This window comes from Tachypleus tridentatus, chromosome 2, assembly GCF_004210375.1.
Source record: "Tachypleus tridentatus isolate NWPU-2018 chromosome 2, ASM421037v1, whole genome shotgun sequence".
Taxonomy (NCBI): Eukaryota; Metazoa; Arthropoda; class Merostomata; order Xiphosura; family Limulidae; genus Tachypleus; species Tachypleus tridentatus.
Genome location: NC_134826.1, coordinates 125,232,458 through 125,376,636, shown reverse-complemented (window position 1 = coordinate 125,376,636; position 144,179 = coordinate 125,232,458). Strand labels below are relative to the sequence as shown.

The 144,179-nt window shown below is 33.1% G+C and overlaps 1 protein-coding gene across 9 annotated transcripts; it reads right to left on the bottom strand.

Annotated features, from left to right (window-relative positions):
• Window positions 1-65,511: 65,511 nt before the first annotated feature.
• LOC143245026 (rab GTPase-activating protein 1-like) lies at window positions 65,512-135,592 on the bottom strand. Of its 9 annotated transcripts, XM_076490798.1 has the most exons (10): window positions 134,164-134,431; window positions 128,936-129,044; window positions 110,837-110,950; window positions 104,021-104,095; window positions 102,427-102,552; window positions 92,387-92,490; window positions 78,530-80,781; window positions 70,071-70,142; window positions 69,611-69,794; window positions 65,512-68,908 (listed from the first exon to the last, which is right to left on the bottom strand). In XM_076490798.1, the coding sequence occupies exons 2-5, from the start codon at window positions 129,020-129,022 to the stop codon at window positions 102,481-102,483; spliced, it is 348 nt and encodes a 115-aa protein (XP_076346913.1). In that variant the 5' UTR covers window positions 129,023-129,044; window positions 134,164-134,431; the 3' UTR covers window positions 65,512-68,908; window positions 69,611-69,794; window positions 70,071-70,142; window positions 78,530-80,781; window positions 92,387-92,490; window positions 102,427-102,480. The 9 variants fall into 9 exon arrangements, with proteins under 9 accessions (XP_076346913.1, XP_076346919.1, XP_076346916.1 ...); XM_076490804.1 differs by lacking the exons at window positions 78,530-80,781; window positions 134,164-134,431 and adding an exon at window positions 135,202-135,592; XM_076490801.1 differs by lacking the exons at window positions 78,530-80,781; window positions 134,164-134,431 and adding an exon at window positions 134,487-135,021.
• Between the last annotated feature and the right edge of the window lie 8,587 nt (window positions 135,593-144,179).

The following is a 144,179-nucleotide window of genomic DNA, read 5'->3' as shown; positions in this document are numbered from 1 at the left end:
TATTACACAAATCAAATTAATATAAGAAACTACCTTATTTTTAGAGCCATATTTATGGAGAATGTTTGTAATGCCTTTTTTTCCATTTGTGGTTTCTTACATGAGTAAAATTATTGCTTTTAAATTCAAATATTTTTCTTAAAATTTGTTTAGAAAATGAAACACTAAGAATTAAAGTCAAATGTAAAAAATTACTTATTTATTGTTTTAAGATTATAACTTCTAAATATATTTTATATATATATATATGTCTACATTTAAAACCAAGTAAAGATATTCGGTTATTTCAATCATGATAATTACTTGACCATACAGACTTTTCCAACATCGCGAATTCATTATTTACGAAATAATAATATGTTGCTTCAGAAAATGTTTGTAAAGACCGAGTAGTTATTTGAGTATAGAATGTATAATGTTTTAATTACTACTTTATGGAATTGAGAGAGAGAGTTCTTAAGAGTTAATATGCTTTCATTTCAGCTATCTCATTGTTATGAAAACTTTTATGCCAAATTTAGGTGATAAGCTCCGCTCAGAGCTGTTTGGTGGTGCTAACCTAACTGATGTATTTATATTTATTTTATTGTTTTTCATCTGTTCTCTTAACAATACCTGTCTTCCTATAAATCGATATAAAGGATAAATATGTGCCATTGTGAGCAGTTTATTTCTTTTTAAACATACAACTACACAATAAGTTATTTATGCCGTACCAACCGCGATCATCGAAACCTCTTGTGATATTTCAGAGTTACAACTGACTAAGCCATGGGTTCGCCTGCTAAGCAAACAATTAATATCTATTGAAACAGCGAAATGTTTTATAAAATAATCATTTTAAGTACAAGATATGACAAGTACCCTTTAAGGCATGAAATTAAACACACCAATAGATGTTGTTTATAAATAATAATATGGTCAGAAAGGTGCTAAATGTTTCATAAAATAATCTCTTTAAATACTATAAATGGCAAATACTTCATATACTTTTTATTGTATAAACTTAATCGTACAAATTTTAAATTTGTATTTAAAAAAATAATAATGATATTATTTGTCACAAAATCCCTCGGTGGATACAGCATATAGCTCGATGTGGTTTGCAATAAGAAACCACACACACACATTGTCACAAAATATACAAATATTTTGATTAGTACTTACATTAAGGAGAAATTGCATTCCTAACGTAAAGAGACCCCAGCTATTTAAATACACATAAGTTCCCGTCATTTACAGAAGTTAATTTCTGACGTGCATGTGTTCTTCTAATTTTCATTTTTCATTTAAGGGACTGAAAAACTTAATTTCTGTAAACCATTGTTATGTGAGATACAGATATATTTCGTGTTATGTATATCAGAGACATAAAAAAGATTGTTGGAACAGCGTTCAGTGTTATAGAAATTATAAATGACTTGATCCATGCAATACCTTGTTGAATCGGAACGTAATTTCTGAAGGTGCCAAATTTATAAACCAACAAACCCAACTTGAAGACGAAAGGCGGAAGACTTTCGAAACGTCGTCCTCTACACTTGTGTCTCCACAACAGGCAGTTGCCGTCCATTCTACGAAAGTTTCATTAAATAACACAATAAATCTAGTGTCTATCTGCCTGCTAATATCAATGTTTGTGAATTTATACACAACGACTTTTGGCAAGTTATTTGAGTCATTGCATAAATAAATACAAACGATAGTTTCTTATTGTGAAATACCAATAATTGAAAACTGACAGTTAAAAATAATAGTTACATTACTCCCAAAATTATAACAGTGAATTTTTGTAACTTTTCTTCAGTGATCGTAAACTCTCTGAAGATTGTTTTCGCAAGAAACCGCCCAACATATGTTTCAAGAGTAGCACAACGCTTTTTTCTCTATAAAGAACAAAATACAAAGCTAATGCTGTAATTCATCTGAAAAACTTCTTCATGACCAATTGAAGTATTACGTTCTTGATATAACATAAAACTATAAGATGTAGATTATCTCTAATGTTTTTTCAGTGAAAATTTCGTAGTTTTTGGTATCATATGTATTACTGATATCCATTAATTCACGCACATCATTAAAAATAAGATAATTAGTGTTATCACTAACTATTTTTCATTTTATTTCAAGAACTTGTGCTAAGAACTTTCGTTATACAGGTCTCACGTTAATTAAAGGAAATATTTCGTATATACATAAGAGTACAGTATTATTGTGAACATGGAATTGAGCAGTAATCTAAGTGATTGATGTTATAACGTTCTAGTTTGTTCTTGTTCTTTTCTATTTATAAATCATACATTGTTTCTGATAAGCTGAATTTTTGTGCGTGCGTGTGTGGAGAATACTTGTATTAAGGCTGATATGATGCCTATTTGCTCGATTGCTATAATGTAATATATAAACAAAGTATCTTTGAATTCATAACTATTATTATTAACTATCGAAAATGTAATTAATCCTTTAAAGTGGCTGTAATGACCGTATTGACGTTTCTGAACTTTTTAAATGCTTCTTTGTTGTAGCAGGGATACATGAGACTTTTGTAAGGTAAGCTACTCCTTAGGGTTATGGTAAATATGCATGACCGTCTGATAACTCATTAAGAGACGTGGTGATATAGTTTTTTACAACGTATAGCCTCTGTGTAGCCTTCTTCTTTGTTATCTTTAAGTTGTATTTCTTATACACTAATAATATAGTGTGTTTTTAGCATTACCTCTTTTTTTGTATTCGTTGGGTAATGTAAAACTGTATTTCGAAAATTTCCGAATTCATAAAAATGCCGTATATAAAACTTTACTTTTCAACACATTTGTTTCTAACTATTTATGTTTTAGTCTAAAGAAATGTTAAGAGAGAAAAGGGCGTTGTAAACTCATGAGAAGCATAATTTATTGATATTTACAGCTAATAATATATATCATTTAAAAATACGCCAATTAAGATATATAAATATTTAAATGAATAGGCCCACAGACAAATGTTCATTAAATATCGTCAAATCACTCAAGAATTGTGGCACAATAAATCCATCTGTCTCTAGAATTATAAAAATATATTTTTATTTTCCAAAATATATTATATGCCTTCTTCCATGAATGATGTCGTTGCAGCACTAAACATATTCGTTTTATATTCTGACTACTAAACATTTAGAGATTTCATAATATCTGTAGGTAATATCCCCTCCAGTTGTATTTTACAACGGTGAAACAAGTACAATGGCCTATAAGAAAAATTTACTCTATTGTTTTTATAAACAATGAATAACTTTCTTAACTAATCCAAATCTTTCATGATATAAAGACCTTTCAATTTGTATATAGTAGTACTGTCTAAAATCCGTTACACATTGAAATTGTATTTTGTTGAATAACCTAGCTATTGGTTTTGCTGCAGAAACGCAATAGTTTCTAGCCTCTTTCTTCAATTCAGTGAACATAACTATTGATAAAAGTTTGCCATCCCTTCAACTACTGTAAGTACCATTTTTCTCTACAATAATCAGTGTATCTAAGAATACTACAGAGCAATTTAACAACAGTAATAAGGTATGGTCTAAGAATGACAGTCCTTTTGTTGTTCACGCCAGTGACCTGTAAATCGAAAATGTTCTTTTTCTAGCATTGAGCTTTTGTTTTTAGAAGATACAGACATAGTAAAAAAAATTACGAAACTTTTCTACTTACATTTAGAGCAGACGAAAAGTTGCAGCAACTAGTGCTTTTAGAAAATATAATGCTACATCGAATAAGATCACTATTTTCAAAGTATCTATGTATATTTCTTTAAATCCCTTACTACCTATTTTCTTACTTTTTGTTCAATTTTTTTTCACTGACGTGTTCACCTGTGGTAAATCCATCCCGTTGCGACTAGTTAGCTAAACACTTTTACTGTATGAAACATAGTGTGTGTACTTTATCTTTTCGCTTGGTTAAAACAAGTGAAAATAGCTTCTTTTTTTCCTGAAGTTCAGCCTTGTAGTGTAATAAGCAAGAATGGCTGATGGCCATGGTAGTAACATAATATCTAAAGGTAGTGAGACTCTACTGTTAAGATTTCTACAATGTATCTAGGTAAGAGAATGAACAGCCCTCGATAAAGTAAAGATTCTGAGTAATAACTGAGATGATAGACAAGTTGGCAAAGATATAAGGGCTTATACTATATCTGACGTTTCCGAAGACCTTTTTTTATGAATTCGCCAACACAAATCGTCATTCTATTAATCAAGAGATGGAACCACAAGTCTCTTAGGCACCAAAACCCATTAGCATTCATAACACTATGCACCACATAATGACCAAGATATTACATGAGAAGTTTTTCGGCAGCCGCTAGTCCCTATCAAATTTAACTGTTTTTACAAACGTTCATGCAATTAACTACGTTGTAATGCTAGATTCAGGTAGTACATCAGAGTTTGTCTCAGTGAAACATTTGGATGAGGAGAAAAATGTTGGATGTACTTGTTTAGTTAGTTCAGAAGATAATTTTTAATGTTAAACATATATATTTGGCAATGAGATTTTCTGTAATCGAATTGTGGAGAAATATTTGTGGAACAAATTATGCGATTCTCGCCAAATACACACTTCAAATGAGTGATATAATTAAACGACTTTTTCCAGGATTCATTTTCCAAAACTTAGATAAATAGCGTTATGATCAATCAGAAAAGGCACAATGCTTCGGAACTCTACAACGATATCCTTAAAAAAGATAAAGATTAAAGTAAAAGGTTAAGCCAAAATATTGTGCTCAGTAGAACTTCTTAAACGTGATAGAAGTACTGGTCTGTGCTTTGTAAAGCTAATTCTGGTACTGTTCGATTTATGATGAGTTGTAAAAGGTACCCATAATCAAAATTAATTTATCATCGCTAAATAACGTTTCTATATTCAATATACTTGACCATTTGCTATAAGCAGTATTTATAATAGACTTTGCACATCGTCATCGGCAACTTATGGTAGTCATATTATGAGTTTTAATACGATTTATAATATACTTTACACTTGGTCATTACTAGTTAACTTCTTAGAATTACTTAAAGAATTACAGATCTTTAAGTCATTTGTTAATGAACGGATCAACAAATACGTCACGTTTCTTAACCTATTAAAACAAGAAACAAAGATTAAAATTGACAAGCCACTCTAACGTTACCCCTTGCAGAGATGTATAAGTGTATACACACATTCAGATATGAACAGTACCGTGTTATTTTCAAGAGTAACAATTTTCCAATTTTGGCGAATTTTTAAACTCGCTACTTTTAATTATTTCCTTCGTGACGAACAGTAATTATTCCTAACGTCTTCTGTTTGTTTGAAATATTCAAAACCATCAATGTTCAACTAATACTGCTATTCTAGCCAACCAAGTTCTAAAATCTTTTGTCACCTTTTCTAATTTTCAAAATTATAACTACAATATTTTTGTCATAATTATTAAACTGTGAACATTCGAAAATAATATGGAAATCCAAAAAGTACGAAGGACTTAGTGTTCAATATATTTCATTCTTAGATTAACATCAGTTCTCATGCACCAATATTTTTATTTGAGAAACATTTTTTGTTGTGAAACTTTTTTTTGTATTAGAATCTTCATAGTCCTTAATTAAGAAATAAACGGGATTATTTTAAAGCAACTTTGGCAGAATGAATTTAAAATGAACACATACATTTTAATGAAAGTTAATATAGTTCATTTTATTGCACATTAAATATGAAACACTAATACAGAAATATTGAATTTAGAGAAGAATAAGGACAACGTCGAAATAGAAATATTTTTACATTAAAATTAAAAAAATAATAATAGCAGATATCATTTAAACCTTTTTTTTATTTCTTTTGAACGACCAACTATATGCTTAACACAAAATCAACCAGTTAATAAGCGAATAATTCATAATAATGTACAAGATATTACAATTAAACACTTTTACAATTTATGCTTTGAATATCTAGCAATAAATATACCACATTAACATCAACATCACATAATACAAGTCACAAAGTTTAGTTATCTACATACATTGCGTAAAACATGTAAATATGTCAGAGCTTTATACAGGAATTAAATGTCTCTGCTAGTGCAGAATAGGTGCGAAAGAAAATTCTTTATAATGCAGACAATATACTAATTGTTTCGTAGTACCCATTTAATCTTGAAGTGAACAAGTATTCGTTGTGTAAAGATCGCTTATATTTAATATAACTTATTAAACATAAAAAAAAATAATGCTAACATTTGTATAACAATCTTATATATTTTAATAGTTGGAAATTTTTTATAACTGAACCTACTTACTGGCTTCAGCCATTTGATACAAAATAACTCCATATGAAAACAATCCACTTGCTACCTCAAGCAAAAATGGCTTGCCTAATGTAAAGAAACCCCCGACACTTAAACTTACGTCAGTTCCCATCATTTCCAGAAGCAAATTATTGACATGCATTTGTTTCTGTAATTTCAAATCATTTTTCGTTTGAACGAGTAAAAATCTTAAGTTTTGTAACCATTTGTCGTGAGATTCTGAAAGGTTCGATGCTATGTATATTAAGGATATGAAAAAGCTTATTGGAAAAGCGTTCAGTATTACAGAAATTACAACTGACATGATCCATCCAAGACCTTGTAATTCAGTGTTGATACGGAACGTAATTTCTGAAAGTGCTAAACTTACAAACAAACCAACCCAGATGAAAGCTGCAGGACGAAACATTGAATTTAAGTGGAATATTGCTGATGCAAAATCAGAGTACCTCTTCGTTATTTTCTGTATTTCGTGAACAAAGTTTTCGTCGTTATTTGAAGCATGTATATATTGTGATAATTCCTTATACCACAAACTTAGGGCCTCATTAAGCATTAATACCAATGATACGTAGATTGATACAAATATTATTAACACAATAAATCTAATGCCTAAGTATGTATTAAGGTCAAAGCTAATAATTCCATACGTGATGACTTTTGGAAAGTTATTTGGATCAATGCCAAAATAATAAAACATAAAAGCTATTTTCTTATCGTAAACGACCAGTCCTTGAAAATTGGCGGTCCCAAGCAGTAATAAAAGTACCATGGAATAGACAACAGTGAAAACCATGTAAGTTTTTTTTAGTGATATCAATACTGCCTGAAGGTTTTTCCCAAGAAACTGTGTTACATACATCAGGACTTTCACAAGTTCTTCTTCGTAATAAAGAAAATAATTCATAATTAGTGCTGCAGCTACCGATATACAAACATCTGAAATACTCCTCCAGAAAAAGCCGTGGTTCTTCAAAATCCAGTGATATATCATCTGGTTAATGTGTCGTAAAACTAACAGGTTGATGTAGAATATCACTAACGCTCTTTTAATGTAAAATTTCTTACTCTTCTTCATGCCATTCCTGTCAGTAAAGTTGAAAGTAAATATTTCACTCAACTTGCTAAAGAGAAGGTAACTTTTGTTATCGTTCATCCTTTTTTTTTACTTTTAGTTCAAGAGCTTGTACTAAGAATTTGGAAAATTGTGTCGTGTGCATTGGAGGAAGCATTTGTATATAAACCAAAGGAAAGTATTATTTATTACGATGAGTTGCGCAGTAGTATGCTAGGTGAATGATATATTGTTGTTGCTCTGTTATTTCTATTGTATGCCATTATTCTTATTCTCTGTATTAAGTATAGGTTATCATACATTATAGCAAAAGTAGAGATGCGTGATAGACTACTCGAGTTGGTAAGCGGGAAAAGTAATTTGATGGACTATTATTTAAAACCATTGTATCCTTCTTTTCATCAGATTGGATACAGCAAATGCTAACCATAAATAATGTACGTTCGCTATAATAACCATAGCTATTGAGTATCTAAAACGTACCTCAAACTTTGCGAAAACTCACAGAACTATAGCTTCTTAACGAACACGTCATTTTGATGAGAATATCAATAACGTATTCTGATTCCCTACTGTTTTTCTCTTAGAACCAACGAGAAGTTGAATTGTGAAAGATATTAAACTAATGTACTAAACATTTCCGTCTTATTTTATTTTTAGTATAATTAATGATATACTTCTGAGGGAAAATTTTGATTTTCCACTGAAGGTCTGAGGGCTTATAACGCTAAAATTCTGGTTTCGATGGTCACAGTGGCAATAAAACGGATAGCTAATTTTGTAGCTTTGGGCTTAACAGACATAAAATTTGATATTTTTGTTTAGAATTATAATTAATTGCGTATGAAGAATACTTCTCTAACTGATTAGATCATTTTATTGAAGCCAACTAATCATGTTATTAGTACACATATTATTCAACGGATTAGCTATTTTAACCACTGTATTTTAGGGGCATGACTTGAGAAAAGCCTCTTGAGGGTTGCATTTTTATTTCAAAATTCATTTTTGATCCCTTCTATTCATAAGACTACTTTGGTTTATTGAACTTCTCACAACGTATTTTTTATCATACTGGAATGTGAATAATGAGAGAGAGGTAAAACTCACTACTCCGTGAAAATTTGATATAGGTCTAACAGGAATAGCCAATGATACAAGTACTGGCAATAATATTAGGCTCGTCTTTCTGTGGCTCAACGTTATGTCTGAGGACTTGTTATGTTGAAAATCAAATTTCGGTGCCGTTAGTAAACAGAGTAAAAATATTTCATATATTAACTTTGGGCTCAATAACAAACAAAGAAGCAAAAAATATTTGGCACATCAGTGAAATAATAATTTATTGAAAGTTAGCATATTTCATGTTTAATTTTAGCCATGAATCTCGAAAGATTTTTAATATGATGTTAACTAATATTATTATAGGATGTTTACAACATATCGGACTGATATGTCCATAGTGATCTGATGGTTATAGAATTCGATTCGCCGCCAATCATGTTTGCCCTTTCAGTGGGCATTGTAATGTAAGAGTGAGTCTTACTGTTTGTTGGTAATAAAGTAACCGAAGAGTAAGTAGTTGATGATTTTAAATAAATGTTTCACAAAATTATCTCATTAAATACTATAAATGACAAATATTTCATATGCTTTTTATTATATAAACTTAAAATCTTCTCCAAAAAGGTCCTGGTTTTTCATGGCCCATTGAATTATCACCTTCTTCATATGACATAAAATTTGAAGATGTATAATATCAGTAATGATCATTTTAGTGCAAAATTTCGTATTTCTGTGCCATATGTACTACTGAAGTCCAAATTCAGATTATTTCTGTTATCACTCACAGTTTGTTTTCTTTTACCTCAAAAACCTATGCTAAGTACTTTGGTTGTACACGTAGTACACTCATATATAAATGAGAGTACAGTATTATTGTCAACTTGGAAATGAGCAGTACTCTAAATGATTGATTTTCTTTAACGTTTTATTCTGTTTTTCGTTTTATTAGTCATGTATTATTTCTCATATTGTGGACATTTTTTGTGATGACTATTTGTATTAAGGCTGGTATGATACCTGTTTGTTTGATTCATAACAAATAATATATAAACAACGTATCTATAAATTCATAACCAACTGTTATTATTGACTATCGCTAATGTATGTAAATCTTTACAATCACGCAGAATTGTCTGTAATGACCACATTGACGTTTCTGAAGTTTTTAAATACTGTCTGCTTTCGTTGCTGTAACAGGGATACATGAGAATCTGAATTCATAGACTTTTGTAAGGCAAACTACTCTTCAGGGCTAGTGAAACAAATACGATATGTGCTGTTATAAAAATTACTCAACTGTTTTTATAAACAGTGATTAGCTTTCTTAATTAGTTCAGAGTTTTTATGATATAAAGACCTTTCAATTTCTATATAGTAGTGCTGTCTAAAATCCGTTACACATTGAAACTGTATTTTGTTTAATAACCTAGATATTAGTTTTTTATAGACAAACGTTTTAGTTTCCAGTTTCAGTTCAGTCAATATTACGATTCGTAAAACTTTTCCATCGCTTAAGCTATTGTAGTTATCATTTTTCTCTATAATAATCAGTCTAGCTAAGAATACGACATAGCAATTTAATATGAGTAATCTGGTAGGATGTAATAGAAGTCTTCTCCAAACATAGGATTTTTACTATTCGCGTGAAAGGCCATGCCAGTGCTCTATATATCAACAGTGTCCTTTCTCTCGCATTGATCTTTAGTTTGTAGGAGAAACAGATATAGTAAAATACAAATTACAGAAATTTCTCTATTAACATTTGGTGTAAAATAACACTGACTGAAAAGTCGCAGGAACTACTACTTTTAGAAAATATAACGCTACATCCTATAAGATCACTATTTTCAAAGTATTTATGTATATTTCTTAAATGTCTTACTACCTATTTTCCTCACTTTTATTCAACTTTTATCCTTAACGTGTTGACGTGTGGTTAATCTATGTAATGCTACAGTTTAAATTCCCCGTTTACTGTATGAATCATAGTGTATGCTTCTTTAATTTTCGGCTTGCTTAAAATAGGTGGACGTAGCTCTGTTCTTTTTTTTTCTGAAGTTGAACCTTATAATGTGGGAAGCAAGAATGGACGATGGTTGTGGTAGTACTCTAATATCTAGCGGAACTAAGACTCAACTGAGAAATTTCTATAGTGCATCTAGATTGACATTAAATAGTGTAAACAACCCCCCGCTACTTGTTGATGTTACCAGTGGCATGAAGATTGGAGTTGTCTCTAGTTGCATATCCAGCAGTTGCAAATATGTTATTACTAAATGACTGAATATCCAGTAAAGAAAATAACAATTTTTCGGAATAACCGAGATGACAAACATGCTACCAAAGATGTAAAATGTTTATATTATGTCTGGCCGTTTTAAAGAGCTTGTTTACGAATTCGCCAACTCAACACATCATTCTGTTAATCGAGAGGTGAAACTACAAGTCTCTGAGGCACCAAAACACTTAAACATTCAATATACTTTGCTACACATAATGTACAAGATATTACAAGAGATGTGTTTGTTTTTTTAACAGTCTCATTTCTCTATCAACGAAATGAAACAAATAATTTCCTTATCGCTCAAGGATATGTTACTGCAAATTAAACTGCTTTCTCGAACGTTTCAAGCAATTACCTACGTTGCATGGCTAGATTCATGTACATGTACTACATCAGTGCTTGTCTCAGTCAAGCATTTGGATGAGGAAAAAGACGTTGAAAGTACTTGTCTATCCATTTCAGGAGAGAATTCGTATTTTTCGACCATTATATAGCAATGCATTTTTGAAACGCGTTACTTTCAATTAATTCCTCCTTGATGTCAAATAATTTCTCCTAACGTCTTCTGACGCTCAAACCAAATGATAAGGCTTTTATCTTATTTTGTTAGTTTTAAAGATTCAAAACGACCATTACTACATTACTTTCATTATAATTATTAAACTGAGCACTTTGAAGTATAATAAGGTGATTTTAAAAGTACGAAGGACTTAGTATTCAATATTTTTCATCAAATAGTCTTTGGCATTTTTAGGTTAACATCAGTTCTCATGTACCAATATGTTTATTTGAGAAATATATTATGTCATGAAATTTTTTTGTGTTAGAATCTTCATGATCCTGTATATTTAAGAAATAAATGGGATTATTTTAAAGCAACTGGGGCAGAATGAATTTAAAAACGAACACATAAATTTTACTACAAAATTTAACGTAGTTTAGTTTATTGTAAATTAAAATATAAAACATTAATACAAAAGTATTGAATTTAGAGAAAAATAAAAACGACGTAGAAATAGGAATACGTTTTACATTAACATTCAAAAATAATAATAGGAAATATCATTTAAACGTCATGTCTATTTTTGTTCTTTTACGTGTCCTACTATATGTTTAACACAAAAATCAAGTAGTTAATAATAAAATAATTCATAAGAATGTATAACATATTACACTGAAACCCTATTACAATTTGTGTTTTGAATATCTAGAAATACATACACGTCAATAAACCTAACCACAATGATACATATCAAACAGTCTGAAATATTTCTAAAAGTATTTTCATTAATGCTCTGTACTTTATTTTCTATTGAAACTAATTTCCGAATTTGTTTGTAGATCTCATAAGAAGATAAAGGACGAGTCAGAACAAAACATATTATGCACTTAAAGTATAATTCATTTAATACTTGAAAGGTGAAATGTAAAACTCAATATAGCCATATTCTTTTAACCACCGATTCTTATTTTAAGAAATCTCAACTGAATTCCGTTTTTTCTTATCATTAGTCAGAATTTAGATTTTACTTGGAGATATAAATAGTATTTATTAATAAGGTTTTAAGTAATAAGTCCTACCATTCATTTGTATTTCTGTTTCCTGTTTAGTAATTTTACATTTTGACTAGTGTTGTGTACAACATAAACCAACAACAACAAGCATTATATCTTACACACTGATAAACATTATTCAAAATACTTAATACATATTTTAGCAAAATCATTGGTTCATTTGATAGACTATTTTGACCAATATATTCCAGAAGTATGCATTTTGAAAATCCTTTCCAGGGATACGTTATGTCTTAAAACGAGATTTGGTAAACGCAATAATTATGTTTATTTTTCATTAAATCTTTCAAAATATATCCTGCATAAAAGAGGAACACGAGGGATGAGCCAGAGATAAGATTAATTGAAGGATTAAAATGTAATTCATTTCATACTGGATGGGCCAAACGTAAACTCGCTGTGCATATTAAACATATGTCTTATTCTTCTCTTCGTTAAGTGAGAACTTTTTTTACTAAACATGAGCGGCAAAATTTTTTCTTCAAAGTAATATTAATATTTATTTATTTTAAATGTTTTTGTTTTAATTTATACTTGTGTTGTAACTGAAAGTTTTGTAAAAAAAAATTCGCAGTGTAAAAATATATATGCTATATAAAATTAAATGTTAAAACCAATCACTGCCTTTTTATATACAAACTTTATAAAAAAAACTCACACTTAAAACTTATTTAAAGAAATTTAAGTCTCAAAATGCACTTTGGACGTAAGACACTTCAGAAAATGTTGAAATATCATTGGTCTATTAAAGTGTTGGTACATACAGTTTTGTTTCTGAAATCAGTAATTGCAGTATAGGTCATTTTGTTTCTAATTTTATCATACAGCCTTCAATAATATTATTAATGATAAAACTAGACAGAAGATGTTTTGTTAAAAGCACCTACCGCCAAATCCTTGTGCTATTATAATAGAACAGTAGGATTTTATGTCGAATCCTCTAATACCCTATGGTCCCAGAGTATGGAATGTAATTTTGCAGAAATGGACGCAGACCCTGGACCAGCGGGTTTATTGTCCGGCGTATTAATAACTAAACCTAAGGTCACGCCTGGTTCTAAATGAACAATGTCAATAAAGCTGATCTAAATGTTATTGGTACTATATTATTATTAGGTAACAAAAAAGAAATACTGGCACATTTACTGTATATTATCTGTTCCATATATCATTAGAACATTGTTTTGAAATAAAACAAAGAATAACTTAATCTATAGCTTACCAGAACTAAAAACGAAATATTTACATGAATACTGTCAAATGAATAATAATACTGGGAAAATATGGGTTTCATGTTTTGTCTGTTGTTGTATCTCTTTACATATCATATTATTAAGGCGAATATAATCGGTAGAGTGATTCCAACCCACCCTTAAAAATTGGGGAGGGGTGCAGGGCGGAGATTACTAGTGATAGTCATAATTCTCCTATTTATAAAAATAATATTACTTTTTGGTGTTTTTCTTTTGAAAATGTGTATCAGGTAAATATTAATATGTACCAACTAGCAAGTAGAATTCACCGAATTTCCAGTTAGTAATAACAGTTTTAATTTTAACTTAACTTAAAATTTTCTCCATCGGATCTTCTTAAGGTCAAAAAGTTGTAAGATTAATAGAAGAAAAATATCAATTTCTCAATATAAGTAATTAATTTTTATTAAAAATATTATATTGTTTTTTAAAAGTACATAATCGGCTAATGTACATTAAATTCATAATTTGCCTTCAAGTGGATCAGCGTTACGTTAATGGGCTAATAATAGTGCTGAAACACAGGTTTCAATTTCTGCGGAAAGCAGAGCACAAAGAGCTCATTTTGTACTTAGTCCTTGCCAAAAAAAAAACCAATTCAATCATATTTCACAAATCTTGTGTACAAAGATGCGTACAAAGAAATATCCTTGTACTAATAAGAAAATCAAAATCATATCTCTTTCAAGTGTATGTATTTAAAGTAATCTTACAGATTCTGTTAAAGTTATTTTTATTTTATATTTTGTATTTTACTCTGTTATTATAAGTACTTCAAATTACATCAGAGTTTTTCAGCACAAACAGTTTTTACCGTGAATATATTTTTAACTTGATAATTCAAAACTCCATTTATGAGACATATGTTAGTACTTTCACATTAATGAAACCATTGAACATTTGTTAAACGTTTTCATTAATGTAAACGTACCAACACATATCAGGTAAATGACTTTGACATCTTTAACAAGATGATATTAATTTTATACTACAATACGATTCTAATCACTGTTTCTTTTTGAATTTCGCGCAAAGCTACTCAACGGTTATTTGCGCTAGCCGTCCCTAATTTAGAAGTGTAAGACTACAGGGCAGCTAGTCATCAACACACGCCATCACATTTTAACGCTCTCACAGCTGAAAAGGCAAGCATGTTTGGTGTGACCGCCCTAGCCACTTGTAATTTATACTTTGAACCGTTCGCTAGACTTGGTTTTCTAAACTTAGGAACTATGATTTAGATGGATTGGGTATCACTTGCTATTTTCCACATTGTTGTTACCGGTTTCACTGAAGTTTTGTTTCCAATAAGCCTCGGAAGGCATAAATGTGATTAACGCTGACCACGAATGTTTACAGATTTCGAACCGTTCAACTTATGATAATTAGTTTCGAACCTTAGGTTTTCCACGAGGACATGAAATATCTATTTTGTAAATATTTTGTAACTCGCGTTAGGCCAAACAAGAGTAGAACTAGCTAGCATTCCTGTTAAATGAAGTCTATCTGTTAATCAGCATTAAAGTAGGTTGTGCTTCATGGACTATCGATAAAGTATTAAGTTTTATACCTGATAGAAGATGAATACTATTTGTGCGTCTCCACTACTAGCTTCCATACATATGCATGCCAGTCACAAATTGTTAAACAATATGTTTGTGTGTGTTTTTCATATAGCAAAGCCACAAAGGGCTATCTGCTCAGCCCACTGAGGGGAATCGAACCCCTGATTTTAGCGTTGTAAATCCGGAGACATACCGCTGTACTAGCGGGGGGCTTGTTAAACAAAATCCTTTCCTTGCACCTAGATCACTGCATGCTCTTAACACTTACGGTCACATATGGCCAAGTGGTTAGGGCGCTTAACTCGTATTCAGAGGATCATGGATTCGAATTCCTCTCACATCAAATTTATAGGGGAGTTATAACATCACTATCAATCCCACTATTCAGAGGTAAGAGAGCAGCCCAAGAGTCGGCGGTGGGTGGTGATGATTATCTGCTTTCCCTCTAGTGTTACACTGCTAAGTTAGGCACGACAAATAAAAAATGGAATTGATTATAACATAATGATGCCCCCGTAGATTTAGGGGCATTATAAATTTTGAGTTCAAACACGTTTCTATTTTATATGCATGACAATATCTCATATTAATAATGACGTATATGAGTTTTATAAAATATTTTCCAAGACCAAATTAAGTTATTTGAATTAAATGTGTTTTTTGATGTTGACTTCTATCGTATGAAAGCAAAACCTTGAAAAGGGAAATTTCAAATGTATGTACTAACGATTTTAGTATTGTATACATTTTTATTCTTTTAAATGTAGCTAAAATATTAAGAATTAGAAACTTATTAGGTAACTTAACAAAACTTGAATGAAATCAAATGAACCAAATATTGGTGATTAATGGTAATATTGGAAGACACGGGCATAGTTTCTTAATTTAACACTGGTGTGCTGGTAACTGTGTGCTGGAGGTTCAATTATTGCATAAGACAACACTGACACATCAGACATTGTCTGTATCAAACCATGGAAAACCTCTTGTTTACATGAATGTATGGTGACTTCACATCCCGCACACAAATCTGATGCCCTCGGTTTCTTGGGCCCTTCTGACCAGCATTAAATACGTTATCAAGAAACATCGGTTCAACTGTTACATAAGTTAAACTTTCTGACAAGATTTACCGTATAAATATCTCAAAAACATTAATTCCAGAATTGAAGTCAATCCAATCTAACTTCATTTGTAAGTGAACCGTTCCAGGTATAGGAGAAAGACGACGTCTCCATGTACATGTAGTTTAATCTGCATTCATTAGAACAAAGTTTATGTCAGTAAGCCTAAATTAGCAGCACCTGACATAAAGCAAGATCTAACATAGTTACAGCCACTCTTCTATCAACCAGTAATTATAATTCTTCCCTCTATACTTCAAAGGCATATACTAAGACTCGTCCAGCTTTAAAAGAGCTGGTTTAACAAGAACTTTTCGATGCAGATTAAATTAGAATTCCCTAGTTTCCTGGAACTGCAGTTGCAGATTTTACTGCCTGATGTTTACGTTTTTGATAATGAACCATCAGTTCTCCAGAAGTATTTCTTACTTCTATCTGCACCATATGCAGTAGAAAGTCCAGAGTTAGTAGTTTACTCACCTTCTGAAATACAAGAAATTTTCTATTAGTACTCACAGCTTTTACTTTTTTAGCCCAACAACTTATGCTAAAATCTCATGAATACTGGTGTCTCATGCATCAGAGACAATTCTTCTGTATAACTAAAGACATCGTCTGTGTTTTGTTTGTTTTCTTAAACTTGAAGTAGCGCACAAGTAATCCGAAGTGATTGACAATTCAGTATTGTTGTTCTTTATGAACTATGTATTGTTTATACTGTTCGACAAAATTCATTATTCTCAATGTTGCATATAGATCATTATTGAGCAGTATAAGTATGTTCGACCATTCGAATTAATCATTTTGTACACGTTTAGTGCTAAATATGATATAGTGCACATTCGCCAGTTAGGTAATAAATACGAAAATGATAAATGATGCCCCCGTGCTTCAATAATTAATATCTTGTATTGAAAACACGCTTTTAACATTATGAAACCTCGAGAAACTATCTGTCCTTAACGATAAAGTCATAGAGATAGAAATTTTACGACGGTTTTCAAGTTTTCTTAGTGTTTTTCTGTTAAAAGGAATAATGAGCTAAGTTGTGCAAGATATTAAACAAGAAGTTAGCATGAATAGAATTAATAGAATAAACCTAACTTGTAACATAAAGATACATATCAAACCGTCTGAAATATTTCTAAAAATAGTTTTATATTAATGCTCTGCACTTTATTTTCTATTAAAAAATTAATTCCATTTTTTGTTCTTTTCTAGGTCTTATAAAAAGATAACGGGCGAGTCAGAACAAAAACATTATTATGCACTTAAAATATAATTCATTTGATACTTGAAAGGTGAAATGTGAAACTCAACACAGCCATATTCATTTAATCACCCACTGTTATTTTAAGAAACCTGAACTGAATTTCCTGTCTTTCCTTATCGTTAGTCAGAATTTAGATTCAACTTGGAGATATAAATAATATTTATTTACAATGTTTTAAATAATAAATCCTACTATTTATCTGTACTTCTGTTTCCTGTTTCGTAATTTTTCATTTTGACCAGTGTTTTGTACATTATTTTACATAAACCAAAAACAACAAGCATTATATCTTACACAATTATTCAAAATAACTAATACGCGTCTTAGCAAAATCATTGGTTTATTTCATTAGCTATTTTACCCAGTATATTCCAGAAGCCTGCATTTTGCAAATCCTTTTCAGGTATGCGTTGTGTCTTGAAACTACAATTAGAAACCCAGGAAAGAGAATTATTTTTATTGTTTATTAGACCTTTAACAACGTATTCTGCACGATAAAAGAATATGAGGGATGAGAGAGAATTTAAATGTAATTCATTTCATACTGGATGAGCCAGACGTAAAACTCGCTGTGTAATATTAAACATGTTTTATTGTTCTGTTCCTAAGTCAGAAATTTCTTTACTAAACATGAGCAGCAAATTTTTTTCTTGAAAATGATATTAATTTTGACACTGAAATTTGTGGCATTATTTTTCTGTTTGTTCGCTATTACACCTCTATTTATGTGAAAGTTTAAACAAATAATAATTTCTTAGAATATTTGTATTGTATTAAAATCTACAATTATTTCGTTAACTAACTTCATAACGCCAGACAAAATATTCACTTTAGAATAAAATAAATATTTTGCTCTAATTTTTAACTTGTATTGTAAGTGAAAGCATTAGAAAAGTATAATTTTTCGTCGTGTAAGAGTGTTTTTACTACATAAAATTAGATATTAAGAACCAATTACTGCCATTTTGAAACTAAACGTTATAAAAGTTTTCTGTCTTAAAACTTGCAATTTCTTTGAAGAAATGTAACACTTAAAATTCACTTTGTAAGTAAGATACTTCAGAAAGTGTTGAGATATCATTACTTTATGTTAACCTGAAGGTGACCTAACAAGGTCGAAACGTTGTTCTGTATTTTAATTAAAGTGCTAATATCCATACCAGCTGTCTTGAGAATACATTTAGATCTGAAATATTGTTCTTATAAATTAACCTTCAGTGTTAATCAATACTCAGTGAATCGCTGTAGAAGTGTCTAGAGAAAGACACTCGTGTTCCTTATAAGTAACCTATCAAAATGTCGATACACTGGTCATCATAGTATTCTTTAAAAGAAATATTCAAGGCTTGAGTTGTTTTTAGTAGCTATGAGCTATATGCAACACTGTAGACTGAGATCTTGAGATCAGAGGACAACAAATTTAAAAAAAAAAAATGTTCTAAAGGCAGATGGATCTGTTATTTAGGATATTATGTTATATTATATGAATAAAACATTGAAGAAATTAAGCCGTTTTACAATCATTTGAGTCATATAAAAATATCACAAAATATTTTTGAAGTAATGTTAAATGAAAGTCTAATAAGTTACATTAGAACTTTAGTACATATTTATAATGTCTGATATAAATAGTTATTATAGTGGTGTTAAACAAACATCTTTATCCACCGCAGGTACTGAAATCCAATTTGGGGTATTATAAACCCTCAAGCTTGTTTTATGATGAGTAAGGTATGCTTTAAACTTTAAAAAGATAAAATTGCATATACCTTGCAAAAGAAATCATGTGTGGTATGTAATAAAAAGAGAATCTAATCAAAATACCTTGAACTCTCTTATATACTTTTCGTCATTTGCCAACTGACGTATCCTGTAAAGTAATGCAAAACAGGCATAAAACTGCACCAACTGCACGTAAAAAACTCAAGTTCAATCCCTTTCTCCTTGATTTTCTCTTTCTTCATCGAAATTGTCCCTTAAACTACTATCAAATGTTAATTACCCCAAGCAGTCTTCAAGGTGTATAGTTTATTTCAAACGAAAATTATGTGTATTTCATTCAGTGATAAGCTCAAATGTCATGATATTGTTATGCCTGGCTTTAAAACACCTATGCCCCTTCTAGATTACAATGGTATCATATGTGATTCATGAGAACAACTTACCTCTGCCTAGGTTTGTTTGGTCCTACGTAGATTGTGAAAACGTCATGTATGGTTCAAGGATCTAATTTTATTCTAGGTAAATTGTGTTCTATCTGGTTTAAGCTACTTTCTTTCTTGTCTTGATGTACCATGTCTAGTTTAAGGAACGTATTGATTTCTACATATTAAGAAGTTTATATCAATGATTATTTAGGATTGTGGAACATTCTCTATGTACTGTAACATCAGATGTACAAAAAATGTAATATCAGTTGTTTTTTGAAAATGTTTATCAGGTAAGTAATGCTTTCAGATCACAACCTTTCTTTCTTCAATACTGGTCCTTATACTTATTTTCATGCACCTAGTCAGTATTTTGCTGCTATTGATCTCTTTATATGGTCCTCTTCACTTTACTATTACTTTTCTTGGAAAGTTGGCAGTAACTCACAGGGTAGTGATCATTTTCTTATCAATTTGAGAGATACTGGCCGTAGTCGATGCCATGAGACCCGGACACCTCAATGAAAGTTGGACTAGGACGACTGGCCCTCTTTCACTGTTCTCTGAAAACTTGATCCTGTCAATATCTATAAGCCACTAATAGATGACTGCATAGCAACAGCTACTCACTGTTTTGTTCAGGCAGCTGCCCAGTGCATTCCAAAAATCTCGACACGTTTTATATGGTATTCTCGTCCGTGGTGGGTTCCTGCCTGTCACATGGTATGGAAGGCTCCAAAACGAGCATCGGATACCTTTCATAGAGATCCCACACTTTTAAACTGCATTGTTTTACAGCGGGCTCATGCACATTCTCGGCAGGTCAGATGTCAAAACCAGAAGAAATCCTGGATTAAGTACATAACCAGCATGTCTTCTACTACCAGTTTCAGTCATATAGGAAAAGATTCGGAATGTCATTTGACAGTATACTTCTATTCCCACTTTCGATCTTTCTCTGTGATAATCAGAAAGTTACTGATACAGAAAGCATCGTAAGTACTCTCAGTGAAAGCTTTTCTCGTGCATCTGGCACTTCTGTTTCATCCCCCATCTTCTCACCCATCAAGACTTGAGCAGAACGATCGCATCTTTCCATTCGATCTGATCGTCTCTGTGACTATAATCACCCCTTTTCACTGGTGGAACTCAAGCCTACTCTTCATAAGTCTTGATGACATTAACTACAATATGTTGCAACATCTCTCTCCTGCCTTTATTCTTACTCTTCTCGTTCTTTTAAACCAGATAAAGCAGGCTGCCGTTCTCACTTTTCCAAGCCCTGAAAGGATCCTAAGATTCCTTCAAATTACCGTCCTGTCCGACTTGAAAAGTGAATCACGGAAGCGTTTCTCAAGCAACAACATATTCCTTCTGGTTTGTTTTTTTTCTATTTACCATAGAAAAGTTTATGATACTATGTCGAGGTATGGCAAGAGCTTCTACACTGAGTCTCATGAACCTCCTATAGATCTCCGCCATTTGCAAAACTTCGATCCTTACCTCACCATCCCACCTAGGATTGAGTTTTCCTTCCTTAGTGTGCCATTCTTTTTCAGAATAGATGGTCTGCCGTTGTTTCTTTTGACCTCCATAGCCAGGCACAGTTGACTGAATTGGGTTTTTCCTTGGATGACATTGTTGTCTCCACAAGCCAGCCCATCCCACCATGGTTATTACCCTCCCCAAGTTCGACCTTCCTTTGAGTCATATGAAAAAGCTGGATACTCCCAATTTAAAGTACTGTTTTCTATTTGCCGAATATTTGTCGAAACATCCTTCCATTCCTATTTATATAAATGATTTGAAATCATGTGATTTTGTGGGCTCTGCCATGGTTTATTGTGATTTGGTGGTTGCACACAGAATCTTCTCTACAGTTTCTGTGTTCATTGCTGAATTGTACGCCATTTCTCTTGTCCTGGATCACGTAGAAACTATGCAGTACACGAACTGTACTATTTATACTGACTTGCTTAGCTCTCTACTGGCTCTGGAATCGTTTCACGTTAGTTCTCACCATATTCTCATCGATATTCAAAACCGACTGGCTCATTTTCCTTTGTCAGCCATTTATATCCAGTTTCCCTGGATACCAGGCCACATTGGTATTCGCGGCTTGGCATGGCCAAGCGTGTTAAGGCGTGCGACTCGTAATCTGAGGGTCGCGGGTTCGCATCCCCGTCGCGCCAAACATGCTCGCCCTTTCAGCCGTGGAGCCGTTATTAATGTGACGGTCAATCCCACTATTCGTTGGTAAAAGGGTAGCCCAAGAGTTGGCGGTTGGTGGTGATGACTAGCTGCCTTCCCTCTAGTCTTACATTGCTAAATTAGGGACGGCTAGCACAGATAGCCCTCGAGTAGCTTTGTACGAAGTTCCAAAACAAACAAACAAACAAAACAAAGTTGGTATTTGCGGGAAATAGCTCGCTAACATTGCAGCTAAGTCTGTCTGTTCTGATGCTAATACTGCCACGTCTATTCCATAAGTGGGCTACGGCGCTGTATTCAAGGCTCGTCTCCGCGCCAGTTAGCAATCGACTTGGAGTGAGCAACGTGATAACAAGCTTTTCCAGATAAAAACCTTTCTATTGGACTTTGGCCATATCTTTTCCGTAAGGATTGGAAGGAGGAAGTTTTCTTAACTGAGCTACGCATTAGTCACAGTTTCTTAATTCATAATTTTCTTTTATCTGGGTACGCTGGTACAGCGGTATGCCTACGGATTTACAACGCTAAAATCAGAGGTTCGATTCCCTTTGGTGAACTCAGCAGATAGCCCGATGTGACTTTGCTATAAGAAAACACACACACTTTTCTCTGGGACTGATGCACTAGTGTCTGCTTTGTGTGACACTCAAGCTAAAATAGCCTACATTTTGCTGTCGTGCCGTCGTTACGAACAAGACCTGGGGCACCATTTTAGACATGTTTTTACCGTGGGTTTAACACCGACGTTGAACAGTGTCATGGCGATGATGACACTGTCTACCTTACAATTTTTTTAATTTGTTAAGGACCATTAGCCTTTGTAATTCTACTTAAGTTTCTGTCCGACGTTGGGTCACTGTTTCAATTTAAACTTAATTTCCTTTTACACTTTATAATACTTTCGCTGATATTTTTTTACTAGTTGTTTGTCGCAAATAGTCTAGTTGCTTTGCTCCATAAAACACCAAATAACAACAACGATAACTTTTCAGAAGTACATACGTGACTGATGTTGAAACAACTATATATTCTTATATTATTGTTGTTGTTGTTTTGAATTAAGCACAAAGCTACACAATGGGCTATCTGTGCTCTGCCCACCACGGGTATCGAAACCCGGATTTTTGCGTGTAAGTCCACAGACATACCGCTGAGCCACTGGGGGGCTATTCTTATATTAAGGACATTAAATTCACAATTCGCCTTCAAATGGCTCAGCGTAAAGTAATGAACAAATAATGCTAAAACTCAGGTTTCAATTTCTGAGGAGGGCAGAGCACAGATGGCTCATTTTGTACTTTATCCTTACAAAAACAAACAATTCAATTATATTTTACAAAGATAATATGTAACGAAACATTTTTGTTCTAATAAGAAAATCAAAATCAAATTATTTTTATTCATAAAAAACAGCAACAGTTTTATAAATTATGTAATTAAAGTAACGTCACTGTTATTTTTGTTTTATACTTTTGTATTTCATTCTGTACTAAACATACTTCAAGCTACATCGAAGTGTTTATTAGCACAAATAGTTTTGATCATGACTATGTTTTTAACTTGATGATTCAAAACTCCATTTATGGGACATATATTAGTACTTTTACATTAATGAAAACGATGGACATTTGTTAAAAGTTTTGTTTAATGTGAAAGTACCAATACATGTTACATAAATGACTTTGATATCTTCAAACAAGATGATATGGATTTTGTACATCAGTACAATTCCGATTACTGTTTGTAACGAATAGTATTTGAAGAATAATCGATTTCTGTAAACGTTCTTCTTTTAAACATAGATAACGTGCATGAACCTGAAGGTTTAAATACAAAATTTACTTTCGTATTATATGTGACTTCCAATATAATCGGTTACATTTATTTCTGATTTTCTGATGATATAATATTTTCTACTTCATTGCATCTTTTCTGTCAGCTCAATTTCCAGCATGGCTTCATCACCCATCATTTTTACTTCAATACGAAGTACTCCCATTATGAATGTTTGTCTACGAATGTTTCCAAAATTACTATGTACATTCAAGAAAATAGTTAACATATTAAAATCTCCAGTAAACATTGCGAGACAGGAAAGTATTGTAAAATAAGATTAAAGGATAGAGAGTGTTGTTTTCTTATAGTAAAGCCACGTCCAGCTATATGCTGTGAGCATCAGGGGAAGCGAACCTATGATTTAACGTTTGAAATCCGAAGATTTACTGCTGTCCCAGCACGGAACAAGATAGAGAGTAAAATGACGAAATAAATGTGTAAAAACATATTAAGTTTCCTTTTTATTTGTTTCCATCTCGGTTCAAGACAATCCTATTTCTTGCACTATACAATTAATTGATCCATCCATTATTTGTTCCTATTACAGGCTTTTTAATGTGATTTAAATTACTATTTCATCGGTTACAGAAAGGATCCATTATAACCAAATTTAAAGGATTTGCGATATTAATCACATAAATAAAACAGTGGGCTGGAAACAGATCCTTCATGAACTTTATCGTGGAAAGTAATAACCTGATCACGTGAATTTCGTTTCTACTGTGTCAAGTAAATTAGAACATTTAAATAAACAAACACATTATATCTGAATGAGCAGACGTGTTCTTGTGACTAGCACATCTGATCAGTGAATACAAGAGTTTATGATTCGAGACCCGTTGCTGCATTGAAGATTTAATAAGTATTATTTTTGAAGTAAAGTTGTTGTTTTTTCTTAATACAAAGTTAAACATGGGCAATTTGGACGCTACCTATCACGAAAAATTGAACTAATACTCTTTACGTAATTAACTTAAAAGGCTGATGGGTCTACAGTTTGTTATTTCAGTGAAGTATTAGCTTTTGATCTAGATTGTCATATTTTCAAGTAGTTATTACAGTTTCTCTGTATTTTAATAGTATCACAAGCCCCCAGCTAGTTTAGCGGTAAGTCTACGGATTTACAATGCTAAAATCAGGAGTTCGATTCCCCTCGGTGGGCTCAGCAGATAGCCCGCTCTGGCTTTGTTATAAGAAAAACACAATCACACACATAGTAACAACACAATATTATTTCTAAACCATTAAAGATACAGTATATGAGCTAAGCAAGTCGGTTAAATAAATTAGTAAATTTTAAGTACATGTTTCTTGACCTCTTCACCGTTATTTTTCTTTTCTTATTTCAGCAATATACTATCTAATCTTCGTTAACTGTGATAAAAATGACTCTCTCATTTTCTTCTAACTTCGAACATTTTTCCTACCACATTTTTAGTCATTAGCTCCAACCCTTTAAATTTGAAGCATTGAATAACATGCCACTCAATTTAAAATGAAGCGAATTGACACTTATACTATTATCTAAAATTTGATTTCCTAGATCTTCATTTCTCAACAAACTTTGTTTGTTTCTTGATGTTCACACAAAGTTATTCGAAGACTACTTGCACTAGCTGCTCCTAATTTTGAAGGGATTAGCTAAACTAATAAGTAGACAGTTACACATCCACCGCCAACATTGGGACTATTCTTCTGAAATCGGATTGTTGGATTTATCCGTGCTCTTTTAACGTTATTTTATTATTATTATTACGGTAACGAGGGTGCGTCACAGAACTTCGAAATGATAGCTCAGCAATCTAATCTCAAAACCTCACTTGAAAAAGTAAGATAATTAGAGATGTAGGTTTCGAATTATTATTTGTTCTATCATTTCGGTTTTAATCCTTATTTCTTTTACTTTATCTCCAGCATTATCTAGTCTTAGGAGAGATGGGATTTTAAAATAACCAAAAATTTCGTTCTTCTTTTTAGTATTAGTTTGATAGTTTAAGCTGATTTTCATAATCTAGCCCTTCTCCTTTCCCAGCTTGTCATTTTTAATTTAGTTATAATCTTAACATATTGGAATAATTCTTCTCTTTTCACTTAAATTATGGATAAAGTCCACAGTTTTTGGTGGGAATCCTGAACCGATCAAATTTTTCATTTTGCTCAAATTTATTTATATTTTCTTGGAATATTCAATTTCTAGATATATCTAATTTAACAAACATAATAAAAATTTTATAAAAACAGGTGTGGATCAATATACAGGTAATCTAACTTTTATATATCCAATTGTTTATTTCCTATCTTTTGTGCGTCAGCAACAGCAATTATCTGGCGGGTGTATACCTAATTATATTTTATTACTTATCAGGATCTCCACAAGCCTATTTCAAATATAATTATATGTTCAACCTAGCGCATTGTCTGTTATATATGTAAAGTAGTATTCTTTTCGGTGCAAGAAAGTGTGTGTCTGTGTGTGTGTTATTATAGGAAAACCACATCGGGCTATCTGCTGAGTCTACCGAGAATAATCAAATCACTGATTTTAGTATTGTAAATCCGTAGAAAGGACGTACAAAAAGTAAGAGCATAAGTTTCGTCTCTTTTTTTATTGTTGTTATGCTGTCTCGAAATGTTACTTACTTAGTTAATTAGAAGGAAAATTATTGAAATAGTAAAGTTTTGATTCATTTCATAAACATGCATATAGCGATTTAAGCGGCTTAAAAGTACAATAACCTTTAGTTTTGCCCACCCGATGCTGTGAAATAATTATTGACACTATTCAGACAAATTATGTCAGCCATTTTGATTCATTATAATCCCTACTACTATTAAGTTTATTACTTATTCTAGTTTGGAATTTAATTATTTATTATTTCCTAGTGGCTCATTATTTTCATTTTTAATAATTTCTTTCTTGCTTCTCGGCTGTCTTTACGGTTTTAAAGTTCATTGCTTGTATTAATTCTTATCCTAATGGGTGTTTTTGTTTGTTTTTATCCGTATTTCCTTTAACATAACAATGCTATAAAGTTTAAACATAAAATTGTTTCAAAACTTAAACTTTATAATATTTTTAAATATTCTTAAAATTAAAAGAATTAAAATATTTTATATTCCTTATCCAATTCACACGCGATATAGACAAAAACTACGTATGACTGGAACACAGAAAAGTAAAATCCTCAAACTGCAATATTTCGCTATAGTTCCCAGTTATACAGTAATATATCTGCACACCTACAACGCTAAAATCCAGGTTTCGATATCCTTGGTGGCCCGGCACGGCCAAGTGTGCTAAGGCATTCGACTCGTAATCCGAGGTTCACTGGTTTGAATCCCGGTCGCGCCAAACATGCTCGCCCTCCCAGCCGTGGGGGCGTTATAATGTGACAGTCAATCTCACTATTCGTTGGTAAAAGAGTAGCCCAAGAGTTGGTGGTGGGTGGTGATGACTAGCTGCCTTCCCTCTAGTCTTACACTGTTAAATTTGGGACGGCTAGCTCAGATAGCCCTCGAGTAGCTTTGAGCGAAATTCAAAACAAACGAACAATATATTTGGTGGGCAGAACGCAAATAGCCTATTGTATAGGTTTGGGCTTAAATTCAAACAAACAAGTTTTTATTATAATGATTTCCGTTGAGTTTTACAGAGAGCATACCACTCTAAGATTAGTTTAAGATGAAGATTCATGTTAATTCTATAGCGTATAATTCTGCTTATTTGTTTGTTGTAGCGTAAGACCAATTAGGACTATCTGCTGTGCTCACCACGTAGAATGAAATCAGGATTTTAGCATTGTAAATCCATAGACTTTCCACTGTCTCACCAGTGGACCCTACACTTCTGAAAGAGCCCTTTAAAATTTATTGCTTTTTTTTTCGTTTTACAACTAAATTAACACATGCTTCACAAATTTTTCTAAGGCAAGCTTAGCGATTAAAATACCGAGTTACAATTTAACAGGTTCATTATTTATAACACTATGCTGCTGAACACAGTATTATTCTAGCTGTGGTTGCATGTTACAAAAGTGACACAAAAATCTAATAAAAAACTTCATGAAGCTACGTGAAGCTCAAATGTGAAAATGTTTTCTGAAAAGAATAAGTTAAAACATTCGAGAAATGAAGCTATGCTAAAAACAGAATATAATAATGGATTATTTGAATAAAGTATTTCTACTCAAAACTCGTTTCTAAATTTCCAAAATCTGGTCAAAGTGAAGGGAAAGGTTTGCTTGCTTGATACATTTTGTGCGAAGCTACTCTAGGGTTGTCCACTCTAGATTTCTCTAATTTAAAATAGAGAGAATATGGGAAAGGCAACAAGTAAACACCATCTAACGTGAACTCTTGAGCTTCTTTTTACTAACGATTAGTGGGATTAACCCACGCGTTCTAATATCCCTTTGACTGGAAGTACGAACATTTTCGGCGTAAGATTTCGGTCGCACGATTCGAATATTGTTAGTCAAGTACTCTACCCATCAGTCTATGTCAAACTCTAATCCAAATAATCCTTTTATTTAATGACAAGATTAGCAGATGTTAATTTTCGGAACAATTAAGACTCAAACATTATTGCTTAAAACGCTATTTTTATCCTAAAATAACAGTGGGAAATGTGTACACCTGTCTCAGCGATCCCTCCAAAATTTGGGGAAAATTCAGCCGAACTTATTTTTCATAAATACAAATTAACTCCCTGAACACACATGAAATAGACTTAGATGTCAGCACTATGGGAACTGCGTTGTTAATCACTACAGAATATTAAACATGTTAACATGAATCGATGTGGAAAATTCTTTGTATCATAAAAACATTTTTTAATGTTATTGCGTAGCCAGTAAGTTACATTGCATGCTTTTGCAATCATCTGTTCTGAAAGGATTTTATTATACGTAATATTTTATTTTTATAAATATTGAATTAGACATTATTATTCAACGGCCAATTATGTTTTTTTATGATTTACATATTAATCTGGTACAAATTTAACGTACTGTAGTATAGTATACTATAGTCTAAAGTATATTTAATTTGCATGGCATATGTTTTACAATTTTTCATAATAACATAGCTATATAAGTCTAAATAATGTACAAACTTATGCTTCACTTTATAAATGTTTGTGTGTTCGTAATAGGAAATACTGAATTAGCTTTCATACAACTTTTGTACATTATGTCCATATTATTATTTCAGTTAAGAGTTTCTATTTATCTGCTCATAGAAAGGCCCGGCATGGCCATGTGGTTAAGGCACTCGACTCGTAAACTGAGGGTAGTGGGTTTAAATCCTGCTCCACTAAACATGCTCGAGCACCCGTCAACCATGGGGGTGTTATAATATGATATCAATCCCACTATTAGTTGGTCGAAGAGTAGCTCAAGAGTTGACAATAGGTGTTGATAACAAGCTGCCTTCCCTCTAGTCTTACACAGCTAAATTAGGAACGGCTAACGCAGATAGCCGTCGTGTATCTTTGCGCGAAATCCTAAAAAAAAAAAAATGCACAGAGAAATACCATCCATCTTTTCAAAACGTATGCAATACAGTTAAATATATAAATGAAAATTATAACAATAAGTTGAGAAAACCTAAACTTTGTGTACTATCCAATAGGAAGTATAGTAATGCTGTCTGTCTACAGAAACACCATTGGTTTTTTATAAAATACGTCATATAATTAAATATACAAATGAAAACTATAAACATAAGCTAAGGCTAATTGAAATCTGTATGCCATCCTGTGGAATTAAAATAACACTAAGTGTCTATAGAAATATTTCCCACCATTATGAAACATATAAAGTATATTTAGCACGACCCAGTAACACCATCTGCATATACATACACTACCCTTAGTAACACAATTCAACTACAGAAACAGAAATAACGCCACCTCTCCCCTAGCGTAATTCTCCCTAGTGCCACTTCGTAGAACTATGACTCTTAGCAAGAAGCTCTCTGCTAAGTAGCACTCGAACTATGATGTCATGTGTAATCTAGAAACTTACTATTTATCAGCAGACAACTTCCACTGCCAAACGTCATGGCAGCACGACAGCTTCCACCATATACACACCCTTAACTAATTACACATATATATTGAAATATACCATGACAAGTAAAATGTGATGCCTCCGCTAGTCACGTCTCAATATTCACGTACCGTAATTTACTGCATTATATGACTTAAATTTTACTGCCCTATAAAATTTCTTTAAACAAGATTAAAATTCTTGCTACAATACAGTAGGTATCAATGTACTCTCATGGCAACAGGGCATGAAATAATATGTAGTGAAAACAGCTCAGTGACTTGATAGTTGGATATGTCAATCTATTTATATAATCAGGTTGCCAGTTGGGTTAAAAACAATGAAAATAACCATAACAAAGATAAAAGTAACACAATTATGATCTTACAACCATTATGCCTATGCTCAATGAAGATATAAGTTTAACCTGAAAATACTTCAAGTTGTCTTTTACATATTTCTCAACCAACTTATCAATTTACAAATAGAAAAAAAACCTTTAAAACTCAGTATGTAAAATATAAATTTCATATAGAATTTAGTGTAAAATTACAAATAATTTATGTAATTAAAATAAAAATTTGTATCTGTCAGTCAAGTATGTGTATGCGTGCTAGCTCCCATGGACACCCAATATTCCTATTAGTTACTATTTGCGTAATGGTATTTTTGCATTTATACAAGTGCAAAAGTGAACCACGTTCCGTGTGCATTTTTATATACAAGGGTAAAATTACGCTGTTTTTAACATTGAAGGTAAAACAACTACTTTAGTTATTATTAATCATATATGCAATAAAACGTAATACAATACCATATGTATGTTACATATTGCATGTTCTGTTAGCCTGGAAATTTTAATTTTTAATTTAGAAGTTAATTGAATTGCGTTATACATCAACTTTATGTTATTTACCAGTATTCTTTCTTGAGACACATATGTTTTAATATAGAAACAACAATACAATTTATAATAACGGTTATTACAGACAGTTATCACAAGTAACGATTTATATACAAAAAGTTTTCAAAGTTACAAACAATACTGAGTCTTATATCCAATCTAGAACTGAATATTTTATTGACGATTGAAGTCCATAACGAACAAATCAATTCTTAATTCATATTGTTACACTCCTTTTAAGTTAACTAGCCTGGTTGGTCTCACACCACTGCCTTATTTACCGACGAAAATAATTAATATTGTCGTAAAAATACTCACGTCCGAAGTTAATTCACTGAAGTTAAGCGGTTTGTAATGTTCGAAATTTATAAACGTTTCTGAGTCTGGTCCAATTCTGTAGTTTTTCTTTCTAATAAGAGTTAATTACAATTACTGATTCCGAGTATTACAGTTTATTGACTGTAGCTGACCGACAATAATTGTCTCTTCGCGTCTTGTGATGGCTTGCTTTTATACCAGTCACACGAAATTCTCGAACGTTCAACACTATTTGACAGTATGCAAATCATGCACTGTTGATTCTTACTCTCGATAATCATCTACAAATTTAGAGAACAGGTGAGCCTTTTGCAATATACATGCAACAATATACCTCACATGTATAAAAACTACACTGAAACAAAAGTAGGCACTAAAATAAATATACAACAGTAAATCTGTTACAGCGTTAGCGAATTCTCAACTGAGATGCCATATATACATACATATGGCGAACAATACAATAAATATAATACATTGTCAAACAATTATACAATTTTAAAAACTAATGACAGTATATAACATAATACAAATAACTTTATAATAATAAGATTACATAGCACATGAAAATTCATCAGCACAGATGCTATCAAACCCTTTGATATGGATTATTTTCATATCATATTATTATAATGTTAAACTCTAATTTAAAAGCCTTTTTTTCCTGCCCTACATTTGGTTCAAAAAATTAGGTGGGTTGTGATCAGTGTAAATGATAGTAGTTTGTTCAGACGCAAATACATACACATTGAAATGTTCTAAAGCTAATACTAAATCCAACCTTTCTTTTTCCACAGCTGAACAGTTCTTTCTATTAAGTTAAACTTTTTAGAAATTATCTGTCGTTTACTCGTAATAGAATGGCACCAGCACCATAATCGCTGGTATCAACAGCTAATGCGAAAGGCTTATCAAAGTCAGGTACCATCAATACAGAGTAAGTACACAATAAAGATCTGACCTTTTCAAAAGCAGATTACCAAGTTTCAAACCACTTGAACTTCTTATTTTTCTTCAGTATGTTTGTTAATAGTACAGAGATGTCAGCAAAATTGTCACAAAACTTTCTATAATAACCAGCTATTCCAAACATATCTTCAAATTGTTCTTGTTTGTATGGGTTGGAGAATTCATATTGCAATCAATTTTGAATTAAATTGGAGCAACTTCAACCTGGCAGACCACATGACCTAAATAAACAACTTTTGCACTACAAAAGTCTCGTTTTGCCAAATTTACAGTGAGATTGGCTTTCTTAAGCCTCTCAAAAACACCACATAATACACATAAGTGTTCTTCCCAAATATTATTGTAAATTACAATATCATTAACATAAATGACAACATCTGAAAGATTGTTGACACATTTATTCATTATTCGTTGAAAAGATGCCTGAGAATATTTATCCCAAACTGTATCAGATGACATTAGTATAATTATTCAACAGTAACAAAATCAGGGTTTTCTTTTGCTCTATGAGTTAAAGGAACAGCCCATTATCCTTTCAGTAGGTCACATTTCGTGATATATCTGGCTCTTTCAATTTTATCAATAGAATCTTCCATTCTTGGAATGGGATAGGAATCTGTCTTTGTCAAAGCCATCAGATTTAGGAACAAGTACACAAGGTGAAGACTAATCACTTTTACTGGGTTCTATAATGACATTCTGCAGCATATAAGATATTGCTTGTTTGTTTGATTAGGGACATCCAGAAATATACACTCACGTTCAATCAATAAATTAGGAAGTTGATTTTTTCTTCAAGAGGCACTTGACTGAATTTTGCATCAATAGTAGCAAAAACATTGGAATTACTCAGTTTGATGTTGCATTATGATTGTTTGAGTTAAAGAGAGTGTTATCAATATCAGAAGGACACTCAACAGTTAAAATGTTTTCAGATGCATCTCGGATGTTATAAGGCTTCAACATATTGATATGACACAGCTGGTAGCCTTTCAACGACTTCAGCAACTTCAAAGGACCACACATTAAATGTCAAGATACCAATTCAAATGTGCTTAACCCCAATGACTTTTGAACTGACTCACGAAGAGCAAATAATAATAAATTAGCTCCTTCATCTCAATCCTTCTCATTATCGGGACAGTTAATTCAAATATTGTTTAAGGTAGAACATCTTGCGATCCTGAATGGTAGGCACTATATTTAATCTGTTTACTACCGAGCTAGTAAAGAACCTGTTAAAACAAACCAGACGTACAATTCTTTTGGCAATCCAACAAATGTAAAGAAATTAATCCAAGCCTTAAAATTTTTTGGCTGAAATGTTTCTTAAGGGGATAACTTCAGAGCATCGAGTGGATGTACACATGATAGTAAACAAATACTGGTTCCCTGATCGAGATTTTGGTAAAGGTCCAACACAGTCAATAATCACATGGTTGCAGGGTTCTTCCAAAGCTGGAATAGATTTCAAAGGAGCAATGGAATTGTTTAGGTTAGTTTTCCAACAATATTACAGATATAACAAGTTTTACAAAACCAGGAAACGTCTTGTCTAATATTTTGCCAAAAGAAATATCTCACGATTTTGCCACACGTCTTGCTGACACCAAAATGACCTCCAGTAGAGAATTCATGGGCAACTTTCAATACATTAAATATAATATATTGTAAAAGTACTATAAAACTGCAAAATTACATATCATGTGAAGGTGTATCAGCACAGATGTTATGAACCTCTTTAACATGGATTATTTTCAAACCATATTATTGTAATGTAAAACTCCAGTTTATCAGAATTTTGTCTTTGTCCTTTCTTTGGTTCAAAACTACAGTTGGTTGTGATCATATTAAAAGTTTTTAAAAAACTATTGCTGTGAAAACGTATTGACTTTTTCTGCTTTATATTAACATAAACAACTTTTGTTGTCACTATTAACGTGAAAATACAGTTAACTGTTCAAATAAAGGTATTTCAGTAATTAAGGATACCTAGTATACACAGAAGCCTCTTATTTTTGCACAAGCCTGATTTTAAATACACAGAACCACTTCAAATATATTTTTAGCTACAAATCTCGTTACAGGACTTTAGGACTTTTTGGAGCTATTATGAAAGAACATAGTCACCAAAACAGCACATCCAGTGCTGATTTTAGAACTATCACACGTTTGAATACATATGATGTATGACCAAATTAGAGTAGCAACTAATTGACAAGTTAGTTTATATAAAGATAAGTATTTATCTTTTAGCACCTCCAGATAAAAAGAATGCTGGTTGTGTCGTTTGTAAATCGAAAACCTCTTACACTCAAAAATGGAGTTAAATAGAGTTAACAAGAGATGATTAGATAGCTCTAGACTTCGTGAGTGTGAGTTTACTCATAAACAACATATAGTGACGATATTTAAAGAGAAATTATCATATATTATATTGTAATAACACGGTAGTGGAATCTAATGTGTCATATGAATTGTGTTGTAAAATATATGAGCCAGTCTGTGTGGAATTTGAAGAATAAGAACCAATTATTTAAAGCTCTATATACAAGTGTAATAACTTATAATAGCGATTTTAATGTGAAATTATCATAGGCTATGTGTTGTAATAATAAAGCATGAAAAATAGTTTGTCTTGTCAAATTGTGTTCTAAAATAACTGAACCAGCCTATTTGGAATTTAATAAAAAAGAGACAATTATTTAAAGCTGTGTATACAACTGTGATAAGCAACAATATAAACATTTATATATACGTTTGACTTGTTTTGATATATTATCTTAAAACAAGTAGACTGTGTGCTGTTTGTTTATTGTTGAAAAATATCACCAACAAATCATAGACACCTACAATTTGCAATTTAAAATAAATACTAAAGATATTGTAAACTACAGTTGACAGTTTTCTGTAATATGGATCATGCATTTTCATGTTTCTAGGCATTCTTGGATCGATTATTTATGGTAAAAGACAATTTAGAAATAATTTTCCCAGAAATCATCATCTTTATCGATCTTTTAAATATTCATAAGCTTTAAAATCCATATTACAAAGTCGCAGAAATATCAATATAGGATATAAAATTCCCTTGAACCTAGTGATAATAATATTTGTCTTTTTGCTTTTTTTATATTTAACTGTCATATGTTGTTGCTTATTAAGTAACGAATCTTGTTGATTGAAGTGCAGGTAGAAAAGTTAACTCCACTTGCTCCTTCAGTTGGAGTTAATTTCTCAATGTTTCTCTAGCGTTTGTCTTCAGTTATTTTTTCGCCCCCCGTAAGTACATCAGGTGACATTCAAATATTTGGATCTCTATATACAACTATTCTACATCATTTAATGCTATTTCCTGTGTTTTAAAGTATATTCCTGTATAGCTATAGCCTCGTAATGACGGAAATATACAATGACTTCTGAAAATATATTATTCATATATAGAAGCCTTTTGATTGTGGCAACATAGGAAGTAATTAATAGCATCTTTTATAATTTTCTGAAGTTAGATGCAGTAAGACCTTTGCATCACCCTTCTTTCCACTCACAACTTTTACCTTCTTTTCAGTTTTTTTGTAGGTGTGATGTTTCGTTATCTGTTACCTGTAGTTCTTTAATAATTTCTTCTTTCCCATTGTTTAATATTTCTTCACACATGTTTGGCTGTTGAGCTTGTGTACCTTAGTTTGAATCTCTTAAAGGCTGAAATTGTTTTGGTAATTCTAAACTTGGCATGTTTTTGCTTTCTTGTGGCCATCATCAAGTTTTTTTGCATGTAGTTCGATTTATTTCAACTAAGGAACATAACTCTTTACAACAACAAAAGGGCTTTTCAGTGTTGATCTTTTCAGAGCTCATAAGTATCATAAAACTCCATGATAGCAAAACAGACCTTCACCATGGCAGTATCGACAATACAACCTGCCTTTACATTTTCGAAATTCTTCTTGCAAGTGGATTTATCAAAAAAAATGAATGGATGTGTTCTTGTTCGTAGTTGCATCAATAAGCAAACTTTTGGCTTTTCATACAAAAAGGTAACAGCATCCATTATTTTCGTCAATAATGACTGTGAGAATTTTAAAGCCGTATTTTTTCATTAGTTCATTGACAATATTGTATAATACATGTCTGGTGGTCAACAAAACATTTAATTGACCATTCAGTATTTGTTCTATCAGTTCTTTCAACCATTTGTTAATCTATGTGATTTTTGATCTAGCACATTTTTTTTTCCTTTTTAAGATTCTATTTCTTGTAAGATAACGAGAGTTTTCGGCAGTTTTCTTTGCCAAGTCGAATAACAACTTTGTATAATATTTGACAGCATGACTTGCAAATTCCAGTTTTTCGAGTGTTTTTCCATAAGGACGTTTTTCTAAAATGAATTTATAAACATATGAGTCTTCGTCTCCTGCTAATTTACGGTATCTAAGTCCATGACAGCTCGTTACATCGAAAATCCTCAACGATTTTATCCGATTCTCTTTCAGTTCTTCCAATAACTGTGTTGTTTATCTTCCAAGTAAGTTGGCCGTTAATGTCTCCACATCCTGATTTTTGCATTACAGTAATATCCGTAAGATCGTTATGACCAGCCATCATGTCTAATTGTCTCTCTTTTTTTTCCATTTGTTTCTATTAGTTGACTAACTATTTTTCAGTTATCTTTACAAAAAATATGTTCACTTTTTGTGGGAAGTTAATGGTGTTATCAATGAAGAATGGTTGTCTTTAGATTATGCAGTTATAAATACCCTATTTTAATTTTAAGAATGCTTCAAAGTGTTTAGGGAAACATCAGACAAATGAATGGAAATTTTGTCTTTCTTCACAAACGTTTTTACTGTTAAATGAAACAGGCATTTGCCAATATACGAGTATGTTAAACATTATAAGGAATAAAATGTGAGAGACCAAAGTGCACTGCGCTTGCTATGAAGGTATTATACAATACACTGCTTTCAGATACACATATTCGTGGTAAGTCTACACTGTACAAAAATCTTCAATAATAAGGAAATAAAAGAAACTATTTGAATGGAAATTACCTTTCCTATTTTTTCTTCACACTTCAAACAAATTTAAGAGCACATAACTGGGGCACTTTATAATGCTTATAAATCGTTGTTTGCCAATTTTTATTATTCTGATAATCAAATATCCAAAAAGGATTCTTTGTCAATCTTTTTCTAGAAATGCAGTCCACAAAAGCTCTTCTTTTCTTTTCCCTGTTTGGAAAACATCGAATCTTTTTCAGCGATATCATAGAGATAGTGACTGGCTTTGCCAATATATGCAATGTACGTGAGAGGTCATTTATACTTCACTAAGAAAGTTTGGTTGACATAACTGCAATTAGTTGGTGTTCCTGGAATTGATTTTCCAATAGTAGCTATTTTCAGCGATATTGACGCCAATGCGAACTGCGTGATGCTTTCCACAAAGCGAAGTTGTAGTGTGTGTTATTTTATTTTGTATGTTTATAAAAAATGTGAATCACACTAAACACAAGCAAAAAATATTTCGGTGAAATCAGTCTATTTCATTATCATAACGTTCCTACATTTAAAATAAAGAACAAACATGTAATCACATTACTAAAGACGGGTCAATACAAATCAATATTTATACAACTTTTATATTGAAGTTGATTTATAACATAAAATTTTATATTAACAAAAAGAGAATGATTTGTTCTGGTTGCTATAGAAGTTTACGAGTGTTTACCAACCCACAACAATTAAATGACAAAATCTATATATGAGTTATTTGTTTTGATAGCAAAGCTATACAATGGGTTATCTACTCTTTCCCAACAATTAGAGTAAAGATCAAATTTTTAGTTTTGTAAACCGATAAGGTTATCGCTGACCTACGGGGGCCCAGATGGCCAGATGGGTTAAGGCGTTCGACTGAGGGTAATCTGAGGGTCGCGGGTTCAAATCCCCGTTGCACCAAACATGCTCACCCTTTTCAGCCGTGGGAGCGTTATAAGTAACAGTCAATCCCACTATTCGTTGGAAAAAGAGTATCCCAAGAGTTGGCGGTTGGTGGTGATGACTAGCTGCCTTCCCTCTAGTCTTACACTGCTAAATTAGTGACGACTAACATCTAGCTTTGCGTGAAATTAAAAAACAAACTGATCTACGGAAAGGTTTAACGCGTTTGTCCTCATCAGTGACTGTAAAAAACAAGTTAATGCTCCAAATTATCTACATACAATGTCAACTAATGAAAATATTTATTTGTATCTTGTGTCTAAATTTTTACAGATGTTCAACTGAAACGTGAAAGATGAATCGCTATACTCGGCAAAAATTCTCACAACTCACTATTTTGCTGTTTTCAAACAATAAATTTTGTTCCTCGATATGATTTTATATACGCTTATAAAGTTTTTATATATATATTACATAACATTGAATCAAGGAAGAGGTTTTAAAAAAAACTTCACTCTTTAAACTCTAGAGTAATAAGGACTTCTGTGCCAAACACATAATAATAACACTGAATGAAGGTAAAAGGTTTGATGAAGTTTCACTCTCTATTATTTGGAATCAAAAGGACCTCTGTGCATTTTGCTATAGTGATGATTCTCTTTGTATGTTAACGAATAATAATAGGTTAATGTTTCCTATACCTTGCTCCTATGTGCTCTAATTAGTAAAAAATGAAAATGAGATGACCTTCATATTATTTTTCAGTAATTTTATTATTCTTGACATAATTCCTTATGCAATTATCAGATAATAAATAAAGTATATCAGACAGTACTTACATGCTATTACAGTAGATCATTTAAGTTATAAAATATTTGTTATCGACTCTCATATTGCCCTCAGGTTAACGGAGCCCATTTTGCACAGATCTTATAAATACGTTAATTAAAATGTGGATTATGTGTTAAACGTTTATGAAATATATTAACATTACCAAAGTATACATAAAATGCACTCCAAGGCGTTCAAACAGGACTGTTGTAAAACTATGTAGTGAATTATCTTTGTTTTGAATTTCAAGCAAAGCTACACAAGTGCTATCTACACAAGCCGTTTCTAATTTTTCAGTGTAAAACTCTTGGGCTACTTTTTCATCAGCAAGTAGTGCAATTGACAGTCACATTATAACACTACCACGGTTAAACGGGAGAGTATGTTTAGTGCGTGTCGGAGATTTAAACCCACGACCCTCAGATCAGTAGTCGAGCGCCCTAACCACCTGGCTACGGCAAACTTGTGAATGAGTTCTTACACCTTGTATACTACTAATATCTCAAACTTTAATCTATTCCATTCACAAACACTATTGCACAATTTCGTTATTAAATTTACTTTTAATGCTGTATTACTATATTTTATACTTATAATTGGATAACATTCTTGTTAGGTAACATAATGTTTAATATACAGTTTCTATCTCTTGCCTAAAATTCTAACTTCACAAAGTAGAATTACTTATGTTTTGTCTCTTCAAGGCGATCATTGTTAATGATCTTTAATTTGAACCATTTTTCTTGGATTCTGTAAATCACGTCATTGATTATTTTCAGTATAATACATATAGCTTTCCAATATCTACTTGTCTTTACAGCTCGCCTTTTTTTCTTGTGGAAATAGTTTAGCCATACAATATCATCTCAGCGGAATCAAGTGTTATTTGCGTTAACGTCGTAACATTTTCTTTTTGTCAATAGCTGACAAATCTTTTCCGGTAGAATCCTATACGACACCAATAGTGTTTATTTACTGATCTCTTTAATTCTAAGTAAACCTTTGCTGCAATAATATACAGATAGCCCAATGGCACTTTAACTTTTCTCATTACAGACAGTGATGTTGTACTACCGTTTGCATAGGTAACAGTGGGAGATTTTGACCTTACATTTTCTATTGTCCATGCACATTAATTATTAACTTATTTGAAAATGTTTGGTTGTAACTGTCCATCATAATGTCGGAATGTGAATATATGAATGTTTTCCTAGTTTCTTTGATTCAAAGGATGAAACACGTGTATCATTCCTGACTTAAAAGTTTCATAATGAAATACTACCGTCACTGGTTCTACTATGGTCCAATCACTGAATGTAAATTTATAAATGCTGGTATGGGCTTTTCACTTCTTTGTGGTACAATGAGTGTTCTAGTTATTTTCACCACAAGTTTTACCTGTGATGTAGTAATAGCCATGTAGTGTAAAGAGAGTCTCTGATCATAAGCTGTGAAGTTATTTGAAACTAGCCTAATTTTGAATTAAGTTCTCAGGATGATACCCATGTGCCATGAAGTGTGGATAAACTTTCTACAGTAAGAATAACTTTGATTTCCAACCTGTCATTACCAGATTGGGATGACTTATAATGGATGAAGAGCCAGTGATGATCAATATACTTTAAAGTTTTCTATCAATAAACCTGTGGACTTAAAAACTGGTGTCTTTATATAATGAGTTTCTTATCTCAGTTTGGGAAGATTTTGTATTGCCAGTAGAATTACGCTCTTCAAGTCCAGCTGATTCTTTTTTTCCAATGGCTGGCTAGTCTTATTTGTTCCTTTTATCTAGTTGGATCTCAAAAGTCATCAATAGGGTATTGTTTCTTTGCTGTATTGACAAGTGCTAATAACTCACAATATTCGCTAAATACTAATTTTTCCATATTTATAACACTTCTTATTTCAATGGAATCCTTTTGTATGAATTGTTATTCTCTACAAGCTTGCACCTGCAGCTTCCTCTTAAATTATAATTGAAGCACCCATTGTCTTTTAGTGAATTTTCTGCCAATTGTTTAATTAATTCTTTAATTTATTTTAAACTATCATAAGAGGAAGATGCCTATGTAATAATGCATAATCAGTATAATGATATCTTTAATTCCAGATGGTACTTTATTTATTTATTGGCAGTTTTAATGGTTTCAAGTTCCGTGACCAACTGAAGAGTTTTCTTTAGAGGTGTACATATACTTTGTTTCAACTCAACCTTCACATCTTATCTATTATAGCATCTAGAAATTGGTCATGTGCCAATTAATCTATCACCTCACATGCATAATCTGGGCAAGATAATTTAGAAATCCTTTCCAAATATTCCACATATTCAACTAAGATCTCTTCTCTTCTCAGTACCATGTTCTGAAACTTTGCTTTGTATATTTTTTTTTGTATGTCACTCCAAACCTGCTGATTAATGTTGTTAAAGCTGTTCCTTTTAAATGGGCAGTAATATGAATAGCTTGTTATTCACTATTCTACCTATTTCGTATGGAAATTATTTCAAATTGAGTTTGATATGCGTCTCATGTACCTACCAATTTTAGTCCTTTGGTTTCTCAGTTGAATGATACAATTCAGCTGCTAGCTAAATTCAGAAAGTATACTTGTTAGTGACCTGTTTAGAGTAGACTAGAAAAACAACCCAAACAAATATGGCACATCAGTATTGTAGTAACAGGTGTTGACCAAATAGGTTCTCCTAATTTATAGTATAAAATAAATGTTGTACTAGCTTTGAAGTCTTGGGTGAATGTATGGTTGGTTTGACCTTTGCATTTACCAATCAATTTTCAATTTTTTTTTAATTCTGTCATAGAAGTTATTTTCTTCCTCATTAATTTTGGTTTTATAGTCTACCCGTGCTTCCTAATTTTTTCGTAACACACTTCTTGTACTTAATTGATATCCTGTATTTTTTTGCAATCCTAACGTTGTAGACCCTTTGTTTGTCTCTTGTAGCTTCACCAACCTTTTCTTCAATCACATTTATTGTTGTTTCTAATTCTTTGAATGTGACATTTTTCTTTTCACTTTTCTTTTTAAAATTTAATAACACATCAAAATAATAACACTTCTCACATTAGTGCTGTAACTTGTTCTATTGTTGGACGAGTTCTTTTGAATTATTGTTAAGACTAGTTCTAAGTCCAAACCAAGTAACGATAATGAATTATTATATTTCTTAAATAAATATTTGCTACAGGTCAAGTTCATTATGACATAGGCTGTAGGCCTAAGCTTACCAACAAACGTAACATCTGAATAGAAACTTCAATTCTATAGGTGCATACAAGTTACTTATATTTCCTCGCAAAATTAATCGATCAATAAAAAAACACGTTAAATTGCCGAGTAACTGAATAGACGCCATAGCTGACTACTAATACTGAATGTAATGGTTCAGTGATTTTCATTAACTTAGTGCTAAACCGAGTTTTATTACAGTCATTCCTTTTTTCCTACATATTACGTGAATCATTCGGTTTTAACTTTCATGAAGTTCCTAGATCTTTTCCAACACTTACTGCTTGATTGGTTAATTTGAAACAAAGCTGCATGCACTTTAGAATATTCAAAATATAGTTGACAATAATGTATATTTTGGCAACTAGGTATATTAGTATTACAGAGCTATTACAAAGTATTTTCACTTTTATGTGACCTTGAAAAACTAAAAATATATTTTTTAAACAGATTGTACATAAATATCACATCTCATTCTTTAAAGATAATTCCTCCGGAAATTATACAAAATCGGTTTTCTTGAAATCTATTTTGTAAATGTGGGGAGTACCAAGTTGAATAATCATGTTAAACATTTATACTTTGTGTGCATGTGTTGTCGTTAAGGTATAAACATTGTGTGATTCTTTGCTTCCTCTAATGATGGAGATGTAAATTAGGGCCACTATGTGTAGAACAAAGGCGTCGCTTACAACATCCATGGCTCGAATCCGTAGTAGCCCTGGAAATAATTAGGTATTTCAACATTTTTCAAAACACAAAATACAATGGTGTGTTAAACAACACTATAAAAATGAAACAAGCCATGTAACAGTATGATAAGCAATTTATACAGTCACATACTAACTGTAAATTTACATTTTTAAAATGATCATCTAAAAACACACAATTAACATCATATTTTTAAATAATAAATTTTGTTTTTCTGCATGCTTGAATTTTCATAGTTATCTCTGCTTTAATGGAATTTAAATGCAATTAACTGCAAACTTTTCTCTTAACAAAAACATCTCTGATTACTTAAATTCTTACTTATAAAAAATCAAAAAACCTTCCTTATGTTTCTAGGTTGTTTTACGGTGTTATATTCTTTCACTGCGCACCATAAAAACACAATTTAACGACGTAATAGCTTGATTTAACCAATAATGACTTTTCTTTTTGCGCTAGGACAATAAGGCTCCGCCTTTGCGATGCTTGGTATTGTTTGTTTTTTTGGGGAATTTCGCGCAAAGCTACTCGAGGGCTATCTGCGCTAGCCGTCCCTAATTTGACAATGTAAGACTACAGGGAAGACAGCTAGTCATCACCACCCACCGCCAACTCTTGGGCTACTCTTTTACCAACGAATAGTGAGATTGACCGTCACATTATAACGCCCCCACGGCTGAAAGGTCGAGCATGTTTGGTGCGACGGGGATGCGAACCCGCGACCCTCGGATTACGAGTCGCACGCCTTAACCCACCTGCCCATGCCGGGCCATGCTTGGTATTGAATGACAGGTTTGACACTTTTTCGATGAGTTCCAGAGTTCTAGGGAATTTTCGGCTTTCCAATACAATATCGATCATGATTTTCTATTCTGATATTTCAAGCAGCCAACTAGAGATTGGGGATACGGTCAAACAGAATCCAGTGAAAGCCTTGTATACAAACGCCTCTGGCACCAAGAATATCCAACAGTTCGTTTTGTCCTTTTATCAAAGTTTTACAGCTCAATACAACATAATTACCAATAAATACATTTTTAAAGAATCAAATTACCTTAAAAAGTACATGCTTTACTTTGATATTACTGCAGTTAGAAGTTCTGTATTCCTGACCGTTAGTGTACAGTTTGTTTATAATAATAATATGATGATGTCAGGGTAGACATTCATGTACTAAGAGCCTAGAGCTTACGCACAAGTAAAATCTAGTTAAGTCAAACTTGTCTTGTTTAATACAAACTATTACAAACTCTCACTACGGTAATCTTACTAGACTAACATAAACCAAAGCATATCTTAAAATGAGTTTCCGTTACTATTATAATAAAATAAAAGTATTGTTCAAATAAAAAATTAGGCTTCGCATTGATGAAAACAAACATATTTTATACGACTACTGATATTTTTTTTTTCTGTAGAAGAATATACAAAACATCCTTAGAAAACGTAGTAATAACATCTCAGTGACACTATAGTATAATCAATAATTTGAGAACATATTAATCGTAAAATCTATTATAGAACAAATTAATACAAAAAATACTGAAACAGCAACCAAGAGCTTAAAAAGCACAATATCAAACATCTTAGTTATCCCAATATAAAATGTTTCAGTAAACAAATCAGTCTCTCACAATCAAAAGAACATAATAATACCCAAAACAAAGACACAAAATCAAATATTCTTAGACCTAGATGTGTCAAACATATTTAACGCGAAACAATTTTAAAAACCCGACAATTCCTAACATCTCAAGTAGCAAGGTAAGGACAAGATTCAACATGAAAGTAAAAGAAATTGAATGTAATAAAATGAGGTTAGGTAATAATTTAGCTACAGTTTTGTATAATTGATTATACACATAAAGATAATCCAACAGTTTATTGTATTTTCTAAGGTAAACATTCCAATACTCCACACTCTAAATGTAGTCTAACTAAAGACCTATACAATAATGTTATAACCTAGTGTATGGTTTTGTGTGTAGTTTGAATACGGGGAACATACTATATGTTTCCATTTAACATTGGTCTGTGCTCGTATCTGATGTTTCTTGCACCTTATTTTATAAGAATTTTATTTTCATTATTTCGGATTGGCTTCATTTTTTGTTCCACATTACAATACTAGAAACAAATTGTGCGTCTCCACTACTATCTTTCATAAATATGCTAGTCACGAATTGTGAAACTAAATCCTCTTCACCTATAGCACCTTAAACCTGCAAGCTCTTAACACCTACATAACTCTTAAGCAATAATCAAGCTAAAATACAAATACTTGATGTATTTATCCTATTGACAACCATGTTTAGTACAGCATAAGTTTTAAACATATTGCCATAGTTTACCATCACTATATCCTATGTTATTTTAAATACATTTTCAAAATTTTCGGTTTTATTCCATAGTTTATTATGCATGTTGACCTTCAGTGGCTCAGCTGCACAGTGTGAGGGCTCATGGTGCATGACAAGTAATGAAATTTTTATATTGTATTAACTTTAATTATTTTTAGACTTTTGTTTTTGTTTTGTGTGAAATTTCGAATAAATCTACATAAGGACTGTCTACGCTAGCCGTCCCTAATTTAGTAGTGTAAGACTAGAGGTAAAAGAGCTAGTCATCACCGCCCACCGCCAACACTTGGGCTACTCTTGTACCAGTGGAGCGTCTTAACCAACTGACCATGTCGGGCCCATTTTCTTAGAGATATTCCCAAGGAACTTATTTGCAAATTATTCTTAATTAAGAAAATCTTATTTAGTTTGGTATATGCTATGATCTCACTATCAGAATTTTATATAAGTAAGTTTATATAAGGAGAGAGATGCAATTTGGATTTGTCTCTGTTTACTGTTTCTGTTTTTTGAATATATTCATGATAATGGCAGAGTGACTACTTGATTTACCACCGTCATCTTAAACAAGGCTCCACAAGTAGCAGTCAATCACTTCCTTGTATAGTGCAGAAACTGGTAGCTTACATTTATTACACGCAAACCAAACTTTAAGTGTGTGGTCCAAACAAATGGAAATATGATTCGTGTCAGAATATTGAAATACTTAATGTTAAAAATATATATACCATATTTCCATATAGCTATCTAACATCAGTAAATGTATGAGTGTCGCTTTTAAAAAACATCTGACATAGAATATCACATTGAAATGTGACATTCATACGAGGCCTTCATATGTCCTTACGTTACCAATAGTAACACTTCTTGTAATCTGCTTTTCTTCTTTTTACTAAAGATGTATGGTGTATGAACTCCATGCCTTCTGTCTAGGGCCTTAACCATCTGGCCATGCAGGTGGTTAAGGCCCAAGACGCGTAATCTGAGGGTCAAGGGTTCAAACCCCCACCACACCAAACATGCTCACCCTTTCAGCCGTAAAGGCGTTATAATATTACGGTCAATCCCACTATATGTTGGTAAAAGAGTAGCTCCAGAGTTGCCGGTGGGTGGTGCTGACTAGCTTCCTTTCCTTTAGTCTTACGCTGCTAAATTATGGACGGCTAGTGCAGATAGCCCTCGTGTAGCTTTACCCGAAATTCAAAATAAACCAAAAAACAAGATTTCTGTCTAGCATTCAAAATAAACACACCCAATAAAATCCAAGAACTGTATGATTGTATCATATATCCAAGTTCTTTTTTTTTATCTTCAGAACCAAAAGTACATGCTGCTTACGCATTCAAAATACCATCTGTTTGTAACTGTTAAACACTTTCATCAATCATACTAGCTGGGGTACCCGTACCATGGACAGAAGTTATGTAAATTGATGAATAATGAAATGTTGAATTTGGACATGAAAAGTTGTTTTCTTTATATATAACTTGAAAAACCAAAACACTCATGAAAACAGTAAAAACCAAAACGTGAAACTGTAAATATGAATGTATCTTCTCAATGGACCCAATAAACCTTCATGCCAAATTAGGCGAAGATCCATCAACAGGGGCGATGTAGGGGTAAAAGATTTGTTTTTTTTTAATTTCGCACAAAGCTACTCAAGGGCTATCTGTGCTAACCGTCCCTAATTTAGCAGTGTAAGACTAGAGGGAAGGCAGCTAGTCATCACCACCAACCGCCAACTCTTGGGCTACTCTTTTACCAACGAATAATGGGATTTACCGTCACATTATAACGCCCCCACGGCTGAAAGTGAGAGCATGAAACCACAAAGAAACCACAAAATGCAAAATTAAAATTTTGTATGTATTTTTCCATGAACCTAATTACACCTTCATGCCAATTTTGATGAAGAACCATTCACACACGCCCTGCGAAGTATTTACATGGACATACAACAGACAGTACTGTTATGTTTGTGTCTGTTGCGCCAGCGCATTAGATCTGTGTATGATGCATCCACAACGTCATATCTGTATCCTGAGAATGGAGAAAAATAAAGTTCTTCGTGATAGGAAAAGAAAGCGAAACGAGAAAATCGTGACCCCATTTGCAAATCTACCTGCACACAGGAAAAAAAATTTCGCGAAGTTGGGGCTGCACATCACGTAATAAGAACGTTTTTCCAGTATATTTCATGCGAAAGTTTCATTAGAGTGTGATGTTATGAAAATTGCTACTATCAACTGGACATCTTTTCAACATGTATTAGCCAGATTTTTTTTTAAAATGATTCAGGACATTTTGCTTCCCAAAGAAAAACTTGTATTCTTATTATTTGTCGTGCTTGAATATTTTTTCTGTCTTATCTTCAAAACTGATTAAATAAAGTTTTGAACAAAATAATACTGTAACATCCAGATTTTGTTTCGGAATCCTTTTCAGTACAATAATCGCAAATAGCCGAGCTGATTTGTGCCATAAAACACCAAATCAACCAACCAACCAGTACAATAAAATTTACAGTTGCTGTTCTATTATGCATAACCACTATGTTGTTTTTGGTCGATAAGAAGGCATGACTCTTTTCTCGTCAGTCACTTCTGTGGCCTTGAATGAAACGATGGGAAGGAAAAAAAGTACTATCTTTGTCCTATCTGCCGGTTTGAAAAGTTCTGCTGTTGAACGAAAGCCTTGTCAGCACCAGATATAACAGGTATAGTGTGGTTAGCATATTGTTACCATTTGTTTATATCACAAATTTTGTAAAAAGCTGTTTGATGGCTATATGTGCTAGCTGTTCTTAATTTTGACGGGAAGGATTAGATGGCAGGCAGCTATTCAATACGACCATCGCTAAGATTTTGGCTACTCTTTACTAATGAATATTTGGATTGTTTTTCACATTGTAACGCTACAACAACTGAATTGGTGAACATATTCGGTAGTGAATTCAATTCTGCTATCCACAGATTACCTTAATGACCACGCCAGTATGGGCTCATATTACTATACACTATTTATTTTCATTCAAATGTATTTTTTTATTGTTTACTAAGGTGGTGAGATTGAAGAAATAAAATGCTGTATTTTAACTCATGGTGTCTATGGCCGAAGAGAGAGCTTAACCTTTTCCTAGCTTGCCAACCTCATGGGCTGAATCGAACTGACAAAGCTGGCTAATTTCATACTGTTCACATTTGCCCTATTAAATGATAAAAAAGTTTTTTTTTCCCTTTTCTTATTTTCATCTTTCGAAGCTTTACTCAAATAAAATAAGTGGTTGAGTCTAACAACGCAAAATGCATATTTTTTCTTTATGTTCATTGGACTTAAGATTTTGGTCAGCAGTGTATTTGATGTTAACCCAGAATGTCCGTCGTAGTAATAGCCTCTTGTCCTTTAATGCTTCAGATAATACTGACTCTGGCATTACGTATATTACAGTTTTTGGAATATATCTACAAGTATTATTTGATTATCTGAGATGTTTAATACGTACCATTCACTAATATAATAGATAACGCTTGTCATTATATAAAATACTGTTTAGTGTAGATATTATTAATTATTTTATTTTGTGAACGAATATTTTATGACTGCTTGGATATTTTTATCACACGAGACTTAAAAGCAGATAATTATTGGAAGTTGTGTTTGCAACTCATTGATGTGAGAATACAGCAGGCAAAACGATTTATTGATACACATATAAATAGTATGAGGTGACAAAGAAACAGTGTTAATAAGGGCAATGCCATACAAAGAGCACCTGATCTGTACCCGCCAAAGGTACATCAGCAGTCGGGTGTGAAGTGTACATGATGAAAAACTTACAACAAATTCTCTTAGAGAATTGGAACAATACGAAGAAAGGAGAAGAACAAATCTCCACTAAAGTAAATGATGTAGTGGCACAGCAACTAGTGAAAGGTTGTTATGACAAAGAAGACTGTTAATTGATTAGTTTATTTTGTGAATCAATATATTATTATTATTTTTGCTTTCATAGTTCTTAAAAAAGCTAAAAGCACACGATTATTGGAAGTTGTGTTTGTAGCTTACTGATGTCGAGAATTTAGCAAGGAAGACGATTTAATAATAAACATGTAAATAATGTGAGATGAGCGGGAACCAGCAGACATATAAAGATAAAAATAAAAGAAAGTGAATTCAATGCCAAGTAAAATTTTGGCGTGGAGTTGACTTCGGTAGAATTGATCGGTTTAACCTCTAATATGTTCAGAGTAAAACTGACAGCATAAAATGAGAAAAATAATAATAACCTTTCTATACAGAATGTGGTTCTAAAGTAATTGAACTGGCTTGATTACAATTTGGCAAAAGGAACAGATGCTATTTTAAAGAAAGAAGACCAAACAATTACTGGGAGAACAGTTTAAGTTTGTGGCAACTCGGATTAGTATTGTAAATGTAAGTGAATTATACCCACAACAAGAGTATGATAGAATAAGGAAGAGTAGTTCGGCTTTTCAACTAAAATTCTAAAGTAACCGATTAGACCTACGTGGAAAACTGACAAAGAAAAAATCATGTAGTATTTATGATATCATTATGGTCTCTATAGTGTAAAGAATTTGTTGTACATAATTTTAGTTAGTTCGAATATATGTATATTATTTTGAAAATACATATAGAGCGGGATATTCATTTATCACCAAAACGTTAGAAACATCAAATGTAAAAGAATCCTAAAACTCAGAAGATTAACAACACAGTATTTATACATTTATATTGTAAAGAAGTATGAGATAAAGCATTTAATTGACAATTAGCGAACATAATCTTAACATATGACAATACTCTTTTATGAAGTCTTTTTTCATTTGTATATTCGTGGTCTTAGCAGATAGCCCGATGTGGCTTTGCTATAAAAACACAAACAAACACATTTGTACATTTTCTTTGACGTTAAAACTTATTGTTGAAATAGATGAAGCAATATTGTATTCTTGGATTTTCTGATTTATTATCTAAAGCCATGTAAATATGATTATCTTGCTTGCAATAACCCCGAAACGTTTAACCATAAATTTCCGGCACTAATTCATAAGCTTTGAGAATAACTGAGTTAACCATATCAGAATCCTTGCAATTTTACAGATAGAGTGCAAAATAAGCTTCTTGTGCTTTACCAGTTAAAACACCCTTTAATAATAGAAACTATTTTTCGGTGGGCTATTCCAATCAACATTCTCAGAATATTAGAAGCATTTATCAACTTAATATTCTTCAAATGGCGGTACTTTAATATATCGATTGAGATATCATTTTTGCCTTGTCGATCATTTCTTTCAGCCTAATTTCTTTCTCAGCTTCGACACGGCCTCGAGACATTTACTTTCTCTTTCGACGTCGATATGGGTTTGTAGGCCTGGCATGGCCAGCTGGTTAGTGTGCTCGACTCGTAGTCTGAGGGTCGCGGGTTCAAATCTCCATCACGCCAAGCATGTCGCATTTTCAGCCGTGTAGACATTATATTGTGACGGTCAATCCCACTATTTGTTGGTATAAAAGTAGCCAAATAGTTGGTGGTGAGTGGTCATGATTATCTATCTTTCCTGTAGTCTTACACTGCTAAATTAGGTACGGTCAGCGCAGATAACTCTCATGTAGCTTTAGTGAAATTCAAAACAAATAAACAAAATCACCTGACTTTTTTAAAGAATAGCTTCCTCAAATGAATCTGTAGCAATAGACGTAAGAAATCAAAATAACACTGAAGTTACAGTGGTGGGCATTTACTGTTCGCCTAGTAAAGTATTAATGCCAATCTATTACGCATGATATATAACCACAACCCCAATATAGTAATTATAGAAGATTTAAATAGTAAACATATCACCTTCAATTGTAGATGTACAAACTCTAACGGTAAAATACTTTATAAATTCCTAACCGAAACTAACATGATTCTGTTAAATGATACAACACCAACACATATCTCGTACGCACATGGCACCAGTAAAATACTGGACCTGTGCCTGTGCTCGTATAATATATGTCGCAAATTCGTAAACTCAACTGGTCACGATATGGACAGTGACCACCTTCCAGTCTGGTGTATCTTCAATCTCAACCCCTACTTATATAAAATTTAAGTAAAAGATAAATTGAATTATAAGAAAGCTAACTGGTCACAATTTCAATTAATCATAGACCAAATTTTACCTACGGAAGTACTTAACTTCGCCGCAGACACATCAGATATAGATGCATATAGTCATATAATCTCTGAGTGCCTAAAACCTGCAGCCAATAGTTTAATACCGAAACAAAAACACTCCACAACAACACACGTATGGCAACCACATAAAGAAATAATACACCTAATAAAAAAAGAAGAAAACTACATGGACAGTACATACAAAACCGAAATCCGACACTAAAAAAACACATAAATACTATAAGAAATAAAATTCGACAACAAAAACAAGACAGTTGGTACACCTTCTGCTCACAATTAAATCATAAAGCAGATTCAAAACAATTCATGACACATTGGAAAAGATATACCAACACAGGAAACACAAACAAAGAGTACCCACCACTTGAATCACATGGCAAAATAGCTTACACTAACCTACAAAAAGCAGAGATATTTAAAGACCACCTGAAAAACACACCATGACTCAGACATGAACAGATACTTCAAAAGAAGTCAATAACTTCATTGAACAGAACAAAACTATATACGTGCCAAAATACCCAGTAAACACATTAGTAAAACCAAAGAAAACAATAGACTGGAGTACTCATCAACTAATAAAAGATATAACAGTAACAGAAGTACTAACAGCTTTCAAAATCACAAAAACAAAGCTCCTGGAGAAGATGGTATACAAGCCATTCTCCTAAAAAATGGTACTCAGAAATTATATGAACACCTAATAGCTTTATTTAACTTTTCATTATTAGCCGGATATATATCACTGTTTCTTGTAAAGAAGCAGTATTAATGTTCCAGAAAGAAGAAAAGTCAGCAAATAAACCAAACAATTACCGCCAAATTAGCCTAACTAGTTGCATCAGAAAAATTTTAGAAAGAATAATTAGTAACCGACTATCTATATACTTAGAAGCAAACTCAAAATTACCCGAAGTTAAAAACGGCGTTAGGAAATATAGACAAACTACAGACCACCTAATCTGATTTGTATGTGTGTGTAATTGAAATAATTACAGACAGTTTTAACAAAAAAAAAAACGAATGCACTGTAGCTTGCTTTCTCAACATTGAGAAAGCATTCGACACGGTCGCATCACGGATTACGATACCACTTAACAAAAATGGATTTACTCCAGGAAACTATTCACTGGATATCTAACTTTCTGGATAATAGAACGTGTAAAATAGATGTGAATGGGGACTATTCAGAGTATTTTTCACCTGAGGCAAGAGTCCCACAGGGAAGGGTAGTTCGCCCTATCTTATTTATCATGTACATCCTTGTGCAAATTAATTGAAACAAGACGGAAAATTACGATTTTTTTTTCAATTTTTTCAGTTTTATTTCTGAGAATCCAAAAATTACTCACAAATTAATCCATGATATGACCGCCTTTATTTTTCAGAAGATCATTAATGCGCTTTGGCATCGAGTCCACGAGTTGACTGCAATCTTTATTTATTTTTGGATCGCGGTACCACACCTCAATTATGGTCTCAATTAGCTTATTTTTGTAGTACAGTCTTTACAAATCACCCAAAGATTTTCAATAGGATTTAAGTTCGGAGAGTTTCCAGGCCAGTCCAGCACCTTTATTCGCGTTGTAGACGTAAACTTCTTCACAAGTTTCGATGTGTGGCATGGAGCCAGATCTTGCTGAAAAATGCCAAATCCATCTGGAAATCTCTTTTTAAATTCTGGAACGACTCTTCTCTGCAAAACTTCGATGTATTATGGTCCTCGCATCATACCTTCTACTATATGTAAGCCTCCGACGCCATAGTAGCTGAAAAAGCCCCGAAACATCTTCTTCAAGGGAAGTTTTATGAACTGATTGATATGAAATTCTCAAAGTTTCTCACCTGGAGATCTGCGAACATGCAGACTTCTTTGACCCTGTACAAAGAAATGAGTCTCGTCACTGAATAACACCTTTCTTCATTGTTCTTGCGTCCAGTTCTTGTATTTCAGACCCCATTGATACCGTTTTTTTCTTCATTGAGTTGGTAAGAAGTTGTTTTTTGACTGGTCTCCTTGCCCTTCTAACGCAATTTCGAATGACGTAATATTCCTCAAAATTTCGTCATATACCCCAAAAATAGATCCACTGTACCAAACACAGCTAACGACGCCATTTGTGTGAAAAAATGACTGTTAAAGGAAATAAGCGGGTCCAGCGAGCCTACACCGGCCGCCATGCTGAAAATATTGTAAAATGACCATTTCTTTCAATTAATTTGCACAAGGGTGTATGTGAGTTATATGCCACTGCCGGACTTAAACTTAGGTTTTGTATTACAATTTCCTGACAATGTAGCGATCCGGAAAAGTGCCCTCACTCCTTCAATAGCAGCAACGAACTTCCAACCAGTTCTGAAGAACTTAGAAGAATAATGCCAGAAACATAGAATAAAAATAAATATTTAGAAAATCCAAGTAATACTATTCACCACATTAAATAAACTAAAAAAAAGATCCACTGAAATTGTACGTGAACTTTTACAGACTGCTACCTCGGCTAAATTTTTCGGATTAACTTACAATACCAAATTAACGTGGATACAGCATACTAACATATCCTGACTAAAATCTGGAAAAAAACAAATTATACAAGAAGTCTACCGGGTAAAAATCAAGACACATCTCCCGATAATATAATAAAAATTAAAAAACATACATTAGGCCTATTATAAAATACGCATGTCCAACCTCATTAAACATAAGACAAAAACAACTACACAAACTATATAAAATACAAATTCAATCATAATCTCAGCTTATAAAGAACCCCGCAGTACTTCATCCACATCAATGCACAAGTATGCAAACTTAGAGACAGTATCCGATAGACTCTTGCATAATGCATTAAATTATTTTAATAAAAATTGGCATAAAGATGATTTATTGTGTGATCTACGTACATGATGAACATAGTCCTAAGTACCTCTCTCCTACGTATATATGCATATACACTCAAGAAATAGAAATCAAGCTAGCCACCATGCACTAGCGTTTAGAATTAGTATAATATACATATTTTATAAATATCTCCATATAAACAGATATATAAAAAAATAAAAAATAAACAATTCTAGACAATATGTGGACATTTCCCTGAAAAGGGCTGGAGTACTGTGGGTTACTCTGGCTCTCAAGCACTACAACTACAACACAGTTGTGGCTGAAAATGAAAGTTAGGGCTGGAGGAAGAGGTCTTTTTCAGTGATGAGGTCTTTTGCACCTGACCCTCCTGGGTATCAAAATTTCCAACATACCCAAATACCCATAAAGAAGAAGAAGACTTTTTTTTTACCATAGCGAAACAACAAAAGTCAGAATACCATACGTCCAGGAGTTAAATACTTCAGTCAATAATGAACACACAAACGAAAAGTAAGCCAGGTGTTCAAACTTCTGTGTTGCCATTTTGTAGACTACTTTTCTAAAAATGCATGAAGAAAGAGATTCACAGTAGCTTTTACTCTAAGGGTAAAAGTGGTAATATGTATTTTTTCCTGAAGAAAAGGATTATAAAATTTGGACATACAGTAAATACCAATTTCATTAGTTACAAGCATAAATTACATCAAAATTAAGAAAAATACTACTTGAATACAGTTAAATAAAATAAATTTTATTACAATTATAGAAGGCTGAAATTCGTAACTGTTTTAGCCATTGTAGAAGTATGATTAAAAGATCGTATTTATGAAGTAGTATTCGACAAGCTAAAACAGTTGATTACAGCTGTATATGTGTTAAAGTAGTTTGTCTCTAATAAATCACTAACTTTAGCAGTGGATAACTCTTTGATATATTTAGATGAACTTAAAAGTTTGTTCAAGCTGTTAGATAGGTCCACTAAATAACAGGAAATTCGACCATGATTAGATTACAAGGAGTAAGTAAAACATTTTAAAATGCACTCAGTGTAAAATGAAATAACGAGACTGGACAGTGTTTATACTTTTAAAAACTTGGTTTTTATAACTGTGCTAAATAGTTTTTTTCATATTTATTTGGTCAAGGTCAAGTCGCTTGGTTTTAGAGAAAGGTCACATTTCCCCAGAGCGATATATACTACCATATGACTTGTAGATAAACAACTATATTAAGGTATTTTTGCCGACAGCCTTACGCAAAGTTGTATTAAGCAACGTTTTCTTTAGGTAGTAAAAGGTGCAACCTACTTGAAGAATAATAAAAGAAACGATAGAAGGGTACTAGTTAACCCGAACTCCTGAATCCCATGTGCACGATAATTTCTCGGGACGCATGAGATTTGATCCCTGGGTACCGAATACACAATGCAAACATAAATATTTTTTTCGAACTTTGTACTATAGCAAACTACACAACATACAATTTGCACGAAGCTCTCCACAATCAACTTCTAGCAGATTTCATCAATTAAAATAACTTCCACGAAAATAAAGCCAAATGAAAGTACTATATGATTAATCCTTCCAGCTCGAATAGATCAAGTGTGTATGTCACAACCTTTCATTGAATTACATTCAAATTTTAATTAAACTCCTTTATTATCAGTGTAAATGAACAAACTCGGAATCAGAACATAAATAACAAATCAAAAGTTAGTATTATTTAACTTTTAAATTGACAAAGAAATATTTTTAAAAACAATTCGATCTTTTCTAGTTTAACAACTATGGCGTTTGTTTTTTGTTACAGTTTGCATTAATTCCAGTAAGAAAGTAGGATAAATTTATAATTATTTCCTACTTCTTTTTATGGTTGATACGTGGATTGTCAAATCAATCGATTTCATATTGAGTCACGACAAAGAAAATGTACAACTTTTTACCAACAAAAAACAAAACTATAACATAATGATGCCCCATGGTTGTAAAAGTATTATAAAGTTAGAGTTCAAACTCATTTCTATTTGGTATGCACGTCAATATTTTATATTCTTAATTGCATATTTGAATTTGAAAAATAATTTCCGAGACCAAAGTAAGTTTAATATAAATTACTTATTATTTCATGTTAATTACTATTGTATGTTCAGCCGTGGAGGTGTTATAATGTGACGATCAATCCCACTATTCGTTGGTAAAAGAGTAACCCAAGAGTTGGCGGTGGGTGGTGATGACTAGCTGCCTTCCCTCTAGTCTTACACTGCTAAATTAGGGACGGCTAGCGCAGATAGTCCTCGAGTAGCTTTTCGCGAAATTCAAAAAAAAACGAACCAAACTATTGTATGAGAGCAAAACCTTGAAAAAATTCAAGTATATGCACTAAAGTTTTTATGTTTTATGTATATTTTTTATAATTGTAAAAGTAGCTAAAACATAAAAAGTAAAACCTTATTAAGTAAGTTAAGACAACTTAAATGAAATTAAATGAACCAAATATTTGTGATTATTGGTAACGTGCCCAACGCGAGCACAGTTACTTAAAGTGACATGGGTGTGCTGGTAACGGGATCCATTATTAATCCAAAGTTTTCTAATACAGCAATTACCGTAGTATGAAAGGATCTAAGTGCAAATGTAAATAAATAAACCGACATGAAAAAAACATTAGATTTGGCTGTAAAATTAAAGAGTGTATAATTGTTTTATTATAAAGTAAGTATGTGCAGTCATTCTAGAAAAGAAGCAAATATATATTTTGTATCTTCAGTTATGTAGAGGTTACTAGATCTATTAAATGGACTAAATAAGCATTGTTTGTGTTAGGATAGAGAAAATAACAGATGCGATAAAATGTTTTAATGAAAAAATTATGTTAAATTAAGAGTTTCTAGAGGTCATGCAAATAAAATTAGAAAACTGTAAGATGGAAGTATTTTAAATAACATGCACTCGGACTTGTCAAACTCAGTCTTCATAAATTACCAAATAAGTCTTCAGTAAAAACATTTATTTAAAAATTCTGAACTTTTGATTATAATATGCTGGTAATGTTCATTGAAATTTATGAAATGTTGTGTAGATACTACAAGTTTTAATGTAGTAATTATACGTATAAATTCCATGAATTCCACCCATTGTTTGAGGGTTAATGTCGAAAACCACTAAATTCTAATCTTTATAAGTAATTATCTAATCCGTTTAAAAGGCGGTAGTTCAACATTATATGCAGAAAAATAAATAAATGAAACATTTTCATAAAACCAATTAAAAGCATATGCAAATATATCTTTTATTAAAAACTAATGACTAACCTGAGTATAACTCCAAAGCATAAAGATAAATTTCATTATTATGTATAAAATACAATAAAAAGAAGCATAAAATAACACATTAACAATATTGTTTTTACTATATTTTAACATAAAATTAAATAATAGTATACAAAACAGCAAACATCATACATACCAAGTCACCTTAATAATATTGAGGAGTGTTTATAAGAATGGTTATTAATAAAATGTACTACATTATCCACCTCGGCTTGAGTCATTCAAGATAAGTTAGAAAATAAAACATATACGAAAAAGAGCCCTTTAAAGCGTGACATATAATTTATGAAAAAATATTTAATCAACAAATAATACACGTCATACAAAAATATATTTAAAAATGCGAAAGATTTAAACATAAAACACAACTCTTTAACGACATCTTTTCTTATACGAAAGAACTAAAATAAAAGAAGTGGCAGAGTTATATGTTTAAAATATGTCTTTGAAATTAAGATAAATATCACAAGTACTTACAAAATATACACGTATGAAACCATATAATTACCTGTATAATCAAATATATCTAATTTTGCTTATCATGCCAATGATTATTTCGGCATGCATCTGGATTATCACGTGTTCATAATTGCAGAACAGTGGGACCTCAAATCCTTTCAAGGCAATAATTTTCTGAGCTAATGCTACTTGCCTTCTGAACATAAAACAACTTACACGTGTGGTTCAATGACTGCATTAGGCAACGCTGACGCATTCGACATTGTTTGTAGAAAACCATGGAAAACCACTTGTGGATATACCGGTATGGTGACTTCACTTCCCACACAAATGTGACGTTCACAGTTTCTTGGGCCCATCTGACCAGCATTGAATAAGTTTATCATGAAACATTGATTCACCTTTCACACAAGCAAAACTTACTGAGAAGCTCCATTGTACACATATTTCAAAAACACAAATTCCAAAATTGAAGTTAGTGAAATCTTCCTTCATTCTGCAAGTGAACTCTTTTAAACACATAGTCAGAATATGACGTCTCCCTTCGCATTTAGATTAATCTCCATTCATTACAACAAAGTTTATGTCAATAAACCCAAAATGTTTTTTCTTTCTAGGAACACCTGACATAAAGTAGATTCTAACATAGTTACATCCACTTTTATATCAACCAGCAATTATATATCTTGCCTCTATACTTCAAAGGCATACACCAAGACGCGTCCAACTTTAAAAGAGATGAGTTATCCAGAATTTTTTGTGGAATTTGTTCAATGCATTTCTAAAAGTCACTGACAGATTCAATTCAAATCCCCTCTTTTCCTGGAAGTACGGTTGCAATATTTACTGCCTGATTATTGTACCATTAGTAGAAACTAATAACTATCTCTACCTTTATTATTGTTAAGGTGGAAGCAGTTCATATCAATTTGACCCAATACTCAACAAGGAAAACACATTATAAAGTTTACTTTTCTAAGAGGACGTCCAGTGAGAGCCATTGGTGTCATGTATTGTGGCATATAAATCAATAGAAGAGTGGAATAGCCCTGTCCATCTACTGGATACTATTATGGCTAATTTGGAATGTCAAAATGTGTGGTTGGTTGGTTAATCCCGCTATCATAGATACTGTCTCAGTCATGTTGAAAAGGTCACTCACTTTCAGGTGGTGCCATTGTCTCACGGGATATCCATTTCACAAAACTACCTTTGAGGATATCTTTTTAATATCCTGAGGTCATTGCAAAGTAAGCTTTACCGTGCAAACAGCAGATATCATCAACCAATGTGGCCCGCATTACTGTGACGTGCTTTCAATTGAACTTGGTAAATTGTTATTGGTATTTCCCAATAATTTGGCCATCTGCTGCATTTTGATAGTGACTCCCTTGTAGTTCCAGACTTGCTTTTCATCTAAATGCTTGATGGGCCAGGAATTAGACCTCTTGTCCAAGAATTCAGACAACTACTTACCTGAAATGCATCAGTGAAGAGTTTAAGTCTTATTTTACTGTACCTCTAAATGTCAGCAGAATGGTACTCTTTGCCTTTCTCATGGAGACTGGCAGTTTTGACTATAAATTCTTTGACAGCTCCTCAGAAATCATCTGACTAACATATTTTAACATTTTTGGCCCAGAATAACAGAAGCTCTTAGATGCCCTGATGATTGGATGAATGTCAGGCTTGTTATTCAAGGTGCTTTAGGCATCCTTTCTGTCGCCTTTTTCTTGATACAATGTTCTTCTGTGAACTATGTTCACTTTCACAATCTACCTCCAATATTAGCATATTGTGGAAGCTCACAGTTGCCCTACACTTCACTTCTGTGGTTTAACACTTGCTGGTAAGATTACATGAATTTGTTACTTTACTCTGAGATGAGGTTCACAAGCTAACTGGAATCAATGTTTCTTGGTAAGATCTTTCCAATTAGTCTCGTACTCTCCAGACACCAAGCCCCTATGATAATCCTCAGTTGATGCTTCTTCTGAGTTCAATTTCTGGGAGAGAATTTATTTAGTAGATATGAGTGCGTAAAGTGTTGGCATATGTTGCAAAGAGATTGTCGTCATGATTCTTTACAGCATTGGCATAAAGTCTAATGTACAAGCGAGGCTTCACCTAGACCTAGTAACTCTTTTAGAGAGCCATATTGTTTTCGTAACTAACTCTTCCTGTTGATCGTAAGGTCTTCCAATTGTAAAAGATACCATTTTGCAGATGTAAGTTCTTTTAAACCCGAATTAAACAAGAGCTCAAGTGAAGAGCAATAGCGACTTCAGCACTTTTCAGCACCTAATAATGATATTTTGTAGTCATCGAATTAAAATCTTTACATTCTTATCCACTCTGTGGTATGTTCAAGTTAACTAAATAAATATTTTTGAGCTATCAGATAGGTCTGCTCAGGAGATACGTTCATGACATTACTGCAAAATGCAACCAAATTATTTATTAGCTGAGTCGATATAAAATGAAATGAAAAAACTGGAAATAAGTTACAGAAAGTGAACATTCTTTACAAATGCATTAAACACAAATACAATGCATACACTTGCAAATCACCCACCTTGAACAATTTTTTTAAATAGCTCCTCTCAGATTTATTTGATTAAAATCAAGTTACAGAAATAAACTGATAAGTTGAATGAGAAGTTTTATCAGGGGCGTAGCCAAGGGGGGTTGGGGTTAACCCCCCATGAACCCAAACGTTTAGACAAGTTCAGTTGCCACCTGTGAAGTTTCATAAAGATCCGTAATCGTATGGCAGATAATTTCACACACAACAAATGGTCAAATGCAAATTTCTGATTGAATACTTTTTAATACAGCAAGTTTTGTCAGAACTAGAGAAATACAATCGAATATCTATGAAACGCTCAAACGCCTGTTCGTTCTTGTCAAGACATCTACAATACAGTTTGGTTCAACTTTAATATTACGGTGAATGTATAATGAGGTCAGACCATTCAATCGATCTTCAGTGGTTGTATTTCTCAAAATACGTTCAGAGTCTTCTGAGAGTTGAAAATGAACGCTCCACTGAGCTCGTTGACACAGGCAGCGTGGCAAATACTTTCAACAGTCTGGAAATGACTGGGAACATTTCTGCATTCCACTTTGCATATGCATCTATGACATTTTTTGTCTGTTGTTCGCAAGTGACTTATACCAAACCCTAAGTTCACCTACTGCAGCTAGTGAAGTGCTGTCAATATCAGCCTTATATATATTGACCAACTCTTTAATTTGGTCACATTGTTGTGCTGTAGTTTCTGACCGTTCTGTGGTAGATCCTGATGGTAGTAGACACATGAAATTTGTAAGGAGAGTATTGTGACTGGACAGATGGTCACATATTTGTGAAATAAAGTGATTAACAAATGGTACAAATATAACAATACGAAAGTACTCCTCAGGGCTAGTGGTTTGTGGGTTAGCACGGTACATCTGTCTTTTAGCCTGCATTGGCATTGTGATGTCAATTTGAAGCTCACTACACAGAGTTTGAGCCTCACAGAAAATGTTGTTAAATTCATTCACAATATTATTTCTGAATGAACGGATTAAATCTTCCACTATTTCTGCGTGATGCATCGCAGCACCTAAATCAATGTTCTGTTGCTGCAGTAAGTTGCACAGAGGTAAACTAAAGGAAAACAATTTAGCAATGGTAACTAGAGTGATGATGAATTCAGGCTGTGTTACAGAACACAACAATTGATTGGCTTACGTGGCAGAATTTCTGTCTCGCCAATCTGATATGGTATCAAGGGCATCTGCAACTTCATGGATTAATTCTAGAAAGACAATGACTGAGTCATGCCTCTCAACCCACCAGGTGGGGCAGAGACCTTTCAAACTTTTTTTTTCGATTCAGGTGCTTTATTCTCTTCTGAAAGAGCTTTCGTTTGGATGTATTGAGAAAGTTTTCAATGCTAGAAATTACTCTAATGCAATTTCGCACATGTACTTCTTTACAAGCATCAGAAATTAGTTTAGGGAATGGGCACTGTAGTGTACATAGGGTGCAAGTGAGAATTTATCAGTTATGTGTCTCTGGACACCATTGAATTTCCCACTCATAGAGGCGGCACCATCGTACCCTTGTCCTCGCAGGTAAGCCATGTAAGTACCATATTTTGTCAGGTTGGTTATGATAACATCAGCCATGTTTCTGCTTGTCACATCATAAACAGGTATAAATTGCAAAAAAAAAAATCTTCTCTCATTGCAACAGAGTTGTCATTGGCATGCAAATATCTAACACATAGCGAAAACTCTTCAATGTCTAAAATATCTGTTGTTTCATCAGCTAATATTGAGAAACACTTTGCAGCATTAACCCTGTTGACCAAAGCATCAAAAACATGAGTATTACAGGCATTGATGATTTCATTTTAAATTTGAGAACTCTGATACGTAACATTCCTCTTTGTACTCTTAAGGCTTGCTGAAAGCTTGACATAACCCTTTGCCCTGTAGCGCAAAATTGCCCGAAGTTTCCCATTATTATTGATGGGCTCCTCATGTGTTTCACCAACAAACATTGGACCAGAATCATATTTTCCCCGCAAAGCCAAACCATGTCTCCCACACAGCAATACAGTATAAATAAGAGGCCTTAAATATTGCTAGTTCTGTTCAATTTCTTGCTTGTAAGTTGCATCAAACTGTAAGTGCACAGATGAACTTGTGTTTACGACCTGTAGAAAATGGTTAGCTTTTCCTTTGCTGTCTTGGTGGTACTGTTTCAATTCATGTGCCTTGAAGTCTTCAACAGCCTTCTTCCAGTTTGTGTATGGAAATTTCACTAGTTGTCCCAATTTCTGACTTCCAATACCAGCACCATCAGGAGCAAGAAGACAGCAGTACTTGCAGAAAGCACCCTTTGCATGTTGACTGTACAGTGGCCATCTCCACTTTGAAAGCCAACGATGCTGAAAACGGAGCTTTCTTGGACCACACTGGAAAACATAATCACTCCCTGCCTTCCAGGCATTCTCAAGGAGACATTTTTTGGTTTCAGCATTTATCTAAAAGAGACAGAAAAACATAGTTCTAATTAAGTTATTTTGCACATAGGAAAGTTTGTTGTGAGAGTACAATAACTTCGAAGAGAAAGGCTTAGAGCTGTACTCACAGAGCAGGCCTAACATCCTGTGGCTGTAGGCCTACAATCACTAGCAGCAATGAATATTCAATCTAAAACTCATCACAGCGTTTGCATGATTTTAAATACAAAATTAATATAATGAGGAGTCGAATTATATGTTTACCAATGCTGACACAACATTAGAAATGTAATTTCCAATGTCCCAGACTGGATCTGAGATGGTAGTGGCAGCACTGGTAGAAGGCCACGGTGATGACTCTGACAATTCAGTTGACAATTCTGATTAAACCAGATTGGCTGCAGCAGATTGATCAGGTTCAGTCTCATTAATGGGTTTAAAGAACCCATGCAGTGTCTTTTGCTTTTTCAGGCTTGGCATAGTGAATGATTGTTTATCGCAACTTCTGTTTGTGAACGTCACATTCTTTTTGTCAACGTCACATTCACAGTACCGTTAGTGCTATGGTGCTACCAGCCTGTCACGGTGCCACCCACTGTATATTTGTAAAGTTAATTCTTGAAATCCAGGGAATCTGAACACACACTGTCCATGATATTTGAATACAGATTATAGACACTATACATATATTTTGCACTCTCCTGAGTGACTGTATATTTTATATGTTTATGACAGGACTATAGGCCTATTTTGCTGAGCCTGATAACTTTAAGTTATATATTATATATATAGGCCTATATATTTATTTATGATTAAAAGAATAAGACAAACACTTCAGTGTGCCATTCTGAAATTTGCCAAAGTGGTGGTCTCAGAATGCATAATTCAGGCTTTTCCTTTATGTTTTTATTTAAAAATTTCCCGGAGGGGCATGCCCCAGGACTCCCCAAGCATGGCTTCGCGCCTGCGGCGTTTGCATAAAGCACTCAAACTAAACTCCCCTAATGGTCATTTCTGGCTAGGCCCCTGAGTTTTATACTAACTAAATACCTTTTTTTAGTCTCCAGGATACCTCACATTTACCTAGAGTGGCAGGTGATATCACGTTACGTAATCTCTAGTTATCGCCTAAAAAAACATTGAAAGAAATAGTTATCGACATCTTTTTCATGGCTACACTACCTTATTTCAAAACAATAAAGAAACAAAGGTAAGTTGAGACAATATAAACTCAGTTGTTTTCTTGACCAAATGTTAAGTGAAAACATCACATATTCATTATAAATTATTTAATTCAAACCCAAAAGAGCCATCCTTAAACTTAGAGAGATATTTGCAGTATGACTTGTTTGAGAAACGTTTTCATTGATACACTTGTGGTAGAAACGTGCTGGTGGAGAGAGGTGACAAACCATTAAAATCTTTGTTTAAAAACCTTTTACTTTTGCTTTGTGTATGGCGTAAAATTTTCAAGAAGATAATTCAGAAACAAAAATACAAGCTAAATCAAAATATTTTGCATCAAACTTCATTCTGAAATAAGTAATAGTTTTAAACGAAAAATAGAATTACTTGTTAATACCTAAGTTTTCAGTTTTAGTTAATATGTTATAGAAGTTTATGAAAGGAACTGAAACTGATTATGTTTTAGACTTTATGCTGTTATACGAGAAAAGGTATTACCTTATACTGAAAGCAAAATTATTTATTATGTTAAACCGTTTCGATCTTGTACGGAAGATTTTCATACAGTTAACGACACTGTATTTAAGAATGATAGAACTGTAGTGCAAAGTTCTATAACTTATGTTGCAAAGAATACTTGACCATCCAGGGATTCAATGATATACAAATAAAATGTTTAAAGATATATATTTTTCTATGCTTGTGTTTAAATATAGCAAATACAATCTGAAATTGTTTCGTTTATTCAAAATATCGCAATAGTAATAATACTGATCCATTACTTCATGTAGGAATTCCTGAGGAGTTTTGACTGAAAGGTTGGTTTGTTTTGAATTTCGCGCAAAGCTACACAAGGACTATCTACGCTAGCCGTCACTAATTTTGCTGTGTAATGTTAGAGAGAAGACAGCTAGTCATCACCACCCACCGCCAAATCGTGGGCTACTCTCTTACTAACGAATAGTAGGATTGACGGTAACTTTATAACGCCCTCACGGCTGAAAAGGCGAGCATGTTTGATGTGAAGGGGATTCGAACCTACGACCTTCAGATTAGAAGTCGAGTGCCAGCAGAAAGTTGGTACCTATTTATTTATATTTCGTGATAAATAATACATTTTGCTTGGATACAACTGCTTCTTTTTAGTATGAGGTTGCCTAGATATTGTTTATATAAGATATTGTGTTAATTATTTCTAAGTCCAATTGTGTTAGATTTAGTATTGCTAATGCTGCAGTGGACCATAGCCACAACATATTTTTTACTTTTTTCAAAAAGCAAGAATTCAAACATATAACAAGTAGCCCATTCCGTTCATACACTAATGGTATATTTGAACGGAGTCTTTAGAATATATTTAAAGACGTATAAAAAACAGGTAAAACCATTAATTTGGCAATTCAAAGCTCTTGATATACACCACAAGGTACATTTTGTTCACCTGGACAAATGCTAAAGAATAAACTATTAAGATATTTGTCACATAGGTTTGACCCTTTATAACCAGTTCTTAAAAGTGAGGGTACAGAAAGAAATTGTTAATTGAACATTACTTCAGGGTATTTGTGGTAGAAGTGCTCGAGTAGAACTAGATGATGGCATTTTGATGAAACAAGACCCTTTATGGCCCCTAAGTTATAGTCAGTGATCTACACCTCCCAATCTATGGTCATCTGTCGTTGAAGCGTATCGCAGAAATCGTAAGGGGATAATCAAAGTAAGAGAAAATAATTTTGAACGCAGTGTAACTAAAGACATCGATATGTCATGAACAATAGAATAAATACCAAATACACCGAATGTTAATATTTTAACCCCATATAGTTGGTTATTCGTCGTGCTTTCATCTAGTAACTCGTTACTTGCAGTGACATCTCACTTTGTCATTTTACCCGGTGGGGTAGCGATAGTTCTACGTATTTACAGTGTCAAAATCAGAGTTTGGACTCCCCTTGGTGGACACAGTAGTTAGCCTGATGTACTTTGCTGTACACAACCTTTCTTCGTAGAAAAAAGTGCTTATTTAATTTTTAGAAATGTATGCTGTGGAAAACGATTTGTAAAATGCTTGCATTATAAGCGATTTTTTACAGGGATAAAAATTAGTTATGTGAAAAGAAAGTTATCATCTCAAAACACTTTTATAAAACACAAACATCAGAAACGTGGTTATTCAATGTCAAAAATGAGTTAACATTATCAATAGTATGTCCAAAACCTAACGTATACCATTTTGATTACCAGAAAAATATAAGTTGAAACGGAAGTAGTTATTTAACACTACTGTTCTGCACAAGGACGGAATAAGAGCTTACCTTCCAATTGCAGAAGCAAGACTAGATATATAGTAATACAACTGAACAATACTTCAAAAATTTTATATAAATAATAGGGGTAGAGGGGTGACCTTAAAGGTTCATTTTTCATGTTCTTGGGTATTGAAAAAGTACTTGTGACAAAAATTCACGAATGTACTTAACAGTACCAATTACAATTCTACTGTTAAAACTGTATTTTATTAGAAAAACAAATCCTTTTCCTCATCTTCTTACGTCCTATTTGCAGTCATCAGTTACATGCAATAATTTCTTAGAAAAGTTAGAGGAGTGAAGAAAACTTAGTTTTAAAGATGTCTGCAAAAATAGTATAAAAGCCCATGATAAATGTATAATGCTTTTATAATATCATGTAAAGCCAGCTGCAATACAAATATATCTTACAAATGGATTATAAAATCATTTAAAACTTTACATTTTTAAGCATACAAGTAGTTTAAGTATATTTTGCAATGAAAAGGACTTTTATTAAATACCTTGCTCAAAATCTATCACCATTTGTTGGTGTCATAGTACCTACAAAACACTATAAAATGTATTTCTTATAAATAGTTTTTGTTATATGCTCATTATTACCTTATGATACATTCACATAAACTTGTTGTTATGGTAGAATGTCTAAGGTGTAACCAAGAATTGAGCTAAAGTATAGAAATGAAACTGGGAAATAACTGCTATTTTCAAACCAGTAGGAGCAAGAAAAATAGTCAAGAATTACTTGGTCAAATATTTTTACACATGTTGTGGACTTTATATTTACCATAAGAGGTGATTCTTGCTTTTAATTGTTTCACATACTTTAATCTTCAACAGAGATACATTTCTTGGTTATTCATACAATTTTATACCAACTTTATATAGTACTTCTATATAGTCACAAATTTCAACAAAATCAAACAGATAAAGAAAAAATTGTTGTCAATTTTCTTGATTAAGCTTCCAATATTCTGTGAATCAAGTCCAGGAGGAAGCATGGTGTCCCTCCCCATTATATGAGAACGTTCATGTTAAAAATAACATCTACAATATTTTGATTTTTTTATTTAACTACAATGATGTTTTTATGAAGTTAAAATTACAGTACATGTATACACACAGAATCTACTTCCATATACACATTTCTTTTTTTCTACAGTTGTTAGACAATACATTTGTCTTTCAATAAGTTTTTTAAGTAGATAAATTGCTAACGGTTTAATCATTCTGTTTAATTATTACATTGATGACATTTGTAATAAACAAATTCTTTTTGGAAGAAATATTAATTTTTTTGATAAATATTTCAATTTCTATTAAAGATTATTTTCTTCTGTGCTTGTTTATAGAAGAAATAGAAATTTAAAAATTATTTTATAAAGTTATGATACTACCATTTATTTCAATGTGTACATTAAAACTAAAAAATCAGTGTAAATAAGAAAGGAAATTTCTAACCATCTAAAACAAAAGGAAGATTTTTTCTACAAGTTGAACACTGGTATACAATCAAAACCAATACCTGTCAAAAATCAATGATATAAAATTATCATTGGTAACCTTCAGAAAGCTATAACAGATTATTTTGGTACCACAAGTTGCAGGATCCTTTCATTTGTTAAAACATATAATGAAAAACGTAACAATGAGCATTACAAATTGCACAACACAAATACTGCTCTGATACTGGTAAGGTATGTTTTAAAAGGTTGTCAAAAAGTTTGGAATGTCTGACAGAAATAAAATATTTATAGACATATCAGTTATAGCATATGTACATATCTAGGTGTGCATATTATATGGTCTAATTAAAAAGATGTGTTCGACATTGTTTTGCTTTTTTTAGTTTCTTAAAAGCAAGTCTATATTTCTATACTTATTTTCACTGAAGTACACCATTAGATGTACATTGTCTAGCTTAATAACATTAAAACAACAAAGGATTCTTCACCAGCTTTACCAATTTATCAAAGCATTTAGCAGAGATACAAGGTTTGTATCATAAATAAAACAATATGTCTTTCTGTCACTTTTGATAAACACTTCATATTAAAAAACTTTTCAGATTTTTTGTGCTTAATGCAGTAATTTTTTATCTTTTAGCCAAGTGCTTAAAAACAACCAAATTTTAAGGGACACCAACAATATTATATTTAAGTAATAAGGCTATAATTTGATAATTCTGTAAAAATCACAATTAATCTTAGCATTAAACCATTAATTATACAAAATGTGAGTACATTACAATTATAAATGTGAATTAGCAACTGTAGAAAAAGCTGTCAAAATGCACATGAATCAGGTTGCCCCTCCTTCTTTCCCTCCTCAGCCAGTGCCTCCTATCTCTTTGCGTGCTGCATCACGTATAGAGAATAAGGTCTTGTGAAACCAAGTACTTTTGGATGCTTGCAACTCTTGAAGAGCAGAATTTAGTTGATGGGTTAAATCCTAACAACAATAATAAAAAAATAATTCTTCATTTAGCACAAAATAAATAAAATTGTGGGCAAAAATATGAAATGAGCAATATGTAATTATTCTATGATATGCTTCAATATTACATTGATCTACCTTGTCATTTTAATGTATGTATAAAAAAGTGATTATAAAAAAAGGATTAATTGCAACAATACAGTACTTAAAATAACAAACAAATGAGTATGCAATATGCAATTTAAAAAATAAGCATTATAATTACAAATTATAGAAATAATTTTAGCATAAAAAATAATCAAAAGTAAATCAACTTTGTAAAAATAATAGATATTATTTGGAAACAAAGCAATTAATTTGAAATTAACCAACAAATAGAATAGTTTCAAATTTGTTTTTATTACAGTGGATACAATGTAATTAAACATAGGATTAGAACTCCACCAGATATAGTGCTAATTCACTTCACATTTCCATAGATGTCAAAAGAAGACTAGTGTTAAATGCAATGCCATTTTTTAGCTCACCTTCCTTCACAAAGAAGCATAAGCTAAACATTTTATACACTTTAAGAATTTTTAACTTTAATATAAATTTAGAGAAAACTTACACTCATTTATATTCATCATAATCCTTAGAAGAATGATATAAGAAAAATAATCAAGACAATGACACAAGTCATCTCAAATGTAATAGCTTTCCTTAATAGATCTTTACCTCATTTTTGCATTCTGTTTCAACCACAGGTAACTTGGTCTGAAGCAAGTACAATTTCTAGTTCCCTAATTTGTTTGTCTGTTTCCAATATTTTAGTAGTCTGCTCAGAAGAATAGATTTTCTTCTGACTTCCTTGTCTGAATATGTCTTGACTCTCCAAAAGCTTAAAGCAGTGATCACAGATCTTCAGTGTGGTATATTTGATTAAAAATTCTAGTTAATTTTTCCAAACTAAATGTATTTAGACATGTATTTTCAGTAAAATTGTTTAAACATTTTAAATACCTGTGGAAGTTTGTAATTAAAGAACCATACCATAACAGTAATTATATAATACACAGTTCAAAACAATTCATAAAGTATAATTACAAAGACATCTACATACATTATCAACTGCATATATTTTACAGATGAAAAAAGTTACATTCAAGTAAAAAGCATTAGAAACAATAATTTTTACCTTTAGTTGATCAACTGCTTCTTTATTAGTACTCTGCTCTATTTCTAATCTAGTGCTTAGCTGGGTATAGATCTACAACAAATAAACGTTAGAGTAGTTTATATATGAATAAAAGTGTATCAAACACATCAAAAGTATCAGTAAGCAACATGATATAAAAGTAGTAATCACACAGTGTATTTCTTAACACATTTTACCAGGGAAGTAATATTGTATTTATTTACTAGGGATAATTTATTTCAATTATTATATTTATACTTTTGAACCTATTTAACTCTCTCACAATGAAGTTGGTGAAATCAACTGAAAAATTAGTCACATTTATACTTGTTATAGTTTCCATACTATAACTTTTAATACACTTTGTGTATCCTTCACAAAACTTGGCACTTTTACTAAAAATTACAAGTAATTTGCATACAAAAAATCAGATTTTAAGGAAGTATTTTTACTAAATATTTAACCATAAATAAATATATTACTCCAAATCCTAACTGATTTCCACATTAAGATTAAAAATAGTTTCATTCATCTAAAATTACATTTGCAAAACCTCTAACACCTTCTAAATAAATTTCAAATATCATGATCCAATAAAACTATTTTATCTGTTATTTTCTATATCCTAACATCATATAAGGTTGGCCATAGCTACCAAAAAACAAATAAATCTCAATTGCCCTTTTTGTTGTGTTATAATAACTTCAAACTGTAACATAAAACTACATCTGTTTATCTGGAATTGCTTTAAATTTGTAACAGTATACATATATCTATAATTAAATTTTATTGATTTATTGCCTTTGGAACCATATTTAACTATTAAGCCATTTCACGTCTAGCTGTTGTTTAGTTGAAAAGTGACTGTGATTGACAAGAGTGCTTTTCTTTACATTTGTCTGTTATGCTAAGTTGTATTACAATTATTTTTGTGTTTCTTTAGCATTTTATAAAAGATAATATCTTCAAAAGAAGTGAGACTACTTTTTTTGTACAAGTTAAAATTTGGAAAAATACAGCCAAAGCCACTAGAAATATAAATTTAGCACTTGGACAAGGGGCTACTTCTCATCAGACTATTAAGCATTGTTTCTAGAAATTTTTTCTGATGATATGAACTTCAAGAATAAACCCAAACGAAGGTCTCAATCTGTTGTGAATGAAGAAAGATTAAAAGCTATTGTGGAAGCTAACTAGCAAACAACAGTTGGGTACTTGCAAAAGACTTGGAGGTTTCTAGTGCAACTGGTTCTTGCTACCTTACTGCAATCAGAAACATTAAAAAATCTAAGAAATGAGTACCACACAAATTGATGGAAGTGCAGAAACTGTTTAGGAACAAGAGGGGACCATTCTTGAAGCAAATCATTACCTTCCCATGGAAATCAAACTTGAAAGTTATATTTACAGTTCTTTTTACTGAAAACAACATAACATCATTTGATATATTAAAACTTCTTTGGCTTTCTATATGTTATAAAGATTACAGTATTAAATGCCTGAAAGAACTATTGGATCTTTCTAGAAGACAGGATGTGACAGGAAGGCATGACAAGAGTGGTCTGTTTGTCAATTTCATAGTTCTTTAAATCTTTCATTACACATTGGGTAGAATCCACGCAGCTTATAGCCACAAAAATACCCATGATAGTAATTATGCTACGATTTTTTTATAATGTATGAATGTCTTTAAAAATATTTTTTCAGGTTACTAATAAATGTTTTTCATACACAAAACACCAAAATTAATAATTTTTAATTTAAGATTTCTTTTTTTTTCTTTCAGAGTACTAACTATCCAACATCCAAACTAATTTTGATTATAAGATTAAAATTACTTTCATCCATTTCAACATTTTCAAATTTCACATGCAAAATTTTTATAACCTCCAATTAATTATCAAATTTCTTTAGAAAAAAAAAATTATATTTTGTCTGTTATTTTCACTACTTATCTTCATATGGGTGCATTTGATTTGACCAACTTTGTATCATCAATAGAAAATTATGATATAAATATAGATTATGTCTTATTTTTTCTAAAATGACTACAAATAATAACAAAAAAACAAAAATGTTTAGTCTAAATAGTTTACATTTCATAACATCATATATTTATTATTTATCATATTGACATTTTGCAGTTAGGCAATGCACGTGCACTCATGTTACTGTATCTTAGAGTATAAAACTGATCTTTAGTCTTTACAGAGTGACCTATCTTGGCTGTAATTTAGGAAACTAGTATTTTGTAAATACAGTCATATTTCAGTTACACCACTTTATATATGTAAATACATTATTACAATTTACAAATAAATTCTAAAACTTATTTTTCTCAAAATATAAAACAGTAAATAAATAAGTATAACAAACAATTACATCTTCTAGTTAAAAAGTTTGTGCTCATTTGCTGCTTGAAATAGGTTACTAAGCCTTATCAAAATTTGCATATGGAGGATGTGAAACAAAATTTGTTTTTATCCATTTTAAAGTGACCAAAAATCACAAATTACTGCATCAATACCACAGAATTCCACTATAATTTATAAAACTTTATTTAACATAACAAAATTTATTGAACAAAATACAAAATTTCAAGCTCACTAAAATTTACCTTACCTTTTTAAATCAAAGTTTTAAAATAACAGTTTGGTAGCTGAATAATTCAGTTATATTGAGAAAGCCACTAGGGGACATTATGAGCTTTTGATTGGTTATTCACATGTCATAAATAGGAGTACATAAGCATATCTTTTCAAAAAGGAAAAAGAGGTGGATGAAGACACTGTGTTTGGTTAATTCATTTAGAAATTTAAGAGCAAACAGAAAAGATACGAGGAAAAAGAGGTGGATGAAGACACTGTGTTTGGTTAGTTCATTTAGAAATTTAAGAGCAAACAGAAAAGAGATAAGATACAAGGCTCTTATTTGGTTTTTAGATTATATGAGTTCCTAATGTGTAAGAGACTATAAATGTTTTATTTTGACATGAAAAACATCTAAACTTAACCAATGCCTCATTTAACGTACCATATGACATACAAAAATTGACATTTAGATGTGTTATCTTAAGATTCACTTTAAAATCAATAAATTAAATAATGCATAATACTTAAATTTGGATTATAGTCTACAACTTTACACTACACTTATTAACATACATTCTTAAAATAGTAGTTAAATAAAGGTTTGAATGCAATTCTACAAACACAATGACATGGCCTTTGGCCCACGTCCATAAGACCCATAGAGATAGGATTAATCAAATGAGATTGAAAGCTATGAATATTATGCTTTACCTGAACAATGACAATATTATAATAAGTAATTTGCACTAAATTTAATCAAGGAGTAAATAAATTATAAATTAGAGAAGAGGGGATAACTAGAGAGCAAATGTCACAAATTTTGAATTAAACTTTGAATCCACATTACTAAAAAAACATGATATACACAAAAAATTATGCCAGCCATGAAAGAGTTAATACATTTCTAACTGTTGAGAGTCAACAGTTCAACCTCAGAGCCAACAGAAGAAAAAGTATCAGATCACATGGAAGACTCCACCACTCAGCATATAAGGAACTGTCAATCCCCACATGACATCCAAGTAATGTTACACTTGTGAGATGGTAGTAGAGGGGTCTCAAGAGACATGAACATCCATATTTGAAAATCACCCCCCTCTTCTTGTTTTTTTTTATCTATCATAAAATCAAGCCCTATGAAAAAGATCCAAAATAATTCAAAAGAAAATGTTGGAAATGTAGTAATAGTGCTGAAGAGCAACCCAAAGTAAACACCTATCTTCATATATTTGCTGTTGAGAAAAAAAATGAATAAGAAAGAATAAAGATAAGCCTATAAAAGGAATGGGTATATTAGGATGCATCAACATAGGTCGAGAAATTGAGTCACAAGATTAAAATCACTAGGGATGATATAGTGAGGTATAAAGACTGGAGCAAGCAAAATAGAATTCATACCAATACACAGAAGAACAAAGAGAGAACCTTTTGTCCAGATAATAAAATAAAGTATGAGAGGTGATAAGTGTATTTTGAAACACAGGCCTGATAATATAAGAAAGTTTGAGGGTTTTCTTCAGCAGGAAAAGAAGTTCAAAGCACAATCAGGAAGAGCAAACAATCAAATTCATTATCTTCATTCTCTCCTTAAAATGAAGGGAAGGAATGCCTCAAGAACAGAATGGAGCTGAATGTCCTAGCTGTATAATGGAATGTACTAACCTATGCACAGTGGCCATCATGTCAGTGTTCTTCCATAAACTATAGTTGATGTATATATAGCAAAATTAAACAATTACATTTAAATGAAGTTAAATAAGTAACCAAAACAAAATCATGAGGAAGGACTGCATTAAAAACAGCAAATCCCAAACTCTGATTAATTATATTATAACCATAAACTTTTCAGCCATAAACAAAACCCATTAAAATTAAACAAAATATGTTGCATTTATTTAAGAGATCCTAAAGTACAAGCTACAATGTGGGGTTATAAAATGTATCCTAGGTTTTGGAGGTGACTGAAGAAGTAGGACCCACATTGCTGTTGGGATACACAATCTATTAGTCTTAACCTCCAATTTTCTAATCTCACGTAAGAAGATTAAAACATAGGAGAGTGAAATGTGGGTACTCAAGCCCACAACATCCCACATCTATATCACCTTTCACTGCCTGCAGACAGTTGTGAGAAGGCAACTACTCTCCCAAATTAAAATAAAAATATAAAAAAATGAAACATAAAAAGAAGAAAAATAAATCAAGTATAATAAAAAATAAGGGAAATAAGGAATACTACCATTTGGGGAATAAGAAAGATACAACTTGCCTCTTGAAGTAAGCACTCCTGTCCCCAGTATGGTACAGGCACTAATTAATGCAGCATTGAACCATATCAGTACACTAAGCATACTATGACTGTCATGCTTTTAGATGTGGCTTAAGGTGTAAATCTGCATAAAGTAGTGCCAAATTTTTAAATGATCTTATTTTTAACTAAAAATAATTATTAATAATAAAAGAGAAGAGAGCTTAACTGAATGAACAGGTGTGTTGTCTTACCTTGAAACAGGAAACAGGAGTTTTCAAGTTCTTTTATTAAAAGAAAATTAAATACATACACAGTACTGAAATAAATTACAGAAATGGTTACAATAAAGAGCAAAAAAGCAACTTCTATGGGCATGCCAATCCTTTATCATATGAAAATGAATGGCACAATAACACAGTTACATGATAGTTGTTTAAACTGTGATTAATTGTCTGAAATACAACGTGACAAACACAAAGAAATCAGGTTTGATTTGTCAAGCATACTACATACAAAAATGTATGGCAAAACCCCATATTTCAGAAAAAACTGAATAAGGTACATGAAATTGGCACTTTTAACAATAGAAGTGACTGAGGTACTAAACCAAAACCTTCCAAAACTGATAGTGACTATTCATGCATATGTTCGTTATAAAACTCATAACTGAACGTAGGTCTTGTCAATGAAATTACTGCAAATACAGGTGTAAATTTTACCTTAGCACAGTTGTGTCAACTGGCATGTAACTGCTTAAAAACTGCTACTGAAAAGTAATGAAATCAAAAGTTGTAATACATACTGTACCACAAAAAGTGAAATTTGCAAAGTTGGAGGTGTATGCTTTTTTTACAGGGGAAGTTTGTATTGTTCAACAACAATTTGTTTAACAGTAAAAAGGATAAGAATGATATAGTTAATATATACAACATCTACAGTGAAACACAGTGTTAATGCTTTATATAAAACTGATAGCACCCTAACAGCTAATAAGTACAAGTAAATTCTGATCTACTATGTTATTTCTTCAAAAATGCGACTGACTGGACAGCGACTCATCTTCTAGAAAGACAATGACTACAAACAAACTGAAAATGTAATGAAGCAGTAAGCTGATAATAAAGAAGCCAGTGGAATAACAACCATGTTTTGACATGCAAGAATACCTGCTGTAAGCATTCTTAAGGCTCTCTTCTTATCAAAACTGAAAAGTTTTACCAAAGGTGACCATAATGTTTGCTAAATTGTGAGGAGTACACGACTAATGATCTAAAATATTTTTCCAATTCAATAAATATATTCTAAATAGAGTAACCACCAGTTTATACTCTAATATGATAGCAGTGTTCCGAGAAATCTCTGTTTCAGTCTGTTGGAGTTCTCGCCAACACATCTCTTTCAGCTATAAAGTCCATAAAAAAATATTATTGATATTTTTTTCATTTAATCTTTGCATAAAATTTTAACTTGAAACATAAGTTTCAGCACACAGAACAATTATGTCAATATCAAAGTAATTCTCACTGTAGGTGCAATAAATGAGAAAATATACACTTACAAATGACTCCTTCTTTTACATGCAAAAGATCTGTATAAAACTTTTTAAAGTAATTCAGCTAAGAGCCAACATTCCAAAACTTGCAAGTTCAATAATAAATGGATATACTGTGAGGAGTTCTCAAAAAATAAAAAAATAAACTAAGCCTGAAGTAAAAAAATCAAGCTCATTGAGTAAGAATTCTAAAACACTATGAGCAAACACCATCCCACAACATCCTAAACCACATGAATTAAAATTTTAAGTTTAAAAATGATAAAAAACACAAATACAGTAGAATCTCAATATTTTCCACACATACTAAGTTTAAACTCATACATGAAAGTGAATTTTATGTAAAATCAAACTCTTTCAATAAAGTTAGCAACTAGCTGTGAGAAGAAACAATAAAACAATCCATATCAAAAGTTTTAGCTCATAACTGATAAAAAAAGACTAATATAAACAATGAAAATCAAAGTAAAAAGCTTTTCACTAATGAAAAGCTAATACAAATAGCAAATATAAAGGGTAAAGACTTACAAAGAGTGAAAATAATACACTCTATGTAGATAAAAAGTTAAATAAATAAAAGTTTATAACTAATTATGAAAGTATTCTGGCCAGTTACTAATAAAAATCCAAATATACATAAAATTTGTCTATAATATGCATTATAATGTTTTAATTACTGTAACTGCATATCAGGTATGTTTTATGTTCAAATCACAGCATATTGGAGGTAAAACATTATGCACCATTAAGACTGCAGTTGATTTTTTAAAGAAAAATTGACAGTCTACTCTACATCACCCACTGAACAATGTAAATTAAAGACCACTACAGTATGTTGTAATTGTAATGTACAAGTTTTTTATAACCTTATAACCAAAAAATAAGTGAAATTTTTATTGAGGTGAAGTCTACATTTATCATTCAAAAATTGTGTTTTTGTAAGAATCAAGCTTCATAGTATACAAAGAATTAAATGGCTGCTGAAAACGTTTTTAAGGCTACATCTTTCTACAAAAGCACACACAATTAAAGCTAATTAGTATATGAACCAGTAAATCAAAAGTTTAATAAATGGTATGTAATGAAATATTTAAGAAATGTACAAATATTTCAGTAAAGTCAATTTACTAGTGTACTATAATTATAAATCACCATTCACATTTATTTTTACAGAAATAATAAAAATGACGAAAACTGTTTCTAGTTGCACACATGATGAATTGAGCAATTTACTTTCCTGCTCAGGTTTTTTTTCCCTAATCCTAATTTAACTGTAAAACACTGTTCCATTTATTTACTGTTTTACTACATTTTGAATTGTTTTATCTAAGTTAAAATAAGAAAATCTGTTTAACATTTAATCAGCATAATAATTCAAATGATAATTAGAGATTTTATTTAAATTGTTCTGTACAAACTATATAAAACTTCAATAAAAAATCCTTACAATTATGACATATTCAAAATGTAGTAAAACAGTAAATAAATGGAACAATGTTCTACAGTTAAATTAGGATTAGGGAAAAAAACCTGAGCAGGAAAGTAAATTGCTCAATTCATCATGTGTGCAACTAGAAACAGTTTTCATCATTTTTATTATTTCTGTAAAAATAAATGTGAATGGTGATTTATAATTATAGTACACTAGTAAATTGACTTTACTGAAATATTTGTACATTTCTTAAATATTTCATTACACACCATTTATTAACCTTTGGATTTACTGGATATACTAATTAGCTTTAATTGTGTGTGCTTTTGTAGAAAGATGTAGCCTTAAAAACGTTTACAGCAGCCATTTAATCCTTTGTATACTATGAAGCTTGATTCTTACAAAAACACAATTTTTGAACCATAAATGTAGATTTCACCTCAATAAAAAAATCATTTATTTCTTGCATTCTTTTTCAATTTCATCTCAATTGTAGAATAATATGAAAAATTACATTTCAAATAGTATTAAACAGAATATAACCTGGCTATTAGACTGTGAACCATGAGTTTAACAATCTACAACTTAACTTCTCAAGTTATTTACTTAAAAATTTAATCATCATCATCTAACCTGGTCTACTTCTGTACCCAGTCTTTTCTTCTCTTCTTCGGCTTCTCTTAATGAAATTTTAGTAGCAAGTAATTCTTTTGTTAAGGTTTCAGCCTGTGATCAGTTCAAATACACTGTTATATTGTGAAAATATTACTGTTTATATAGAAGTACCTAATATCTTCTTAAATACCTAATAATCTCACTTTGCTATTGTTTTGAGAATTAAATAAATATAGTTTTATTTTATGTACACTCAAATGACATTTTACCAGTTAATTTCTATTTACTCCTTTCCAGATGAGTCATGAGACATATGCTACATCATCACATTTGTTGACTAGCATTCAGAATTTTGTTGAAATACTATTTCATGAAGTTATGTCATTAAATATGGTATCACCCTGTAGATTATAATTCAATTTTTTATATTATACAATATACATTAATTTCTTAATTTAAAAGTAAATATCTTAAAAAAAAATCTAAACATCAATTTTTGTGTGCCACATGGTATGATGAATGCAACTAGGTTTAAAATTAGATGTTTGCGATGTCAAAATACAAAGTTTATAGTATTATATGAAATAGGATCTCAAATAACTGAAATTTACAAGTTAGAATGTAAAATAAAAACCTCTTATCTTTTTTATATGGTGAGATATTGGCTCATGTATGGAATCAATCACAGTAGCAACCCCAATCACTTCTTTCCATTTTTGGAAAAAGTCCTTTATATACACTTAATTCTATATACAGCATGTGAATAACCAATCAAAAGCTCAGAATGTCCCCTAGTGGCTTTCTCAGCCATTTTCAAATATAACAACACACCCTCTTTCTCTTGAGACAAAATTTCATGCTGGTAATTTTTTTTAGCCTGTTTAAAATTTCATATTTTTCTAGGCCCAAATATGGCTTAGTTACCAAAGTTAATAAATTATAATTGACTTCTTCTGAGGTATCACTACAGTAACTTGTCATTTTTTGGTTATTCAACTGTATGCAAAAATATATTATTTTGTTTCATACCCTCCACATGCAAAATTTCTTAAGGCCTAGCAAGCCATAACAAGCAGCAACAATGTGCATAAGGTGTAACTAGGAGACATAATTGCTTGCATGATGTACTTCTTTATTCACTGTTATGTGTTTTAAGAAAAATGTTTAAGAACTCGATCATAAACACTAGCTACATATATAATGTATTATAACAGAAATGTGCCTATATTTTACTAAATACTAGTCCACTGAAATACAGCCAAGACAAGTCACTCTGTAAAAAGTAAATGTCAATTTTATATTACTGGATAGAGCAACATAAGTGTACACACACCCCATCATCATAACCACTCTCCTGTTAGCCAGGCACAGCTAAAAATGTCAATATAATAAAAATAACAATTATATATATATATATAAATGTATAATATTATGATGTTTAAGCTGTTTAGAGTAAACACTTGTGTTTAAGTTATAATTTGTAGTCTTTATAGAAAGAAAAAAACAATTTATATTTATTTCCTATTTTTTTATGGTGGTTAAGAGATTTGTCAAATCTTCAGAACACATACAGAGATTCTGATAAGTTAGTGAAAATAACAAATAAAGTATAAAGTTCTTACTCAAAAAGCATTTGATAATTATCTGGTAGTTATAAAGATTTAAAATGTGAAATCTAAAAATTTTTGGATCCATAAAATTATTTTTTTGTAATTTTAAAGTGAAAATTATTTGCATGTTGGATAGTCAAAATTTTGAAGGAGAAAGTGTTATGAGGAAATCTTAAGTTAAACTATCTGAATGCATAATTCAAAAATCTGATATTTTGCATACAAAAGCCTCTTAATGTTTGCCAATAATCTGCAAAATTTTGTAAAAATATATCCTAAAACACTCTGAACAAACACCATCCCACAGCATTTGAGGTTAGAAAATGTTATGAATCACAAGCCACAAGAATTAAAATTTAAGTTTACAAATGATAAAAAATATATTTGTGTATGAAAGCCTTGTAATGTTTACCAATAATCAGCAAAATGTTGTAAACATATGCATATATTATCAAAAATCATAGTATAATTACTCTCATGGGTACTTTTGTAAGGGTAAAAACTTAAATTTATAACAATTTTTGATGAAATAGTGAAATGGGTACTTATAATATCAAGTTCCTTTCTTAATTGTATTTTACTTATGGCCAATTCATGAGCAAGATCATCATTTTCTTGTTCTAGTCGTATGTGGCTCTCCAACAGACATTTATTCTCATGCTAAAATAAAAATATAACACAAGTTTCTCTCTAATTTACAATAAAGTTTTTAGAAATTTTGTTGATAAAAAGAGGGATAAATCCTATTTCATAACAGCAATAATCTAGGTCTCATACTACTATATAAATTACTTCTTTCACCATCAACCATGCTCATCTAATTTCTATGATTACATATTTATTGCTCAATATCACAGTGTCCACCATATCATAACAAGCTTGCACAAATGACAGTAAGGTTAATCTCAGAACCTTCATGGCAAATGACATCAAATTCCAAGACCATGTTAAAGCAAATTCATTACAAAAAATGTCCACTGGAAATGCATTAAAAATCTTGAAAGTTATGTCCTCTGAAATTTCATATTCTTTTGGTATCATTCTTATAAAAACAACTACTGATTTTAAGATTTAGCTGAAAGATTATGAACTTTCAATAACTTCAAATCCTTGTTTATTTTCTCCTTAACCCTTAACAACTCAGAAGCATTATACCTACTTTAATTTCTGAATTTGTTTTTGTACAAGTTAATAATTTATCAATTTAACCACACACAATGACAACTATGAATGTTTCCAACCTAAATTAATATTTTATAACAAAATATAAACCATTAAGTGATGTAGTTATATACTATGATATTATGCAACATTTTTAAGTGTAGGCTTGAAAGCCAGGTATCATAAACATTGATTGGCAATAGGTGTTATAATTTTCCTAAACTGGAAATGTATTTCCAATAGGTACTTACCTCCCTCATAAGATTAGCTATTTTTGTTCAGTGCTACCCTCTATATTTATTTTTTTTTTCTTTACACATGCCACAAGCATTGCACTACTCCCCCCTTTGTTGGAATTACTATATTCCAAACAGGTCTTTTGTGTATATCATCATATGTCAACTCTTAAATTCTGACATTGAATTGAGAATGAGAGGGGACCAGTGCAAGGGATAGACAAATGTACCCCTGAAAGCATCTTAAGAATGTCACTGTCAATGAAAGAAATAGATCCAAAGATCCGAAGAGGGGAGCCACACTGGTTCCAACCCAAGTCACTGACTCACCCATGTGAAGTGTTTGTAATACAGAAGGGCAGAAATTGTGAGGTAGAGTGGAAAGGACACAGCAAGCCGTACTAATTATATCAAATTAACCCAAAACCACCTTGCATCATACCAATATCCAGGTGAAGATAAAATGAGGATTAAAGGAATGAAATGAAATTGCAACATTTAAACTCCAATGTGCACATAATGTGTATCACAAGGTCATGTTCTCAAGCAAAGTAATGGCTCAACTCTATGGTAGTTTAAATGGTATAATGTGACAGCTCAACTATACTGGATTTGTAAACAGTGTCAGGAAACCACATCATCCAGTAAGGAAATGGCTCAACTCCAGTTGTTGTGTAAATGTGACCAGCAGGCCACATCAACCAGCAAGATGATGGCTTAATTCCTATGGAGACTACATCACATCTATACCAGCAGAGCACCATTGCCCTACTCTAAATTGAATGGTTTTAATCTGTTTCATGTGGAATTTATTCAGGAGGATGCTTTCATGGTCAACCATCCAAACAGCTTGGAAATAGACAATGGTGAGAACTCCCATACTCTACTCGAGGAAGCAGGCTAAAAATGTAATGGAGAGTCTGGAAAAACATTATCACCAGAGACAGTACAATGGGCAATCACAAAACCCTATTTTTAAAAGCAGACAATACCAAGTTATTCACTCAAAGCATGATAGAGGTGGACATCAATCCACATAGTCCATGTGTTGTAAATTTCGAAATGAGCATGTTTATGAAGAAAGTATCACAAGATAAATAACTGTCAAATAATCACGTGGAATATCCCATCTCAATGGAAAGCATATGGAGCCATGTATGTGAGAGCGAGTCAACATCCCTTACAGTGCAGATTTAAAGAATACTATGTTAGGCACCACTTGCCACAGAGTGGGATCCACATGATAAAAAGGGAAAGAAAAACTCCATGAAATAATTAATAAAATTTATCAGTCAAAAGTCACACTGAAGTCTGGAGTAAGGCCATAGGTGGAAGACAAAACCCTAACACAAAGGAAAGCACAACTGTAGAATTTCCTACAATGGACAATAAAGATGAAAAGCGAGGAGAAATAAGAAATGTCAGATTTAATGGAAAGAAACATGGTACTGTAAGAAGATAGGGAGGAATGGGCTAAGTGGGAAGTAAAAATGGTGAGAAGAGAGAACAACCCATATGAGACACCGAAGTTTTGGAAAGAGATGATCAATGCAGACGAGAGAGAAGAAATGTGGAATGGTACAGTGTGCATAAACATCAGTAGCAAATGTATCAGACTAACAATGCCCACAGCCAAAAAAATAGTAGGAAATAAGTTTTAAAGGATAAGTGAAATGAGAAACATGAGAACAAAAGTTTAAGCAGAGGTACAGTGAGGCAGAGAAGAAAAATACTGATATTCCAAACTGGAAGGACTGCTAAATAAGGTCTACAAATCCAAAAAGAATGTAACAAAGAGGAGAGGGGAGGAATGTAGAACACCTAATGATACTAAGAAAAACTGATGGTATGAGATAAGGCTATTCAATAAGTAGTTTGGGAAGAGGAGAAATCCAAAAAGAGGAGAAAAAATGAGCAGAGAAGTAGAAAACCCCCAATCAAAAACCACTGGTAAAAGACATTCCATTTACATTAATAAACCTCAACAGAGGAAAAGCAAATAGACCATGTTAAAAAGGAAGTGATACCTCTAGACAATCCACATCTCCTAACCAGAGATTTTTAAAATGCCAGTCATGAAGACAAAGGGTCAGAAAGGCATGATGAAGAACTGGTGACTGAGATTAGTGTAGCAGAAATGAAATGATAAGAAGAGGTAACAGAGATCAGGAAACCTAAATTGTGCCTGCCAGTAAGGAGCAATCAGAAGAACCTGACATGGATGACTGGAATCCCCATAGGAAGAAGTCAAATGGGATGATTTGTTTGTTTTTTTTAGTTTTGCTTAAAGCTACAAGAGAGCTATGCTAGCCATCCCTAATTTAGTAGTGTAAGGCTAAAGGGAAAGTAGCCAGCCATTACCACCTGTTACCAACAGTTGGATTACACTTTTACTAATGAACAGTTAAATTGATCATCACATTATAGCACCCCCATGTTTGGTGTGACAAGGATTCAAACCCACGACCTTCAGATTACAAGTCAAGCTCCCTAACCACTTGGCCATGCCGTATCTGAATGGGAGGATAAATATAAAAGTACTGGTTGGTCCAATCCAATACAAGAGTACCCACAGACCCCAAAATATGATAACTTTGTATCAAGGCAAAGAGCAAATGCATCCAGATGAGAAGTACCCCAGAGACTGCAAGAGCACTGGAAAACCTGAAAGTTGAGATATTACTCCATAAGATAACTTTAGTCTGGTCAGGAAAAGCAATCTGCCAAAGTGTTGAAAGCACCCAAAACAGAACATACAAGAAGATGTATTCCCAGGATGCAAGCCCAAGAAAGGAGTTACAAGGTTTCACCATAAAGGTAACAGGTGCCTCCTTGATGACTGATACAAGTCACCACTGTAGAAACATATGACTGGATCATTCTTAGTCCATTCTCTACAACAGCAAGAAAGTGACCCAAGACACACTGTATTGCTAGAAACTACTAGTTGTTGATGAAGATTCAACAAACTTTGGCTGCTTCATTTAGAAGCATATGAGTGTGTTGTGAAGAATCCAGTTTGAAATGTACTAAAAGAAGTCAGTCATCAGTGTAGTGGTGTAAACACAACCCCCAAGATTGCAGGAGTCAAGCAAAGACTTGAACCATTCAACAAAAGACATACAGATTCAAAGCAAGCACAAATTATAAAACATAAAAATTAATACAATTACCAATAATGATCTTGTTATGTGTGGTTTAATGGTAATTACACTAATAGCAACAGGCAGGTATTATCTTTGCATTTCATCACTCACAGAAGGCAATTCCTATAAACTCTCATGATAGCCAAAAGACAACAAATTATAATTTTTCAGGTATTCAGAGATTAATCAGAGCAAAGAAAAATTAAGCATATATAAAGTGTTTTCCATTTTAGATTATCCTTCAAACCCTTACCATCAGTATTTCAATTAGCATGAAATCATAATCATGAATGTAAGGGGATCATAATTTTTTCTATTAAAGCCATGAAAAGTACATTTCTAAGGAGTAATCAGAAGGTAGTAACATAACATTGAAGTACTTACAATGAAACAACAGAGAAGAAAAACATATTCAGTTATGTAATATTTTCATGTGGAATTGTCAAGTGAACTTTTATAATGTTTATAAAAGTGCAGAGAATATTAAAATTCTTGGAGTATATTTGCAAGAATTAACCTTACCATCATGGAACAAAGACCATATAATTGCATTTGTTGGCTCACATTCAAAATTTAACTAAACTACTATTTTCATGAATGTATGTCATTAAGTTTTGGTATCAAACTGTAAATTATAATTCATGTTTTGGCACTATATATTAGTTAATTTTTTAATGTAAAAGTAAATATAAAAGAGGAAATAAGAAATAATAATTTTTTGTGTGTCACATGATATGTTAAATGCACCAATGGTTCAAATTAGATGTTTATGGTGTCCAAATATAAAATCCATAGTTTCTTACAAATTAGATACTCAAATTAGTGATATTGACAAGCTTGGTTATAAGATAGGAACCTCCTGTATTTTGTATTTGCCGAAATTTCACTACACTTAATGAATTAAACATAGTTGCCCCACCTATCTCTTTCCATTTTTAGAAATACATGCTTGTGTACATCTACTTCTGTGTGAATAACCCAGTCAAAAGCTCAGAATGTCCATGTAGTGGGTTTCTCAGCCTCTTTGAAGTATTTGGGATGCAAAACTATCTCTTTTCATGTTAAATTCCAAACAGTAAGAAAAGACTTTACTGAGCTTGTAATTTCTTACCTTTCAGACCCAAGTACAGCTTAGTTACCTAGTTTGATAAATTATAGTGAAATTCTATGGCAGGGATTTCCAACAGGCTGCACCCAGGCCACATGCAGCCCGTGAAAGTTTATTGAAAAAATAACCTACTTTTATAATATTTTTTTGTAGTGCAGAAATGAAAGATTCTGACTTGCAATGTAAAAAGCTCCAACTGACATTCACTAATAAAATTTTAAAATTTATTTTGTGTGCACCTATATGTTTATTATTTATGCCTCTATAATTTTACAGTTGTAACTTGATAGTAATAGCTTTTAAATTATATCACATACACCTCAGCATATTATACCATCATTCCCCTTGATAGACAAAGTGGACTTGCCAGGCTGGTGACTGTTGCCAGTCTGTCCATTCGCTGTTGAGGAGGCTGATGTGTTGTAAAATATCACTGTTCAGTTCCGTGGTAAATATAAACATGAGCAAAGGTTTTTAGAAGCGTAAGATTGACAGCAAAAATAGTGTACCAGGAACATTGGGAACTTGATTATTTAATTACAAACAATAAGGGCAAGTTGCAGTGTTTGGTTTGTATGCAAATTATACAATGCCTAAAGAATGTAGTATGAAAAGGTATTATTCAACGATGCATGAAGAAAAGTATAAAAAATATGAAGAAGAAACTCAAAAAGTTCAGATTGCAAATTTCAGCAAGAAATTAAAACAACAAACAAGTATATGTTTAGCAAGCTGTCAGAAAGCCAGACATCTGCCTTAAATACTTCATTCATGGTTTCTCTTGAACTTGGAAGAGCAAATAACTCTTTTATTGATGGCACTTTAGTAAAAAAAATATGTGCTGATGAAATAACAAATGCATTTAGGGATGCCAAAATTGCCATGAGATTTGAATCAGAGGTGCTTTCCAACCAAACCATACAAAGAAGGGTTACCGATATGGGAGAGCAATTAGAAAACTCACTTGTTGGATTGGTTGAAAAAGTATTTATTTCTCGCCTTGTCTTGATCAAGCAGATGTAAGTCAGCTGTTAATACTTGTATGCATTATTCATGAAGATTTTTCAACAAAAGAGGAATTATTGAATGTATGTGCTTTTCATAGGACCACAAAAGGAAAGGATATCTTCGAGGCAGTGAAAAATTCAGGTGATAAATTCGGAGGTTTCAATAAGTGTTCGGCAATAGTGACATATGACACACCTGCAATGACTGGAAAAAATTAGGCTTTGTTGGTTTTCCAAGGAACAATGAAGTAACTTCTCCAACATTTCATTGTCTTATTCATCAAAGAGCTTTGTGTAGAAAACCAGTGAAACAAAATGAAGTTTTTAAACTTGTTGTTAAAGACATTAACATGATAACAGGAGAAAGCAAAGCTCTTTTACATCAGCAGCTGAAGCACTTTTTGGAGGATATGGAAGTAGAATATGGGGATTTGGCTCTTTACAACCAAGTTAAGTGGCTCAATGCCGGAAAGTGTCTTGAACGGTTCTTTGTAATAAGGAAAGAAATCCCTGCATTCCTTGATCAGTTTGCTTCATTGGATACAACACAATTGGAATAAGAGCACAAAAGAAAGGATTTTCTGAAACAACTGGATTTTCTCACAAACATCACCACTCATCTTAACGATCTCAATCTTAAGCTCCAAGGTTAGAACCAAATGGTATCAGATTTAATGGGAAACATAAATGGGTTTCAAAATAAGTTAAGAATTTTCAAAGTTTGTTTGGAAAACAATGACTTTGCCCACTTTCCAAGTTGTCAGCAATTAACAGAACAGCTGATCCATTTTTGCAAACCAGACAAATAAAAGGACTACATTTCTTTAAACTACTTTCAAAAGATTGATTTCCAAATCTGCATACTTTTGGACAGAAAATGACATCAATTTTAGTAGCACATACATATGTGAAAGCGTGTTCTCCTCAATAAAATTCATTAAGAACTACAAAAGAAATCGCCTCAAAGATATTTCTCTGCTTCACCTCTTGAGACTAGCAATGACAGAACTCCATGTCGACATGTTTCTTTTATATGCAGGATTTTTTATTAAATTTATTTATTTCCTAATTGAACATGTTTAAATTATATTTTCCTTTTATTTTCACAATGAAATACATCTTTTTTCACAAATATGCCCGTCCAAATATCATGTAATGTAAAGTACATCACATTCAGATTAACTCTTTCCCCAACTGTAACTCATTTCACCATGAAGAAAGGACATAAACTAACCTTACCATGGATCTATTTACTCTTTATTTTGCATTATGTAATGCATTAGTAAGCCCTAATTTGACAAAAATGTAATGTTGCCCGTCATTAGACTCGTGCACTCTGAAGTTGTAAACCCCTGTTTTATGGTATAAATATAGTAATTCATGACTTTTGGCTATTTTAAATGCATGTATGAAACCTAAAAAAGTTATTTCATTTCACATCCCCCATGTGAAAACTTTAAGGTTTACCATGCTACAACAAGTAGTATGGCATAACAAGAAAAGGTAATAATTTGCCTTACTTTTTTTATTCACTGTTCTATATTTTATGAAAAACAAATTTAAGAACATAATTGTGAATGGTAATGATGATTATACAGAAATAATATATTATAATTGAAATATGACTGCATTTTACAGAATACTAGCCCACTAAACCACAACTAAGACAGGTCACTTTATAAAGGCCAGTTTTATATTCCTGGATACAATAACATAAGTGCCTTTTTATCACGTCATTGCAACTTCTGTAATGTTAGCCAGGCACAGCTGAAAGGTTAATATGATAAAAATTATATACATAAATATAGATATATAATGTTATGAGATTTAGGCTAACTAGACTAAACACTTGTGTTTTTTTATTATGATTTGTACTCACTCTAGAGCAAAAAAGCAAAATTTGTATTTATTTTCTAATTTTTTATGAGGTCAGTCACACTGACCAAACACTTACAAGAGATACAATATTGAAAATAACAGATAAAAAATATTTTTTTCTGAAAACAATTTCATAATTACCTGGAGGTTATAAAAACTTTGCACGTGAAATGTTAAAATTTTCCATGCATGAAATTCTTCTAAATCTTAAAATTACTTTGCATGTTGTATAACCAAAATTCAAAAAGGAAAAAAGGCTCAAAAATATTACTTAAGCAAACTTAAAACTTAACAAAAAAGTTGTTTCATACAAATAAACTTATTAATATAAAAGTTATAGCATGAAAACTATAACAAGCACAAAATGGTTATGAGGCTGGTGTCTGAGACCAAGCCTATGCCAAGAGAGTTAAGATCTGGTTCAACAGTTTCTTTTTAATCCTTTTACAATGGTTTACTGCAATGTGCAGGAGCCCTGACTATAAAAGAACACTTGTGTAATAATACATACAGTAACTATGAGATATCTTAATGCATATGAAAGATTATAAGTACTTTGTATGCAAAGAGTGACATTATTTTAATTTAAATCTTTTTATCAAAAATATGTTATCTATTTATTGTAGGTACCTGCACTCAGACTCTGAATATTTTGGCTGCAAGGTGATTTTCATTTAAGTATAAAAATGATTTTCTTTATCTTATAGCTATCAAGTTTTATTTACATAACTTCTAGAACTTTTTACTTTTGTTTGTTGGACTGAAATATATTTCCCAAATGTTTTTTTCATGTTCTTAATGTTATTAAGAGATCTGTGTTAGTGTTTACCAACAACAGATGTTCAAATACTTACTTTAATGTGACCAGATGTGTTTACATATTCCTTTGTCAAATGAGTTTCTCTATAACAGATATTGTTTCAACTCTCATATTTTAATGTCTCAGATGATTTTTCTAAACTTTGAGTCACTTCAGTATTACAATATATCAAAACACTGACTCTCTTTTATCTTATTTTTCTTTACAAGGTCCAAGTACATAATATAGTTGTTAGTTTTAAATAAAACAAATGTTGTAGCAATTATAAAACCAAATAGAAGAGCCTAGGGTAGGTTGAGTAGCTTACACTGAAACGTAAAATAATATGTTTGAGTGTTGTTCTCTTTTCAATCAGTACTGACTTAGTTTAATTTAAAATTCATTTAGTGGAAAATAGTGATTAATGCAATATGGTTTTTTCTTATTGGAACAAAGTCAGTATTGTATATTTCTGATAGGCAAAAGGACTCCATTAATATGAGGTAATGAAACAATAGTTTCATTTTTATACATGTATTTATTTATTTGAACCACTGGGATAGTGTACAGGAGTTTGATTCAATGAGCTTTGAAACTTGAGTTGTTACTAATTTATACTTATTTCTCTAGTCCCCTGCTGGTAGAGCGATAAGTCTATGAATTTACAATGCTAAAAACAGGGTTTAGATTCCCCTCGGTGGACTCAACAGATAGCCCACTGTGGCTTTGCTATAAGAAAACACAAATACTTATTCCCTAGCCCCTCATTTAGTTAATACAGGCATGCCAATGACATTTATGAAAAAAAGAGGAAAAGGTATATAGTCTGGTGCCAAAGGCACCACAGCATGGCGCAGCCGCGCCTAACTAGGGGGATCCGGGGGCATGTTCCCCTGGGAAATTTTTAAAAAATGGATGCTATTTGGTGTGATTTTGTGCAATCTGGGACATAATTTCTTTATGTTTTTTGACATTGCAATGTTGGAAAAGTACACAATATATATCATATAAAATAACAAAAGGAAATTAAAAGACTAAATCAAACTAATAAAAACTATAACTTTCATTTACAGTTTTTAGCAGATTGATTTATTCTTTTAATTTGCATTCATTTTTTAGAAGATATATCAAAATATCTAAAATTAACAAATAAAATAAAAAGTAAGTAAATGAAATTTAAGATTGTTTATTTGCTATTTATTCAGTTTAATTTTTTTCTAAATCAAAATATATTAGTAATATGAATTAATAAAGCCAAAATAACTCAGTAAATATTTCAAATACAAATCATTTCATTATTATCCTTTTTTTGTCATCAATAACATCATCATCATCAACTACTGGTATGCTGCCAATTAAATGTTTTACAGTCATTGCCAATAACTACTTCTCTGCTGCATATATTCCATACAATTTTCAAATCACATAAAATTACTCTTTTGACTAATCATGACTACCTAAAGTTCAAATTGTTCATCTATGCAATCTTATCATTATACTGCTGCATAAATTACAGTCAAATTTCAAATCACTTAATTTCCTTTAATCAATCTTGGCTACTTTCCTCTTTTTCGAGACAAGGGTTTCCAGTGCTCTCTTCCGAGCTTTTTTCTCTCCTTCTCTGAATGGACAGCTCTCTGTGCCTCTGGACTTTTTCTTTAGCCAAGGTGGCTGGGACAGATTTCACAGAACCATAGGCCTCAAGCCTTTCTGCCCTTTTTTTCTGATTCTCCCTCAGCTTTGAGGTATACCTTGAAGCTGCTGATCTAATGTCCTTACACATTCTCTTGTCTACAGGATCAAAATGAACATCTTTCCTTTTAAACATTTCAATCACTGTTGTTTCTTTGGAGCGTAGAGAATATTTTATCGTCTGGTATGCACACAATACCAGACCACGAGACCTGCAACGAGACAAAACAAGACTGCCTCCAAGATGGCGGTCAGATTTTTTTTTTCTGCAATAAACATTTAAAAAATACGATTTCTCCTCAAAAACCACCTACCCGGCCCCCCAAATCGCTCATATTTTCTCCTCGAATTTACACGAATCTCGTGGGTGATCGTTGGCCATTTGAAAACCGCGGAAATCCGCGTTTCAGCGGAAAAATGGCACGCATGTATTAATACCATTAAATTGATTATTAATTTAAAGTTTTCATGCTTAAGATTCTCTATTCACAGTTTACTGCAACTATGAGCAGCCAAAAAAAATATCACAATAAAAAAAATATATTGAAGTTATACAGCATTTGTGATGGACTTGTTGTTATATATTTTAATTTTGATGTTTGTTAATAGTTAAACTTATATTTATAAATGGATATAACTTCTCCTGTTAAATCTGTATAGCAAAATTCTTGTGTGTTTGAAAAATTGCAGAAGATTCTCAATATTGGTTTGCTATATAGTTGTTATATAATAAACTTTGGAAGTAAAAAATTGTGATTAGAGTTCATTAATTGGAAACTTCATACATTTCACCAGGAACATTTATAGATTTCAAACATCAAAAACATTTAATTTTAGCAGATTCACATCAGACATCAATATTTTTATGAAAATCTTGTATAACTCCATTGTTAGAAAAACTTGACATGTGACAATGAAGGCAGTGGGTAATGATGACAACATGCCTTTCCTTTATTCTTTCACTGCTAAATTAGAGACAGCTAACATAGAGAGCCTTCCATGTAGCTCTGCATGAAATTCAAAAACAAGCAAACACAAAAATCAACCCTGAATTACTGAATTTTCTTAGAAACAAATAATCATAATTTTAAAAAGAATGTAGTAAAAATGATATAAAACAAATGATTACGTTTTAGACAACAATTATTGAAAACAGTATATAAAAGAACCAGATAAAATACAAATAAATGTTACTTAAGTCTAAAAGAAAGAGATCTAAAATGTAAAACACCACATACAGTGGAAACTTTTCAGTATATAGAGTTAAAAACCACTGTGATCCAAACATGTAGACTTGAATTCCAAGATCAAGAAAATGTCCAAAGAGTTCAGGAAGTTGATCCTAAAAACAAAGAAAAAATTCATGAACATTTTTAGTTCCAGCTTTTGATTACCTGCTACACCTGAGTAGTTTTATGAAAAACACATTTCTAAGCCAATGCACACTTTTGTACTAATAACTAAAGGGTCCATCAAAAGAAGTACAGTTGGATTTTTCAAAGTATTAATGAAAAGCACTATCTAATTTACTCTAGACAAAGGTTAAAGGTTTGGAACAGACAGACAGACAATAAAACAGTGTATGCTTATCGTTGAGCTTTATTCCAAATATGAATATTCCATCAATGCTGTTCAAAGAGCATACTGTTGAAAACTTCGCATTAATGTTGCTCTTTCTGAACAGGTCATCAATGGGGATTGTGGTTTCTACAAGATGGAGCCATTTGACATACAGCATGAACAACATTGGCAGTTATGAACTATTCCCAAACATGATAATATCTTGTAACGGATTTGTCAGAAGCAGACTTCCTTTTTTAAGAATACTTCAAGGACATCATATATAAACAAAGCATGGACACTACAGAATTTGAAGGATAACATAAACAGAAATTAATGGCCTTACATATAAAACTTTAACCTCTGTAATGTAAGTGTCATCTTTACAGCATGCCAGTGTCTAACAGTTCATGGAAGGCACCTACTGGGCATTATTTTTCATTCTTAATGGTTACAAGAAATCTTATTGAGCAAAAATTTCATAAATAATAAAACAAATTATACAAATGTTGTTGTCAATTGTTACAGTTTTAAATTCTTATATTTATTTTGGTGGACCCTGTATTTATTCCTCCATGAAATACTTCAGTATAAAAAACATATAAATTTTTGTGACCATATTTTTTCTGTGTAAAATTAAATCTTCAAAACATCAAATTTCTGCTCTATGTAAATTTTTTTATTAAGAACTCATAAAGAGTACTATTTCTAACAGAAATACTTTAATAAATTAAGAAGAAAAATAATTCTACTAACTAAGGCTAAAACACAGTTTTCAGATCAGATCAACTCTATATTTATGCTTTTACTCTTTAATACAGAGGTAACTACAAGAGTTTTGTAAAATAATTACACTTAACTACTCTTCCTCTACATTTGACTTTAATCCTATCTAGTTTTAGAATTGGCTGTTTGGGTATCTTGTATTAGTCAAGAATTTTTAAACTTGAACGACCAGCCCAAAAACACGAGCATGTTCTGTGATAGGAGTTCAAACATACAACCCATAAGGTGGAAGTGAATTGCCCAAATCACCAGGCCATGTCAGGCAAAATCAGAAGAATCTTTATATGTTCAAATTATTCTCATCATTTTATGATTTTATCCATCAGCCATGTACATAGTGATACATTTTAATACAATTAATATTTATGTCATACAATAAAATGTGAGAGGTGATACTTGTAAGAACTGCATACTGAACTTTGCATTAAGCAAATGTTTGCAATAACTGTCAGTTTCAATTACTGAGCTACACCTTTACATAACTTAATGGACACATTTCAAAACACAATAAAAATTTAGGCCATGGTTTACTTTGTTTCACAAAGGATATAATTATACAATACCCAAATATAAAATAAAAAATTATATTAAAAGCATTCTGTTAGTTGGGAGTTCATAATTATAATAAACTAGTTCTCAAATAAACTTTCCTTTATTTTTCATTTGCATAAATTACTCACACTCCACTGTGGAATACTAAATTTCCGTCAAGATTTGCAGAAGCATCCAAGTATCAGTCAAGCATCTCCATTAACCTTTTGCAACAATTCAGAGGTCAAAGGCCATAGCATCACATTGTTAACTTGCATTCGAAATTTTAATGAATTACTATTTTATGAATTTGTTGATAAGTTTGGAATAAAACTATAGATTATATTTCAAACTTTAATATTATACAAAAGTAAATTTCTTAAAAGAACACATCTAAATATAGATTTCAGTGAGTCATGTGGTATGTTAAATGCAGCACTGTTTAAAATTAGATGTTTGTGATGTCAAAATACAAATTCTATAATTTTGTACAAATTAGGAACTGAAATTACTACTACTGACAAGCCAAAATATTGAATAATAACCTCCTATCTTTTTATTTTCCTGAGATATGGCTTATGAAACACAATGGCCATATTCAACTCTTTCCATTTTTTAAAACAGTCCCTGATATATACTTATATATCAATATGTACATGTAAGTAACCAATAAACAATTTAGAATGTCCCCAGAGTGGTTTTAACTGCCATTTTAATCTTTGAAAAAACTTCCACTTTATTTTTATCCAAGATTTCAATGATGCAGGTTGTGTTTTTAGTTTTGCATTTAATAAAATCTAAATTAATCTTACTTAGTAGCTTAACAAATTACAGTGGAATTCTGTGTTATCAGTGTAGTTATTTAGGATTTTTTGGTTATCAACTGTATATATAAAACCTAAAACAAACAAAATTTGTTTAATATCTTCCACATGGGAAATTTTAAAAGGCTTAGCAACCTATGTTCAGCAACAACTGAGTGCAAAGGTTGTAGCAAGAAGAGATAACTGTTTGTTTTACTTCTTTATTTATTGTTCTACATTTTATGAAAACTAAGTGTTTAATAATTTATTTCTAAACAGTTGGTTGGTTGGATGATTTAGTGTTTTATAGCACAAAACAGCAAAGCTATCTGTGCCAAATAACTGGTAAAAAGTCAAGAGTAAATTTAGTAAAATTTATAAAAGGAATTTAAGGTAAAAAAAAACAAAATTTAAAAAACACACATAAATAGCAAAAAAAACAATGTTTACATCTAGTCTACAACGTTAAGAGAAAAACTACAGTAATTCAAGTTGTAAAGGCCTTACTGTAGCATAACTGAAATTATCATAACTAGCCTTGAGGACTAACAACAAAGTACAAAAACCACCGTCAATCACCTAAAGTTCGCTTTAAAATACTGGTTCCAAGTTATTTGACATTATGGCCACTTTCAAAAAGGAAGTTAATAAAAAAAGTTTTAAAAGACATGTAGCAAAATTATACTAATAACTCCCCAAAATCACTAATGACTAGTTCAAACAAATAGTTCAAAAAGCAGCATTAGTCACCTGAAGTTGGCCTTCCAGTCCTGGTTTTGAGTTATTTAATGTTATGGCCAGTTTCTAATTTCATAACGAACTAGATGAACTATTATTTTTGAAAGGGAGCCACATTAAAAAGGTTTAATGTATAAATTAAAAAAACTTAAATGTCATTATAAAGATTAATGGCCTTTAAAAAACTAAAAACAATACCAAAGTGGACAGTGTCACCATCGCCAATAACACTCTAATGTTATGGACAAACCTAGGGAAAGAACATGTTTAAAATGGTGCTGTCGTTGAGAGTCTTAACGATGACAAAAAAATAAAATGTCGCTTATTGGAATCTGAGTGTTACAGAAATTACACATTGGTGCAACAGTTCCAGACAAAAGAAAATGATGAGTTAAAAAACTATGACCAATGCGTAGTCCAGTTAGAACAACTTCCTCTTTCCAATCCTTATGGTAGCAAAACGACCAAAGTCCAATATAAGGCTTTATTTGGAAAAGCTTGTTTTCAAGTTGCTCACTCCAAGTCAATTGCCAGGTGGCAATGGGCCGAAACTTCAATACAGAACAACAGTCCTAAGCAAGGGCACAGAGGTGATATAGCCAGAGCAGATAGAATTAGCTGCAGTGTCAGCAAGCTTGTTTTCCCGAACACCAACGCTGCCTGGAATCTAGAAAAACTGGACAGAAGTAGATGTTAGAGAGTCAGTTTTAAATATTAGTGAGAACAGGGTAGAACTATGAGAGTCAGTATGAATAGTGCAGTTTGAGTACTGCTTAGCTTCTATGTGATCTAGAACAAGAGAAATGGCATACAGTACAGCAGTGAACACAGAAACTGTAGAGGGGATTCTGCACACAACCATCAAACCATGGCAGAGCCTACAGAGTCACCTGATTTTGAACCATCTGTATAAATAGGAATGGAATGATGGTTTGAAAGATGTTCAGGAAATACAGACAGCATTTCCAATCAGGAGTGTCTACTTTTCTCAGATGACTTAATAATAGGTCACAATTAGGGACTGTAAGAAGCCATGGATGAATGGGCTAACCAATGGATACAGCAATGTTATCCAAGGACAAACCCAATTCATTCAACTGCACCTAGATACGAAGGTCAAGTGGAGCAATGGCAGACCATCTGCTCTGAAAAAGTATGGCCCACCAAGGAAGGAAAACACCACTCCAGGTGGGATGCTTTGGTAAGGAATGAAATTTCAAAGCATATAGTAAAGACAGTTGCAAACAGCAGAGGTGCAAAGAAGGTTCATGAGACTCTAATGCAAAAGCTCTGAATTGGAGAAAGCCCCAATGCAGAGCTGAAATCCTCAATGATGAATAGGGTTCAGCACTTTTAAGGCTGATGGTCTGGCAGAGTCATAGACTAGGGATTCATAGTTGAGTTTTGATTGGATAAGATATAACTTTAGCATAGAACACTGATCTACTCACCAAGTGGTAGAAGAGAGGACACAGAGGAGGTTCCATGCACTTTTACATTTGACCTATAGCTGCTTGATGTGTGGTATAAAGGTCAGCTTATGGTCAAAGAAAAGCTCTAAGAACTTTGTCTCAGGTACCAAATGTAGCACAACTTCACCAATACGGAGTTAAGGATCAAGGTGAATACCCCATTGGCAGCAAATGTGCATGCAAATGGTTTTAGAGAAAGAGAAGTTAAAATCATTTGCTGTGGTCCACTTCAGTAAATGATTGAGGGGAGTCTGTAGCTGCTGCTCAATATACCTCATGTTTGAAGACTGACATGAGATGTGAAAATTGTCAACATAGAGCTCATTTGCAACAGTGAGAGGGAGCTGTTCATTGATGGCATTAATTTTTATATTGAAAAGTGTGACACTCAGAACACAGCCTTGAAGGGCTCCAAGTTCCTGTAGAAAAGAACAGGAAAGTGTCAAACCCACACGAACTTGGAATCTCTTGTCCATTAAAATTTTTTTAAAATATGTGTAAATGGCCACATAACCCATATATATAGGACTCTCAAAATGCCATACCTCTATATTGTATCATAAGCCAGACGCCAGGCATTAGAAAAAAAATTTTCCTCCCAGATACAGATAAAATCAATCAAAATAATAGCAAGAGAAGCAGAAGATAGATGACGCAGCATGTCATAGTGCATATCATTAGGTCCAAATGATGTACTACCAGACCAATGAAGGGCCAGTTTGAGTTCCACCAAAGGAACGATTATAGTCATAGAGACAATCAGCTTGAAAGGAAAGAGCAAGTCTCTCTTCTTAGTCTTGATGGCTAAGAAGGTGGAAGAAGAACCAGAAGTGCTAGATACCCAGCAAAAGCTTTCACCTAGAATATCAGCTACTTCCCAGCCATCAGAGAGTAAGATCGAGAGTGAGACATAAGTATATTGCCCACTGATCTTACAAACTTGTCCCACATGACTTTAAAACTGATGGAAGACGATATTCCAGTTGTGAATATTCCTTCTGGCTTTGATGTTTTATCCACCAAGCTTGTGTATGGGCCTGCTGGAAAGCGATGCAGTTCGATATCTATTGTGAGATATCTATTTCTACATTGAGCAGCTGCTTGTATAATACAGTTAGTTACTGCTGCTACACAGTCATCTACTAGTGGCTTATAGACGATGGCAGGATCAAGTTCTGCAAGAGCAGTGAAAGAGGGCCAGTTTACCTGATCCAGCTACCACCAGGGCATGCGGGTCAGGTTGCCATCAACCACGGCCAGTCTTTCTCAAGATTATAGGAAAATGATCATTGCCTCATGGATTATTGTCAACCCTCCATGAAAAATAGGAGAAGAGTGAAAGGAAGCAAATTGAGAGATCAATAGCAGTAAAGAACTGACTAGGTGCATGAAAATAAGTAGAAGAACCAGTATTGAAAAAAGAAAGGTTTTGATCTAAAAACATATGCTCTATGGAGCAACCCCTCCCAACAATATCAACACTTTCCCACAAGGAATAATGTCCACTGAAGTCCCCCAGGATGAAAAAGGGAGACGGCAACTACTCAATGAGAGCATCAAAGTCTGATTGATCATATGTCTCTCCAGATGACAGGTAGAGAAAACAAACAGTGATGGTATGGCCCAAGAAAACACAGATGGCTACAGTTTCCAAGGATGTGTTGAGTGGCAAAGACAGGAAAGGCACATGCTGATCATCAACAGTGCAATCCCTCTATGCACTCGACCATCACACAGCCTGTCATTTCTGTACAAAGAAAACTGCTGAAAGGTGACTGTATCGGCAGGTTTTAGAAATGTTTCCTGTAAGGAAAGACACACAGAATGGTGGGAAGTAATAAGTGTTTTGATGTCATCCAGATTAGAACGTAAACCTCACTAGTTACATTGTATCAGAGTGGCCACTTTTATTTATGTGCAGGTGAATTGGGTGGAGAACTCTCCTGTTTATGACCACATATTTTTTCCTCACTGTCCTTGTTTGAGGGAGGTCTATTGACCTCCATGTATCCTGCTCTGGCTTGATTGGGCAGATCTTTGCTCTTGGAAGGGAATTCCAGTGACTGAGGATGTAAACAAATGTTTTGCATCTTGGGGTGGGAGAAGATGTATCTAGGGAAATGCGTGTTACTGGAACCATAGGATGTGGATCTTGGGGTTTGTTGGAATGTATGTAAGGAACAGAGATAGGTGTTGAAGTTGATTCATCAACTTTTATAACCATGGAGGTCAAAAGACTTTTCATTTGTTAAGAGAACGATTCTTTTGGAAGCACAGAGAGATCTGTCTGCACTCCCACTGTAGTTGTGGAAAGAAGTGCAGCAGTACCTGTCCAAAATGAGGTGGTGGACAGCAATTTTTGAGTCTCAGAATAAGTGATGTTATGAATCGTTTTCAAATGCTGCACTCTTTTTTCTTCCAACTATTTAGGACAAGAACAAAAGTAGGATGGGTGAGAGCCATTGCAATTGATGCAATAAGGGTCCACATCACACTCATAGGCATCATGATCCTTGCCACTAAACAAGCACACGTCAAGGAACCAGGACATGACTTCTTCAAGTGACTGAACCATTGACACTGGAAACATCAGAGAGGGTGTGGAATGTATGGCCATATTCTGCAATTAAGATAACCTACCTTGATAGTGACAGGCAGACATGGAGACATAAATGTGAGAATGAGGACATTGGTTGGTACCATAATTCCATCTTTGCTGGTGGATATACTACAGAAACTCCTTGGGTGGAGAAACCAGAAAGAATCTCCGACTCTGGGATGTTCTTCAAATCCCTCTCAAAAATAACTCCTCATGATGAATTCAAAGTAGCATGAGGCATAACCTCAATAGATATATCTCCAATTGCCTTTGAATGTATGAGGGGTTGACTGTGTTGAAATGTGGATGTTTCCACCAATACGTCACCAGATCAAAGCTTCTTTACTGAGTTTGGAGAGTCAGCAAAGCCCTCTAGTCCCTTCTGAATGAAAAAGGGAGACATTTGCACTAAAGGTTTGTCTGAAAGTGAATGCATATATAAGAAAATGAGGTGCAATGAGATGAGGATTGCTGCTCAGAATCTTCAAGATGTGGTTGTTTACCTATAGACTGTTTTTCACTGTTTTAAGATTTGGAGTATCCATAATAAAGAAGGGGAAATTTTGGTGCCCATTGATCCCACCCACCATTGTGCTCTACGAGGGGATGCACTGCAATGTTAGATAAGGACACTGCAGCAACGCCAGGGTTTTGTGAGCACTATACCCAAACACCAGCATCAAATACAATGTCTGCAACACCTCTTAAGAACATCCAACACTAGTACTTGGTAGATCCTAGCTCGAGTGGACCAGCCAACTGACCCAAGGGGGGCCCATCCCAAGGCTGCCTATCTACAGGAATTCAAAGCCAAAGTGGTGTGTTAAGTTTGGACCCCTCAACCACCAGGATCCTCTCCTTCCCTTCATGGGTTGCCATGCACAGCAAAAACATGGGTGGATGTTTAGATCCCAGAAGAAGTAAACTGAAAGAACAGAATCTTCCCTGAGAGGTCCCCTCACCACGTAGAGGAATCCACACTGAGGGGCTCTAAATAGTAAAAATATGTGTGTGTGTGTGTGTGTGTGTGTGTATATATATAATGTATAATAATTTAAATGTAACTGCATGTTACAAAATAGTAGTACATTAAAACACAGCCAAGACAGGGAAAACAAATGATCTGTTTTATGTTACTGTATAGGTAACCCGTGCGTACTTGTACCATATCAATACAAGTTATGTAATGTTAGGTAAGCAAGACTGAAAGGCCAGTGTGATAAGAAATAATATATCTTTATATACAATGTTATGAGACATAGCAATTTAGACCAAACATTTGTATTTTCATGTTATAATATGTTGTTATTCTAGCATGAACAAAATATAATTTATATTTACTTCCTAATTGTTTATGATGATTATGAGGTTGGTTAAATGACAGACCCCACACAGTTAAAGTAGAGAAAATAAAAAATATGTAATGAATTACTAAAAACAAACATTTGAAATGTATTTAGGAGATTTTAGAGATTATGCAAATAATATTTGAGCATTTTGGGAAGAATAATAGTTTTTTTTAGTCATAACATAAAATCATTTTTCATGCAGATGAGTAACAAAACAGATTCTATTTTCACAAATAAATCTTTAATAAAAATATTTCATCAAAAAATCTGATTTTTGTGTAAAAATACTTGTAATCTTTACTAAACGTTTGTTAAATTTTCTGAAACTACACATGGTGTATCAAAAGTTTATAATTTAAATACTTAATGTATGCAAGTGTTTAGATAAATTCATATATATTCGACCAAGCCCAGTGCTAAAGGATAAACTTAGTTACTTTGTTATCAATTATCTAACTGATTTGCCTGTTGCCACTTCCTGAACTTAATTCAACTCAACAAATAGTTTTAACTTAGCTTCTCCAATTCCTTTTTCTTTTTTCCCCAAACTTAGCTGAATTCAACATTTTGTAGTTCTCAGAATTGTATTTTCCTTCTCACATTTGTTTTGAAAGAGTATTTGGCAAAAAACTTCCAAATATTGTTTATTTGATAAGTAAGAATAAGAAAAAAATATGATAGTTTTCCTACAGACCCTCAGCAAGCAAAATTATGAGCTTAAGGGCTACAGAGTAAAAACAATTGGGCAAAAATATCAGACAATATTTTTTTAATCAAATCTGAAAAATAACAGCCAGGTGTAGACTCCCAGAATCTCCTTAAAATGTGTACAAAGTTTCAGGTCTCCAGGTTTTATAGGCTCTTGGAACTATTGCAATCACACACACACACACACACAAACACAGACAGGCTCTTTTATTATCACAGAAAAATCTAAAAAGCAATCAATACCCAGGTACACACCTATAAATCCCATTAATATTCATGCAATGTTTCACATCACAAGCTTCTTTACTCTTGGAAAGATGGCAGTCACACACCAGGCTCTTTTATTATCACAGAAAAATATAAAAAGCAATCAATACCCAGGTACACACCTATAAATCCCATTAATATTCATGCAATGTTTCACATCACAAGCTTCTTTACTCTTGGAAAGATGGCAGTCACGCATACACATACTCCTTTATTATTATATACATACAGCATGAATACTGAATAATGAAATATTGAAGTATACCAAAAACCTTCTGAAAATGCTGAAAGTTTATGATTCTTGTGACATAAATTAAAGCTAACAGTCATAAAATAGTTCTGTTAATACTTTAAAAAACATCTAAATGGAAACAAATATAATATGCTATTGCAATATATGTTCACACTTTAATTGTTATTTCATCTTTCCTAATTTTCTTTTGTGTAAAGATATTTATACTTTACCTCCATGAGTCTTTCCAGCTGGTAAAACTTTAAATGAAGTTCTTCAAAGCTGTTTCAAAAGATATTTCTTAATCCATAATCAAACATGATTTTTGCTAGTACATGGAATGGTTGTTCTTCAGGCATCTGAGAAAAATCAAAATCTCAACTTTTATTCTATTTTTAGTACAAAATACATAATGGCCCAAAAGTAAAGGTGGTCAGATACATCATAAATTTATTTATTATTTTTTTTTGCATTGCAGGTAGCATTTTAAACATATTTTAAGTTATATTTGTGTTTACCATGTGTTATCTGGAAAGAAGGATACTGTTGAGTAATAAAATTATTCTATACATGTTCTAGAGTCCTATCACTTTTGGGAAATCCTGTATAGTAACTTCTACAGTCTCAAATATATTACAACATTATATTACTTTTAAAAAATGCTTCGTTTCAGATCATGTTTTAAAATTACATTTTAATAAATGTTACACTATCAAACATTGAAACCTATCTGTAATGGATACAGCAGCCACAAGTAAATAATACAAAAAATTTCTTCACAACTTAGAATATTTACATTTCTTCATTCCATTAAAAAAGATTCTAAACAGTGAGTTATTTAATTTGTGCTACATAGTTAGCAATGACACTAATACCTAAATATACATGAGAGTACAAACAGTCTATAGAGAACTGCTATCTCAAACTTGTACACTGAAGAGTTACAGTTTGATATTTTTTACCTCCTCATAACAATTACACTTCAGAGATTAATGCCTGAAAAATATAACTTCTGGATGCAATAAATATTGCTTGGATAGTGCTGGGTTTAGTGCAGTAAATAACTCAATGAATTTACTGAAGCTGCATGGTTAAACATCAAAGTAACAAAAATTATAATTTGAATGTAATATTATCATCTTATCAATACTTACATTAATTTTTTGTTTAGTTCTAATATGTCTCATAAAATTATATCGCCTATGATTACACTAAAAATTTGGTAATGGCTAAAGGCATATCTGTGGAAGTTTCATAAAAATACAATGGTTAAATTAATGTATAAAATTTCTCTTCATGCTTCAATTTTTTAATACATACATACAGTGGTGAAAACAAACATGAACACAATAAAACTTTACTTTCACTACATGTTATGTACAGATGCATTTAAGATTCCTCTAATTATCATGTAACGTGCTACTACAACTTTTGTAGCTATTTCAATTCTCCTGCCTTAATTCTGTGAACAAAGACTCAATTGAGCAAGGTAAGTAATAAAATATACAAAGCCAGTGCCAAATAAAAATGATTTTAATCTCTGTAGCCTAGACATTTTTACATCAGACAAACAGATTGAGCAATACTTATAGCATTACATTTTAAGCCTGACATTACTGGGTGACTCTACTCATAAAATAAAATTTTCAGGATTTAATAACTGAGTAACAAATACTTTTGTTTTTTAAATTAATGTTAACAGTACTTTTATGCTAATAAAATGTCATAAACAAAAATAAATAAAAACCTAATCAATATTGTATAAGCTACTAGACAAATTAAGATTTCAATAACATTTAAAATGTATTATTAAAACATTGGACTTACATGTACCAAGAGAGCAGCAGCCAAAAATGACAGGCCTTGGCAATAGCCAATCTCTTGATCATATACTGAGTATGCCTAAAAAAACACAATATACCATCTTTACAGCTCTGTGAATGTATTTTTCTATTCTTAAGTATTAAAATAATTTATACAGACTTAACACATGAAATCCATTTTCATTTATCAAGTTTTTTCAATTGTTTATTTCTATATTTTCTAATATACAAATTAAGATTTTTTTCTTCAATGAAAATAAATGTCTAATACCTTTTAATCAACTTAATATAATGTCAGATTTATTAAGTGATTTTATCAGGGTAAATTATACAATATTTAATTTTTCACTGCTCAAACAGGGTGAACCTTCACCCCAGGGTGGCAAAAAAAAAAGAAAACATTTTCACCTTATGGAATCATAGTATTATAGATAAAAGACTAAACACCAATTAATCATATCATCACTTCTGTGAAGGTCTTATGGTGAATCAAGTGAGGAGGGAATGGGGGTCAATCTGATTTAAGACAATCCTCACTGACCACAAAATAAGACACAAAGGCGAAAAGACTTGTTTGTTTGCTCCAGATGTGGTACTGCAGCTGTTCTCTCACTGGCACGTTGTGAATGCTACACTGTACACATTACACTCAGCATACAAATACAAATCACTGAATATCTATTATTTAAACTATAGACATTTTCTTCTCCTATGTATATGTAGCAAGATGGCATCTAGTTGGTTGGTTGGTTGATTTGGTGTTTTATGGCACAAAGCAACTAGACTATCTACACCCAACATCCGGTAAAAAGGTAAAATTAAAGTAAATGTAGTAAAATTCATGAAAGGAAATGAAGGTAAAACAAAACAGAGTTTAAAAACATAAATAGCATAAAACCAATGTTGACATCTTGTTGACAATGTTAAGAGAAAAACCACAGTAAGAGAAGTTGTAAAACACTTTCTGTAGCATAATGGTAATTATCATAACCCACCAGGAAGACTAATAGGGTAAGTACAAGAACCACCATCAGTCACCTGAAGTTGGCCTTTCCAGTCCTGGTTCCAGGTTATGTGTCATTATGGCCATTTTCAAAAAGTAAAGTAATAAAACTTTTAAAAGACATGCAGCAAAATTGTAATAATAACTCGCGAGGATACTAATGGGTAGTTCAAAAGGATAGTTCAAACAGCAGCATTAGTCACCTGAAGTTGACCTTTCCAGTCTTGGTGTCGAGTTATTTAATGTTATGGCCATTTTCTGCTTTTCATATTGAACCAGAGAGATTGTGATTCTTAAAAGGGAACCACAATTAAAAAGGTTTAATGTATAAATTTAAAACACTTAAATGACATTAAAAAGATTAATGGCCTTTAAAAAACTAAAAACCTTATCTAGGTGGCCAGTGTCATTATCACCAATAACACTGTCTAACGTTACAAACAAACCTTGAGATCAAACATTGTTAAAATTGTTGAGAGTCTAAACGATGGCAAGAAAGTAAAATGTGGCTTATAGTGATTTAAGTGTTACATAAACTACACACTGATGCATCAGTTCCAGATAAAAGAAAACAATGAGTTAAAAAACTGTGACCAATGCGTAGTCTAGTTAGAACAACTTCCTCCTTCTGAACCTAACGGAAGCTAAATGGCCAAAGTTCAATAGAGGGTTTTATTTGGAAATTCTTGTTTTTACATTGCTCACTCCAAGTTATCTGCCAGCTGGCATGGACCCAAGACTTGAATACAGGACCATAGACCATGTATGGAACAGGCACAGTGGTGATAGTACCAGAGCAGATAGATTTAGCTGCTGTGTCTGCAACATCATTCCCGCGAATACCAACGTGGCCTGATATCCAGATAAACTGGATAGAAGTAGATGTCAATAATAAATGGGCCAGTCAGTTTTCAATATCAGTGAGAACAGGGTGTGAACCGATGTAAAGTGATTCCAGGGTCAGTAGAGAACTAAGCGAGTCAGTGTAAATAGTGTAGTTGGAGTACTGCTTAGCTTCAATATGATCCAGGGCAAGAGAAATGGTGTACAGTTCAGCAGTGAACACAGAAGCTGTAGAGGGGATTCTGTGCAAAACCACTGAACCACAACAAACCATGGCAGAGCCAATAGAGTCACCTGATTTGAAACCATCCGTATAAATTGGAATGGAAAGATTGTTTGAAAGATGTTCAGTGAATAAAAGATGGTACTTTCAATCGGGAATATCTGCTTTTCTCAGATGACTTAAACAAAGGTTACATTTGGGGACTATAATAAGCCATGGTGGGATGGGCTACCAATGGATTCTGCAACGTTATCCAAGAACAGACCCAATTCATCCAATTGTGCCTGGATGCAAAGGCCAAAAAGAGCAATGGCAGATCGTCTGTTCTGAAAAAGTATGGCCCAGTGAGGAAGGAAAACACAACCCCAGGTGGGATGCTTTGGTAAGAAATGAAGTTTCGAAGAATATAGTAAAGACAGTTGCAAACGGCAAAGGTGCAAAAAAGGTTCATGAGATTCTACATATAAGCTCTGAACTTGGGAAGTGCGGAAAGCCCCAGTGCAGAGTTGAAATCCTTAATGATGAATGGGGTCCAGCATCTTTAAGGCCGAAGTTCTGGCAGAGCCACAGACCAGTGATCCATAATCGTGTTTCGATCGAATAAGAGCACAAAATATCTTTAACATAGAACATCGATCCGCTCCCCAACTGGTAGTAGAGAAGACACGGAGGATGCTCAGTGCTCTCATACATTTGACCCGTAGCTGCTAAATGTGTGGTATAAAGGTCAGCTTACGGTCAAAGATAAGCTCCAAGAACTTACTCTCAGGGACCGCAGGCAGCAAAACTTCACCAATATGGAGCTCAGGATCAAGGTGAATACCCCGTTGGCAGCAAAAGTGCATGCAAATGGTTTTAGAGAGAGAGAAATTAAAGCCGTTTCCATGGTCTACTTCAGTACACGATCAAGGGCAGTTTGTAGTTGCCACTCAATATATCTTATGTTTGACAACTGACATGAGATGTGAAAATCATCGACATAGAGCCCGTTTGCAACAGTAAGAGGGAGTTGTTCAGTGATGGCATTAATCTTTATACCAAAAAGTGTGACACTCAAAACACAGCCATGAGGGACTGCAAGTTCCTGTAAAAAAGTATGGAAAAGTGGGGAACCGACACACAAACTTGGAATTTCCTGTCCATTAAAAAATTTTTAATAAAAATGGGTAAATGGCTACGTAACCCATATATGTGGAGGTCTCGCAAAATGCCATATTTCAATCTTGTGTCATAAGCTTTCTCAATGTCAAAAAATATTGATAGAAGATGTTGGCTTAGAGAAAGGCTTCTCTGATTGACATTTCAAGTCGAATCAGGTGGTCCATGGTGGAATGCTGTTGTCAGAACCCATACTGGGTGGGCGAGAGAAGGTTGTTTGATTCGAGGAACCAAACAAGATGAGCATTAACCATCCTCTCTAAGGTCTCACAGAGACAGCTCGTCAAAGCAATTGGATGGTAGTGTGAAGGAATCTTGGGATCTTTCCCAGGCTTAGAGAAAGGCAAGATAATAGCCTGGCATTATCCTGCCAGATCCGATTAAAAACAATTAGAAGAATATCAAAAGAAGTCGGAGATAGATGGCCCAGCATGTCATAGTGTACATCATCTGGTCCAACAGATGTACTACTACACCGATGAAGGGCCAGTTTCAGTTCCACCAGTATAAAGAGAAGAGGTAAATGCTTTGCCCAAGTCTTGATGGCCAAGAAGGTGGAGGAACAAGCAGAAATGCTAGATACTCAGCAAAAGCTATCACCTAGAGTATTGGATATTAGCTACTTCTTGGCCATCAGAGAGTAAGATAGAGAGGGGGACAGAATTGTAGTGTCCACTGACCTTTCGAGCCCTGTCCCATATCACTTTGGAACTGGTGACAGAAGATATGCCACTTCTGAACTTAATCCAAAATTCCTTCTGGCTTTGACATCTTACCCACCTAGCATGTGCACTGACCCACTGGAAAGCTATGCGATGTGAAAGAGTGGGATATCGAAGGAAAGTATCCCAGGTTCGTTTTTGAGCCTTTTGTGCCATGTGGCAAGCAGAATCCCACCATGGATGAGAATATAGTGAAAAACATGTGAAGGTTTTAGGAATATATTGAGCAACTGCTTGTATAATACAGTCAGTTACTGCTGCCACACAGTCGTCTATTGATGGCTGATAGACAATAGCAGGATCAAGTTCTACGTGAGTAGTGAAAGTGGACCAGTCTGCCTGATCCAGCTTCCACCGGGGCATGCAGGTTGAGTAGCATTGACAACTGCCAGTCTCTCTCAAAAGTATAGGAACATGATCACTGCCTTGTGGATTATTGTCAAACCTCCATGAAAAATGGGAGAATAATGAAGGGGAGCAAAATGAGAAATCAATAGCAGTAAAGGACTGACTAGGTGCATGAAAATATGTGGAAAAACCAGTATTGAAAAGAGAAAGGTTGTGAACAGAGCATATGCTCTACAGAACAACCCCTCCTATCAATAACAGCACTTTTCCAGAGATGATGATGCCCATAAAAGTCCCACAGGATTAGAAAGAGAGATGGCAACTGTTCAATGTGAGCATCAAGGTCTGATTGATCATATGTCTTTCCAGGGGACAGGTACAGAGAACAAACAGTGATGGTATGACCCAAGGAAACATGGATGGCTACAGCCTCCAATGGTGTGTTGAGTGACAAAGACAGGGTGGGCACGTGTTGATCAACCAACAGTGCCACACCTCCATGTACTTGACCATCACACAACCTGTCATTTCTGTACAGAGAAAACTGCCGAATGGAGACAGTATCAGCAGTTTTGAGAAATGTTTCTTGCAAAGAAAGACAAACAGGATGGTAGGAAGCAATCAGCATTTTTATATCATCCAGATTAGAACGTAAACCTCAACAGTTCCATTCTATCAAGGTGGCCATTTTTTAATGACATGTAGGCAAATTGGCTGGAGAACCTTTCTGTTTACGACCACGTCTTTCATTCCTTACTTATTAAGGGGAGATCTATCAACCTCCATGAATCCTGCCAATGGATCGTTAGGCAGGTCTTTGTTGTTGTAAGAAGATTCCAGTGACTGAGGACAAGAATGAATGATTGTTTTGCATTTTGGTGCAGGAGAAAAAGATGTATCTGAAGAAATGCCTGTACCTGGAACCAAAGGATGTGGATCTTGGAGTTTGTTGGAATGTATGGGAGAAACATAGATGGGTGTAGAAGTTGATTCATCAATCTTTTTAACCATGGAGGTCAAAAGGCTTTTCACTTGCTTTGAGACCAATCTCTTGGAGGCACAGAGAGATCTTTCTGTACTCCCACTGTAGTTGTGGAATGAAGTGCAGCAGCATATGTTCAGGATGAAGTGATAGACAGAAACTTTCAAGCCTCAGAATAAGTAATGTTATGAGTGTTTTCAAATGCTGCACCTCTTTTTCCTCCAACCATTTAGGGAAAGAACGAAAGTAAGAAGGGTGAGAACCATTGCAGTTGACACACTCATAGGCATCATAGTCCTTGTCACCACAACAAGCAAATGTCAGGGAACCACGACATGATGTCTTTGAGCTACCAAACCTATGACATTGGAAACATCGGAGAGGGTTTGCAATGTACAGCACTACCTTGCAATTTAGATAACCTGCCTTGATAGTGGCAGGTGCACGTGGTTATGTAAATGTCAAAACGAGGACACTTGTTGGCAGTGTAACTCCATCTTTGTGAGATGCACCTCACTGCAGAAACTCCTTGAGTGGAGAAACCAGCAAGAATCTCTGACTCGGGGACGTTCTTCAAATCCCTCTCAACAATAACTCCTCATGATGAATTTAAAGTAGCATGAGTAGGATATACCTCAATAGGTATATTCCCAATTGCCTTTGAATTCAAGAGGAGTTCACTGTGTTGGGATGTGGATGTTTCAACCAATATGTCTTCAGATCGAAGCTTTACTGACTTTGGAGAACCAGCAAGTCCCTCCAGTCCCTTCTGAATAAAAAAAAAAGAGGGACATTTGCCCTAAAGGTTTCTCTGAAAGAGAATGTAGGATGAGAAAATGATGTACCACTGGTGTTACAGATGTTTAAGATTGCTGCTCAGAATCTTCAAGACGTGGTCCTTTACCTATTGACTGTTTTTTCACTATTTTATTTAAATTTGTTGTAGGATGATCCATAGTAAAAAAAGAAAATTTTGGTGCCCACTGACCCCACCCACCATGGACGCATTACAATGTCATGCAAGGACATTGCAGCAACGCCAGGGTTTCGTGATCACTATACCCAAATACTAGCATCAGACACAATGTTCACAACACCCACTGAGAACTTCCAACACTGGTATCTGGTTGACTCTCGCCCAAGTGGACCAGCCGACTGACCCAAGGGAGGCCATCCAAAGGCTGCCCGTCTACCGGAATTCAAGGCCAATATGGTGTGTTAGGGTTGGACTCCTCAACCACCAGGATCCTCTCCTCCCCTTCACGGGTCGCCATGCACAGCAAACACGTGGGTGGATGTTTAGATCCAAGAGGAGGTAACCTGAAAGAACAGATCCTTCCCTGGGAGGTTCCCTCACCACATACAGAAATCCACACCAGAGGGGGCATCTATAGGTAAGTCATACAACTACTATTAACTGTGGTTTCAAACAGTGGCAAGAAAATGTACATCATGTACTGCACAGATTAATAAAAGGATTAACAAAATGTGTAGATGAAGGCTTACAACAATAGTTCTAGTTGAATTACATTTTACTGTACCTTACATATTTTGTACAAGGAGTCTTGCCCTAGACCTCCACTTTCTCTGAAGTACTCATGGGCAGGAAAAGTACAGTTTATGTCCCTTTGAATAGCATTTTTACAAGGAGATTCCTGGATGAAAAGAAATTTTAATACTTGTTTTATTTACTCATTGATAATGAACTGTAAATGATAAGATTTTCAAATGAAATTGAGTTTACATTTCTTTGTTCATATCTCTAAACTCCTATACTTATCTATAATATATTTTTTTAAGTTATCCTAAAATTGCTAAAATGTGGATCAATTTAGTGGTCTAAATTGCATGACTTCCAGCCATAGTATTATACAATAGAAATAAATATTTATTTACATTTTCTGGAAAAGGAAAATAGAAAAGGTTATGTAAAACAAACCATGACCAAAATAATTGTCTTCAGAGTGATCATAGAATCATCTTGCAAACCATTAGTAAAAAAACATTTAAAGAGTTGGCTGGAGATAAGTGGAGTTCTCTATTAAATTATACTACTGGTCCCACAATATACATAGTGAACTAAAATTCAGTATGAAGGTAGTGTCAAGTAAGAATGCTAACAAAAATTTTGGGCATGAGATTCAACCATGAATTATTTTCAAATGTAAAACATAATACTGGTAAATGCCAAGTATTTACAAACTCCTAACATAGAAAAGTGTCAGGAAGACACACTAAATCGGAAGTTACACATAATGAAATTAATTCAATTTAATTTACATAAATGGGGCAGAAATTCAATCAGCAATAACTCATTTTCCAAGAAGACATGGATGTATCATAACATTATCAATCAAGTTGGTGCATGGAATAAGATATACCAGGTATACACTTCCATAGGAGGCTAATGCATACATATGCAAGGATCCACTGAATGTGACACAAAAAATAAAATGCTCCATAACAAAGTGTCACAAATAAGTTCTAGGATTTATGAGAAATGTATAATCTCGTTTACGTTGGATATTGCAATCTAAGAAACTTCAAAGTAAAAATAAGTTAACATTCAATCTACCTTGAGTAAGGAGGCAGATTATGTTTATATAATTACAGGTGAGTGAGCAAACGAGAGTTTATAAGCATAAGGAAGAGCTTTATTGGTGATAGAACACATGTAGTATATTCATATTAAAATAAAACAATATCATATATTGAAATTAGTGAAAAAAACACAGTATATAGACCAAATTGTTAGAAGTTTGATATCACAGAAATCAGTAGGGAATGGTTTCCGACAGTTCATTCTATATACTGTGTTGTTGTTTTTTCCACTAATGTAGTATGTTCCATCATCATTAAAATTCTTCCTTACACTCACAAATCATTGTATGCCTACCTATTATTCCATCTAACAAGCAGAAAATTGTGATAAAATAAAAATTGATAACCAGGAATGTCAAGACGTGCGTGAAGTACGTGCATATAAACTTGTATCAACAATCATATCTCAATACAGAACATATGACTAATGAAATCAGTGATCTTGTGCTTATCAAGGAAATTTTATAAATACAACAAGAGGAAGACAGCTGAAAGCTTAACATAAAGCAGACTGGTCTATACTTTGGGAATTATTTGAAACAGAATTTAATAGCATGTAATCTTATTATAATGGAGCTTGTACACGTCCAAACTTTGGATCCCAGAAATTGCAACACCAATCATTGCCAATCGTATTTGCATAACTAAACAGTATTTTACAGCTGAGCAATAAATAAAACAATTGAAATTTCTACAAAAATGATGTTTCAGATTTAACCAATAAAAATTACAAAAAAGGATTAAGTTCCAAACACAAAACAATCAAAAAACAAATTTAAAATATGTTTTCCTTCAGTAAAAATTTTGAGTGTTGCAACAGAAAAGCAAAGCACTTCCATAAAAAAAAACAACTTAAAATCATTTTTCCTCTTGGATGGTGATCGTTACTGAAAGTCAAGTATGTGTACAATGTTGTAGAACTGTCAGACAGTTCCAGAAAATACTGCAGGCCCAATAGCCCCTTATTCAGGAAATTGCAATTATATCTGCTCAAATGGAGTGTATTTCTGCAAGTTAAAGCCAAACTTGTTTTTTAAATTTGATAATGAAACAGTAATTTATAACAAATTAATTATACAGGGTGTTTGGAAAGTCACTCTGCAGTTTTGTCTGTTAATAAATATGTAAGTGCACAGTGACTCTCTGAACACCCTGTAGTTCCTTTGATCTAGTCTTAGTATGTACATATACACAAAGAAAAATTCAGTGAAACCAGATCACAATTTTGGCTTAATTAGTGTCTAAAACTGTTACAAGAAAAAATAATCTTCTCATTTTATGACAAATAATAAATGCTTCTAAAAGTAAGACTAATTTCTGTATAACTGTAACAAATGTACCATAATGCTGAAGACATTAATTTATTTGAGTTGTAAACAATGTTTTAGTTTTCAAATTATGTAAAAACTCTGCATGATTTATCTTTTATTATCATACAAAAATACCCCAAAAATAGCAAGACAAAGGCAAAACAACAGTTATTAAATGTAATATGTTTAACTTCAAATCTAGCAGACAACTGATCTTATTGCAATTGATTACAATGAATTACACCTTGCTTCCAAGATGATGCTATAAAAGCTACAAATCAAATAACCTTGTTTATTAAAAGTCTATAACTTTCCATCATATCCCTGATATCATAGCAACCAGCCAGAAGCTGCCATACTTCCCCTTGAAGAGCCTTAGGAACTCCATGCCTAACATACAAAGCCAAGGATTTTGGCCTTTGTTTCAGCTTTTGCTTCCAATTGGTCAAAACTTCAGCCCAGCCAACCAATTCTGTCTCAGTGCAGTCTTTACTAACCTTACCTGTACCACTTAGCAAAGGTTCATCGTTATCTAGATGGAGTCAAGGAAAATGTTTTATAACTAAAGGAAACCTCACATGGCTTAGCAATACAAACACCCACACAGTATCAATGTGTATGTAATTTAACTATCTTAACATGTACAGCAGGTACTTGAAGTGAACTAGAAAAGTTCAGCATAACAGAAACAGATCAAAGAATAAAAGACCTCAAATATACCGCTGGTATGGGTTGAGAAAATTCTATGTAGAGTAATGAACAATGTTTTAACCGTCTTTGGTCATCGTCAGGTTCACAAAGAAATAAAGAGGTAACTCACTGATAGCTAACCACATGTTTGAAGCGGATTGTGTAATTGAGTGTAGAGGGCATGCTTAGATGTTTGATTATATTTATTAATACAGGTATAAAGGTGTTTTTTTGTATTGGTTTATTTTGGGCTTTAGCTGTTGTTGTATAAGTAAGGCTTCTTTAATTTTGCATTTGTTTTTTATTTGGTATTTGGGTGTTTTTATGGTTACGTTGTGTTTATTTAACTTGCAGTGTTCAAAAACGTGTGAAGGTGACTTTTTATGTTCTTTGAATCTAGTTTCCATTATTCTACTTGTTTCTCTAATATAGAAGTCATGGCAGTTATCACATTGTATTTTATAAATAATGTTGGTGTGGTGTTTATCAGTGTATTTTTTACATAGTATAGACCTTAGTTTTGTTCCTGGTTTTCGAATAAATTTGGTATTAACTGGAATGCCATATTTTGTTATGAACTTATACCATCAACTGGCATGCTGCATTAAACCAGAGATTTACAGACTTATGGAACGAAACATAAACCAAATCAATACTAGGAATAACAGAGACAAAAAGATCTGCCACAACAAAAAACTAGAAAAACTAAGATACAAACAACAGAAAAGTCACCAACACAACAAACTGTTGACTAACCTCATAATTAACAGATCCGACCAACAATTAAACACAGACGACATATATCTACTTTACAAAGGACTCAACTTCACAATAGCATCTAGGTACATTTCAACCTTAGAAATTAAAACATGTTTAGAAGACCTAGCCAGGAGACTTGTGATACTTTCCACAGAAAACAAAAACAAGAAAACAACTGAAAACAACCAACAAAAAGAAGACAACTTTGACAATTCTATTGATATCCAACAGCCAAACTTCGCAGGAAAAAATAAAAATTTATATTTTCAAGAAACACCTAGAAACAACATCTTAAACAATTTTTTCAGAGAATTTTCTCATAAAACCATCAATATAATTTCACAAAACAGAAAACTAAAATATAATCTTACAAAAGAGACATTAATTCCATTAAAATCCTAAAACAAGACAAAAACAAAAAAATCTAAAAGCAGATAAAGAAAATGCTTTAATCATAATGAACATGAATGAATACATCCAAAAAATGAAGAACATTCTATCAGACACAAACAAATTTAAACCAATACACACAAATCCAACAAAGACACATGAAATGCAACTACACAAAATACTACTAAAAATGAAAAAAGCCAACACAATTTCAAAAACACTTTATTCCTATCTACTCAAGACCGACTCACTCACACCACAAATATACAGCATCTCCAAACCTCATAAACCAGATTGTCCATTGCGACCAATAATGTCCACATATGAATTGTTTAATTACAATCTTGGTAAATATAGAACATGGGCATTCTCCAAATATGTAACATCAGCCACTTCATTCATCAAAAACTCTTCTAATTTCAAGTCTAACCTTAATCAACTTAATCATAAAGCCTTAATGGTCAGTTTCGATGTAATATCCCTCTTTACAGAAGTCCCAACCACTGAAGCCTGCAAGATAGCCTAAGAACTCTATATCTGAGATCCTAACCTATCAATTAGCAACCTTCATAGAATTTACCACAATGAAGATAAACTTGATGTTCAACAACCACAACTATATACAAACAAATTGCTTAAGCATGGACAACCCAGTATCACCAGTTCTAGTCAATATTTTTATGACACAAGTTGAAACACAAACAATTAACACAGAATTACATCCACAACTATACTGATACGAATATGTAGATGACACGATTGTGGGATTCACATCTACAGAACACTCACTTAATTTTTTCAATCACATTAACCTCACATGTGAATAGTAAAAAAGCAATCAAATATCATATCTTAACCTCAAAATTACCAGAACTGATACACAATTTAAAACAGAAATCCACTGAAAAATCACCCACACTGGACTATACATCCCTTGGGACTCAGCACATGAAACAAAACAAAAACTCAACACACTAAGAAACCAACAAACATAGCCATAAAACTATGCTCACCAGATAAAATTAGCGATGAATTACACAAAATAAAACAATACTTCATCAACATCAATAAGTTTCCTCCACAAACTGTAGAAAACATTATACACACACACACCTAGATAAAAAACAAAATCAATTAACAAAAGTAAATATATCCCACGAATTAAAAAATCATGAAACCATATACTGCTGTACACCATATATTCCCGACATCAGCAGAAAAATAACCAACATTTGGCAAAAACTAGTAACAAAATATGACATTCCAGTCAATATCAAATTTATTCAAAAACCAGGTACAAAACTGAGGTCTATACTATGTAAAAACTACACTGACAAACACAACACCAACATTATTTATAAAATACAATGTGATAATTGCTACAATTTCTATATTAAAGAAACAAGTAGAAAAATGAAAACCAGATTCAAAGAACACAAAAAGTCACCTTCACACATTTTTAAACACTCCAAATCAAATAAACACAACATAAACATAAAAAACACCCAAATACTAAATAAAGAAACAAACATAAACAAATCCAAAATTAAAAAAAACTTACTTATTCAACAACTCAAGCCCAAAATAAACCAATACAAAGGAACACTTTTATACCTATATTAATAAATATAATCAAACATCTAAGCACGCCCTCTACATTCCTACACTCAATTACACAGCCCCCTTCATACATGTGATCAGCTATCAATCACTTACCTCTTTCTTTCTTTGTGAACCTGATGATGACCAAAGAAGGTCGAAACATTGTTCGCTCCTCTACATAGAATTTTCTCAATCCATACCAGCTGTTTTTACACATATTTTTTTCTCTACAAGTGGGTTTTCTCATCATCACAAATGAAAGACCTACTTAAGATTTTGGAGAATGCTGCTTTTCAGAATACACCTTATCCTTATTTCTTAACCTTCCTATCAATGTTGTCCTTTTAATTTAATACATTTTAATATGTAACAAAACACACACATGCACATATAAAAAAAATTTATAAAACAGCTAAAAGACTATTATTTTCAAATTTGAACAACAAAAATGTTGTGCTTTTACAATATATATGAATGCTTTTTTTAATGCCAACAAGTTAATGCTAACTTTATATACACAGCTAAGCTACTGAATGTAAACATTTTCCTGAACTTTAAACACATTTCCAATAAACACTCACTTGTACTGTCTTTGATAAGCACAAATTTTTGCTTGCCTCTAACCTTGCTAGTCCCACTTATTACTGCATGCTAACAGGGAAAATAGCATGAAGCAAGCTTCCACGAATAGGATTGCAATACTACCCCTATCACTACTACCACTCTTTCTAGTGATGCAAATGTTAATCACTTCAAGATGGATCATAACTAACTAAACCAATTCCAATTGGAAATGGAGAGGAAAGGTGGGGGATGTGGGAGGTATATATCTAATGGAAAATTCATTTTCAATTTAGGAAAACAATTTTCAACATGATATCTTACCCTCCTCCCCATAGAGAATGTTGGTGAGAAGTCAATCACCCTTTAGAAAGTGCCCAAAAGAAGACAATGAGGTGTAATAAATAATTAAAAACAACATCCAAGTGGGAAACTGCACAACTTCTGAATCAAGTATACTCTTCACTTAGTAGTAACGTACCACCAAAACTTAACAGACAGGAACTTGGAGGGGTCTCTACTAAAGATAACAGAAAAATGGGAACCCCTGGTGTAGAATGGCCAGGACATAACAGACCATAAATGGACGTTCAACCTTGACCAACACCTGGTTTCTGGAACTGTACCACGGGTTTGCAGTAGGAAGAGGGTCTTCTACCTGGCTCCTCAAAAATGAGTACTAGCAGTGAAGAGGAGTCCAAATACCAAGAAATAATCTCCAAAAGTGTGCACAACAAACATATGTCAAATGGTAGGAAAGAAGGAAGGGAGCTCAGGTGGATGTTCATCTTCAGATCAAAACCTGGTAGAATTGGGAATTTGGCCATTCAGACCATGACATCAGGAGGGTAGCACTCTGACACAAGCAAGAAGTAATGTATTTCATCTAGCCACAACCAACACCAGATTCATCATGAATCAACACCCAATGGATGGTAGGAAGAAGGACTGCATCTCCAGTCAAAACCTTGACAACATAAGGATTTTTATTGTTCAGTCTGCAGCATAAGGAGGAATTAGTCAAGCATGTAAAGACATATGTTGCTGAACTATTTCTGACCAACACATGAATCCTGGGAACCTACATCCAGTGGGAAGGAAGAACGTCTCAGGTCAGGGACAAAGTGCTTTTTTTTTTTAATTTTTCATTTATATATATAATGCTGCATCCAATATCTGGCAGTACATCAAATCCACAGTAGGAATAGCATCATACCATGGACACTTGTGGAATGCCATCACCCTCTCTCAAAGTAAGTGGTATTGTGCACACTTATGAGGGCAGACCTCCATGGCCCAATACTAGAGCAGTTATGAACTGGTAAGTGGCAAAGACTCTCATACACTAAAAGAAGGAGGGAAATAATGCAACAAAGAGTCAGGAAGACCATGACGCCAGAAAGAGTGCAATGGGTGACTACTATACTCTATATTCAAAAGCAGAGTAATCAAACTGATGGAGTGCATCATCCAATATTTGTCAGCATCTAGAATTGAATATTAGATCTGCAGCAGGATGAGCATCAAATGCAACAGATCACAAGAAAAGGGCAGTGATTCCAATCTACATTGTTCATGTTATTCCACAAGTGTATAGTAAGGGACAAAGGTATTTATAAAGCAAATTACTACAAGGCACACCTACAAGTGGTTTACTGAAACGTCAATCTCAATGGCAGTCAGAAAGTGATTTTGTGATGTGTTATTTTATACTGATGCATAAGGCACATTTGAACGGAGTCACTCAACTAACATCTGTCAGCACCTGGAATTGAATGTGAGAAGCATGGTAGGAAGAGTCTCAAAATCACAGTCATCTAGTAAAATCACAGGTCATACAGTGCAAATTTAAAACTAAGTATACTTAGTCAGGCAACACTGACAACAGAGTGAGAACCAACTATGCAATAAAGGTCCTCTGCAGAGAAAAAAACACATGGAGGACTTATCACAAGAAGATAAATTGTTACAGTTCTGGTAATGACTCTCAATTGAAGATAGAAATCTGATGAGAAGAAAATATGAACTGACAAATTCCACCCATGAGGGTGATGGGAAAAGATCTCAGAGAAATAAGAATTTCATGAAAGAAAAAATGGGTTTAGGAACCATGGAAGGAGACAATACATGCCCTATTCCCTTTGAGAGCCTTGACCTGACAAAGGAAATGGTGAGATTGAAACCTTCTACAAGGGCTTGGGGGAAACACAGGAAATGAGAGACAAGTAGAGAACAAAACATACTTAAATAAGGAATCCACCAAAGGTGGAAAAGGTCTAGGCAAGTCACCCAAAATAACACGACTAAGTGGCATAATCAAGAGGGTTGTGCTAATTCAAAATTAAAAGATCACTAAAAACATAATTATAACAATCATCAGTGAGTTCTGACTGTAATATAAAAGTAATCAACTCCTAATAGATCAGAGAAGTCACTTCATGAGCCAAGAATTGTGCTGCTGACCCATTAAAACTTGATCAGGAATTATGCTGCCACATTAAGAGCAGTCATAGTCATGACCACAAGAAACTGGAAGCAAATAACTCCAAAAATAGAGAGAAAAGGGAAGATAAAATACCTTGTAATTCTCCATGACACAATAAAAAATTGTAAAACAAATTAATTGAAGGAGAAATTAAAAAAAAGTAAAAATATGTGGATAGGTTAAATTATCCAAGAACAAAAAAGAACATCTAACCAGTAAGATTAACAATCAAGTAGTGATTAAATACATTAGAGAAGGTCTAGTTATTATAGGGGTAGTGTTGCACTCTTATTGGTGAAAGATTGCTGAATGATTATTTGTATGTTAGTATGCCATAATAAGCAGGAGTATTAAAACTAGTAGAGAGCAAAAATCTGCAACAATAAAGAGCAGTACCACTTCAGAAAACTTTCGTAAGATGAGGTAAGATATCACACGGTAAATAGCATTATTTTCAACACATTTATTATAAATTCATAAAATTCTAACAATCCTTGTAAAACTATCACATCAACAATTAAAATTGGTAGCTTAGTGGTACTAGCTAATCAATTAATCAATGATCGAATATACTGATTAATACAGTATTCCTTAAACCACACTGTATCTTTTGTGCATGATCCTGTGTACTAATTCTTTTATTACATGAAAAAACAGAATGTTAGTAGCAAATACTGTTACACAGCTAGCTATATTCCATCTAATCAATAACTTCAACAAAAAAAAAGGAGTGGTAGTAAATGATGCTCACTGTTGTGAACAGCTGACCAGAAGAAAGGCAACAGTGAGCACCAGTGTCAGACAGTCTGAGCATTAAAAACAAAACATGAGACAAGCAAGTCTTGTATCAATATTTCAACTATACTCTTCAAAAAAAGAAATGCAAAAGGCAAAATTTGAGACATATTGTTAACAAGTTTATTCCAAGTAGTTCTGTGTGACATGTGTGAAACTTTGCACATTCACTGCTAAACATCCAAAGTCTGCAAAGGCGAAGTCCACACTCACTAGTTGAAGTTTAACGTCACTCAACGTCAATAACAAGTATGCCCCCGTGAGCATCAATAACTGCTTGGCATCTCCTGCCCATGGAAGCGATGAGACGATGAATCACATCCTGCGGAATGGCTGTCCACTCAGCCTGCAAAGCTGCTGCAAGCTGAGGTAGAGTCTGCGGTTGAGGTTGTCGCCGTCGCAGACGTCAGTCCAACTTGTCCCAAAGATGTTCGATGGGGTTTAAATCTGGTGATCTGGAGGGCCAGGGAAGAACGTTGATGTTGTGGTGTCTCAAGAAGACAGTGGTGAGTCGGGCTGTGTGAGGACAGGCGTTGTCATGTTGAAAAACATCGTTGACATTCACCATGATGGGTTGCACATTGGGCCTATAAATCTCGTCGATGGTTGCGTACGATCTGATTGGAAATCCTACACAGCCCTGGTATGGTTGAGGCAGTAGACGTCACAGTGGTGGTCCTATCCCGAAGGTGACGTAACCAGATGTAGCGATCTTGTGCGGGTGTGGTCACACGAGGTCTGCCAGATCGTGGACGGTCACGAGTTGATCCATGCTGTTGGTGACGATTCCATAGCCTTGTGATGGTGCTTGGGTAAACATTCACAGCTCTGGCAACATCTGATCGAGATTCGCCTGCTTCTGAGCGACCAATGGTGTATGTTGCACTGTGCTTTAGTGAGTCTTGGCGTAACTGTATTGCGTGTCGGTGGCTTAACACTGAGCTATGGAAACCGAGAACCTGTCACTTTAATAGGGATTTTGCACATGTTGCACTTGCAGAACATGCAGTTCTCTTAAACAAATTTATTGAACACGAATGCGTTTTGGCGAAAAATCCGATGTTTTCCTCCGTTTTCAAAGTGCACAACTTTTATTGTCATTTTGGTCTGACAATCAGTGCCTTAACACGTGTAACATCACATACTCTGAGCTTGTAACGTTATTACATATATTTCTCTTTAAAATAACAAAAATATTCCTTTTGCGTTTCTTTTTTTGAAGAGTATAGTTGCATAGTTCAAATAATCAGAAACCCCATCTTGATTCTTTTCACAACAACTAATTTAGTCATAATTTTGATTATCCAAAACACTAATTTTGATGAGCTGTTTATTTTGTGAGGATAAGCATAATCATAATTTCCATTGATTGATTGTTAAAACAATGAAAAATACTTAAATTTGATTAATTGATTTAATCATAATTTCAACATAATCAGTGATCACTGTCAATCAATTATATTGATTAATAAACAATTAGAACAGCCAGCTCTTTTAGCTATTAAGTGAACAACAAAAGATATTAAATGCACATAAAAAGAAATAAGTATCTCTGAAGAAGTACAGAGAAAGTACTCAATAATAATCCAATAATAAAATTTATGAAATAAAAATACATACTATTTTATTGTGCTTTACTTAGGAATTTTTATTTAATTTAAGTCATAATACAGAAAATAAATACATTCTGTAATCACAAAACTAAGATGTTAAAATGGATAACAATGCCAGTAGTGAAAAAACGTGTGTGCAAGATACTTAGAACACCACATACAATCTTAGTATGTAATTCTAGAACACAAAATCAATTTGGTATTTCTGGCCTATCTTTCTTTCCTTTAGTACCACATGTATTATTTCATGTCCAATGTCAGGAATTATCAATATTTTTTTCTTCAGATGAAAGCATCTGTTGTCACCTGACTTCAGACATGAAATATATAATCATATCATTAAACACATAAATATCATGTGTCAATGACAGCTTACAAATTTTCTGCATACCTTTTTTTGCAGTAATATTCTCTAAGCTTAAACAATAGTGTCCAATGCAACTAAATAGTCATATAAAATGGATGTACAAGACTTTATTGTTGATTGGATTGTGATCTAGTTATGTTACTTATTTTAAATGTGATACTAGTATGTGCTGAGCTTCAGTATATAACTACTCAACTGTTGAGATAGCATTATCATGTATATACCACTCCATCTATACCTAAATGTAATGGGTAAAAAGATCAATCATATGTATGTGTGTCCAGAACAGTGCTCATCTTCATTACCATTCAATAATGTGAATGTTATTAGTTCAGTGTCATGAAATGTCCTAAGTAAGTTGTACTCATATGTTAATCAAGTTTGTGGGAATATAGTATGCATCTTTAATGAGTTTGTTGAGGCTATTGTCAATGACCTAGTGGAATAACAGGGAAAGTTATCAGTATACTAGGAGAAGATAATCACAATACTAAACAAGACTTCTGTACAAGCAAACTATTTTACACTGAAATCTTTGTGTCCTCTTACTACTTCATTTACATATGGTTTTTATTTTAATTTACTGGTTCATTACCATTCAATAATGTGAATGTTATTAGTTCAGTGTCATGTTATCAGTATACTAGGAGAAGATAATCACAATACTAAACAAGACTTCTGTACAAGCAAACTATTTTACCCTGAAATCTTTGTGTCCTCTTACTACTTCATTTACACATGGTTTTTATTTTAATTTACTGGTTCATTACCATTCAATAATGTGAATGTTATTAGTCCTCTTACTACTTCATTTACATATGGTTTTTATTTTAATTTACTGGTTCACTTAGAATACTAAAAGAACCATACATTTAATGAAGAGAAGAAAAATTCCTTATACTGCCAGAAACTAATGTACTCATAAATCTGTAGAGAAGAAATTCCAGGTGTCCAAGAAATGTTACCTCTCTAACATAGACCCCACTCACATAGGGTAGTTATTAAAGCTGTTGGCATTTGTGTGCCCAAGTGTAGAGCCTCAAATATAAGGATGGAATCCATTCAGAATATAAATAGATGGAGGAGCAGTAGCTGAGAGATCAGAATCTACAACAAGCAGTTACAACATGACTTCCAGCAGGAGCCAAATACGTCTAGAAGCCAATGACAATAACGAAGAATGCAAATGAGCAACATCAAAAATCTGATTCCAATGCCTCTGAGACATCTGAGACACCTACAAACATCAAATGACAAAGAATAAAAGCTTCACATGATTGTGAACCTAAGTAGCACTCTCCAAGCTGACATCATAAAAACCAGGGAACCAACAAAAGAGTAAAAGTTGACAACCTTACCAAATTAGAAGTCAGCAAAGGACTCAAACTGATGTGGGGAATATGAACAGGCTTCAACAAAATTTGTAGGGAACATAAATATCTCAGAATAATAATGAAAGACAAATTTGCAAAAAAAGTGTAATCTGTTCAAAGTGATCAAGGGTCAAGCTTATAAACCCACCTTTCCAAAAGTTCAAGTTGTTAGGAATATAAATATACATACTTGTGGCAGTGGTAAGCCAAAACATACTGTTCAGACAAACATGGAGTAAACACGAGATGGCTTCCTTATATTACAAGTGTGAAACACATTCTGTCATTACACATCTGTCAGTAGTGTCACGCAAAACACATCAACTTGTGTTAATGCAGCACTAAATACTTTCAGTTTTACTTGCTTGCTTATTTTTCAAAGATGTGAAATTGAAAGACACTTTATTTATTAAAATTATTTAGATGTAGATACTAATAATATTAAATAAATGAAAAACAACTCCAGTCTTAATTTTTTTTGTACAACTGAGCAAACACAAGAGTTATTTTAAACTTTAGCATCTCAGACTTGTGTTGGTGATAATCTTAAATGCACAATTTATTTACAGGTACAAACTTAAGCCAAATAAATTTCAACAATGGATAAAAGTGTGTAAAATACTATTACTGATCTATTCAACACTTTTGAATTGCCTTTACTAATACTAATACAGAAATATAAAGCAGTAAGGACTTTACCCTTTCTAATTTACATCAATTACACAGATAAAGGAATGGTCAATAGGTTACTTAAACTTATTGATAACACTAAAATTCTAGGCACTGCTTGCTGTGAGAAGAATGCTTCTGTTTTACAATAGGATTTGAATTATCTGGTGTATGTCTTTTAATTATAATAAATGCAACATAATGCTTGTGAAATATCATGATTTTAGTTATGAGAACAATTTTGATTGGAATAGCTTTTACAGAACTGTAAAAGAAAAGTGTTGTTGATAGTTGCAAGGCAAATATAGTTTTAAGATGTTTCTACATAAATACTGAACATAATTCTAAAGAGACTATATTGTCACTGAAAATGTCAGTGATTAGGACACATTTGGAGTATTGTGTTCAGTGTAAGGCTTCTTAGATCAGAAAGGACAACAAATTATTGGAAATGTTTCAAAAGAGGGCTAGCAGGATGATACCCAGAAATAGCAAGTTTGTCATCTAAGAATAGTTTCAGATTCATCAACTTGTTTTCTTTTAAAAAGAGAAAAGTCAGAGATCTAATTGTGGATTTAAGATTGCTAAGGGAATCAATAATGTTATTGCCTTATTTTCTTTCATACTTAATTGTTAGACTGATAAGACTAGAGTACATATTCAAATTTTGGCAGGACAGAAATCACCTTCAGCTTATAAACTTCATTCTCAAAGGGCAATTAGCATTTGGAATGCTGCCTTCAGATGTGGTAGATGAAGTTCATTTAATACTTTCCATGTGGGTTCAGTTGAATTGGGCAAGTTCTTGACCACAGATTGACTTTCACAGTTCTATATTATAACTTCTTATGTGTTCTGTATATTTTCACAAAAGTTTGCAAATTTCAGTAAGCATTTACAATCTTTTGTAGACAAAGTATCAAAATATTTAATGAAGCATTTTCATGAAAACCTTCTCTGTGGATGTACAGAGTCAAAATGTTGAACAGTGATAGTGCAAAGTGATTTTCATGTTGAGACAAAATACTTTTTTTCATCTGAAAGTTATAATTTTCCTAGATAAAAAAATGCATTTCTGACAGGTACTCTGCTCACATACAAAGTTATTATAGTTTAGTTCTGCCCTCCATTTGTACTCTCACAATCCCCTCAGTTCATGTGATTTAACAGATTCTCACACACAAATTGTCTTCCAGTGAGCTAGTGGTAAGCCTTCTGATTTACAATGCCAAAATCAAGATTTTGATTCTCCTCAGAGGACACACCACATAACCTAATGTGACTTTGATATACACACATACAAATTATTATGCAACAAACCACAACCAACAATAATGCCACACACACCCATGTGACTCTCTCCATGCTATTATACCTAGATGTCACCGAGTTTAAGCAGAAACATAAGCATGAGTTGGCAGAAGGGAGGAGGGGTGAAAAGATTCAGTGTAAGGAAGCATCTGTCAGAAATACATTTTCAGTGCAGGAAAATTATAACTCCCAACAAAATATCTTACTTTTGCTCACATATATAGTGAGAATCTCACACTGAACAGATGGAAGGACTTATGCAAGGGAGAAAGTTAAAATTTTCTTAAACTGAAAATGTATTTCCAGTAAATGTCACCTCCTTTCAAATTACAACTATTACATAACTGCTAGTGTCCTTCCTTTTCAATCTTAGCATTGGTCTGATTATTTCTCACTTTCTCCAGTCTTTATTACACTTGGAAATATCCATCTCATGACACTCTCCACCTATATAGTTCACACTCTATCTATCCTGATACCGCATATAAACATCTCATTCAGATAATATTGTTTTTAAACTGACCCAATCTGCAGTCTCTAACACTGGCTCTTAATGGGGAGTAAACATGGGAGAGTGTAAAAGGAAGTAAGTATTACTGAAAATATATATTTAATTTAAGAAAACATACTTACCTTCTCTTACATTACAGCTAGAATACCCCCCTTTGATAAGGTGGTCAGATCAGTAATAGCATCATCCATGAACTGATTATGGATATGTCAAATAAAGTTTAGCACCCTAGTGAAAGAACTGTACTACATCTGGAATAGATATGCTCTTCACCCAGAACCTAATTCATGCACTGCAGGTGGAATTTGACACAATCCATCATCAGTATTGACCAGTATTTTGAATTTAAGAAAACATACTTACCTTCTCTTACATTACAGCTAGAATCCCCCTTTGATAAGGTGGTCGGATCAGTGATGACATCACCCATGAACTGATTATGGATATGTCAAAGGAAGTTTAACACCCTAGTGAAAAAACTGTACTAAATCTGGAATAAATATGCTCTTCACCCAGAACCTAATTCATGCACTGCAGGCGGAATTTGACACAATCCATCATCAGTATTGGTCAAGCCCCAACCAGGTAGCCAAGGTTCCACTGCTCAGGGTTCACATTACAGGGCCATGGTCCTGATATCTCATGTTGGTAGCTATGGAATTTGGACTACAATATATATATACTTGTAAGTAGATATCAACCTGTAGTTATAGAATGATGCATTCCAAGACACCAGAATCAAAACAAGAAGTCTAAAAGGCAACAAAATATCCTCTTAAGATAGTCCGTGAGGGGTAGTCCAGCATAATAAAATAGTACCACCCAGTCTGCCTCTAGATGGTCTAATGGAACACCTCATTTCTACAGAGCCTGTTGCAACCTAGATAAAGTATATTGGATTAATGGTTGCTTGTACAGAAATGGTTTGATAAAAGAACATCCTGGCTCGACAACATGTGGAAACCTGTAAAAAAGAAGTAAGAAATCCTGAAAAGTAAAGAACAGACAATATCAGTAATGAAGATACTCACACCTCCAGCAGGTATGGTTAAGATAGCTATAGGGGTAAATAAAAAACCCTGAGATGAAGATACTGCCAGATCATGTAAATAATGTAATATAAATGTATTAGAGGATGTCCACATACCAGCATGTACAATGGCATCCAGAAGGCAATTCAAATGAGTCACTAAGGGCATAGAAATATGACAAATGTGAATAGAAATGACTTGTACAAAATATCTTAATCTCCAAGGCCCAGAGGCAATATGGATCCATTTTCGAGCCAACCTTGACAAAGTAACAGGAGATAAATTCAGGAAACTGAAGGACCACCTTGAATGATAGGTCATTGTTTTGCACTTCTAAAGGCATTAGTGTGGACAACATAACACTTCAAGACCAACACTGAGTTTAACAAATGGTTAGAATCTGATAAGTCTTAGTGGTGAAAATTAGTGATCAGATGAATTGGTGAAAAGGATTTACCCACTTTCCTGACTTCCAGTCTCTTAGATAAAAAGGACCTGTCTGGTTATAAGAGGGCACAGGTAAAATGAAAAACTGTCCTGTGCATATGCAGCAAGAGGGATGTGATTATCTATGTTATAGCTCTCTAACCATATAATATTACAGGATATACCATGCCAGAATGACTATAATATTATAATCAGTAATTTACATTAAATTTTGTACTTTTCTGATAGGTGGTAAATAAATCAGAGAAGAGTGGATACAAGAGAACAAATTTCACATTTCTTATACTAGTATAAGACTGAAGATTTTTTAAAAATATTTCTTCATAAAACTAAAAACTGAAAACTTGTACAATATTATGATTTGATTCATTCAATATGTTTTTATTCATATACCATGATAAATAATTTACTTTTGTTAACTTTAGAATACAACACACCAAATTTTTGTGACATGCTCATAAAAGGATGCCCATAAGGAAAGAGCTTAAGAGAAAGCTTGATAAATATTTGAATAGTAAAGACTGGCTTTAAGCTTTATAGTATGGATATTAGGAAATAAGATGGCCTATATGGACCACAATGTCCAATTACAAAAGTTGGCATATTTCGAAACTGAAGATCTGGGGCTATCATACTTGGTTAGAGAATGTGACACCTTTTGTAAAGTTAAAAAATAATAAAAATCAAAAACCAATACACATAAACAATCTCGAGGTCCTTGATAAGAAATAATAAAATATGGTAAACTTTTATGTTTCAGAAAAAAAAAAGGTTTATAATACCTAGTAAAGACTGTAACAATGAAATTCATGACGATGAATCAAATAACTTGTATAACTTCATTACCATGCAATCCCTAGGAATTTTGACATTCATCTGTCATGTTACTTAACACTGATGGGTATTGTGTTCCCTCTCCTCCTATCCCCTTTTTAATTAATAAAAAAAAATATTATTTTAAAGGTTTATTCAATAATAAGACAAAGTGTAATATAAAAGACAATAAAAAACAATTGTCTTTACATGTTTGACTTAGTCCCAACACTGAAGTTTAAAAGGCACACAAAGAGAAACCAGAATATCTGACACAAAAGAAAAGATTAACTAATACATATACAATCTCACCCCTAGATGTTTCTGTGTTGAGGACATCAAATAAAGGATGTTTAGGATTCCATTTTCCACTGAAATTATATGTTGTTTTTTCACCATTAAGATTCCTGGTCATAGATGTCTAGAAAAAAAAGTCTCAATTATATTTGTTGAACCTACAATATGGCTAAAATGCTGTTGTACACTATTCTTTTAAAAAACCATAAGAGATCAAATAAAAATTGCAACTTAAAAACAGAAAATTTGTATCCCAAATATAATTTAATAAAATCATGTTTTACAAAAACAAAACTCAATTACACCATGAAACAAATTCAGTCTATTTTGCAAAAATGTTACAGCAAAGTTTCAAAACATTTTGGTATAACTAAACATTTTTGTATTACAATTATAGAGAGAAAAACAAAAGGAATGAATATTAACATTTTCTTAAATCAAAAATTTTTTTTTACAAAAATCATTTCCTCCTTTCACACTTACAGCTATTCATTGTCTGCTGTGGTTTCTACCCTTGTTCATCTAAGCATTCATGATAGTGTTTTTCTCGTTTGCTCTACTCTACACCCCAGTCAATTACCCTTAGCAATACATATCTTGTGATACTCTCCACCTATGTCAATGCACCCTCTATCCTGGTACTGTATATAGTCACCTTATTCAGATGGTGTTATCACTTTTTCAAGACTGGCTCAATCCTAGTTTCTAATGCCAGCTCTTAAATGGGAAGAATGGTTGGAAAGGAGGTAAGTATGATTGGAAATATATTTTTATTTCAGAAAATATTAAATTCCAAGACATACATACTTCCCCTTAGAGCTATAACTCCACATTGATTAGGTGAAGAAGCCAGTGAGGACACTATCCATACAAAAAGCATCTACACAGATTTCAACAGAAGATTGAAACCCCTCTGGAAAAACCTCACTAGATCTGAAACACATATGCTCTTCACCTAGAAGTTAATTCTTGCACTGTGAATTGAATCATCACTACAGGCCAGGCCCCATATAGCTAAGGATTCCACTGACAAGGGACGGAGTTCAAGGTCCATGGTCTCTATATCTGATGTTGGTGGAAAAGTCAAGTTGACTGTAAACTATATGCACACTTATATGTGGATCCATTGTAGTCATGGTGATTCATTCTAAGCCACTGGAATTATGACAAGAAAGTAAGCAACACTAAAGTGGAAATATCCTCAGTCTAGAGAACTATGAAAGTCAATACATCATGCTTAGAATGATGGGATCATATGAGAGTCACTCAACCTAAGGAAATAGAAATCATCCAATATGAAATTATGAACACTCATCTTTGCTCCCAACAGTGTCAGGAAGGTAAAATCCATTTACCCCAGAATTACTGTGAGGTTGTGAAAGCATTGCATTCAACCAAATATCCAAAATGCAACCACTTTACATTAGGAATTATGAGTGGGGAGTAGACCCTCTTCTGTGAACAATGTACTGAATCAATATTGATCAAAAAGAAGTCATATTCAACCCAGATGAATGTCAAATTTGAACCAATATGATAATTAGGCTCCCACACAAGCTGGTGCCACTCCTACTGATATCTGAGGAAAATAACCAAGGTAGGAAGAGAACTCCAACTTTACCCTTTTCAACAAAATGAAAAGAATTTACTTTGGAGTTAAAACCTCTGTGTGTGTGTGAGTGGGGGGATAATGTGCATTGAAGAGCCCAAAAAATGAGTGCAAATTCTCTAAATTCTAAAACCAACATAAATTTATTCATTCAAATGATTGGCAGGGACAGGAAGTATATCCTTATACTTTACTCATGACAGTCTATGAGCAGTGGTTTAGCATAGTCAGTCTCCAGGATGTCTTATGGGACATCTCATTTATACAGTATCAAATATGTTAAATTAGTGGTTGCCAGAGTAGTAGTTTGATAAAAGCCCTCAAGATCAAAGAATGATCCCAACTAAAAAAACTGGGGAACCTAGTAAACTAATGTGTATAATCCCTTTTCTGCATAAATACCATTAAAAATGCATGAGTGATTTAAATGATGCCTATATTCCCAGAAGAGAAAAAACTTTCATGAATTGAGAGAAGGAGAGATGAGTAAGAGTCTGGCTTCTTCTTCTCTAGTATTAAACCAGATGGAAGTCAGATGGGCACTGATTAGACTAATGACATATTGAACTGGAACAAGAATAGGTGTTTCAGCCCTGAAAATCAAGCCTGCCTTCATTGTTTCTGAAAGTAGAATGAGGATGTAATGTTCTAATAATTGAAAAGATGGTGACAGCAGTAATCAGTTACATATGTCAAGATGTGTGCCACTGTTAGTCCCATGGGCAGAGCTCTGAACTGCAGTACCCAACCCTTGTGCATAAAATGCAAATAATGGTGGGATGGCTCCCTACAGAAAACATGCAAATAGGCATTGGCAACACATGAACTTGGACATCAACAATACTAGTAAAAAATGTCAACTCACACTGAGGAATAAGAAACTGGATAAATATAAACTGGATAATCTAGGCACTGATATATATAAGAAAGATCAATTACTGAATGAACACCAATTTTCTGTCTTCTGAAGCCCAACTACTGATGGTAGTGAAACCTTGTAAGAACTAGCACTACTCTCTCAATACCCCTATAATACCAAACTCTAATAGTCCAAGAACTAAATTCTAAATCCTGAGGATTCATGGAAATCAGAAACATTACAGCTTGAGTAGATAATAGTGTCAAATATCTGAACTGTATAACTAATCATAGCTCAAGAACATAGAGTGCTCCTGGATCTATGATTAAGGTTACCCTAAGTCTAGAAATTTTCAGAGCTAAGCCTCCACAGACCATAAAATAATACAATATTCACCAACATCGCTGGTGGTATTCTGACTGAGCAGTAGAACCCTTAGAAAAATAAAGTATCCATTCTTAGTTATAATGTACCAAGGGGCTGATATCAGGGGTCGGGACCTACAAATAGGGGCAGAACTATGACTCCCCTGTGACAGCCAGTGAAATTTGAGATGCCAATGAAAACAAGGATGAGCTGAGAAGTAAATAAATGATTGGTTAGTTGGCCTTTATTGTTGCAAAGCAACCAGCTGCTTGCACCAAACAAGCAATAACAACACATAAAAGTAAAACTGTCAAAATAAATCAAGATAAAATGGGAACAATGTCCACAATTCACATAAAAGATTTAAATAGAATTGAAAAAGCCAATGGGTAATAAAAAGTTAAAAACACAAGTAAGTGGGACAGTGTCATCAGTGCCAAACACTGTCTAATGTCAGGGATAAGACAGAAAAGACAGATCTAAAATGGTCCCATCACTCACAGTCATAACAATGGCATGACAGTAAAATATGAGCTGTTGTGACATGAGTATCACAAAGACCATACAATGATGAATCAGTCTCAGATAAAAGACAATGATGAGTTAAACTGTGACCAATGCACAGACTTGTTAGAGCAACTTCCTCCTTCTGATACTTACAGAAAAAAGAATGGGCAGAGAACAGATGGTTTGACCTAGAAAAGCTTGTTATGACATTGCTTACTCCAAGTCAATTACCAACTGACATGAATCTGAGCTTTCAATACAGGACTGTAATTAGAGGCCAAAGGAAGAACAATATCACCAAGATGGAGTTTGAGATCAGGATGTATACTCCATTGGTGGCAGAAATGCATGCAAAAAGTTTTCAAAAAAGAAAGGGTAAAATTATTTGCTGTGGTTCACTTCAACAAGTAATTGAGGGCAGTTTGAAGCTGCCACTCAATAAACCTTATGTTTGATGACTGACACGAGATGTGAAAGCTGTTAAAATACAGCCTGTTTGCAACCATAGGAGGAAGTTGTGTAGTAATAGCATCAATTTTGATAGTGAAAAGTGTGACACACAAAACACAGCCCTACTTATACAACAACTAAAACCAAAATTAAACTAATTTAAAGGAACACCTTTATACCTATACTAATTAATAACCTAACATCCCACTGCAACGACCCCTACAATCCCGTAGTCGTTTATACTCTTATCCCTAAGACACATGCCTGGCAATGAACAGTTGCAAATTCTCTCTTTCTTAACCTGAGGTTGACCTAGAAAGGTCAAAATGTTGTTCTCTCCTTAGTGTTAATACCCATAACAGCCATTCTGAGATACATGGATAAGTGATAAGATTTATCTTGCTGCTCAGCAGGAACAGTCCTTGCATGATCTTGATCCTTCAGTTGCTCTTCTAGGATCTACTGAAGTATTAATATTTGACATCCATTAGCTAGTGAAATAGTCTACTGCATGCCTTAACTCTGCTACTGTGAAAATTATATATAAATTCCCACATAATGTACAAAATCAGGCTATTCCACAAATGGATAAAATCTCACCCTGCAGTAGGGCAATATGTCTGTATTTCTGTATTGAAGGCATAGACAACATAGTATAAAAATAATTTTTTTGCAGCATTGTTATTCAACATACTATCATCCCTTCTAAAATTTTAAAGTTAATTAACTATTTAAGAAAAGAATGGTCCATCACACAATGAAACTCTTATCATATTAAGTAATATTGATAGTGCTTTGTAAAGGCTACAACTGCAAGCATTTGTTTCTTTCTTGTGTATTATCTGTATTCAATAAGCATAAGGCATATGATTAGTGTATGTAATTACATATTCTTCTTCATCCCGTATCTACAGTTACACTGTCCTGATCCCACTCTTGCTGATCTTGGCATTCCAGAGGAACTCATTGTCTTGTCGTGGATATGCCAGATCTGGAGTATCCTAAATTAAACAAACTTTAGGAATTCTAATGCTTGTCAACAAGTCACTGAGGTGATTTATCTGTATTGAATTTAGAATTATTTTGCATTATCCTCCACCAGCAACCTCAGATCCATCACACCACATATTTGAATTTAAAGGCGGTAAGATGAACATAATTTCAGCAGCACCACTAGTTTTAGTTACTTCCACTTTGCTTATTGCACCAGTAACCATTCTGTCATAATATAGGATAATCAATCACCCATAATTAAAAAAAAAATTTACATTTCACTTGTCCCTAAATAAATAACTGTCTGAGCAATCTCTGCAGGAAACAGTTGGTAGAGACTATAATCAAACAGCATTGACACAATAGACTACATCCATCCTAAACTATGAAATATTGCTATTTAAATAGAAATGCTGTTATGCCCTATATTATTTTCATCCATGTAGTGCATTAACTTACATTGATAACTCTGCTGTGAAACACCACTTTTCCAGTTGCACGAGTAAAACTGACTGATAATATTGTGCAGTGTGTCCAAGACTTCCGTGCCAAAATAAAAATGTAAGTCAGTTTATTTATTTTTAAATTACATACAAAGCTAGTCAAGGCTTATGTGTGCTAGCAATTTCTAATTTAGCATTGATAAACTAAATCAGGTCTCCAAACTACGGCTTGCGACTTTGATTTATCCGGTCTACCAACAGTTTATTAAAGTAATAATATAATTTTTAATACTATAAAATGAAAAAAATAAAATGTAATTCAGCAAAAATCCAACTTACTGCGATACTGCTCGCTAAGAGTTCATTAAAGTAATAAAATGCTATAATGATATCATCATCATTTTCATTTTTAATTACATGAAAACAACAAAAAATTAAATAAAACGTGACTGAGCAAAACCCAATCTAGGTACGATACACTTTTCTATTTCCTGGAAAACTTCATCTCACTTATCGATTTCAACGTCCTGAAGCAGTATGTTTTTTTTCTCACACCTGTCCTGTGTACCTCAGTGTGTGTCAGTGAATGTTGCTGTTTACTTTTTCAAGTTCATAGCTATTCCTAGTTATCATGTCAGAACAAGGAAGCAAGAAAGAAGTTCACTCGGAATTTTGTGTTTAAAAAAAAAAAAACGATGGAGTGTGGACTACTTCGTTACTGAATCACGTAACAAAGCATTGTGCTTAATATGCAACGAAACTATTGCAGTGCTAAAATAATACATTTGTTGACATTACCAAACCAAGCATTCATCAAAATATTTTCAGTTCACGGGAGAGCTACGTTCAGACAAATTCAAAACCTTAAAACGTAACTTATCGTTAGAACAGTTTGTATTTAAGAGGAAGAAAACCGAGAAGTAAGCTGCAACAAGAGCAAGTTTCAGAGAGGCACATCTGTTAGCTAAACGAGGAAAACCATTTACAGATGGTAAGCTAATTAAATTATGCATTATTGAAGCAGCCGAAGAAATGTGTCCAGAAAAAAGTATACTTATTTAAGACTATTAGCCTCTCAGCAGATACAGTTGTTCATGGAGTCGAGGACACTGGAAGCAATATTGTGTCTCAGTTGAAAAACAATGCCAAAGAGTTCGAGTACTTTTCCATCGCGCTTAACGAGCCAACAGACGTGTGCGACACTTCGCAGTTGCTATTCTTTATTTGCGGAGTCAATATCAATTTTGAAGTGACTGAAGAATTAGCTTCTGTGCAGAGTATGCATGGAAGAACTACAGATGAGGACATTTTCAAAGAGGTCGAAAAATCGCTAACTCAGTACATCCTGGAATGGAAACGGCTGAAATGCATTACAGCAGACGGTGGTAAAAATATGAGTGATGCAGGAAAAGGTTTAGTTGAGCAAATTTACAAAGTTGTTTTAAGTGCGGGTTGTTCTGAGCTTATGGTTCTTTACTGTAATTTCATCAGCACGCACTGTACGACATCTATCATGTGTTATGGAACTTGTAATTTCGAGAGTGAACTTTATTCGCTCTCATGGACTCAATCATCGTCAATTGCGTGAATTTTGGGCTGAGCTATAGGAAGGTTATGTTGCTAGTTTTTGAGCTTAGAACTGAGATTAAAATTTTTTTAAATGAAAATAACTGTTGTTAACCGTTACTCACAAACAGTGAATGGCTTTGAAAATTAGCTTTTGCTGTTGACTTTTCTATGTATCTGAATTAATTCAGTCTTAGTTTGCAAGACGAAACCGTGCTTATTTGCGATATGTACACTGAAGTGAAAGTATTTCGGTAAAAACTAAATCTTTTTCAGTCCCAACTGATGAGGAGTTGCTTCACACACTTTTCATGTTGTAAAGATTCAAGCAAGAAGCGGAATCCCCATTCTCACGCAGGTTTGCACAATATAACTTTTCTGATCTGAAACTGCAGTTCAATGAGCGTTTATCTGATTTTGATGCGAATGCAGCAGAAATAAGGCTCTTCTAAAACCAATTTGATTGTGTTATTGATGAATTGCCACCTGAAGTTCAAACTGAAGTGATTGATCTGTTGAAGGACAAATACAAATAAGGGATACTGATAGAGTTCTATAAATGTCTTCCAAGTGATCAACATGTTCATTTAAAAAACTTTGCTCGTGGATTCATCTCAGTTTTTGGCACAACCTATTTCTGTAAACAGACATTTTCAAAGATGAAGTACGTGAAATCTAGTTACAGATAAGCCTTATCTGATGTGCATTTGCAATCACATTTTATGATAGAAAGCACTAACTTTAAATCTCAGTTAAACGTAATTTTGTCAGAAAAACAACAGTTTCATGCTTCTCGCTAAAGAGAAAACGACTATGTATTTTAAATATTTTCAATATATGTTCTTATGATAAATAAATTAGCAATACTGTATTCTTAATTTTACCATGGCCTCTCCCGCCCACAAAGTCTAAAAGATCTACCTTCCCGCCTTTGTTAAAAAAGATTTGAAGATCCCTGGCCTAGAGAGAAGACAACTAGTCAACTTCACCCACTACCACTTCTTGGGCTGTTCTTCTATCAATTAATACAATATTTGACAGTCACATTATAATGTCCCCACATTTGAAAGAGCAAACATGTTTGCTGGTGGGGCTACGAGCCAGCAACCTGCAGATTTTGAGTCAAATGCCCAAACAACCAGGTCAGCAAAAGGTGTAGATGAATACTTTTATTCTGCGAACAACATCATCATCTGCAAACAGCCATCTACCTGTCTACTCACACCTATACTATCACCATTTTCTAGAACAAAGTTGGTATTTATTATTTAGAGTGGTGGTCCTATTTTGAGGGCCTTATCTGCTGAAAGATATACCAGTGTTATGAACATTTTAATGTCATTCAAAAACTTGATCTCTTGCCTTTGTACCTTTACAGGTATGTATCAAGTCCTACCAAACAATAAAAAGAGTCAGAGTGACCACCAAATCTATTGGTGCAAGTTATCAGCTGAGCTCCTCTATGTCAGTGGCCAGGCTCAGCTTGGCCCCGTTAATTTTCTGCAGTTTTAGTAGTAGCATCTACTGCTTGCTTTTGGTTCTCCTGTACCAGTGATTACCATAGGTACAAGGCAATAGAATCTTCACACTTTGCATAACACAAATATCGAACTTCAAGACAATATTCACGCTAGTATTAACATTAGATGATATTTCTATTGGTTGCAGTTGAGTTAAGATGATTATTGTCATTACTGTTTAGTGTATATCACCCAGATGAAAAGAAAAAAGAACAGAATAAACTCTAGTAGAGAATTGTGGATTTTCTTTTCGCAGAGAATAGTTCTATGTATTGATGGTCCATTTGCAGAGACAGAAAGAGGTTATCACTATGTGCTCGTAACTATCAATTATTTTACTAAGTGGGACAGAATTCGCAACTGTTGCATTGATGGAGCTCTCAGTTGTGTATTTTAGAGTACCTGAAGAGATACATGTGGATGAGGGAGCTGACCTTAATATTCTGCTTTTCATTGACATACAAGTTACAGGAGTCAAGAGGGATGCTCAGTTGCATAGTACATATGAGTCAGATATAACTGATAATGTTCTGATAAAATAAATTAATTAGGAGTCAGAATAAGAGACGAACAAGTCAGAGGAAGATTAGAGTATTATCTCAAATCAAGAATAAAAACAGAAAAGAGCTGAGAGTACTTATTTGGCTATTCACCATAAAATAGATGGGAAAGCATTGAATCGAATAACTTGATACAGTTTAGAGAGACTGTTGAATTGCGGATGACAGATTTTTCAATTGATACATATAAGATTAATAATCTAATCAGTAAACAACTAGGATAGATGTGTGTATGACCTTTGTTTCAGTGTAAGAACTGTGCTTTTTCTTTAGTATATATTGCTACATTATGTAGTAAAAACATGAGTATTAATCCAAACTTACGAGAATTTAATTAAAAGTTTTAGTTTATGTAAATTCTGTCCGTGATTATTTATTTTCTGAAGTCTGAAATTAAAAATGCATTGAGTTTGATGGCTAATAGGTAAAAGGATATTACAAGACTACAGCTATTAAGTCATATCTTTGAAAAGTAATCTGAGAAGGCGAATAAGTAACTTTCATTGGGGATATAGACATCGTATTCTAAGCTACAAATATTCATTAAAATATAAATATGTTTGTGATCTGGCACGCATAAATGAATATGTACGAGTATATATAATTATTCACGAGTGCTGAATAATACAAATGGACCAATCAGACAAATAACACAACTATTAAACAATATATATAAAAATAAAGGACTTGACGTTGATGTTAGGACATGAGGTTAACTGTGTTTTCTGGACTAAGAGATATTATTTGATTATACAGCTCCTCTGCTATTTTCATTGGTATACGAGATGTTACAATTTTTGAAATTGTGATATTCACCAGGTAATGAATTTTCATTGAAGAACACGCTTGGTTTGAATTTCGCACGAAGCTATAGGAAGGCTCTCTGCTTTAATTTTAGCAGTGAAAGAGTAGAGGGTAGGCAGCTAGTCGCCGTCACCCACTGTCCATTCTTCGGCTACTTTGCTACTACCAAATAGCGGAGATTGACCGTCACTTACAATGCCCCCACAGCTGAAGGTCGAGCATGTTTGGTGGGACAGGGATAAGAACTCGCGACCTTCAGATTGCGAATATAGTGCCCTAATCACCTGGCTATTCTGAGCCTGGAGGATAAGAGTACCAAGGAAATTCACACTATGCCAGTTATATCTGGTACTTTTACCTAAGAAGATTAATACAAAATATTTCAATTTGATCGAGTTGAAATATTTATGAATATATACAATTATAAGTAGTGATTGATATTCATGTAATGACCAAATTGTACTAGAGATAAAATGTCAGGGTTGAGAGAGAAGCAGTCTTGGCCAGTATAACAGAAATAGCAACATAAAGCAGCACAGCCATAAATATGGATAAAGTGAAGGGAAATCTAATGAAGCCTTCAGGATAGAGAAAGCCCACAGATGTAAAGAGGGGTACATTTTGTATGTGCAATATAGGCCATGAGTACACATGAAGCTAATAGAAATATCATTTCAGCAAATTATAATTTTATTATCTTGCTCTGAAACAGAGATTAGAGAAAGTCATTGTTGTAACTGAGAAGTTATAACCCTCTTTACAACCCACGTATCTGGTTGCCCTTCAGACCAATCTGATTCTACATTTGAATCCTGACTTCAACTGTTTGAGATAAAATTATTTACCCTTCTGGCTCCAACCAAACCTCTTCATCAAGAGTAGTACTTTGAGACTTGTGATACAGTGTCGAAAAGGCCAACATCACGCAAACCACAATTTTGAAGTGTTTAAACTATTAAAGGTTTGGCTACAGAGCAGCTTGTACTGCTCAAGTAAAATGCATAAGATATTCCAGAAACCACACTGCAACTCAGTGTTATAAACAAGAGGAAGATACAATATGTACCAACATTGAATGGCTCCATGTTGTGTCCTACATAAATTGCCATGCTTCATATAGATCTCAAGTGATTACATCTAGATTTATTTAACTGCAGAACTCTACTTGTGCCAAACAACTACAAAATACATCACCAACCACACAGTGCAGCCACTCAAAACTCCATTTTTGTCAGCCAATATGCAAAGTAAACCAGCCATTAGTTATCCACCTTACTGAGAAATATCCCAAAAATTGTAGTCAAAGGCAAATCCGTACTGGTCAGTTTAGCCATTTATATCTCTGTGATGAAAGACATAGATACCTTTGTCGCTAGGATCATGATGATTTCCAGTGACCCAAAAAACATGTGGTCCTGATCAAATTTTCTGAAAAAGATGTATACAGTAGTGCACTAATACTTCAACCTACCAAATATCGAGCCAGTGTTTTGCAGTTAAGATATACCTAAAAATAAGTTTGTTTGTTTTTTTGCATGTGAACATCGATGGTTGTTTAATCTACAAAAACTAAATTAAAAGAAGTATGTCAATAAAATAATGCAGATGTTATAGCTTTAAATAAAACCCATTATGTACTCTTCCAGCTTTTCTCTCCATAACTACAGTTTACTTTCCAAACGCAAATCTTCAAGCAAATATGGTAACATTCTTCAGTACAAGAAAATATTAAATTTCCTTCACTAGACAACTCAAGTTTCACTTCTAAAAAATCCACTATTTGCAATTAAATAAATAAAATCCTTGAGGACAGGGTGAAAACTACCGCAAATGGTTCTCATGTAGTTTGGTTAGTAATCTTATAACCATTCAGATGTAAACCCACAATGTATTGAAACAAATCGAACATTATAAATCTTTAGACTTGCTACTTGGGGGAGAGGGCTGCACACAGTAATATAAACAGATCCATGTTAATTTGAAAAATTAAAATGAAATAAAATTAATATCAATCACCTAAAAACTCTTTCGAAGGTGAAAAACGAATAATCATTAAAAAATGCACTCGAACGTTTCTTCTCCTTTCTATATAACTTACTATTTCTTTCTGGCTATTGTCTTTCATAGTGGAAATCCAATTGTATAACAATATTTCCCAAGAAAGTTTACTTAACTATACAGGTAAGTTTCTTTTAAAATTTACATCAGGCTGTTACAATATATAGAAAACAATGTAGTATTTTCTGGTGAAATTGATTTCATAAATGAATAACGTAGGTGAGCTTACTATAAATTAGGTGTACTGGCAGAATATATCATGAAATTATACTGAATTTAGCTACAACTTAATGCGAGGAAAGAAAGAAATGGACTAGATAAAATTTGTAACACAATTAAAACAATATTTATAACAAATATGTAAACTTGATTCTGAACACTGAACAGATGCCTTTCACTCGATTCTTTTCTCAAAATGCATTCCTTCCAGCCATTTCACTCAACCTTCTGTACATAACTGTTTAAATCAAACATTTCTTAGTTAAGAAGAAATACTAAATTTGCTCATAGAGATTAGTGCTACCATATGAATGGTAATTTTCATTCAAACACAGGGAAGACCACAGCTCAGAGGCAGCTATCCTAAAATTGATTAACACTGATTGAAAACATTATTCCACAACATACAGTTACAACAGAAATCGTACCCTGCGTCGTGAGTAGTTCTTTCCTCATTACTTAAAAAGTATCACGATTAGGATAATGAAGATAAACTATATTATAAATATTATACACATCTACATAAATTTGTATGTAAATTGAACGACAAATAAACTGTTTATAAACAAATAACCAAACATAGGAGGGGCAGAAAATGTTCATGCATCTACTTTAATGGTCAGTTGTGTAACCTTTCAGGTGAATTACTTGGCGCAATCTCTCCTCATAGCCCTCCATGATATATATTTGGCATGGGCTATATATTTTTACATTCTGGTCCCGTTTTCTGATTTGTGAACTAGAGAGAAAATAAGTACTGTGAATCCAGTTTGGTACTTTTTGAGAGATTATACGACCTTTGAGGAAATTAATTCATTTGTGACGTGGCTCACTAAGAAAGTTCAGTAATTTTTCATATGTATTCTGTTTTACCTGATGATCATGTACGTTATAGTTTATTTTTAGCTTGTTTTACAGCGGAATACGAGGTCTGTTCAAAAAATACGCGAACTGACGTCATAAAACAAAATGTACTTTATTTAGAAGTTACAGGGCTGGGACCCCTTCAAAGTACTCTCCTCCCCAACGCACACACTTATCCCAACGGTGTTTCCACTTGTTGAAACAGTCCTGGTAAGCTTCTTTTGTAATGTCTTCCAGCTCCTTCGTCGCATTTGCCTTAATCTCAGGAATCGTCTCAAATCTTCTTCCTTTCACGGGTGTTTTGAGTTTGGGGAACAAGAAAAAATCGCAAGGAGCAAGGTCAGGTGAGTAGGAGGGTGGGGTGGGGAAGAACAGTGATCGAGTGTTTGGCCAAAAACTCACGAGTTCTGAGGGCTGAATTTCGTAGCAACGCGGTGCATCTTCAATTTTTCGGTTAAAATCTCGTAACAAGATCCAACTGATATCCCACACTCTTCAGCAAGCTCCCTGACAGTCAGACGTCGATTTTCCCGCACCAGGGTGTTGATTTTGTCGACGTGTGGGTCGTCAGTTGACGTGAAAGGACGTCCAGGACGCTCATCATCTTCAATGGACTGTCGACCATCCTTAAAACGTTCATGCCACTTGAAACATGCCGTACGATTCATAGCAATATCACCGTAAGCCGTGTTAAGCATAGCAAAAGTTTCAGTCGCAGATTTTCCAAGTTTAACACAAAATTTCACAGCAAGTCGTTGCTCCTTCAGGTCATTCATTCTGAAATCCGCCAAACGAAAAAATCGCATTTCACTTAAAACCGCGTAGCTAATACACAAATAAAGATATCTGCAATCGGGAAATGGCGTCGTAATCAGCTGATATGTGCAAACCTAGCGACACCAAGCGGATTCCCCTGGAACCAACTGGAGCCGCGCAATTCAAACAGTCCGCGTATTTTTTGAACAGCCCTCGTACATATATATAATCCCTACCCTTTCACTCATCTATCTCTTCCTTAGTTTCATTATTACCCAAATTTTAAGATACATCTTGTCTCTTTCAACTCTTCTGTAACATGATGTTACACTTGTTCTTCTAGATTTCAGATTATCAGACCTCTAGTTTTTTGTAGAAGGGCCTTTGTGTTAGGTTCACCTTTCAGATTACCATTATAATTTTCTAAAATATTGTCTTTAGAATATAAACACATATTTTGTTGGTTTTTAATTTACACATCATAGAAACAAATTTCTTCAAAATGTAAAAAAAGTTGCTGTTTAGTTGAAAACAATCTTTGTTTGGCTATTGTTGATGGAAGTAAATGACATCAGGTTATGAAAGCATTAATCAGCAAGTTTATATGCTACATTTATTTATAAGTGATTTTGAAAGCAATTCATAAATGTTTTATAAAGATGTTACCGAATTGAAATATACCAATATCAAACAAATATTAATTTTGTTGTCTGGATAAAAAAAATCAAGTGGAATTTTTAATTTAGAAATGCCAAAAATATCTTTTGCTAAAGATGACACAAATAACACTGCACAACAAAGTTCTTGCTTCTTGAACACTATTGGGTGTTCCTTACAGATATTTGGCTGCTGATCACGAAAATTACATCCAAATTTGCCTATCACGTACCGTTTCACCGAAATCTTTAGTTTCACCAGGACATTGCTTCAATGGAAAAACGATATCAGGGCAACTATAATCCATCAATGCTTGCTGACTACTATTGGACACTGCAAAGTGATGCACCAGACATTGAATGCAAACAAAAATCAAGAGCAAAACACTTTTAATTATGTTGAACTTAATGGCGTATTAGAAACAAAAACGCAATTAAATACGTTATTGCCGGTGAACAGTTAACTGTCTATTTCTCAGAGTTCCTACGTGATGAAGCAAAACCAAAACTATATTTGTGCATACCCACCAGGTACCTGTCACAATTAGCAAAAACTTTTCAGGAAGCAAAACTTTTCAAAATAATTGTTGTGCAGTGTAAACAGTCCACTTTGCTTCAGTCAATATAATACATTAATTATTGCCATACAGAATACAAAGACCAAATACATACCCCTAACAATTATTTTATCATACATTTTATTTTATACATATAAGAAATACAATTAATTTTTATGGCATAATTTTGCATTATCTAGTTATACAGTGGTTGATGTTAAAATCTGCCCAAATAAAAAGTGTTTAAATTGCAGGGAATAACGTTTTTAATATTCAGTGCTGTTGTATGCTCAATAACGTTTTGTACAAACCTAATCTAAAGCTCTAAAATCATTTTCATATATTTTTAATATTTATTGGAGTTCACAGATAATATTCAGTGCTGTTGTATGCTTAATAAGCCTTTGTCTCTTGTTTTACATGTTAACCTAATTTCAAAGCTCTAAAATCATTACATCAAGCAGATCATGAT

Bases quoted from the DNA above. Each gene is read 5' to 3' on its own strand.
- LOC143245026 (XM_076490804.1), bottom strand. From the start codon at position 129,022: ATGGTGAAAAAACAACATATAATTTCAGTGGAAAATGGAATCCTAAAC. The intron at 104,096-110,836 runs GTACAGTAAAAT...GTGTTTTTTTAG, and splicing joins CCTTGTACAAAATATGTAAG to GCATACTCAGTATATGATCA. The intron at 102,553-104,020 runs GTAAGTCCAATG...GATTTTTCTCAG, and splicing joins CTGCTGCTCTCTTGGTACAT to ATGCCTGAAGAACAACCATT.